Source organism: Nyctereutes procyonoides, unplaced genomic scaffold (genome assembly GCF_905146905.1).
Source record: "Nyctereutes procyonoides isolate TBG_1078 unplaced genomic scaffold, NYPRO_anot_genome, whole genome shotgun sequence".
In the NCBI taxonomy this organism is placed as follows: Eukaryota; Metazoa; Chordata; class Mammalia; order Carnivora; family Canidae; genus Nyctereutes; species Nyctereutes procyonoides.
In genome coordinates this window covers 18388828-18533006 of record NW_026575145.1, presented here as the reverse complement: position 1 = coordinate 18533006, position 144179 = coordinate 18388828, and the positions used below count along the sequence as shown (strand labels likewise).

The window sequence follows — 144179 nt, the reverse complement described above, 5'->3', positions numbered from 1 at the left end:
TGCTAAGGTTTTTGATACATTATTTTCATTAATTTATTCCATGTAATCCCAAAACAAAACTATGAGGTAGTATCTCAATTGCCTATATACTTTCAGAAGAGAAAATTAGTCTTAGAAAGATAAAGTAATTTACTCTAAGTCAAAAAGTCAAGTTGAGATTTAAACTAAATCTGTCTTATTCTGATATAAATAGAATTCACAAATAGAAAACCATTAAAACAAATGTTTAGAATAGCATATTCAGTTATCAACGCAGGGTCACATTTCCTACTCTCTCAGAATGGGGGAAATATCAAGTATCTCCAGTTAATGCCTCAGTATTTCCCAAGGAAATAAATTTCTGAGGAAATCACTTAGAGTACATATTCAGCAGGCTGTAGAGGATTTCAGGATCTATGAAGTTACTCATCCTGCTTGCTACAGTTCCAAGAAGTTTGCTCCAAATTAATTTAGAGGTTCTTTCTCTAAATGAACTAATAAGATTAGACCAACATCAAAAGGACTCTCCCCTTAAGGAACTTCTAACACAGACCTCATCTGAACAGACTCATAAGGCTGAGTGGCAAGTTATTTCAATGATATGCACATTTTCTTTTGCAAGATCTTTTTTCTGATTTGCTGTATGAATATCTGGCATTTGAGAACAGAAAAAAAAAACAAAGGTCTTTTACTGTTTCAATTCATTTTGTGTAAATTATTTTGAAAATTCTACCATCAGCAGACTTTTGCAAGATGGTGGCATAGGAAAATCCTGAACATAACTCCTCCCATGGACACACCAATTTTACAATTACATATGGATCATTTCATTCTGAAAAATATCTGAAAAGTAAATAAACTGCTTCACTGAGACATGTAGAAGTGAAGAAGACACAGTCTTGCCAACAACTCTACACCCAATGCAGCAAAATATAATAAGGAAGAATCCCCCCTGAGAGGTGTTTTTCCTAGAGGAGGAAGGGGTTGGTGTCCCACATCAGGCAGCCCAACTCCTGGGATCTGCTCTGGAGTTGGGCTGGAGAAAGGAGCTCCCAAAGGTCTAGCTTAGAAAACCAAAGAGCCTGATGTCCAAGAGACTCAATGTGAAATAGGAAACTTAAATTCCTTTTTCTTTTTTAAAGATTTTATTTATTCATTCATGAGAGACAGAGAGAGGCAGAGACACAGGCAGAGGGATAAAGCAGGCTCCATGCAGGGAGCCCAACATGGGACTCAATCCCGGGTCTCCAGGACCTGGCCCTGGGCTGAAGATGGCGCTAAATGGCTGAGCCACGGGGCTGCCCCTGAGATTCCCTTTTTAAAGGGCTCTTATATGGTCTCACTTGCCTGAGACTCAGTGAAAATACAGCACTTGGAAAAGTGCCTAAGACTGTATATCAAATAAATATGTTTGCTATTCAAAAATATCTGCTGGAGGTACAGGGGACTTTAAAACTCTACCTACAGAGACAGAAGTGCCATCACAGATACCATTTTGCTCTCTCTACATAACCTGCTAGCACAGGTGGATGAGCTCAGACATGGTATTTATTCTACTGTCACTGCCTAGATGAAGCCGAAAAGCACCCTTGGTTGCAGTACTCCCCCTTCTCTGGCTGGGGCAGATGAGAGCAAATAGTTGTGGCATTTCCCTGATTCCTAGTCAAAGTCTGCCGTCTGCATAATTCGGGCACTCCACTATTCCCTGGCAGGAATAGCTGACTGTGAGAGGCCTTAGAATTCTCCCACTCCCAGACTAAAGCTGGTGCCTACACAGACAAGGAACTCTCAAAGTTGCATCCCTGAAGCCTGTGGGCACATTCAGTCAAGGCTTTTTCCCGCGCCTTTCTGAAGCAGGCCAAAATGCCCAACCCCTATGCTCTCCAGCTGCATGGCTAAAGCCAGCAGGAATGTACAGCACATACAGGGGATGCCTCTTCATCACTTGGTCCTGGTGACCAAGGAGACTGGTATTCCAGAGCTCAGCTCCACAGGAAGGTAACAATTGGAAAGACCAGTTTTTGGCAGGCCACCATCTCCCAAGTCACCACACAGACAGCAGACTAAAACAGAAACCCAGATGTCCTATGAAAAAAAGCCTATTTACTTAGCCTGGAGTGTTAGTCTGAGAATCAAACATCAGTTTTTTCAAACATCTAGAGCCCAAGGAGGTGCTCCCAGGGAATGTAAGCAAGGAGACACCACCTTTGCATTCTCCTTTGGCATCACTTATAGCTTGACAAAACCTTCCAGAACGGAGCCTTATACACTCATCTGAATTCCTGATTTTTAAAATTTACACCAAGGGGACACCTCCAGATCTCCAGGTCTGAAGGCCAGCATAGATTATGATCACAGCCCCAAAGGACTGTATATATTTGCATACTTTAAAAGCTGCTGCTTAGGGGTTTGGCTTCTAATCAGCCTGAAACTTGTGCTAAATGAAATTTCTCTCCTTGAAACATTGGCAGTTCCTGGCACACCCTCAATAACAGGGATATCAAGAAAATATTAGGCAGTTAACACAATCATTAAAGTTCAAAAGATAAGCAAGACCTAGGAAAAGACTGAATGAAAAAGTTTATTACTTACACAAGACCACTCCTCCAAGACTGAGGGAGGTAGCTGTTTCACTTAATTTATAGAAACAAACACAGAAAGTTAAGCAAAATAAAAAAAAATAGAGTAATAGGTTCCAATTGAAAAAAAAAACTTGATAACATATCAGATAAAAGAAGAAACTACATAAAAGAACTTAATGAAATAGAGATAAGTTATCTATCTGATAAAGAATTCAAAGCAATGGTCAATTCAGGAAAAGAATGGGTGAACACAGTAAGAACTTCAAGGAAGAAAATAGAAAATACAGAAAAGTACCAAAGTAAAGACAAAGGAGAAGAATACAATAACTGAAAAATACACTTCAAGGGGCTCAACTGAAGAAGCAGAAATATAGATCAGGAAGCTGGAAGACTAAGCAATGGACCTTACCTAGACAGGGCAGCAGAAAGAGAAAAAAGCTTTAAAAATGAAGTTAACATAAGAGTTCTCTAGGACAGCATCAAGAATAATACTCATATTATAGAGATCCTAGAAGTAAGCGGTGGGGGCATAAAACTTTTTTGAAGGAATAATTGCTGAAAACTTCCCTAACCTATAAAAGGAAACAAGAAATGCAGCTCCAAGAATCCCAGAGAGCTCCAAACAAAATGAACCTAAAAAAATCCACACCAAGACACATTATAATTGAAGTGTCAAACAGAGAATCTTAAAGGCAACATGAGAAAAACAAATTGTTACAAACAAAGAAAACCCCAACAGGCTATCAACAGATTTCTCATCAGAAACTTTACAGGCCAGAAAGGAGTAGCACGATATATTTAAAGTGTTGAAGGGAAAAATTTCCTATGAAGAACATTTTCTCCAGCAAGGTTATCATTCAGAACTGAAGGCTTTTCTCTATAAACAAAGTTTTACATATATGAAGCAAGCCTTACAAGAAATGTTAAGGGAACTTTTTTTAGGCTGAAAAGAAATGACACTAATTTAAAAACAAGAAAACATACATAAGTAAAAAATCTCAACAGAAAAGGGAAATATTAAAAAAAAAGAAAAGGGAAATATATAGAATAAGTAATGAATTAATCACTTATAAAGTTACTATGATGACCAAAAGACAAAAGTGGTAAAATTAACTAAACTGCAATATTAGTAAGATAAATAAAAAGATATAAAATGTGACATCAAAACAAAATGGGTGAGAGGGAGTAAGAATGTAGATCTATCAGGGATGCCTAGGTGGCAAAGCAGTTGAGCATCTGCCTTTGGCTCAGGGCATGATTCGGAGTCCTGGGATCCAGTCTGTATGGGGCTCCCTGCAGGGAACCTGCTTCTCCCTCTGCCTATGTCTCTGCCTCTCTCTGTGTGTCTTTCATGAATAAATAAATCTTTAAAAACAAGTTGTTATCAACTTAATAAAGTTGATATATAAATAAACTATAAAATAGATTATATACGTAAAATGATACATATGAATTTCTTTGTAACCACAAAGCAAGCACTTATAGTAAGTACACAAAAGAAAATGGGAAAGAATTCTAAAGATAAAAGAAGAAAGTTATAAAACCACAAGAGAAAAGAGAGAAAGAAGAAAGGAACAGAGAGGAACTATGAACACAGCCAAAAAGCAATTTACAAAATAGCAATAAGTGCATACATATCAATAATTCCTTTAAATGTAAATGGACTAAATTATCCAATTAAAAGATATATAATGGCTGAATAAATAAAAATTTAAGAACCATCTATATACTGCCTACAAGAGATTCATTTCAGATGTAATGAACACACAGAGAGTAAAAGTTAAGAGGTGGGAAAAAGATATTCCCCACAAATGGAAACAAAAAAGAATGCTAGCGTACCTATACTCATCTCACATAAAATAGACTTTAAAACAAAGACTAATAAAACACAATGAGGGGCACTACATAATGATAAAGGGGTGAATCCAGGAAAAATATATTTATAGGTATAAATACACCCAACATAAAAATATACAGGGCAAATAATAACAGACTGAAAGGGAGAAATTGAAGCAATACAAATAACAGAAGACTTTTTAAGTCCCTCCATGTCAATGGATATATCATCAGACATAAAATCAGTAAGAAAACATCAGACTTAAATAACACATTAGACCAGAAGGACTTAACAGAACAGTCCCACCAGAATTAGTAGGATACACGTTCTTCTCAAGTGTATGTGGATCAATCTCCATAATAAAACAAATGTTAGAACACAAAACAAGTCTTAATAAATTCAGTAAGATTGAAATCATATCAAGCATCTTTTCCTACCACAACAGTATGAAACTAAAAATTAATTACAAGAAAAAAGCTGGAAAAACTACAGATACATGGAGGAAGAAGAAATAATTGCTGAAAACAGAACTAAATAATTCTAAAATTTATACGTAACCAAAAATGACCCTAGCTAGTCAAAACAAACTTGAGAATGAACAAAGCCAGAATTATCACACAATCTGATTTCAAACTATACCACAAAACTATAGTAATTAAATCAGTATAATATTGCCATAAAAAAGAAACATGTTCAATGAAACAGCTTGGAGTATCTAAAAATAAATCCACACACATCTAGTCCATTAATTTACAACAAAAGAGCAAGAATATACAATGCATGAAGGAAACAGTGTCTTCAATAAATGATGCTGGGAAAATTGTACATCTACATTCGAAAGCACGAAACTGGACACTATTCTATGCCACATACAAAAATTAACTCAAAATGTCAGTTGACTTGAACTGAAGACCTTAAACTATAAAACTCCTAGAAGAAAGCCTAGTTCATAATCTCTTTGTCATAAGTCTTACTGATGTTTTATTTTGGCTCTGACTCCAAAGGCAAGAGAAACCAAAGCATAAATAGACAAATAGGACTACCTCAAACTAAAAAGCTTCTGCACAGCAAAGGAAACCATCAAAAAATAAAAAGGCAACCTAATGAACAATAGAATATATTTGCAAATCATATATCTAACAAGGGGTTAATACCCAGAATATATAAAGAATGCATACAACTCAATAACAATAACACACACACACACACAAAAAAACAACGATTAAAAAATAGAGATTCGAAATAGACATTTTCTGAAAGAAGATATACAGATGGCCAACAGGCATATTAAAAGATGCCCAACATCACAAGTCATCAGGAAAATGCAAATCAAAAACACAATGAGTATCACCTTATACCTGTCAAAATGACTACTATGAAAAAGACAAGAAAGAAGTGTTAGTAAGGATTCAGAGAAAAGGGGACTCTTGTGCACGTGATTATAAATGTAAATTGGTACACATGCTATGGAAAGCAGTATGGAGGTTTCTCCAAAACTGAGAATAGAAATACCATATTATCTAGCAATTCCACTAGTGGGCATTTAAAGAAAATGAAAATACTAAATCAAATAGATATATGCAACTCTATGTTCATTACAATATTATTTATAATAGCCAAGATATGAAACAACCTAAGTGTCCACTGATGGATGGCATGACTACTAGTAAGGGTATATAAAGTTATCCTTACTAGTAATGAATAAAGATGTGGAATAAATTCTTCCCCCCACCACACACACAAGCAATGGAATAATTCTCCACTATACAGGAAAAGAAATGAAATCTTGTCATTTGTGACAATATAGAAAGACATTGAGAGTATTATACTAAGTGAAATAAGACAGAAAACATGGGACGCCTGGGTGGCTCAGTGGTTGGGCAGCTGCCTTCAGCTCAGGCTGTGATCCTGGAATCTGGGATTGATTCCCACATTGGGCTCCTAAGAAGAGCCTGCTTCTCCCTTTGCCTCTCTCTTTCTCTCTCTCTCTCTCTCTCTCTCTCTCTCATGAATAAATAAGTAAATCTTTTTTTAAAAAACCACACAAATATTTCATGATTTTACTTATATATGTAATCTCAAAATCAAAACAAACAAATAAACCAAAACCCAGACTCATAGATAAGGATTGGTGGTTGCCGGAGGAAAGAGGTGTTGAGGGAAGCCAAATTGGTGAAGGGGATCAAGAAGTATAAACTCCCAGCTATAAAATGAATACATTGTGGGAAATATAGTCAATAATATTCTTTGAACTTTGTATATGGACAGATAGTAAATTAAACTTATTATGGAGAACACTTTATAACATATACAAATCTTGATTCACTATGTTGTACACCTGAAACTAAGATAATATTTTATCTCAATTATACCTGAATAGAAAAACATTTCCAATGTCAGACTAGTTACTTTCCTCCCTAACTTTTTGAGAGTTCTATGTCTTTAAACATCAGAATAAGAATCGCTTCACAGTTTATAGATTATCTATAAGGTTGCATCACCACATTTTTTAGAAACAGTTTTATCTAATACCAGCTGACCTTGTGGTATTTCGATCAGTTCAGCTCAAGGGTTGACAAATATTACAAATGAATCCCCACTCAAAGCACAGTGCCTGCACTATCGACACATGCCTCACCTTGTGCTACCAGAGTGTAGACAGATATCAGAATACCTTAGAGAATTACTCTCTTGATAGTTATAGAATTTGAAAGTAAGGGAAAAAATAATAAAATGAACAAAATATTGAAAAGAAATATCAGAATTGTTATTGGGGGTGGGGGAATGATAGCTCTCCAACCTCTTCCCTGTAAGAGTCTGAGCCCTCTTACCTTCTCAAAAGTACTGCCACTTCCAACATCAAGAATTTAAAATGATAAATTTGAAAGACATACATCCTGCAACCATAGCATACTTCTTAGTAAATTTCAAATAGCAAAGGGATATAGAGGTTTCAAGGCTGTTTCTATGTTTTTTTCTAGGTCTAGAAATATCAGCAATGCTATATTACTAGTAACAAATCTTGTGTTTCCTTATTGGTTCCAAATAAACTGTTTTTATGAACAGAACTAGTATTCCATCAGTTAAAATATTAATACAAATTATGATCTAAGAAATGCTTCCAATCACCATACTCTTGACAGCTGATAGCTAACAAAGAAGACCAGCTTGTCAAATTAGTTCCCATAGATCATAGAACTTATCCAGTATCAAGACTTACTAATAAAGCACATAGGCATTCAAGGGGCCTGGGTGAAGCAAGGAGAGGTCTGGGACTTCCTGTGTTGATCCTATATCCTTTCTTACAAAATCAGGAATTCACTCCTGGCCCAGAATAACAAGAAAAAGTTCTCTAAGAGAGTACCTGAGTGGGGTGCCTGGGTGGCTCAGTCAGTTATGCATTCAACTCTTGATTTTGGCTCAGGTCATGATTTCAGAGTTGTAGTGTTGATTCCTGTGTTAGACTGTGCTGGAGCATGGAGCCCTGATTTAGGATTCTCCCTCTGCCTCTCCCTTAGCCCCTCCACCCCCATTTCTCCTTCCTCTCTAAACAAAAAGAAAAAGTAAAAGAAAAGAAAAGAAAGAAAAAAGAGTAGTACCGGAGACCTCTCAGATAGCAGAGAGCATTTAAGTCATAAAATGTCACCATTTAATACCTTAGAGAACTGTATAAGAGCCATGTCTCACAAGTCCATAGATTACTGGGTTTTGTCAATTACAAACATTCCTAAACTTAGGACATTCTGTTCAATCACTGTATAGATAAGGACTCCTCTCCTTACAAATTTTATTAATTTACTTGCCCAGAGGCCCAGCTATCATATTCCTAAGAAGAGACCTAGCCACCTGCCTTCTTTCCTTTCCCCTGGAAACACGTGCTCACTCAAAACCTCACACCCAGCAATTGGAGAACAAATTAATCATAAGATACCTTTTAACTTTTTCCATTAGCAATTGACCTTGGAGAATGGATTCACTGGCCCAGTGGCTAAGCAGACTTTTTAGGTCATGGCTCCATAACCACAAAGAGAAAATATTCCCTCCCTTTTAGAATTTCTACATACTCTCAAATTTGTGAATAAAAAAAGCAAGTGACTATCCACATTCTATTTTATCAATTCTAGTGAATATATCTTTTTGACCTTATTACTAAAAGCTAAGCCTATGAATTATGAGCAGCTATAGCAGAATTGAATTCCTAGAATGCAATCTCACTCATTATATTTATTTAACTCATCTCATAAAATCAGACAGGTATAAATCAAGATATATGGTTTCTCATTTTGTTAAATAAATAAACAGTGATAGTGCATCTTCACACATCATACCTCAGTTTGTTAACTATTCTAATCCTAGAAAAAGCTAGTTTTAGGTAGAGATCAAACTATTCACCACTATTGAAAGCAGCCACTTTAACCTGTCCATCTGCAATATAAAGGTTATGTTGATTTCCTGATCATTGACTCTTGGTAATACATTAGTACTACTTATTGCTATCCATCCTTTTTAACAGAATAAAAATACAAGAAACTTTTATTTAGTTCCTAGTATATGCCAAGACTGTTCCAGGTGCTTTGACTCAATCATCAAAATCAGTTAAATGTTATTCTCTTTGATGCTAAATGAAGCTGCATTTAGAGGGTACACAAAGTTCATGAGAAGTTTTTACTGCCATAATTCTATGATGCACTCTGCCTTAAAATCTCAGTGGCATTAAAAAAACCAATAAAATGACCAAAATGCAATTCCATTGAGTTGCGACCCCTTAAGCAAATGCAAGGAGGAGTTTTAAATCATACCTAAGTTCTGAGTTTGTTGACGTTTTAGAAGTTTTACCATTATTTCAATCAGAGTTGCATGTTAAATTCTTCTTATGCTTTAATTTCTTATGGTTTGTTGTTGGTTTCCCTACTCTGTCCCTCTCTCTCATATGACCACCTTTTCTTCATAACCTACTAGCTTTGGAGAAGATAAATATATTTTATTGTTCAAGATGTACAAGTCATCTTATCCTATGGGTTTACTGCCAATGTGAGATCAAAGCTGCCATTAATAAATGTTTACTGCCAATTATAGTTTGAATTATTTTAGTATTCAAGAGATTATTTGCATTTAAAATTTTTGCCTATTAAGGAAGAATTACCTTTCTAATAGATCATTTGATTCCCAAATTAAATTTTCAAAACAGATATTTGCTTAAACTTGAGCAGAACTACTCAAATTCCATTTCTAATTACCTGACTGTACATTTCTTCCTAGTATTCTGCATTTAGCCTAATAATTTTTAGATTATTTTTTCTCTTCTTACCTCAGAAAAGATCTACAGTGAAGCTTTCATAAATTTGCATTAATTTATAAGTAAAACTTTGCTTTTCACAACCTAGACACTTTATAATATAATATGGATGCACATTAGAAAAAAAACAGCAGAAACTGTATCTTTGTGGGATATCTGGGTGGCTCAGCAGTTGAGCGTCTGCCTTCAGCCCAGGGCGTGATCCTGGAGTCCCAGGATTAAGTCCCACATTGGGCTCCTTACATGGAGCCTGCTTCTTTCTCTGCCTGTGTCTCTGCTTCTCTATCTCTCTGTGTCTCTCATGAATAAATAAATAAAGTCTTTTTAAAAAAAGAAAGAAATTGTATCTTTGCATAATTTTATCTGCCAATCAATACCATATTTTTTGAAAAGGCAATTATATGGAGATCCTGGTTAAGCATTGGCCTCCAGCTCAGGTCATAATCCCTGGGTCCTGGGATGGAGCCCCACATCAGGCACCTTGCTCCACGGGGAGCCTGCATTTCCTTCTCCCTCTGCCTGCTACTTCTTGTGCTCCTTTTCTCTCTCTGTCAAATAAATAAAATCTTTAAAAAAATAAATAAAAAGGCAATTATATGCAACTGATGAATAACTGAACTCTACCTCTGCAACTATCACATGTTAATTAATTGAATTTAGATAAAATATTTAAAACATTTTTAAAACTAAAAAGGCAATTAAAAATTCCATACAAAATCTTTAATGCTATTTTCAATGTCTTTAATAATTTTTCTTTAAATTATTGAATGATGTATTAAATATCTCCACTGGTGGTCAAAGATTAAACACAGTATTAGGTTGAAAATGTATCAGTAATTATTCCATACAACTTATGTTACTTACTTAGAAATATAGTTTAGAATAACAAATAGGGAAATTCATGTGAGATGTTTAAGTTCTTATTTAAGAATTGATTCATAAATTAAACTTATTTATTGCTGAGATAGTATGGAAACTGGCCAAGCAACTCCAGTTTTAGGAATGCTAAATATTATTTTTCTTTCTGCCAAAATAATCCCATTTCTACTGGAAGTCCTAACTGGCAACATCCAGGGACAATTATACAAATATTCAAACTTCGAACTGTTTCTGTGAACTTAGGCTTCCTCTATAACTTTTAGGAAAAGTCTGAGATAGAAAAATCCAATAGTTTTTATTAATAGACAAAAGGTGAATTACAGAACTATAGTGATAATAATTTCAGGCAGGTAACTATCACACAGATAGCCAGAGGCAAAGCTTTTTTTCTTTTTGTGTGATTGAAGACTGGTATATGAAATTGATACTTACTGGAAACAGGCTTCTCTTTTTTTAAATATTTTATTTATTTATTCATGAGAGACACACACACACACAGAGAGAGAGAGAGAGAGAGAGAGAGAGAGAGAGAGGCAGAGACACATGCAGAGGGAGAAGCAGGTTCCCCGCAGGGAGCCTGATGCAGACTGAATCCCAGGACTCCAGGATCACGCCCTGAGCTGAAGGCAGATGCTCAGCCCCTGAGCCACCCAGGTATCCCTGGAAACAGGTTTCTGAGGAACTTTTTAAACGATAGATTCTCTGGGTATCACTTAAAATTTTGATTCATGAAGTTTGGGGTATGATAACTAATTCTTCTTCCTCATGTAATCCTGCTTATCTAGTAGGTTCCTGAATCACTGTTTTCATTTAAATGCTAGCCTATATGCCAAGATTTTAAAACACTCATGATAAATACCATAGGGCAACCATTTGGAGGGAATGCTCCTGCCTTGCTCCTTTTTCATGCTATGAAAAGTAATTTTCCAAATCAACCCTACTCCTTTTATTTTCCCAAGAAGAGTGACTAATCTCCTAGTTAGTTAGCATATAGTGATTAGTCCATAGTTCTCTAGTGAATAGAATTAACCTAAAAGAGACAGAATAAAAATATTTGGTCTTTTTCTTCCTTCTTTTGCCAGAAAACCAGTGGCCACAACAACCTGGTTGAGTTTCCCTTTTCCAAGCGGATACTTTACTGTTAGAAAATTGTTGCAGTGTCTCAAATGGAAAAGAAGGGACAAGACTGTTCCAAAGTCTCAACTGGAGAAGAGTGCTGGCAAGTTAATTTTCATATTGTTTCATATTGCTACATTCTCTAAATCTATATTTATGTACAATGAAGTAATATTTCTTTTCTGATATCAGAAGCGTGTGTCTTATTTTTCACCTGGTCAGAATCTGTAGGAAACAGGGGCTCTGTATATGGAACCTCCCCAAAACTCTAACAACAAAAATAAACTATGATTGAAGTTGAAACACAAAAGTAAGCATGAAGGAATTGAATATATTATTTTATAAATGTAAAATTCCCATAGTGTTCAGGGCAGGTTTTTTTTGTTTTGTTTTAATGAATTCCAATGGAATAAACATATGTCTGAATTCCTCACTTGAAAAAATCATTAAATATATGCAATAAAAATGTTGTGTGTGAGGAGGACAAGAGCTAGTCAGAATATCTACTTATACCCACTTGTTCCATTTGATCATGCATTATCCCTCATAACTTTTAAAGTATAACATGATATGAATTATACAAATTTATCCATAAAAGCCTGTGCATTCCTTGCATGAGATATAACAACCTGTGACATCACAATACATACAAAATATCTTATTCTTTATGAACAATTATCCTCCATATTTGTTATTTTCTAAATTTTTAAAAAGAAATACTTTCAAATAGTATTTGAAGTTATGAGAAATTGAAGTTATATCTAAGGAAGAATAAATTATACATGCAATCAAGAATTTGTTTCTCCCTGTGTAGTAGATATCTGGGTGTTTCATTTTTGGTCAAACCTATTGTAAAATATGCTTTTCTTTCTGAATTCCTTGGGTCGTGTTGAATTTCTCATTTTCCTCAAGCATTCAATCACAAGTCCTATTGACTGTACCTTTGCAAATGTCTCTCTGAACTAATGCAATAGCTTATCTAATCTTCAAATTTCTCATTATTTCCATATTCTATTCAGTATTTGCACAATTACCAGACTAATCTTTCTAAAATGCAAATTTCATCAGGTTCCTTTTCCATCCCTCATTTTTAAAACTTTTGACAGATCCACATTTTTTTTTCACACAGGAAAATATAAATCTTTTTAAATGGAACTCAAAATACGATTCCACTTAGTTTGTAATAGTGACACTGCTGTGCTACCATTCTGCTTCCCTGGAGTTAGTGTACAGACACAACAACAATTCACTGAGTATGATACTCACACAAATGACCCTCTTTTCATAAAGAGTGCATGTTCTTCCTCTGTCTGTCTGTTAAGTTGTAATACATCTTTAAAACCAGCTCTAGGGACGCTTGGGTGGCTCAGCGGTTTAGTGCCCGCCTTCCGCCCAGGGCATGATCTTAGAGCTAAGGGATCGAGTCCCACATTGGGCTCCCTACATGGAACCTGCTTCTGCCTCTGCCTATGTCTCTGCCTCTCTCTGTGTGTCTCTCATGAATAAATAAATAAAATCATAAATAAATAAATAAATAAATAAATAAATAAATAAATAACTCAGCTCCAGTATCACCTCCATTGAAAAGCCTATTCTGAGTCTCCCTGTTATAAATTAATCACATCCTGCTCCTCTGAATTTTTTTTTTTAATATAGGTTCCATACCCATCATAACCCTGAGATGGGTTCCTCATAACCCTGAGATCAAGTCACATGCTCTACCAACTGAGCCGGCCTGGTGCCCCACTTCTCTGGGATTCTATAGCACCTTTCATGTTGCCTGTGAACTTCTCTCTTAAATAACAAGTCCAGGAAACAAGAACAAAATCTTTTTTGTCCCCACAATAATTAGCACACAGACAATATTACTGAATAGAATCTTGATCACAGCTTTCTTCAATTTTATTTTCCTAATGTATACAAGAGAGAGGACCAGCATTCAGTTTATTGTATAGATTAAATGAAATGTACAAAAACATTTAAAAAATAAATGAAATGCACATGCAAAAAATCTCTATCATAGTATATAGCACATAAGTAGCATTCAATTAGTACTAACTTTGGAATATGGGATATTTTTCAGAGCACCATTCAGTTACAAATTAGCTAGGCATAAAAATGGGTACTATATATATGGTAACCTTGACACTAACAAGAATACGTAATAATTAAAGTTAGAACACAAAAGTAAGTATAAAATAACTGAATACATTATTTTATAAATGCATATCCTCACAAAAAATCTGAGCTAGTTATGGTAAAGAATGTGCAATAGCAAAATGCCTTTATAAAATATTATTTTAATATAATAGATGAAAACAGAATCATTAAATAAAGATTTCATTTGGTTAACAACAACAACAACAAAAAAAACCCACAAATCTTTGCACATGTTCGCCTCTATGTACTGCCTTTGTCTTCATTCTTCTTTGCAACAAAATTTGTCAGGGAGTTGTCTATTATCACAGTCACCACTTCCTCATGTTCCAATCTTTCCCCAACTCATTTCACTCCTATTCTTTCCACTTGACTAAATCTATATCTATAAGGTTATTATGATTTCCATGTGGATTGGTTTATTGTCTTCCTTGACCACCACCCACTCAGCTACAATATAAGTCCTATGAAAAAAGAGTATTTACATCTGGTTTACAACTATTTACTGGATGCTGAAAACTGCTTGTAATGCAGTAAGCAATCAATAAATATTTGTTCAATGAGTAAAAGCTGAAAAATGAGCTGAACTTTAATCAAAATGTACTTTACTCAAGAATTAAAGATATTTTTGTACAGATCATATATTGAAGTAGTTATTGATATATACTAACTTGTCTTAGGGGCTCTTCATATCTCCCAAGGCTTTCCAACATTCTTGGTAATTCCCAACCAGTCTCCATTTTCTGCATGATTCTGGACCCTTACACCTGCAGGAATCCCTGCAGGGTCTGAACAACCCTCCACTACTTGCTGAATATGCCTTCCATGACCCCCTGAACAACTCTGTGTACAAATTATAAGCCAGTTTGTTTCTGCCAGCATTTTTTGAACCTGACTGTGTATGAGCAACTTAATTAACTCAGGTATGTAAATATCCATCATGAACGTAAGAATAAAAAGCTCTTTGGGGGCATTATGTTAAGCAAAATAAGCCACTCAAAGACAGATAAATACTGTAGGATCCCACTTATATGTGGATTCTAAAAAAGCCAAATTCATAGAAATAGAGTAAAATAAAGGTTACCAGGGGCTTAGAAATGGGGGAAATGAGAATAGATTGGTCAAAGAGTACAATCTTCCAGATATAAGATAAGTTCTGGGGACCTAATGCACAGCATTGTGATTATAGTGAACAACACTATTATATACTTGAAAGTTGCTAAGAGAGCAGATTTTAAATGTTCTTACCACACACACACACACACATACACAAATGGTAATTAGATGACATAATGGATGTGTCTTATCACAGTAATTATTTCATAACATATATGTGTATCAAATCATCCTATTTTATAGCTTAAACTTATACAAGTTATATGTCTCAATATATTTCAATAAAGCTGGTGGGGAGAAAGAAAGAACGCACAAAAAGGAAGAAAAGGAAGAAGGACAAATAAAATAGAAATGGGCTCAATCACTTCTCAATAATTTTCCAGGGGAAGATTAAGCAAATATTAAACATAGGTCTTGGGCATCCAAGAATATTTAAGAAAGAAGTTAAGATGATAAGAGGTTCCATTCTGGATGTTTTAATGAGGAATACTTATATCTGCATGTAATAGAATGCCTGACCAATAGTCCAGAGGTAGAGAGACTCCAGTTGGTCCAAAAGTTTAATCACAACATCAAGAGACAATATACAGATGACAACAGGCCCATGAAAAGATGTTCAATATCACTCATAATCAGGGAAATAAAAATCAAAACTCCAGTGAGATACCACCTCACACCTGTCAGAATGACTAAAATTAACAACACAGGAAACAACAGATGATGGCAAAGATACAGAGAAAGGAGACCCTCCTACACTGTTGGTGGGAATGCAAACTGGTGCAGCCCCTCTGGAAAACAGTGTGGAAGTTTCTCAAAAAGTTAAAAATACAACTACCATATGACCCAGCAATTGGGCTAGTAGATATTTACCCAAAGGATACAAAAATACTGATTTGAAGGGGCACATGCACCCCAATGTTTATAGCAGCTTTATCAACAATAGTCAAATGTGGAAATGTCCATTGACTGATAAATGGATAAAGAAGTTTTATACACACACACACACACACACACATATATTATGTGATATATATATGTATATATATATACATATATATATATATAAAGAAATCCTGCCACTTGCAACAATGTAAATGGACCTAGAGTGTATTATATAAGTGAAATAAGTCAGTCAGAGAAAGATAAATACCATATAATCTCGCTCATATGTGGAATTTAAGAAACAAAAGAGAAGAAGAGGATGAATATGGGGGACAAAGAGAGAGAGAGAGAGACAGAGAGAAAAGGAAGTCAGAAAACAGACTTTTAACTATAGAGAACAAAATGAAGGTTGCTGGAGGGGAGTGGGTAAGGGGTTAGGCTAAATGGGTGATGAGCATCAAGGAAGGCACTTGTGATGAGCAGGGTGTTTTACATAAGTGATGAACCAATGAATTCTATTCCTGCAATTAATATTACACTGTATGCTAACTGGAATTTAAATAAAAGCTCAAAATTAAGGGAAAAATTAAAATCTTAAAAAAGGAGTTTGTGATGCTGTCTTTGGGCTAGTTGCCTAAAATCCAAAGCAGGGCAACTGTCTCTCCTTTTACAATGAGCGAATTTTCACAGAAACTACACTCAGAAAACTTCCACTTCACTCCAAACTGGAATACTCTCTAATCCTAACCTCAGTGGAGATTCGTCAACTATTTACATCATATCTACTCAAAATTCATATACATGCTCTCTCCAACACATAGAACACTCTCATCCACCATTCAAAAGAGTCCCAAAATTCATCCAGCCACTGAATCCAAATAGCATGCCCAAAAAATAATTTATCTGCCAAAAGCATCTACAATATATAATGGTTGAGAAGTAATTACAATAAAAAAAATCCTATTTGGAAAACAGTTGAGAAATATATAGCAGAATTCAATTGTATCTCATAGCAATATCAACATATGTCTGAACTAGCTGATAGGATTAATAAGACTCCCTTTCCTAATTTTCCTCATCAGACATACTGGAAGTTTTTATATCTACTCTGTGTTAAAGTCTTCCTTTTTCATTATCCTCTAAGGTAACACATAAGATAAAGGGGATAGGGATATGCTTCCTGCAACCTGCATGGCTACAACAGCTTTTCCCCCAATATGTGCAATTTAAGACATATCTTATTGGAATTAGGGATTGAAAAATCAGGGGCTGTAGCTGGCCAGGCCTGAAATTTCCTTAAAAACTCTGTTCTCAAAAATATATAGCCAACATGCAGTCTTTACACTTTTGATCAATTCATTTTACATGCGAACACAGTCAAACTGACCGTGTAGGCATAACCTTACACCTAGTAATTTTAGCTTTTAAATACAAACTTCTGTATAATACTCTCAATCTCACCAGGTGGTCTACCACATAAATTTCATTGGCCAGAATCATATGAGGTCCTGAGCTATGAGACAATAGACAATCAAGATTTTTAGTTTCCTGAGCTATTTAGAGAGGAAAGCAGAGAAGAAAATGGTTGTGAATAGGGTTTGGGTGGGCCAATTTGATGACTGTTTTTTAGGGTTCTTCTTTCATTGTCTATTTCCCAAGGAGTATACTTCAATCTTTAATGTTAGGTTTATGGTTTTTGATGAACAATTATGCTCAATTGATTTTACAGTATACAATAATAACCAATATGTTCATTTAGCCTGACTAGTGGTAAGTCTTAAAAGAAAAAGATTGCATGAGTTTTATAAGGAGTTTAACCACTGTAAAAAAATTCCAAAATTCTCAAAGAAGTCATAACAAAAGTTGTAACTCATAAATAAACATTATTAGCATTAGGTCAAATAAGTACAATATTTTTCAATGCATACTTAAAGACAGAAAAATAGATGACATATTAATAGCTAGATATATAAGCATATATATATATACATGATATATATGTGTGTATATACAGCTATATGTGGGTATATTCCATGTATTTCTATATACACACACATACATTCATACTTAAATATACATATATTCAGAGATCTGGTTTTGGTAACAGATCAGACAAATTGGAAAAAAAAAACCCTCAAGTTGTATAATAAGTATTGCATTATAAACTTTCTTCTTTTTTTAATTTTTATTCATTTATGATAGTCACAGAGAGAGAGAGAGAGGCAGAGACACAGGCAGAGGGAGAAGCAGGCTCCATGCACCGGGAGCCCGACGTGGGATTCGATCCCGGGTCTCTAGGATCGCGCCCTGGGCCAAAGGCAGGCGCTAAACTGCTGTGCCACCCAGGGATGCCTATAAACTTTCTTCTATATAACTAGGTGAGGCCACAAAAAAGTAAAGAATATTACTGGATATTACTAGAAACCAGAAATGAAGAGCTAAAAATAAAGACATTAAGAGTATGAGCTGACTCAATAATTATTTTGGGACCCTTTGCTGGTCAAGGTCAATATTTCTCAATGAGGCACTAGTGGCATTTAGGGAAGGCCAATTCTTCGATTTGTAGTTCTGTGTAATTGGACTTCAGGATGATTAGCATCTCTGGTTCATGTTTCAGATTATCTTCCATAATTATCTGTCTTGGTGTTGTGACAACACAAGCCTTGCCTAGAGCATGGTACCAAATGTACTTGAGAATCACTAGCCCAAGTTACCCAAGGGGCTTATGTTTTAATGCCAAAATGTGGACAGGAAATGAAGCTTTGGGGCAAGTTAGGACAAGGATTTAGGACTGAAATTCTCATAAAAACTAGGATCCTCAAGGGGGTACAACTTTAATGAAAGGTTGAATAAGAAAAGTATCTGTACTCTGGTAAAATGGGACAACAAGGAAAGTGGTCTGTTTTGGCTGTACTCTGATAGATTTCCCCTGAGATCTTAAACCATGTGGCTGATCATAATAGATCTGGGGTTAAATTTATCAACACGACAAGGTGTATGGTCTATGACCCTCCAGGAAAAGAAATTAACACAAATATAAGACTAAAGCATTGAAAAACTTAAGGTATTTGGGAAAAAAGCAAATGTGGAACTATCATGGAAAGAGAGACTCCTACCAGTAGCCCAGTAATCGCACTTGGATCCCCAGTGAAGTTTCAAAATATAGCGATAACATCAATCTTGAGTGAGATAAGATATAAATAACAATATTAAGCCACTATGAACACATAATAAATTATCTGTTATACATGAAATAATGCATAAGAATTGAAAAAAAAATAGAAAAGACTAGAGATTATGAAAAAGAGGCATATATAGAAAAATAAATAATTCAGACTTCTAAAAGTATATAATCACTGAAATGCAATATTCAATACATTAAACACATAGCAAATTAGACAACTAAGGATAAAACTCATTAATTAAAGAAAGATGGGAGGATATTATTATAAATGTACACAGCTATATAAAGAAGGAAGTACTAAGAAAGGGAGAGCAAGGCATGGGATCCAACATTGTCTAATATGAATTTCAAGGAAGAAAACCAATAATAGAGAATAGAGAGAGAACAAGTAGATAGACATGAAGGATTAACAATGAATCTTGAGTAGGATACACTGAATAAATCTATGACTAGATAATCACAGTAAAACATTAGATTACAACCTATAAAGAGAGGATCTTTAGAGAACTGAAATCAGGACACTGTGCCTTAAAAATAGAATTACACACACACTCAAACCTCTCATAAAGAAAAACAGAAGCCATAGAACAATAAAATAATATAAAAGTAAGGATAGAAAATGATTATTGACCCAAATGTGCAAGTAATAAAGAGAGGAAGTTAATAACATATTTAGACAACCAAAGACAGTAAGAATTCACCACTAACAAACACTCACTAGAAAAATTACCAAAGGATAAACTTCAGTAAGAGAGGATTTCAACTCAGAATGAACAACAACTAGAGCAATTTTGGTAAATAGATCAATAAACAGGTAAGTTTATCTAACTAAAAATCAGTTGTAGAAAATAATAATAATTTCTTGAACACTTTGAAAACAATTCAAAACTGAATACTGGTAACAAATCAGATTAAAGTGAGGATATGAAAGGAGACCACAAATAAAAAATTATTTATCATTTGAGATATAAGAATATCAATTTATATTGACTCGACTTTAAGTTAAAATTACAGCTAACCTTTTTAATACCAATTAAACTAGCAAGGAGAAAAAAAGTGTGAAGAAGAAAACTTGATCAATTCACTAAAAAAAAGGAGAAACAAAGGCACAAAAAGAGCAAAAAAAAATAAAAGAAAAATCAAAATATATCTACAATCACAATAAACACAAAGGTAATAAACTCTTAAAGGCCTCATTTCCAGATTCAATTATTACTTGCAAAAGTTATCCCTAAGTGTACTGGTGATGAGCACTGGGTGATCTATGGAAGTGCTGAATCATTACATTTTCATATTTGAAACTAATATTACACTATATGTTAACTAACTGGAATTTAAATTAAAACTTAAAAGAAGTCATCCCTAAAACCTAATGACATAGAAAAACATTTGTGAGGGGAATATATAAGACATATATGAGGCAGACACTAGATAGAAGAAAACAGCGAGTACATTCACAGATGATAATGCAGACTTAGGGTACAAAAAGCAGTCTTTAGACTTTCAAAGTAGTAATATTAAGAGACATAATTTACTAGGAAGTTCTAACAATCCTGTTTGGATATATTACATTGTACAGCCCAACATACAAAATTCACAAATATAACATCCAGGTGAATCAATACTTAAAAATGTTTAATTTCTGAAAGAAACTATTCAATTTATAGATTGTTAGCTCAAAAAATAAAAGATTTCAACAGAATATAAACAGCAAAAAAAGGCAGTAAGAAAAAAGTTTGATATATTTGATTTTAATAAATTTAGAACTTCAATACAAGACAATTATAAATTAATTATGACAACAAATGATAGATTTAAGAGAACATATACACTTGGCAAATGATTAGCAAGGAAATATATTAAACATCAATATAACCCGATTGGCAAAAGGGTGAGAAGTAAAATCAGTACAATGGTGGAAAAAAGAGGTCCAAATGCTAGACTTTCTAAAGAAACCAAATTCAACAACTATTCACAGATGAAAATACCTTTGTAAGAGCTCTGGAGCACATCTGAGAAGTTCCAACATGCTGATAAAACAGAAAATTCAAAAACAGCCACATTGAAAGGGTAAAGTTTCACTTTCCCCTCAATAAGCCTTCCCCAAGCCAGCACAACACAATACTGAGAGAGACCCTCTTGGCCAGTGTTTTCTCCTGCACAATGAAATTATAAATCAATAATAGTAAAAAACAAGAAAATTCATATATATATGGAAATTATACAGCATACTCTGTATTTTTTTATAAATTTATTTTTTATTGGTGTTCAATTTGCCAACATATAGAATAACACCCAGTGCTCATCCCATCAAGTGCCCCCCTCAGTGTCCATCACCCAGTCACCCCCACCCCCCACCCATCTCCCCTTCCACCACCCCTAGTTCATTTCCCAGAGTTAAGAGTCTCTCATGTTCTGTCTCCCTCCCTGATATTTCTCACTCATTTTTTCTCCTTTCCCCTTTATTGCCTTTCAATATTTTTTATATTCCCCAAATGAATGAGACCATATAATGTTTGTCCTTCTCTGACTGACTTACTTCACTCAGCATAATACCCTCCAGTTCCATCCACGTTGAAGCAAATGGTGGGTATTTTTCGTTTCTAATGGCGGAGTAATATTCCATTGTATACATAGACCAATTTTAAACAACATATGCTTGATCAAACATAAAAGTGGAATCTAAAGAGATATTAGAAAATATCTCAAGACAAAATGAAAACATAACATACTAAATCTTGAAGGCAGCACAAGTATTATTGAATGATGTTAATAGTAATAAATACCTTCATTAAAAAAGAAGAAACAAGGATGCCTGAGTGGCTCAGGGGTTGAGCATCTGTCTTTGGCTCAGGGCATGACCCTAAAGTCCTGGGATCGAGTCTCATGTCGGGCTCCCCACTTGGAGCCTGCTTCTCCTACCTCTGCCTATGTCTCTTCCTCTCTCTCTTTGTGTCGTTCATGAATAAATAAATAAAGTCTTAAAAAATAAAAAAATAAAAAGAAGAGCTCAAATATAAACTGAACTTTATACCTCAAAGAAATAAAGAATTAAGCCCAAGCAGATTAGAGGAAATGATAAATTTTAGAGCAGAAATAAATCGTGATGTGATGAGCAGCGCTGTGTGTTATACACAGCTGATGAATTATTGAAAACTACATCTGAAACTAATGATGTACTATACATTGGCTAATTTAATTTAAATTTAAAAAAGAAACAACAAAGAAAATCAAATAGAAAATGGAAAAGCAGAAAAATAACTAGGAGTTTTTTGAAAATATCAAAAAATTGGCAAAACTTTAGGTAGACTAAGAAAAAAGAAAGGAATGCCTACATCTTTGCCTCTCTCTCTGTGTGTCTCTCTGTCTAAATAAATCTTTTTTTAAAAAGTCATGATTACTTCAACAGATCCAGGAAAAGCAATTGAAAAAAATCAATACCCATGATAAAAAAAATGCTCAACAAACTAGAAATAAAAGGAAATTACTGAATGTGTCTTTCTGCTCTAAGATCAGGAACAAGATACCCCCCTTACCACTTTTATTCAATGTAGTTCTGGAAGCCTTAGACAGAAAAATTAAGGAAGAAAAAGATATAAATTCATCCAAACCCAAATGATCTGTGTTTGCAGATGATGTCACATAATGTAGAAAACCTTAAAGATTCCATCAAGCAAAACAAAGCTGTCAGAACTAAGCAATGATTTCAGGAAAGTTGCGGCATACAAAATCAACATACAAAAATCAGTTGCATTTCTATATACTAACCAAAAAGCAATCTGAAAAGGAAATTAAGAAAATAATACCATTCGGGAGTGCCTGGGTGGCTCAGTCCATTAAGTAGCTGCCTTTGGCTCAGGTCATGATCCAGGAGTCCTGGGTTCAAGTCCCGCATCAGGCTCCCCATAGGGAGCCTGCTTCTCCCTCTACCTATGTCTCCACCCCTCTCTGTGTCTCTCATGAATAAATAAATAAAATCTTAAAAAAAAAGAAAAGAACCCCATTTACAATAGTATCATAAAGAATAAAACACTTAGGAATAAATTTAACCAAGGTGGTGAAAGACTTCTATGCTGAAAGCTATAAATCATCTATCAAAGAAATTTGAAAAGACACAAATAAATGGAAAGACATCCCATATTCACAATTCAAAGACTTAAGTTTCTTACAATGTCCACACTATCCAAAGAGATCTCTATCAAAATTCCAATGTTATTTTTCTATATGGAACCATGAAGGACTTTGAATAGCCAAAAGAATCTCGAGAAAGAAGAACAAAGCTAGAGAGCTCACACTTCCTGATTTCAAAACACATTATAAAGCTACAGTAACCAAAACAGTGATACTGGCCTAAAAATAGACAAAGAGACCAATATGACAGAATTGAGAACCCAGAAATAAACCTCATACATGGTTAAACATATTTCAGCAATGGTGCTCTGACAATGTATGGGACAAGAATGATTTCTTCAAAAAATGGTGCTGATAAAACTTTGTATTCACTTGCAAAAAATATAAATAAATTGAACCTTTACCTTTACCATACACAAAATCAATTCAAATGAAATAAAACCTTAAATGTTAAGACCTGAAACCGTAGGGCAGCTCGGGTGGCTCAGCGGTTTAGCATCGCCTTCAGCCCAGGGCAAAATCCTGGAGACCCAGGATCGAGTCCCACGTCGGGCTCCCTGCATGGAGCCTGCTTCTCCCTCTGCCTGTGTTTCTGCCTCTATTTCTGTGTTTCTCATGAATAAATAAATAAAATATTTTTAAAAAAGACCTAAAAAAAAAAAAAAGACCTGAAACTGTAAAACTAGAAAAAAAAAAAAAAGGAGAAAAGCTTCTTCAGAGTGACTTTGGCAATTATTTTCTTGGATATGACACCAAAAGCACAAGCAACAAAAGCAAAAAGAGACAAATGTGATTATGTTAACTTAAAAAAGATTTGCACAGCAAAGGATATAGTAAGCAACATGTAAAGCAACCTATAGAGTGAGAGAAAATATTTGCAAACCATACATATGATTGAGTTAACATCCAAAACATATAAGGAACTCCTTTAATTCAACACTTAAAATAATCATGATATTCCAATTTTTTTAAGTGGCAAAGATATGAATGATATTTCTTCAAAGAAGACATGTAAAATACCAACAGGCATTTGTAAAGGTGCTTAATATAATTAATCTTGAGGGAATTGCAAGTCAAAATGATAAGATGACATATTACTTTACCCCTGCTAGTATGGCTATTATTAAAAATAAATAAATGTTGACAACAGTGTGGAGTAAAGAGAAGCAATAAGTACAGTTGGTGGGAATTTAAACCGCTGTAGCTACTACAGAAAACAGTATGAAAACAACTACTTAAAAGATTAAAAATAGTGCAATCACATGATGCAGCAAGTCAACTTCTAGGTATACATCCAGAAGAATTAAAATCAAGATCTTGAAGAGATAGCTGAATTCCCATGCTCAAGGCAGTGTTATTCACAATAGCCAAGATGTGGAAGCACTTTAAATGCCCCTCACGGATGAATGGATTTAAAAAATGGAATAGAATATTAGTATTAAAAAAAAAGAAGAAAATGATCTCATATGCAACAGCAATGTCCTATCCTTGGACCATCCCTAATGTTTTGGACCATCTCCACTTTCATTATATTTTTCTTAGGGTGTATTGTCCTGAATCAAAACTCAGATATAAATTTACTAGGATTGACATAAATATAGAATATTTTAAATTTTCTCTATCATACTTTACCTTGTGTTATTAAAAATTGTGTTGGGCATTTCGGGTCACAGGAATATTGAGGTCTGATTTTTTTCAGGGACTTGCAATGACTACTCCAAGAACCCTTAAAAAATGAGTAGTTTGGAGATCAGCAGCCTTAAAATACAGTTTAAGTCTGTATTTATGTATAAGGCATTACCCTGAAATATCCAATACTGGAATTCATTTACCACATTCTGACTACTCTTACAGGATCCTGAAGACATCCTTTTTATTCTCAACAGCTTGACATTTCAGTCAAAGTTGGGAATTTTATTGTACATTTCCTCTAACACATAGTGCATACGAATGCTTGATAAAACTGGCCAAATAGTGATCTCTGGTGAATTTCTGTTGATAAATATGGTGCTCCTGCCAGAGAAGTGTCTATTTATCCTTTCTATTTTATTCCTCTTTATAAGATATTCCCCCCTAGCTTCTGACAGCTATTTTTATTTAAATAGCCTTTGCTGTGAACATTTATCAAAGATTTCTTGAAAATTTCTATCTACCACATCCAACAGTTGCCTGTCAATACACAATATTCTAACAAATTAAAAGTAGGTCTATTAAAAAACAGCTGCCTGTGCTTCATCTGTATATCTTCTATAAAGACAGAATCTTTATTTACCAATATAGCTTAATGCAGAGACTTTCAAGTAAGCTTTCAAAAAGTTAGTGCTTATTCCATTATCGTTTTTTAATTCTTGACAGCTACAAAAAGGAATATGTGTAAAGTGAAACTAAATTGTTAAATTGTAGCCTCTTCAAGGCTTACCAATGTACAAGATTGGCAAAGTGTTGGGTTGCCAGATTTAACAAATGAAAATAACTCAGCCAAATTTTAACTTAAGGATAAATTTTAGCATAAGTATGCCTCCAAATATTTCATGGCATATATGTATATTAAACAGAAAAATAACATCTTCAATTGAAATTAGATATTATTGGGCATCTTGAATGTATCTGGTGAACTACAAATTGGTATTCTGCAGCCCAGTGTGCTTGCTGCTATTTCAAAGAGTAATTTATTATCAACCAAAAGATTTCCTTTAAAGGTTTAAGAAAGGTATCATACAGCCTAGGTAATCTGTCTTCATTTAGTTTACTAATAACGTCTAGAGCAGCCTGTCCATACACTAATTTGTAATCTAATACCGCAACCCTATCTGTTTCAGACAACTCTTGAATTGAAACTTTTTTTAGAATATTTCTATTAAAAATTAAGGCAAACTTTTAGTTCAGTTTAATGGTATTTCTATTTTCCTGAATATAAATTTTCTTCTCTTTATCATCTTGTACAAAGTACAATTACAATTACAAAGTAATTGTTGTAGTTTAAAGGTATCTTTAAAAATTATTTGATGGGATCCCTGGGTGGTGCAGCGGTTTAGCGCCTGCCTTTGGCCCAGGGCGCGATTCTGGAGACCCGGGATCGAATCCCACGTCGGGCTGCCGGTGCATGGAGCCTGCTTCTCCCTCTGCCTCTCTCTGTGTGTGTGTGTGACTATCATAAATTAAATAAAATAAAAATTATTTGATTTTGGTGTATAACTTAAAATATACTTGTTATTTTATCAGTAGTACTCCTTTCCCTTTGCCTCCCTACTTCGAGGCAAAAATGATAAATGTGTGATTTTTTTCTTTTTCCAGTTTTGCTGAGCTTTCACCTAACAAAAAATAGTAACAGCTTCTGACAACAGAATATTAGTATTAGTAGAATACTGAATAAACTCATTAATCTTCAGTGTTTTAAATGTTAATATTTTTTCTTTAATTAAAAATAAACTTAATAAGGTGAGGTTAGGAGGAAATGTTAGGCAAAGCTCACCAGAAATGATTTTTATATTGATTCCTTTCCTTATTTGGTAAGGTAACTTCAGAGTCCTGTTATTTTTAAATAATCTCCCTTTCCATTTTTTTTGATACTATAGTTTTGAAATTCATAGACTTCATTTTTTAGAACAATTGTAGCTTCACAAAAAAATTGAGTGGAAATACAGAATTCTCAAATACTCCCTTATCTTCCCCAACCCACACAGACTTGCCTATTATTAATATCTTGCATTATATGGTACATTTGTTACAATTGGTTAGCCAAAATTGATACACTATTATTAACTGTGATACTAGCTTTTATTAGGTTTCACTCTTTGTGTAGAACATTCTATAAGATTTTAATATAGAATGTCATATATCCAACATTACATCATCATTCAGAATAGCTTCACTGCCCTAAAAATTCATCCCCTTCTCCCTCTCCTTGAATGCCTTGGCAACCACTGATCTCTATCTCCATGATTTTGCCTTTTCCAAAAGGTCATATAAGTTATAATAATACAGTATGCAGCCTTTTGAGACAAACATCTTTGATTTAGTAGTATGAAATTTAAGTTCCTTGAGGCTTTTCATGGCAAGATAGTTCCTTTCTTTTTATTGCTGAATAACATTCCGTTGTAAGGATACAACAAAATTTCTTTATCATTTCTTGAGAGACATCTTGGTTGCTTCCAAAGTTTGGCAACTATGAATAAAGTTGCTATAAACGTTTGTGTGCAGGTTTTTGTGTAGACAATCATAAGATTTTACCAATGATTTTGAATTTTTCCTTCTCTTACCATGATGTCAAATTCAGTTATGATCATCATTATATGATGGTTGGTATAAAATTACCATTTCTATCAATTCTTTTTTTAAAGATTTATTGTCTCACGAGAGACACACAGAGAGAGGCAGAGACATAGGTAGAGGGAGAAGCAGGCTCCCTACAAGGACCCTGATGTGGGACTCCATCCTGGGACTCCACAATCATGACCTGAGCCAAAGGAAGATACTCAACCACTGAGCCATCCAGGTGCCCCCATTTCTATCAATTCCTGTTCACCTCTCAGGACAGGGGCTAATTTAGGATTATAGCATCCTTCTCTCTGACTCCACAGGCATTGTGCTGTTTTTGGATTCTCTGTCAGTCTGGTAATGTAATGCAGTAGCTCTACACTGCAGTTATCATGGCAAAATAAAAAAGTTCCGGAATTTTTATTTGGGAAGGGAGAATCATTGAAGGGATGGCTTATGAATAGTCTCGCTTGTGATGAACAATATCACTTCTCAAGAGTCTTCCAGTACTATCCTTAATTGAGTTGGTACATCACACTAAATGAAAAGCTATGAATATACAATCAGATGTGTTTCCAAATATCATATTTCATAAGGACCTACTCATTGAAGCTCTGTTATTTTATATTGCTATGTGTTACATAAAGGAGCATATGAAGAAAATTAAGTCAGAATCAGACAACTGTTCAAACACTGGAATATTCAAATGTTAGAATAATTCCTAATAAAGAGCTTAAAATATGAGATAATCTCCATTTTTCATATTAAGATAATTATATACTGCATTTGTGGCTTTTGCAAATATAGCTGTAATTACCCCTGGCATTGTACTGCTTACTGTCTTTTCCCCCACTTATTAAAGCTATTTATTTACAACAAGTGCTTTGTATGCAAACATTAGTCTGCTGTTAACAAAAGTGAAGCCCAAATTTGTAATTAGCTACAGCTGTACATGCTGCTTCCTTTATTCAAAAGTCTTCTATCACTTTGAAGCTGGTTAGCTCATTTTATTCTTTGTGGGAGCCAATCTTGGATACTAGATAAAGCCTCATTCTCCATATGCTGAGTTCAAATCAACTATTATTTGTTCCAGTTGGGGTGGGGGTACAGTTCAGAGCAATAGCTGGATTGAAGGGAGGAAAAGGGGAAAGCCTTAAGCAAACTTGTGCATATTGTATTAAATAAGAATGAATATTATACATTGGTAATTTAAACGCCAATTCAAAGCTCCACGTCTAAGTTTTATATATCTTAAATTCCAATTAAAATCAAGTGCATCTCTTCTATCATAGAATTGAAATATGACCTGATGTTTTTTCAAAGTCATTTAATCGTATCTCATGTATAGCCCATTGATAGAATCTCATATAAATTAGCCTGGGCTCTGTGGGAAGTTACCTAACCTCTCTTCAGTTTATTCATGTGTAAAATGGAGATAATAATAGCATATACTTCACTGGGTTTTAGTGAGGATTAACTGAGGTAACATTCATCAACACTTCAAACACTGCCTAATACACAGTAAGTGATATTAGTGTTAAACTATTATAAGATTTGGTGTATTTTAGGAGGGCCTTTTTTTTTCTAACCGTCTTTGATGTTATTGATCAAAGTCTACAAATATGAAGCCATCTCTACTAAGTTAATTAAACTGAAGGGTTATAAGGGGAAAAATTGGGCAAAACAACAAGATATTTTTTCCAATATCCTTGTTTATATATGGTTTTTTTCCCCTAGCAGGGAAAATGCCCTACCACTCTTTCATAGGATTTTGGTAGTGCTACATGAAAACAGGAGTATATTTTACTCTATTTGCTTACTTCCAAATTACAGAAAATTATCACAGAATAATTGATACTTTTACTTCCCAAATTACCACTCCAGATATGCCCAGAAAAGAAAATTACAAAACCAGGTAATGCTGGGTTTTCACCAATGGCAGTTAAAATTTTCCTGAGATAATTCTGTTCGATATTTGACAGATAAACGTCAAAGAAGTATAAGAATAGAAAAATGGCATTAATTTTAAAAACTCGCTCCAAAAGATTTATGTGTAAAGATCAAAAGTTAGAATTTCAAGTTATTAATGGAATTTGTTTGGAATAAAAGATACATTCTAGTAAGTTGGGCTTTCATTAACAACAGTATTTTCTTAATCTAAATATTTCTAAAACTCACATATATAGATCTGAATAAAATCCTGTGGCTTTCAGGTAGAATCCTACAGGTTATACATAAATTAAGGCAATCTGAGGATGTTGTTTCTTTGTTTTCTTTGAGAAAGACTCCTAATTTAAAACAAAGTTGACACTGGGAAAAAAAAAAACCTCTAAATATGTGTCAATTCTTTTAATAACTATTAAAACTAAACCCAATATTAACTTATGACCAAGAAAATATTGATGCAAAGTAGGAAGGACCATCAGAATTGAGTAACTAAAACACATCAGGTTTTGGACTTGTTAGTTCCAAAGTAAGATGGTTGTGTACATGTGGGTATATTTTTACAAGGTGAGCATTGACAAGGAGAGAAAGACACAATTAGAGGCAGGTGGGTCTTTGATTCCTGTCTCAAACAATTATTTTCCACAGTACAAAGTTCCATATACCAATGAAACTTATGTGGTTTTTAACTACTTCGGTTTATTAATAATGTGCTGACAAAATACCAACACCAAGCAGCAATGATAAATGGCCCTCAAACAACAAAAGCAGTTGAATCAGGCATCCATAACTTGGATTTTGTTTGCAGGTAGGAAATTTTTAACACCTATTCAGAAAAGACTTCTTTTGAAAAATTAATTGGTTTCTACATTCTTTAAAATGCAGAATTCCGTTCAACAGTTGGCAGTTTGAATTTATTTTGCCTCCATATGACACTTAAGGCCACTGTCAGTCCTGACATCATTAACATAAAAGATACAACTCTAATTATCTTACCATCTCAAGTTTCCTGAAAATAGCTTGAGATTTTTTGATAGGCATGGTACCCAGCTGGAAGTGATCAGCACTCAAGGCACAAAGGAAAAAATACCTCCAGGGCCTTGGTAACACCACAAACATCTAGCCCTTTCTTTCTCCAAAACTATTGTTATCTGTTCACTAATGGTGGAATGGAGAGACAATTGTGGCAAATTTGCCAGAGCTCCCATGGCTTACCATTTGCCTACTGATTCTGGATTGTTTTCCTGATCATAACTCTTCCTCAGTGTACCTTGGTCATCACACTGGACTTCTTTGAATCGTGCCTAAACTTGCTATGTTCTCTGAACTCTGCCTTGAGACAACCAGCTGCTTTAATTGTACAAACTTTTTTTTTAAAGATGTTATTTATTTATTCATGAAAGACACAGAGAGAGAAAGGCAGAGACGTAGGCAAAGGGAGAAGCAGGCTTCAGGCAGGGACCCTGACCTGGGACTCGATCCTCAAACCGCGGATCACACCCTGAGCCAGGGGCAGGTGCTCAACCGCTGAGCCACCCAGGCGTCCCATAGTTGTACAAACTTATTAGTTGGACAGCAACTACCTCAGCTACTCATGTCTTTCTCCATTTCTCTATTCTTTTTTTTTAATTGGAGTTCTATTTGACAACATATAGTATAACGTGCTCATCCCATCAAGGGCCCTCCTCAGTGCCTGTCACCCAGTTATCCCATGCCCCTGCCCACCTCTCCTTCCACTACCCCTTGTTGGTTTCCCAGAGTTAGGTGTCTCTCAGGGTTTGTCTCCCTCTCTGATTTTTCCCACTCATTTTCTCTCCTTTCCCCTATAATCCCTTTCAATATTTTTTATATTCCCCATATGAATGAAACCATATGTTTGTCTTTCTCCAATTGACTTCCTTCACTCAACATGATATCCTCCAGTTCCATCCATGTCAAAGCAAATGGTGAGTATTTGTCATTTCTAATGGCTGAGGAATATTCCATTGTATACATAGACCACATCTTCTTTATCTATTCATCTGTCAATGGACATCGAGGCTCCTTCCACAGTTTGGCTATTGTGGACATTGCTGCTATAAACATCGGGATGCAGGTGTCCCTGAGTCTCACTTCATCTGTATCTTTGGGGTAAATCTCCAGTAGTGCAATTGCTTGGTCATAGGGTAGCTCTGTTTTTAACTCTTTGAGGAACCTCCACACAGTTTTCCAGAGTGGCTATATCAGTTTACATTCCCACCAAAGTGCAAGAGGGTTTTCTCCATCCTTTACACTATGAAGAGTCTAGCTTGTTGTGTACCCATCCCCTTTCAAGTCAAAGCAGTTATAGAAGCACTATAACTGCCTCCAGTAATAATATCTTGGCTAAGTGCCACAGTAATTTTTAATCACATTCTTGGGTACTGAATTTAAGAAGGTTTCTCTTATATATACCTTAATAAATTTGTTTCCCCTTATTTAAATAGTTATATATGTTATTATTGAGTGTTCCTACTTACCAGTTGTTTAGCTTTTATAAAATTGATGAAAATGGTTTTGTGTTTACCGTAACACTATTCTATTTTGCCACAATGAAAGTGTTATACTTTTATGACAGTCACAATAAAAATAAAACATATTTAAAAACTCTAATGTGATGGCTGTACTGATATTTTTTGTATTGAATATAGCAGTTAATTGACAGTTTTGGACAGGAGAAAACTCCAGGAAATAAGTTACATATAGTACATTTGAGAAGCACAGTAAATTGTATTAATGCAGTTAACGTGCCATAAATCTCTTATTCTTCAAAATAAAGTTCAAATTTCTTCTCATCTGTTCTTAATTTTTTCCCTACAATGCAGCATAAAAAGTTAGGTACACAAATTATTTCAATACCAGGTAAAATCTGATGGTGACTAGGGAAGAAAATTAGGGCTATACTCACACTTGAAATCTTTATCTGTTAGGAATATCAGACCCAGACCTTAACAGAAATAAAATAAAAATCTGTCCACTTGTGATAAACTCATTTAAAAAAAAAGGAAAAGTAAAATTTTAACTGGATTGTAAATAGAGCATTTTGTTAAAGACATTTAGAAGATATTCACATCTTCGACACTGCTCATGTTCTACAGTTTGGCTGTTTCTATATTTACTTTTTCTGTGTGAATCCTAGCCCTATAACTCCTAGCCCTTTGGTTTCTGGTCCTCTTATCATTTTGAATCTATTTAATTAAATGCAAAGTAAAGGAAAAAGTATCAGTAATTTCTGTTAGCTCCAAGAAAGGGTCAATGATATCTCAGTAGGACCTCACTGTTGTGTGGTCATATTATTATCCAACTCTTCACAACAACTAGTAGGAGCCTTACCAGTCACTATCATCATTCACTCTAAATCTCAATATACAACTTCACCTGCTTCTTTACAACAAAATAGAAGCTACTTTAAGAGAAATCCCTCAACATCTCAATCCTTCCTACCACTGAAAATAAATTGGAACCTACTCTCTACTTAGGTCCTTATAGCCACCTTTCCAGGGCAAATTTCTCCTCCTAAATATGAACTTCATTTTCTCTAATCTTTATGAACATTTATCAGTTATCAGTTATCTTTTTTCTCTCCTGAATTCCTAACATGCCACTCAGTAGTAGTAGTGGTGCAGTAGTGCTCAAATTTGGCTTCAGATTGGAGAACTTAAATACTTATTTCTGAGTTTCACTTCCATAGATTTCTACGTAACCAAATGAATAAAATAGCAATTCATGAGTTTAAATTGATATAAAGAAAGAGATCATACAATAGAATGACCGGTAACAAACGAGAAAGTTGGAATTAGAAAATCATTTAACAACTGCTGCAGCAATCATTAATTCAAGAAATAAGCCACGATGGGTGTTAAAAATAGTTATGGTGGGATGAAAAAAAGAATTTTGTATAATTTCAAAGACCCTTTTACAAAATATTTACCAATATGAGAGAAAATGGGTAAAATGTGATTTTTTTTGAAGGTTTAGTTAGAACACTTGTGCAAGGGGGTGGGGCCAAGGGAGAGCAAGAGAGAATCCCCGATTCTGCCTAAGTGTGGAGGCCAACACAGGACTCCATCTCACAACCCTGAGATCCCAACCTGAGCAGAAACCAATAGACGCTTAACCAACTCTGCCACCCAGGCACCCAAAAATGTGATTTTACAGTTACAAAATCAAATGGTGAAAATTAAAATCACCAGTAATGGGATAAATCAGTATCATACATCCATTAATAGGAGGCAATAAGGAAAAAAAAAAAAACAACAGTATCACCTTTATGACATTCCCTCTAAACGGTTTTGCCTGGGTCTACTCATGGAGAAACAAATCAGTTTGAAGGACATTCTACAAAACCACTGCTCTGCAATTTTCAGAAATATCAAGGAGATAAAATGGAAGGAAAGACTGAGAAACTTTTTTGTAATCAAAAAGCCTAGTGTTACAAGATGTAATGCAAGATCTGGGTTGGAACCTTTTGCTGCAAAGACTACGTGGGATAGTTGTTTAAACGTGAATGAGGTCGCTAAGTGAAGAATATTTTAGTGCTTCTTGAAATATTCTCATAAAGTTCAAAAGGGTTTAAAAATAAAAATAAAACAAAAATATTGGTCTTTTATATTCCAGAATGCACCTCTAGCACTATAACAGTTGTCTTTGAGTTGTTTGCTTTTTTTTTGTATTTATTTTTAAGAAGCTACTTTTCTAAATATTTACCTCCTTCCTTTCTGTACAGTCCAACTTATCAAAAGGATATAATCCATTTGTTTCCATCCATCATTTCCTTTCTTTTATTCAGGCCTATGTATTTGAATTCTGCTTATAATATTCTACTGAAACAATTCCTACCAGTGTCATCTGTGGCTTTACTAAATTCATCAAAAATTATTGTTTTTATGCATCATTAGTCTTCCTTCTGAATGTTGTAATATAATATTTTCCTAGTTTTTCCTCTACTACTTCCTGCCCTTTTCATTACTTCACATATCTATTTATTCATCAAATATTTGATTAATTTTATGTACAAGTATCATTCTACGGGCAGGAGCTCCAAGTGAACAAAATATAGCAGGTTCTTGTTCTAATGAAAATTGCAATCAACTGTGGGAAAACAGATAACAAAGAAGTAACAGACAGACATTCACTATAGAGGGGGAGGGGCAAGATGGCGGAAGAGCAGGGTCCCCAAATCACCTGTCCCCACCAAAATACCTAGATAACCTTCAAACCATCCTGAAAATCTACGAATTCGGCCTGAGATGTAAAGAGAGACCAGCTGGAATGCTACAGTGAGAAGAGTTCGCGCTTCTATCAAGGTAGGAAGACGGGGAAAAAGAGATAAAGGAACAAAAGGCCTCCGAGGGGGAGGGGCCCCGCGAGGAGCCGGGCTGAGGCCGGGGCGAGTGTCCCCAGGACAGGAGAGCCCCGTCCCGGAGGAGCAGGAGCTGCACCAACCTTCCCGGGCGGGCGGAAAGGGGCTCGCAGGGAGTTGGAGCAGGACCCAGGAGGGCGGGGATGCCCTCGGGCTCCCGGGGACACTAACAGGCACCTGCGCCCCGGGGGAGTGCGCCGAGCTCCCTAAGGGCTGCAGCGCGCACGGCGGGACCGGAGCAGCTCGGAGGGGCTCGGGGGGCGGCTCCGCGGAGGGGGCTGCGGGGCGGGAGCGCGAATCCCACAGCGCAGGCCCCGGAGCACAGGGCGCCGGGACACAGCCCAGGATCCGGCCTCCCCCGGGACAGGCAGAGGCCGGGAGGGCCCAGGACAGCGAGGACGCTCCTGCCCCGAGCTGAGCAGATCAGCGGCCCCGCCCCGGAGCCTCCAGGCCCTGCGGACGGAGAGCCGAGAGCCCCGAGCCCCGTAGTTCCTCCGGAGGCTGAATCCAGGCTTCCAGAGTTGCCATAGCAACTGCGGCTGATCCTCCTGGGGCCCCACGGGGTAAACAACCCCCGCTGAGCCCTGCAGCAGGCAGGGGCAGAGCAGCTCCCCCAAGTGCTAACACCTGAAAATCAGCACAGCAGGCCCCTCCCCCAGAAGACCAGCTGGACGGACCAGTGATACTCCCCCGTGTTCCAATACAACTTGTTTTTGGCCACTCTGCACTGAGCAAAATGACTAGAAGGAAAACCTCATTTCAAAAGAAAGAGTCAGAAACAGCCCTCGCTCCCACAGAGTTACAAAATCTGGATTACACTTCAATGTCAGAAAGCCAATTCAGAAGCACTATTCTACAGCTACTGGTGGCTCTAGAAAAAAGCATTAAGGCCTCACGAGACTTCATGACTGCAGAATTTAGATCCAATCAGGCAGAAATTAAAAATCAATTGAATGAAATGCAATCCAAACTAGAAGTCCTAACGACGAGGGTTAACGAGGTGGAAGAACGAGTGAGTGACATAGAAGACAAGTTAATGGCAAAGAGGGAAACTGAGGAAAAAAGAGACAATCAATTAAGGGACCATGAAGACAGATTAAGGCAAATAAATGACAGTCTGAGGAAGAAAAACCTACGTTTAATTGGGGTTCCCGAGGGCCCGAAAGGGACAGAGGGCCAGAATATGTATTTGAACAAATCCTAGCTGAAAACTTTCCCAATCTGGGAAGGGAAACAGGCATTCAGATCCAGGAAATAGAGAGATCCCCCCCTAAAATCAATAAAAACCGTTCAACACCTCGACATCTAATAGTGAAGCTTGCAAATTCCAAAGATAAAGAGAAGATCCTTAAAGCAACAAGAGACAAGAAGTCCCTGACTTTCATGGGGAGGAATATTAGGGTAACAGCAGACCTCTCCACAGAGACGTGGCAGGCCAGAAAGGGCTGGCAGGATATATTCAGGGTCCTAAATGAGAAGAACATGCAACCAAGAATACTTTATCCAGCAAGGCTCTCATTCAAAATGGAAGGAGAGATAAAGAGCTTCCAAGACAGGCAGGAACTGAAAGAATATGTGACCTCCAAACCAGCTCTGCAAGAAATTTTAAGGGGGACTCTTAAAACTCCCCTTTAAGAAGAAGTTCAAGTAACTCTGAACGTGAATGGGCTTAATGACCCCATCAAAAGGCGCAGGGTTTCAGACTGGATAAAAAAACAGGACACATCTATTTGCTGTCTACAAGAGACTCATTTTAGACAGAAGGACACCTACAACCTGAAAATAAAAGGTTGGAGAACCATTTACCATTCAAATGGTTCTCAAAATATACCCTAAAAACTACAGAACACTTCTGAAAGAAATTGAGGAAGACACAAAGAGATGGAAAAATATTCCATGCTCATGGATTGGCAGAATTAATATTGTGAAAATGTCAATGTTACCCAGGGCAATTTACACGTATAATGCAATCCCTATCAAAATACCATGGACTTTCTTCAGAGACTTAGAACAAATTATTTTAAGATTTGTGTGGAATCAGAAAAGATCCCAAACAGCCAGGGGAATTTTAAAAAAAGAAAACCATATCTGGGGGCATCACAATGCCATATTTCAGGTTGTACTACAAAGCTGTGTTCATCAAGACAGTGTGGTACTGGCACAAAAACAGACACATAGATCAATGGAACAGAACAGAGAACCCAGAAGTGGACCCTGAACTTTATGGTCAACTAATATACGATAAAGGAGGAAAGACGATCCACTAGAAGAAAGACAGTCTCTTCAATAAATGGTGCTGGGAAAATTGGACATCCACATGCAGAAGAATGAAACTGGACCACTCTCTTGCACCATACACAAAGATAAACTCAAAATAGATGAAAGATCTAAATGTGAGACAAGATTCCATCAAAATCCCAGAGAAGAACTCAGGCAACACCCTTTTTGAACTTGGCCATAGTAACCGGAGAAGGACAAACAGTGTATGTTCTCATTCATTTGGGGAATATGAATAATAGCGAAAGGGAATATAAGGGAAGGGAGAAGAAATGTGTGAGAAATATCAGAAAGGGAGACAGAACATAAAGACTTCTAACTCTGGGAAATGAACTAGGGGTGGTGGAGGGGGAGGAGGGTGGGGGGTGGGGGTGAATGGGTGACGGGCACTGAGGGGTACACTTGACGGGATGAGCACTGGGTGTTATTCTGTATGTTGGTAAATTGAACACCAATAAAAATTAATTTATAAAAAAAACATTCACTATAAACATAAAAAAAAAAGAAGTAACAGACAAGATTGTTGAGTAATAGGTTAACACAACAGTGTCATTTGACAAAGAAAGGGCAGGAGAATGTGTATTAAGGATGATTTTAGATAGGTAGGTCAAAGAAGACCTCTCTGAGAAAGTTCTATTTGATCTGAGAAAGGTCAGAAAATGTAGTAGTTGGTACCCCTGGCATAAGGAACAGCACATTAAAATGGCCTGAGCTCTGAACAAACTTGATGAGTTCGAAGAAGAGAAAGAAGAAAGGTATGGTTGAAGCAAAGTGATCAAGGAGTAGCATGGTGGGAGCCGTAGCACATAAGGAGTTTGGATTTTATGTCAATTGCAATAGAAAGCTATTGGAATATCCTGACCAAAACCAGTGGGGCTTTCTGGTTCATACTTTAAGGTCAAAGTGGTGCTTCTTTTCTTCACATCCCTTAAGAAGATGTGCCCAGCAATATGATTATCATATTATTTACTTCACCTTAATTTTTGGCACTTCCTAAGTATTCCTTTATAGACTCTCCACTCTTCTTTCAGTAGACACATTCCTTTGAGAATCCATTCCATGATTTTATCTAACACTTGTATTTACTGATGATTGTCCATGATCTCTTTTGAGCTCCAAACTTATTGTCTAGCTATCAATATACATTGGTATAGACTCAATGGTCTCCTCAGAGCAGCTTTCTCCTTCCTACATTCCCTAAGTTGGTGAATGATACCAGCATCCAGTCAGAATCATTGTAGGAAGCCTTGGTTACCCCATATACTTAGTCAATAACCTTATCACATGAAATTTACTCATTAAAATCTATCTTATTCATCTCTTTCCTCTGCCTGCAGTGCAATATTAATCCCCTGCTATCTTTGCATCACCTCTCAACTGATACACTTCAAATGCCTGGTTTTCCTCTTTCTAGTTTCAGCTCTGCCATACACAATCCATTTTGCTTACTGCTGCCAGATATATATTGTAAAAAAGAACAAACTTGATCAAAAGGGACTCATGCTTAGACATTTTTGATGAAGAGATTTCTCACATTAACTCTAAGGGGCAGATTCTATTATTCTACTTTACAAGTGAAGTAACTGATACAAAGAGAGCTTGAGTAACCTGACCAAAGTATAGAGTCAGTAAGCAGCAGCACTCGGATTTAAACTTAATCTGATTCTAGACTCAGTGCTGACTAGATTCAAATTTATTAGTGCGACATTCAAGTGTCTGCGTAACTGCCCTTTGAAAACTTCCCAGCCTTCATTTCTCAAACATTTCTCTTATAATACATTCTCAAGCTATATTTAAACATATTGCAGGTCCCTTGCTGACATCATTCTCTCATCTTCTATGCCATTTTCTTGAGGTCTTTCTGACTGTGATAACTCTCTTCTTCTTTGTCACCCAATTAAAGCTTCTTTGTCCTTCAAGACTGTCAAAGTCTATTTTGTCTACCTCCAGGAAATCTCCCTGTTAATGTTGTCTGTTAGTGCATTACCCATCTGTGCCTTCCTCTATTATAGTAACTAATCCCCTCTATGTCATCACAACATTTACTTGTTTCTATTTCCCTTAACATTAAAAGTTCCTTAAGAGGAGTGTCTTTGTATTCTATATCCCAGTACCTTGTGTGATGATTGGTTCATAATATATTTTTTGAAATAAATTAATGAATAAGTACCACCATCCATTGCTATCTCATAGATTTAGTTTCATGGTGGAGAAGGTGGTCCTTAAAAATGGAGTACATAATAAAATAATTTTGAACAACAAGATGAGAACATCTAAGCATGGGGAGGCTACCCAGTTGTTCACACATAGGCAAGAGCAATTGTTAGTTATCTAGAGACTACCATCAGGGAATTGCATGTTGGAGGTTAGAATGCTGTGAAGGAGAAAGAGGATACATTAAAAATTGTATACTAGGCCCAACCAATAACCTAGTAACTATCTTGTGCTGTTACAATTAATTACCACCTTTCCTGATAAATATAACCAACTAGCCACAGCCATTTCCCCACACTGAATTGTTTTCTTTGTTTCACCAGCCTATAGATATTCAGCTACAAGTAGGGGGAAAATCTGTCAATCACTTTGCCAAGTTAGAATCTTGGAATTAAACTTATGATTTTTACATTTAAATAAAATTGACGAGGGAGATAGCTTCATAGAGAGAACTAGTGGGGATTTTGGAGGGAAGTATTTTTAAAAAGAGTAGAAATGCTGTAAAAAAAAAAAGGCTCAGGAGTCTGAAAAGCTAGCCAAAACTAAAGCTTAAACATTTAAAGAAGATTGGTACTTGGAAAGCTATTCACTAGTACAGTGTTCCAGCTTGGAAAGGTAGAAAATAAAATGCTGTTTACAAGTTTTCTCTGGTTTGTTATATAAAATGTGTTGTGCATGTGATATCTAAATTTAAAGTAACATGATTTAAACTGCACTACGTGATGAAGAGTCCTCTGAGGTCACTAAAGCTTTGATTTTCCAGTTAGCTTATTTTATAGCTAGTGCTTTGGAAGCCATCAAGTCCATAACGAGATAGATCAATCAGATTGTTTTTATTGGTCTACTGCGTACCATACACTATACACAGCAGTATTCATTGAATCAGACTGCTTGGGAACAGCAGCTTTAACCTTGAGACTAGAGCAGAGAAAATAACAGCTTCAAAATTAAATCTCCATGAATTATATATATTCTTATATAAAATTGAATTTTTAAACAGTGTCAATTGAAATCTTTTGGTAATGAACCAAGTGCAGTTATTTCAAAGAGGAATTGTGGTCAAAACATCACATGTTCACAGATTTAAAAAAGCTTTCTACACTTGATGTTCAAACATCAGGTTTTGCAGTGGTTTAAGAAACCCATGTTTGTAAAATGGCCTCAACAATATACTATTTTAAAGTTAAAGTAAACGGAAACAGATGGCCGCCAGAAGTTGCTTCAGATGCCTATGATTTTACATTTGTTAATCCCTTTCAAAAAAAAGAATCTAAGGTAAATCAAAAGAGGCAAGGCATATAGTACACGACATACAGAACATGGCACACTCTTGGTATTCAACAGATGTTCATTATTTTCTCCAGATTTTTGAGGTGGCTCTAAAGTTGATATAAAAAAAATCAACAAATTGCCTGACCTACTGGTTCCCTAAGTACAAATCCTTAGCTTCATCAGTGTTCAAATTCCTCCACAAAAACTCAATTGGCAATCAAGGTGAAACTGGAGATACTGGTGCAAGGATCACTAACCAGAAATAGTGTATCCTCAAGACAGGGTTAGGAGCATTACATTACATTACAATATCATTACAATACATTACAATATCTAAGTAAGTATATATAAACAGCGGTAAAATTCATACCCAAAGGATCTGATCTGTGGAATGAGGACATGAAAGGAGAATCCGTGGAGTTGAGAATACATGGAAGGCTGTGGCTGTTGCAATTTTAAAGAATTCCTCCGAGTTGAAGTAAATGTACACCCAAACCTGTCATTTAGGGGAAAAAATAAATAAATCCTTTAAGTTAGCTGTCCAGTGTCTTAGAGAAGTAGCTAAAGTTCATGAAGTAGCTCCCATTTTAGCAGCAACATGATGCAAATCAAGAACTAGCAAACAAGTACTTGTCTCCAAGGAGGCTGCATAGAGGCTGCATAGGCTACCAGTGTGGTTGAGAAACCAAATTCCAAAATACTTATGATGCATATAAATAGTGTACATAATTCCAAACACAGTATTGTTTGAGGTTAATTGGACACTTTGGTAGTCAGGGCCAGGGTCCCCAACAAGAAAACAGAGAGCTGAAACAGCTAAGACAAAACCACACTAGCATCCTGTTTTACAGCTTAGACAAGACCACAGTAGCATCCTGTCCAGCAGCCTCTGTATAAAAGACTTTTGCAAAACATCCTGAAACAGGGATCCCTGGGTGGCTCAGCAGTTAAGCACCTGCCTTCGGCCCAGGGTGTGATCCTGGAGTCCCGGGATCGAGTCCCATGTCGGGCTCCCTGCGTGGAGCCTGCTTCTCCCTCTGCCTGTGTCTCTGCCCCTCTCTCTCTGTGTCTCCCATGAATAAATAAATAAAATCTTAAAAAAAAAAACATCCTGAAACAAAACAATTAACCATAAAATGTTGGTCACTATCACAAATTGTTGAGACAATTAGTCTCCAGATGTCAGCACAGAATATGTGAATAATAACCTGATAGGTAAAGGGGTGCATGATCAAAGCCCTGATGGACGTACCTGGGCAGGGAATCCACACGGGGCCCACGCTCAGGATGCTCAAGAGAATTCTGCAGAAAAGCTCATAAAAACCCTAGATTTAAATGCCAAAACGACAACACTCTCAGGTCCCCTCCCTCTCTGAGAGCTTTATTCTATCATTCAATAAACTTTGCTCTGCTGCCCACAACCCTTCTGGTCTATTTCTTCATTCTTCAAAGCAGTGTGACCAAGAACCACCGGCAATAAAGAAACAAAAATCCCATAACAGTAGGAATTTAGTTTACATTAACCCAGGCATTGGGTGGGCTGAAACTTCATGATAAGGTCTCTCATACCTCATCAACAACCTGGGCTATCACAGAGTTGCCCAGAGCACTCAACTGTCAATATTCTCCTGTTCCATCTGACACCATGACCAGAACTCATCAGACATTCCCAAGGCTTACCTCTTAGGCTCTTTCTGGAAGAATTTCACTAAGAAATACTCTCAATATTTCAAGGTCTCAAAATGAAAACATTACTTCTGAATTTTTGATTATTAGACTGACAAGGGGTCAAAAATTATATTCCACTTACAGATGAGATAAAATTTTCCTGCTTCATCTTGCTGGGTTTTTTTCATCTCTGCCACCAGATTATAAATTCCACAAGTGCAGAGCCAAGTCTATTATATCCACCATTATACACCCATAACCTAGTAGGTGCTCATCTAATATTTATGGAATAGTAAATGCATGAAGAGATGGAAAAATGTTGCTGCTGAATTAAAAAAAAATAAATAAACCTCCTCTTGAGTTTTTCGGGACAACTCTTAGCAATGCTCTTTTCATATAGGAATCTCTTTAAAAGAGCCCTTTACAACTTGGCACCAACTTGGTTTTGTAGTGTCATCCTTTACAACATTGGTTTTTTACTTCTTGGTATTCACTGAAAATATCCAATATTTTTCTACATTAAATGCTTTTCTTACAATAAAGCAAGCATTAAATACTCGAGAAAATTCTGTGAATACTATATATGGTAAGTTATCAAGTCATCGTTTTCACTCTCCCCTGCTACACTGTCATTTTGTTGGACAGAAATAGAGTCTTAAATTCATCTCTGCCTTTCCCCGAGCCTAAGTCAGTATCTTCTACAAGGTCGGTATTCAAAAATATTTGTCAATTGAAAGGTGAATGAAAATCAGTGACTTCACTAAGGTACTAGTGTAAAATAATGACAGTAATTAATAATTTGACCAAATATAAACCTATGGTTTTATTCAACGCAATAGAGGTACTGATTGTGAGCTACTGAAACATTGGGGTCTTAAAGAAGGACCGATAGCTAGAGGCAAAACATATGGTCAAAGTCAGAGAGTGATGGTGCCTAAGGACTATTGTCTAAACAGAAGGCAACTCGTTGGCATTTTTCTTCAAAGTTCTCTGAGCCTGTGGCAGTATGGCAAGGATACTGTGAGACATTTTAATAGAGCTTGCAGCATATAAGGAAGTAAATGTGACAGCTGCAATTTAAACCTGCCTTGGGGCAGAACTTAGGGTTTTAAAAGAGAGGCATGCTTAACAAAGCTTCCTATTTAAGAAAAAGTCCAAAAAAGTGCACAAAATGCACAATTGGGTAAGACTAAGTTTCATAATAGATACTTGTCCACAGAAACTCATAGTTTATAATAGAGGAAAATGTCCATACATTTGCTGTGCTTCAGACTTCGTTCCTCCTAATTCCCTTTGCTCTCAGACGTGGGGTTATTTGTTGACAGACAATGCAAATCAGAAAGAGACACTGCTCGTCAGAGCAAGACACACTAATGTGGAGGGTGCCCTCAGGTATGTTCACAATGTAGGGAAGGGTGATACCATGGAATGAATCCTTCAATTGACATTCTCTGTGACTCCTGAGTTCAATCCAGTTCAAGAAATATTTATTGACCACCTACCATGTAGCATACACTGAAGTAGCTTTGTTAATGGCGATGTAGGCAAAAGTAGTTAGGCATATACAAACTTCAGCTTCAATACATGCCTCAGCATATTAGATGTTATGTTATGAGCTCTGTTAAAAGTAAGAAGAAGAAGAATATCTGTTGAGGGGTTATTGCTCACCAGACACTGTGCTAAGAGTTATATAATTTAATCCTCATAACAAACTAATGAGATATTGTGATTATGTGCCCCTTGTAGAAATGAGGAAATAGCAGCCTAAACAGGTGAACTAATTCTCCTAATGGGACATGATTAATACATAACAAAGCTGAGATGTAAATCCATATGCAATCTGAGTCTACACACAAAATCCTAATCACCTTTTATATTCCTTCCCAATTCATTTACAATTTCTGCTATTGTTTCCTCATCTGAAAAAAAGAAAACGGTGATAGAAAAAACTTTCTTGCTGTATTATCATAAAAATGAAAAATTCCATAGTTTTAATAACAGGAATAAGATACAGAAAGCATATAACACAGCAGAGTCATTAAATTATCTCCATTATAATTCAGTCTTATATTTTTCATTCATTTTTCCATTCTTGAAATTTCACATACTTCATAGTTTAAACTATGCAATTTAAAATTCACTTATACTATCCTTTTACGTTTTTTTTTTCACTTGAGTATATTTGAACCTCAATGTTGTATTAGTTTCAGGTGTACAACAGAGATTCCACTTCTTTTTTTTTTTTATTTATTTATGATAGTCACAGAGAGAGAGAGAGGCAGAGACACAGGCAGAGGGAGAAGCAGGCTCCATGCACCGGGAGCCCCACGTGGGATTCTATCCCGGGTCTCCAGGATCGCGCCCTGGGCCAAAGGCAGGCGCCAAACCACTGCGCCACCCAGGGATCCCAGATTCCACTTCTCTATACATTAATGCTATACTATCAGGTGTAGCTCCAATCTGTTACCATCCAACACTATTAAAGCACTATTGGGTATATTCCCTATTCTCTACCTTTTTTTCCCCTGTAATTTCTTCATTCCTGAACACAAAGCCTGTATCTTCCACTCCTTCACAAGCCTTCATCCACTTTCTCCATCCTCTACCCCTCTACCCTCTGGCAACTGTCAGTTTGTTCCCTGTATTTACAGGTTTGATTCTGCTTTTTATTATTTTGTTATTCATTCACCTTTTTTTTTAGATTCTACATAAAATTGATATACTATTTTGTCTTACTTGCTAATATTTCCAACACATTATAGCCTTCTTTTCCTACATAGTTAATACCTTTATGGATGAAACCATAATTCATATAGCCCATGCCCCACTTACTTTATCCACTCTCAGTTGAACTTACCTTCAATTCGTTGCTCTATTGCCTTCTGACTGATTAGTAAGATCTGGGTTCTTGATTTGCTGAGTACGCATTTCTTTCCCTGTACAAATAAGCCATCATACTCAACCTTTCCACTTGGATGGCTGCCTTAAGGTCCTACTGTGTGGGACAGGAAAGACTAGCAAATCCATTTGATGACCATGATTCATGGTCTTAGGCATGCACAGTTCTTGGGCCAGAGCCTATTGTCCCGCACCTGGGCAGGCCTCTGAGGCCAGGTGCCTCTGCACTGTTAATCTGATAGGGAGTGGGATGTACAAAGCATCCATGGAGCACTGGGGTTTGTACCATCAGTGGTGCAAACCAGACTCCTTAGATCAAGTCTGCAAAATGAACCTTCAGTATCCAGGACATCCAAGTAATTCCTGTCTCAAGACTCCCCCCACCAACCTTACATAGATCTCCTGAGATCCCGTGAGGTCAGGAGCCCATGGGAAGGGGAGGTCTCAGCTGCAGCCCCTCAAGCTTGATTCTGCCATCCCCTGAGCACCCCTGACCCTCTGCACATCCTGGTCTATCCTCCCCCTGCCCCACCATAAGGACCTGAATTTCTCCCACACACCTGAGGTGATATAGTGCACCCTGGGGGCTTCAACCATGTCTTGTTTGCCTTCCTAGGAAACTCCACACTCCACTAGCCCAACCACAACCCAGCATGGCCCTTGGGCATCCCCATGGCGTTCAAAAGAAAAGAAAGATTTCACACCTGAATCATGTTCACCAAAAGCAGTTTTGGTAATAAAGATATATGTTGATCTCTAGTTGCCTAATTCCTACTTTTGTTAGGTTGGTTCTCATTTCCAGATGGGATGCTCTCTAAGCATCCCCTCAATCCATATCTAATTAGAATACTTTCTATCCCCACACTTTTGGCTTAAAAACTACTTTTGAAATGCTTACATCACTACTTCAATAATTGACATATAATAAATGTAACTTTTTTCTTTTGCTAATTTTGAAATCTGCCTTGTTTCTCACTGTGGTAAGAAATGACTTAGGTTAGAGTACCTGCTACAATTTTTAATACACAACTGGTATCTAATAAATCTAATTTATTTGTTTTATTTTTTTAGGTTCTAGGTATAAAACACATAGTTTTTAGTACAAAAATAAGTTCTACTTAAAATGGTTGACTAACCAAGTGTCCTTGAAACTCACATCTTGTTTTTGTTTTCACAATGTTTATCTCACATAGAAAGCTTTTAAAATCTCTTGGCATGCTTTGTAACCTAAAGGGTTCTTTTGTATGAATCATATATGAATCACGGTAAGGTGCAGTTAGTTGTAAGCAATCAGTATCGATTTGTTCAACAGCAAGATCCTGTGAGAAGCTTCCATTTACCTTCTCTGAACATCGGATATACATTTGGGTCCTTTTGCAAGTTCTCACTCTGGCTTGCTTCCAGTTTGAACTCCTGTGCTTCCAACATTAGAAAGTTGAGAACTGTACTTTTGAGACCCTGTTTAGGTTTCTGGAGTCTAATTGATCCCCACCAATTAGATAGCTGAACACAAAATTTGGAAGGTGAAAATAACTCGGGAGCTTGCTTCCTGCCACTATTTCTATTGCAGTTACTAAAACAGTTCATGGACATGTTCATTTTTAGTGCAGTGTTTTTCTCTTAAGCTTCACGGGTAAGAAAGACACTGATAGTCGGGGTGACGACAGGATTCAGCCTCCTAGTGAACAGTCAATGGATACATGGGAATCAAGAGGAAGCCTCAATAGTGGTGATTTGATGTTCATTTTCAATACCTGGACTGGAGCTGTAGTGGGGTGTAAAACTGATCAGTTTTAGTATTGCCCTCAGATTTCACTTTCCCATGTAGCTGTGGCATATATTTCTGAGTGCCCTTGGAGAACCAACCTAAAACCTCATTCAAATCCTCCATTTATTTTATAATCTTTCAATTTTTAATATTAAATGACTTTCTGTTTAAAATTAAAGCAGTGTTTTCTGATGCCTGAAATGATCCCTGGCAGCTACAGAACTTCTCAAGTTTAATTCTTAAGTCTGTGCTGATTTTGCAGAATTAAAGACTTATTTTCTAAAGTGCTTTCATTTTTTATATATTATAGTACTGCTCTGAAAAGCCTTAAAGGACTATTTTTCATTCAGTACTTTAGATTTGTAAGTGAAATGTCATGGATGGGTCATTATAGCAAGAAATTACCTAATAGTCTTCTATTTCTACTGTCACAGGTGTCATAGAATTTAAAGTCAGACGTTATTGATGGATATACTAGTTGTGAATAATTTAACAGACATTAAATATAAAATTAGCAGATATGGATAGATTTTTATATAACCATATATAATGTTTTAAATGTTAATGACATTAAATAAATGTTAATAAATGTATCTTCTATCAATTTGTAAGGGTTACAGGAATCCAAAGACATTCAAATTTCATCAGTAAAATAACTTTATTAAAAAGAGTCTAGCAGAAAGGTTATTTAGCTTTGGGAAGGATCAGAACCTAACCTTTACAAAACAAAGAGATTGCTCCCATATACACATATTTTTTTTTTTTTTAGCTGCTACATCTTTGGGACCATTTCTGATGCTAACAGAAGCAGATGACAGCTGCTAGAAAAGCAAACCAAAATAATGGAATTTATAAAACTCAGAGTGAAAAGCAAAACAAGGTAATAGATAATGAAAAGAGTATGGGTGGGAGAAAGGGGAATAAAATTAATCAAAACACGAAACACATCTGTCTATTAAGAAATTCAAGTTAAAATGTTATAATTTTGATGAAGTATGAACTATATCAAAACAGTATTATGAATGCAGAATAGATTGAAAGTTGAGGTCAGGTTTTATATGTAAATCAAGAGTCCATCAAAAGAAAAGGCAAGTACAATGTAAAGCACACATATTTGTGATTTGCAGCATTAAGGAGGTTTATTCATCTCCTTTTTACAATTGTAACTAAGTTTGTTTTTCATAGAAGGGCTAGAATGCGTTCCACTAGTTATATGTTGATTGGTTACTTCTTATATTTCATTACAATAACATGTTAAGAAATAGATTTCCAAGATTTTATATTGCTGAGTAAATTGCAAGCTGCCAGAGCCAGGAGATCTTGTAATACAAATTCAAGATTCTGCAAATATAGAGACCATATTTAGGTTTATTTTAGAAACAAGATTGCAGGGTCTAGACAGGGTGAAATGGGGTTCTAATGGACAAAAATTTGGATCTGAGTTAGCCAATCACCTTGTCACTCTTCCAAGACATTTTTCCCACTTACTGGCTTTTAGTGCCCAAGGTAGTATTTAGTTTTCAAGTATGGGCTTCAATAAAGAATTAGAGATGATAGGGAGCCTTATGGGAGAAGAAAAAGACAAGATAATGGATGATTTGTACTGCAGGCTTGTTGTACCATTGATTTGACTATGTTTTATTTAAAATATACAGTTCTTCAACTTCAGCATGAAAATTCAGGTTTATGCTATTTAATTGCCCAAATATATCTAAAAGTTACCATATAACTTCAATTAAACTTTGCCACTTTGAAATATTGACATTAAAATAAAGGAAGAAGAAATTAAAGACATCGCTTATAAAAGGGATTGCTCTAGGTCTCATGTTGAGTCTTTATAATTTAATCCTAAATTTGTCACCTGTGATTCCTATCAACTGGATAAATGGCAATACATAATGACCCATAATGACATAGTGTGCCACATCAGGGCTTGTCAGAGTTTTGCATCCATTCCACCTTAAAGTGACCTTCTACCTCTACTACAAAGGACATGTTTCCTATATATATTTATATTTTCAATCAAATGCAAAGGTGTTTCCTTTAATCAGGACTCCTGAAAAACCATAAATGAACCAATCATGCATAATAAATCTTACATTCCTCAACCATTGAAAGGAAAAAAGAAAAGATGATTTATTCTGTCAACAAAATCACAGTAGGGATATCCTATTAGAGAATACAATATTAAAGACAAACATATTAGAGTAACTGAAAACAGTTGTGAAGGCCAAGGCATGTCATAATCTATATAATTTTAGTGAAGTTTATAATCAGGCTTAAAGCCCAATTTGCATTTGTAGGGCTTTAAGCCCTATTTTAACATTTGACTCAATACAAATTTTATTTTTGAATTACTAAATCAAATTTGCATATATATCTTGATTAGGCAATGGAAAGACAGTAATAAAATAAGTTTTCAGGCTCTGATAGGAAATAAAATATTATGAAAACACTGTGAGGAATATTTGCTCCATGTGCTGCTTATTGATCTATTCAAAGATTACTTTTTTTTCCTTGCAGGAAGTATGACAAGAAATAAGGAATCATTATCTTTTATATAATTAGTGGACTCTGGTAAAAAATAATGACTGTATCCTTGAACTGTCTTTGCCCTAGCCATGATCAATGAGCTCATAAGATCTTACTTAACTTACTGTGATTTGGTGTTATTTAGAATATCTTTTTTTCATCATGCCATCTCTTACCTAGAGTTAACAAGATCACATCCCACATAATTTAGCTTTGGTTAGGATATTAAAGTCAATGGGTAGAAACAATCAATAGAATTTCTATGATGAAGGACATCTCTCTATGCATGTAAATTAAAGTCTGAAACATCTTACATTTTGTTTTCCTGACTTAAAAATAACCTATATTTTCACTTGAAATCTCTTTTTTTTTTCATTTTCAAACTCATTCCTCACTTTAACTTTCTAGTCAGTTTATTCATTTCATGCTGATTGAGTTCCTACTCTGAGCCATATCCTATATATTCTTTCATACCCAGCACCCTACAAACCTTGATGTGCTCTTCCCTGATTATAGTATACTTCCTCCCCGCAGGTAAGCATCCTAGAAAATTTTATGATTATCAGTTTCTCATTTTTCCTTAGTTTCTCAATCTATGTATTTATCACATTTTAAAAACAGAATCATAAAGTATTTGTCTTTTTTGACTTGAAAATTTTATTCTTTTGGTCAAAATTATATTTTATATATTTATCCATATTGAATGGATACTTGCAGTTTGTTCATTTTAATTGCTATTTATTACATGATCTAATATATAACAATTTCTCTCTTCTATTGTTGACAAAATTTCAATTCTTCTAACTTTTTCCTATATAAAAATAGTGGCAAAAGGAACATTTTTGCATATGTATACATTTTTGTGTATACGAGATGAATATAACACATATGCATACATATATACATATACATGTTTCAACATATAATATTTTATATATAATCTTTCATATATCTTCTTGCATATATGTAGAACTTTACTGGAATTAAATTGGTGGGTCACAGGGTATGCGAACCTTCAATTTTTTCAGCAAACTTTTTTAATGATGGGGTAAAATAAATTGTTAATGTGAGTAATAATTTTTCCTCAATCTTACCAACACTTGATTTTCATAGGTTTTTAAATTTTTGCCAACCTAGTGGTTATGTAATGCTCTCAGTATGTTTTCATTTGCATTCACCTTATTATAAATGAGTTGTCTTCTCATGTTTATCCAACTATATTACACTCTAAATACTTTCCTGTTTTTCCATTCCCAAAGTTCCCAAGTTTTTAATCTACTTGGAAATTATTTTTATTTATAATATGAGGTTTGAGACAGGTTTTATTTTTTTCTGTACAATTACCCTATGTATTGAAAATTTATTTAAAAGTATCCTGTCTATGTTGATCTGCACCATGATATCCTTGAGGTATTACATATTCATATTCATATAGGTCTGTTTCTAAGTCTCCTATTACTTCATTGCTCAATTTTTCAATCTGTGTTCTTACAAAACAGACTTAAATACTCCAACTTTATATTTGGTAGGCATTTTGGGCTATACTGCAGAAGCGGAATAGATACACACCCAAAATTTGGTTGGCATGTGACACTCACGATGCCACACACAGAGCAAGAGTCTATGAAATAGTTTATTACTTATAAATTATTCTAAGAAGATTAAAGCAGGCTTCCCAAACAGGCTCATAATCACTTGAGAGAATGAGGAAATGGGAATTTTAGGGTTTTTACTGAATTGGGGGATGAGGCCAGGTTAAGTGTTCCCATGTGTGGGCAGGGGCTTGCTTGGCTTGAATCTTCTGCTGATGCCAAGAGGGGGTGCTTTCTTATCATCCTGCCTAGATATTGGGCAGAATTGGAAGAGGGAAGAGGGAAACTGTCAGCAGCTAGTTAACATTATGGAGTCAGATTCTTTCTTATAATTTACTCCTGATATTTACTGATTACTATATATGCCATGTTTCATTTAATTGAATTTGAACTTGTTTAAGTCATTATGATGTTCTATAAAACCTGCAGCCTGAAGTCCATAAAGTAGGTAAAAGTTCCATTGAATAGTGTGCTCAAGAGCCCAACATTATGCATTTCACTGAGAAATGAAATGAATGTCTCGGTCATGATCAGTAATGTCTGAAACTCCAAAAAGGATAAGGAGTGTCTTTCTGAGACCCTGTATTATGGCTTTAGTATACGCAGATGCATTTTTGACCTTGATTTATATTTGGAGTATCTGCAGGCAAGAGATTCCCAGAATATTTATTACAAAGGAGGAAACCGTAGACAAGGATTTTTTTTTTTTCTGCATTTGGCTGGACCCACACCCAGATTATTTGCAATATCCCATAGGCATAAAAATATGCATATGAGGTCTATTGTTATCCAGAGCATTCAGTGCCAACATGACTGCCTGAAATGTGTTCATTTGTGCTGGCCTTTAGTCCCATCCTTTATGAGAGACATGCTAGGGGAAAAGCAGCAACTCTTTGCTGAGTTCTATCACATGCAATGATACTACACCATCCAGAAATGCAGGAACTCCCCTTGCTATTTATTTACTAAGTTTCAGAGAGTCACCTGGTTGGCCAAGGAATCCTCTGGTATGATGGCATTTGGCACAGGACTGAATACAGGGAAGCTCGTCTCCTCCTTCAGGTGGGATATGGTAGAGGGCTCAGGTTTGTCTCCCATCATATAGTAAGGAGGACTTGGTAGCCATGCTGAGCTTATAGTGAGCCACTTCCATGATCTAACGTGTAATAGGCAGCTATGTATGGACAGTCACAGGCTGAGGGTCTATGAGAGTTTTTATTTCCAGGACAGTCCAGTATATGGCCCAGTATATGATTGCCATTCTAACGGCACATAGCATGAGACAAAGGTGGACAGTTTCTTGCATCAGAAAAACCACGGGAAATATGGCCACAATGAGAGATTATAGGAGGCATGAGAGGTTGTTGCGAAAGCCTTTAAAAGGAAGGATTAGCTAGGACTCCTTCAAGCACTATCAAAAATGCCTGTCGTATTTCAATTTGGACAGATTCTAGAGTTTTTTGCTGGATAGTTCCATTGAAAGTGGGTTTATTTATAAGGAACACCAAAGATCACTTAAATAAAACATAATTGTGGAATATATGTCTCCAGATCCCAGAAAAGCCTAAAAGATATTGTGGGTATTGAAAGGATCAACAGCTGTTGCTTGATGGTGTCAAAGACAAGAGGGCCTCAGTTTACCAAATAATTTTCAGTAACTTAACCAAGATAATAGAGGCTTTCAGTATGTATGAGTCAATGGCTCATCTCCTTTTTTGTGAGCTCTTTAGTATATGCATGTTCTGAAGGAATGTGTGAAATGAAAGTCAGAAGAAGATCTTATCAAGGTAATGTCTTAACTGTGATCTTGGAGAAATTTGTATGTATGCATTTAACATCTTGCCTGCAAAAGTGTATTTATGTCCCTACAGAAGTTAAGGCATTTTGAGATAAATACCTCTATTAAATCATTGTGTTGCACACCTTGAACTTCATAATGTTGCATGCCAATTAAATCTCAATAAGGCTGGGAAGAAAAAAAGTTAGGTCAAATTATAGTTGAAAGCTGCTGAAATAGGCACTGAACAGAACATATTAGCCAAATATATAATAGCAAAACACTTACCAATTGCTGATAATTGGTAAAATTGGATGGAATCAGCAATTTCAAATTTCAAAAACATATGGTAGAGGGGCTTAATAGGGCCCACAGTATCAAGGCTGTGGTAATATACTATGAGATGGTACTCTTTCTTTGTAGGTTTAAGAGCAGGCCAAATTGGATTATTGAACAGAGAAGCAGTGAGGATAATCATGCTTTCTCAAAAAAAGTTTTGTATAATGAGTTTCAATCCTTGAAAGCTTTTATTTAGTTTACATTGGGTCATATTAATGATTTTAACTAGGGGAGAGAGGACATGTTTATGATGTCTCACCTTGGCAAACCAATTTTTAAGAGACAAAGAGTCTATTTAATTTTATTACTTATTGGGTCAGAGTGTCCACGTCTACTAGAGGGATACTATGACCATGGAAAATTTAGGCCAAGTAACAGTTCTGATGGTTAATATGAAGTGTCCCTTTTTTGTACTCCATTTTACATCTTGTAATTCCTATAAGAATATGGGAGGGGAGAGATACCCTATTAAAATTTAGTGAGGTCCCTGGGGTATAACTAATTGAATCCCACTTTTAATTAAGCCCATGAGATTTGCCAGTTGATACATTTAGCAGGTGCTCATAATCCATGTTGTCATGTCATAGAGGTGCAACAGCCAATCACCATCCTATCTTTTTGCAATATAAATTATTTTAGTAAATTGTGGATTTTCATTGGGTCAAATTATGGACTTCAGTTTCCATTGTTTGTTCCCTTCTCTAGTATCCAAGTTTATTTCTACCCCACACCCAACTTTTTTGTCATTACTAGATCTATTTTGTAGTACAGGAGGTCCTCTCTAGCCTGCTTATAAGTTACTTACAGAGAACCTCATATCAGTATTGTCAGGGTTAGGATAATCCACCATGTCAAGGGTTTCTTCATAGGGTTTCAAGACCATAGGACAAAGTAAGGTTTGAATTAGCCCCCTTTTGTGGAGATAGAGACATGAGCAGCAGCAGCAATAGTAAAGGCAATTCACAGGGTCCTAATAAGCCATCTACCTTTAGGATCATGGATCTCAACAATTCAATCTTCAAATAGTAACCAATGTTCAAATAGTGTCTGCTCTTCCTCCACATAAGTCATCACCCAATGGGCCTGTATATAGCACAGGATATAGTCTTTCTCCTGGATGCTCTATAGCATGAGGCCAATGCCTATTTGAGACACATAGCAATTTGTCACAGATTATATCAGGTTACACTTGATCCTAATGTCAGCTTACAATGAAATAGAGACACATGATACAGTCTAAGACACACATATAAGTAGAAGCTGAGACACAGGATATAGAGCTACTTTTACGTGTGTCCCAATCCTACACCTTTGTCCCTAAGTGCCAACTAATTATTGAACTGACTTAGTTTGGTTAAACCTGAGGTAGAGTCCCTGAGTCAGTTTGATCAACTATAGCAGAATACTATAAACTCGGTGGCTTAAAAAACAAATATTTCTCACAGTTTGGAACACGGAAGTCTGAGATCAGAATGCCAGCATGGTTGGGTTCTTTGTGAGACTTCTACTTGGTTATATATTGACATAGCCTTACTTCATATGTGTCTGCATAGCGAGATCCTCTGTCTCTTCCTCTTTTTATAAGGGCATTAATTTCATTATAAGGGCCCCACCCTTGAGACCTGGTCAAATTCTTTTTCTCTTCCAAGGTCATACCTCCAAATACCATTACACTGGAGATTAGAGTTTCAACAGTGGATTTTATGGGTCACAAACATACAATCCATAGTACAGAGCCTTAAAAGGATCCAACAAATGTAGCACAGAGCAACATAACTCAAAGTGTAAGCTGGCAGGCAGACAGTAGATCTAAATGTATGCACACCATCAGGCAGCAAAGCCAATAAACAAACTAAAGCAAAAGAACAAGGACTCCTGGTGGTGGTAGACTTCCTACTCCTAGTATTAATGGTTGTATCCACCCCTAAGAGGCCATACAGACCCAACTCAAAATTCGGTTCTGATGTCAAGAATGATGATGTCATATCCACACAAAGAGTAGGTGAAGATATTTACTACTTATCAAATGAGGCTTTCTGGGGACAGCAATGCAGATTTCCCAAGGAAATCCAAAAATGGCTTCGGAAAGTGAGGAAAGGGGTCTTGTTTGGGAGTTTTGTTGTGATTAGTCTTTGGCACCAGGCCAAGGATTCCTGCACTTGGGTAGATGTTGCAAAGGTTTGAATGTCTATCTAGCACCAAAAGAAGGAATCCTAGACTGTATTATTAGTCTGATCACTTGTGTGGCTGAGGGAAAGAGGGAAGGATTAAACTCAAAAGCACTCAAAATCAAATAATAAAATATGAAATATATTTTTAAGTAAGACACCTCCTTCCTCTTACATAATTATAAGTACACTGATGTGATTCTCCTTGTGTTCATCCTTCTTGGAGTTTATTAGACCTCTTAGATATATAGATTCATGTCTTTTATCACATATAGGAAGTTTTTGACTATTATTTGCTCAAATATTTTTTCCCCGTTCCCAGTCTCCTCTCCTCTGGGACTCCATATATTCACGTGTTGCTGTACTTGATGGTATTCCATAGTCTCATAGATTCTGTTCAGTTTTCTTCGCCCTTCTCTTTTCTCTTCAGAGAATATAATTTAAATGAACTTATAATCAAGTGTGCTCATTTTTTTTCTGTTATACAAATCCGCTGTTGAAAAGTACATCATATGTTTCCCATTTCAGTTATTTTAACTTTTAACTCTAGAATTTCTGGTTGCTTTTTTTGTTGTTGTTTATCATTTCTATCTCTTGGTTATTTATTTTTATTTATTTATTTTTGAGATGTTATTCTTCTGATTTCCTTTAGCTCTTTATCCATGATTTCCTTTAGGTCTTAGAGTGTACTTAAAATACTTAATATAAAGCTTTGTCCATTAAACCCATTGTCTGAGCTTCCTCAGGAACAGTTTTGTTAATCTCACCTATAAATTGGCCATACTTTCTTGCTTCTTTGCATGCTTCATAACTTTCTGTTGAAAACAGCATTTGGAATATTATAATATCCTAACTCTGGAAATCAGATTCTTCCTTCTCCTCAGAGTTCTTTTCTGCTGCTTGCTGTGATTGTAGTAGCTTGTTTAGTGACTTTTCATTTTTTAATTTAATTTAATTTAATTTAATTTAATTACTTATTCATGAGAGACACAGAGAGAAATAGAGATGCAGAGACACAGGCAGAGGGAGAAGCAAGCTCCATGCAGGGAGCAGGATGTGGGGCTCGACCCCACGTCTCCAGGATCAGGCCCTCGGCCGAAAGCGACACTAAACCGCGGAGCCACCTAGGCTGCCCTAGTGACTTTTAAACCGTTTTGTAGTTTATATTCACTGTAATGTTTTGATACTCAAGTATGTGTTCCTTCAGCTTGTGGTCAGCTAGTGTTTTGAGAGATATTTATTTGAGTACTTGAAACTAAAATTTAGTTTAGAAAAAGTTTTAAAAAATCTCTTCTGGTCTTTGAAGATTGGTTCTGTGTTGGAATATTTTTCAATGCTTAGGCTATTTACACGTCAACCTTAGGCTTCACTTCCTGCTTGTGCTGAACCAACAGATGGGTCAAAAGTATACACTTAAGTGTATAATTTTTGTATGTTCCTTACCGCTTGATTTTCTTCTGCTTTTCTCACGTTTCCACCTTTGTCTAATTAGTTTGCTTTATATTTCAACTCTGTAAAGAACAACAAAAACTATTATATTTAAATTCACAGATTTTCCTTCTTCTATTCATTGTTTTTCCTTTCTCATAATACTTTGCTCTTCTTTGTGATGATTTTATTTGATTTCTTTAAGGTGTCATTCTACTGCTTATATTTTCTCTTTATTTCCCTTTTTCTTCTTTACCTATTTTTATGTGGGAGGCTTACCTCAAATATCTGGTTATCCATATTCTGAGGATTTTATATGGCCTTGAGGGTTATTTTGTACTTATGAAAGTCTATTAAGGATAAATATTTTGTTTAAAGAATTAATATTTAATTTGTTAATGATATTATTTTAATTTCTCTAAGTCTTATTTTTTAAAATTTTTATTTATTTATTCATGAGAGACACAGAGAGAGAGAGAGGCAGAGACCCAGGCAGAGGGAGAAGCAGGCTCCTCACAGGAAGCCTGATGCAGGACTTGATCCCAGGACCCCAGGATCATGACCTGAGCCAACGGCAGATGGTCAACCAATGAGCCACCCAGGTGTCCCAATTTCTTTAAGTTTTAAATACATTTTATAGATCAGTTATAAATTTAGACGTCTTTGAACCACATATGTTCATTTCAAAGGAAGTTAATTGTAAACTTTAAATTGCATTTAATCATGTCATATTTTTAATTTCCTTCAAATTACTCCAATTGTCTGATTAAAACAAAACCTTCCTGTGTATTTAAATGATTTATAAATCTAATAAAGTAAACTTGTGAATATGATTAATCCAAAGTTCTCTCAGAATTTAACACTGAGTTTATGCTTAATAAGATTACATCTCTAAATCAAAAAACTAAATCAATTATTTAATAGTAATTAGAAGATTGTCACTCTAATAGGCCAAGTTCTCTTAAAGATTATAAGTCTATAAAATGCCATAAATATAGGTACAAATCCACGGGGCCTAGGAGACTCATTCCCTTTTTCATTTCTGTACCTTGCCAAGTATAAAGCTCAGCAGATTTAAAGTAGCACAATAGAAAAACACCAGGTTCTCCAGATGTTCCACCTTCCCAATAAGGATATGATCAAGAAGCTCTTATTGTTACATAGTCAATAAAGTGATCCCTACCTTTTTCTAGATCCTTCATGATTAGATACAAAACATACAAATGGGCCCCCTCTACTGTCTATCTTACATACTCTTTCTCTGCTAGACCTACACAAGCTTTTCTGTGGGATAATGAGAACTCAAAGAGTTATATGCACTATACTAGAGTTCTGTGCCTGCAAGCTACTCTACACAATTTCTCTACTAATAGAAATATTTCTTTACCACCATTTTATATATTAAGGAAGACAGTTCTTAGCTTATTGAAATAACTTTTATAGCTCCTTTGTTTTGAGCTTCAAAATTTCAACAGGACTTGGTCTTGGATATTATAAAATCAGTATCCTTGCATTTATTAGAAAATTTTACATTCACATGCACCAAATTTTATAATCAGTACCTATTAAACTTTTATAGAAAGAAAATAAAAGCATATTCTTGTCAAAGAAAGTTATGGTTAAGGCAAACTGTAAACATTAAGGAGGTCAATGTATTCTAAGAAGGAAACATAATTTGAGTTACAGTAATAATATCAGATTATTCTATTTTCTAGTAGTCTTGAAAGAGAGGGATGGTAAAGCGTGCTCAAAATGGTGGAAATATAAGAAAAAGTAACGGCGGGGATCCCTGGGTGGCTCAGCGGTTCAGCGCCTGCCTTCGGCCCAGGGCGTGATCCTGGAGTCCCAGGATCGAGTCCCCCATCAGGCTCCCTGCATGGAGCCTGCATCTCCCTCTGCCTGTGTCTCTGCCTCTCTCTCTCTCTCTCTCTCTCTCTCTCTCTCTCTCTCTCCGTCTCTCATGAGTAAATAAATAAAATCTTTAAAAAAAAAAAGGTAAGGTGGTAGTAACATGTTTGTTAATGCTTTTAGATCTAACTCATTTAAAAACATTACGAATGTACCAATGTGAAGAGAAGTTTGTGAAATTTAAAATAATAGGTTTATTATAGCAAGTCCTTCTGTATTAATAGTAATTAACCATCTGCAGCTTTCATATCACAAGCAGAAACTCATGATAATTCCCTGTTCACTAAGGCATGCAAAAGCTATTATTTACTCATTAGCACATTAGTTTAGTACTGTTTCTTTAATTACCAAATTTTAAGATAGAAAGTAAGACAAGTTTTCTTTCAATTTTACTTACAAAACATGGAAATTGTATTTGCTCTTATGCTGCCAATGAATATATATCCCCTGATTGATTATTTTTGAAATCTTATTTCCACAGAGAATTAAATGTTGACTATTCAAGTTTTCCTGTTAGGAGAAAATAGATTTCCTATCAATGCTTGGATGACATCACACACTCCAGAATACAAAATAAAATACATTTATTTCATATCTGAGATGTCTGGCACAGATGTTTCTGAAAGGCAGAAGGCATGTAAAATGTAAAAACTCCTGAAAAGTGCTAAACGCTGTAATCCAACCTGTCATAACTGTATTGCTCTTTAAAGATATTGCCTGAAAAGAACTTTTAGAAAACTCTTGGGTTGGTAAATCAAAATGCTTACTTTTATCAGTAACCAATCAAATCAATATAATTTCACTACTAAATAAAGTACTGTATATATAGAAGTGGGGGTGTAGAAGCTGACTTATTCTGATTTTTATTTATTTTTAATTCTTCCTTTTGAAAATTTGCTTATCTGTTAGACAGAAAGAATAGAGAAGACATATTTAAGGATGTCAATAGCTCATTTAATTTTAAAATTCATAGCTATTTTCAAAAAACTGCACAATTTGTAGGGCCTAGTAAAATATAAAAATTCAGGACTCCTTATTCAAAATTATCAAGAATTTCTTTTTTTTAACATTTTTAAATTTAAATTCAATTTGCCAACATACAGTATAATACCCAGGGCTCCTCCCATCAAGTGCCCTCTTCAGTGCCTGTCACCCAGTTACCCCATCCCCCCAACCACCTCTCCTTCTGCAACCCTTTGTTCATTTCCCAGAGTAAGGAGTCTCTGATGGCTTGTCTCCCTCTCTAATCTTTTCCACTCAGTTCCCCTCCTTTCCCTTATAATACTTTTCACTATTTCTTATATTCCACATATGAGTGAAACCATATGATGATTGTCCTTCTCTGATTGACATATTTCACTCAGCATCATACCCTCCAGGTCCATCCACATCAAAGCAAATAGTGGGTATTTGTCCTTTCTGAAGGCTGAGTGATATTCCATTGTATATACAGACCACATCTTCTTTATCCATTCATCTTTCGAAGGACACCGAGGCTCCTTCCACAGTTTGGCTACTGTGGACATTGTTGCTGTAAACATTGGAGTGCAGATGTCTGAGCGTTTCATTGCATCTGTATCTTTGGGGTAAATATCCAGTAATGCAATTGCTGGGTCGTAGGGTAGCTCTATTTTTAACTCTTTGAGGACTCTCCACACAGTTTTCCAGAGTGGCTGCACCAGTTCACATTCCCACCAACAGTGCAAGAGGGTTCCCCTTTCTCCACATCCTCTCCAACGTTTGTTGTTTCCTGTCTTGTTAATTTTCCCCATTCTCACTGGTGTGAGGTGGGATCTCGTTGTGGTTTTGAATTGTATTTCCCTGATGGCACGTGATGCAGAGCACTTTCTCATATGCTTGTTGGCCATGTGTATGTCTTCTTTGGTGAAATTTCTGTTCATATCTTTTGCCCATTTTATGATTGGATTCTTTGTTTCCCTGCTGTTGAACTTAATAAGTTCTTTATAGGGATCCCTGGGTGGCGCAGCAGTTTGGCGCCTGCCTTTGGCCCAGGGCGCGATCCTGGAGACCCGGGATCGAATCCCACGTCGGGCTCCCGATGCATGGAGCCTGCTTCTCCCTCTGCCTGTGTCTCTGACTCCCTCTCTCTCTCTCTCTCTCTCTGTGTGACTATCGTAAATAAATAAATAAATAAATAAATTAAAAAAAAATAAGTTCTTTATAGATCTTGGGTACTAGCCCTTTATCTGATATGTCATTTGCAAATATCTTCTCCCATTCTGTAGGTTGTTTTTTAGTTTTGTTGACTGTTTCTTTTGCTGTGCAAAAGCTTTTTTCTTTTAAGGTTTTATTTGTTTATTCATGAGAGACACGCACATAGAGAGAGAGATAGAGACAGAGGCAGAGACACAGGCAGAGAGAGAAGCAGGCCCTTGCAGTGAGCCCGATGTGGGACTCGATCCTGGTGTCCTGGGCCGAAAGCAGTGCTAAACTACCCATGTGCAGAAGCTTTTTATCTTGATGAAGTCCCAATAGTTCATTTTTGCTTTTGTTTCCCTTGCCTTCATAGATGTATCTTGTAAGAAGTTGCTGTGGCCACATTCAAAAAGGGTGTTGCCTGTGTTCTCCTCTAGGATTTTGATGGATTTTTGTCTCACATTTAGATCTTTCATCCATTTTGAGTTTGTCTTTGTGTATGGTGTAAGAGAGTGGTCCAGTTTCAATCTGCACATGGCTGTCCAGTTGTCCCAACACCATTTATTGAAGAGACTGTCCTTTTTCCAGTGGATAGTCTTTCCTGCTTTGTCAAATATTATTTGATCATAAAGTTGAGGGCCCATTTCTGGTTTATCTATTCTGTTCCATTGATCTGTGTGTCTGTTTTGTGCCAGTACCACACTCTTGATGATCACAGCTTTGTAGTACAACTTGAAATCCAGCATTGTGATGCCCCTGGCATTGGTTTTATTTTTCAATAGTCCTCTGGATATTCGGGGTCTTTTCTGATTCCATACAAATCTTAAGATTATTTCTTCCAATTCTCTGAAGAAAGTCCATGGTATTTTGAAGGGAATGCATTGAATGTGTAAATTGCCCTGGGTAGCATTGACGTTTTCACAGTATTTATTCTTCTAATCCATGTGTCTTCCTCAATTTCTTTCAGAAGTGTTCTGTAGATTTTAGGGTATAGATCCTTTACCTCTTTGGTTAGGTTTATTCCTAGGTATCTTATGCTTTTGGGTGCAATTGGAAATGGGGTTGACTCCTTAATTTCTCTTTCTTCAGTCTCATTGTTAGTGTATAGAAATGCCACTGATTTCAGTGCAGTGATTTTGTATCCTGCCACACTGCTGAATTGCTGTATGAGTTCTAGCAATCTTGGGATGGAGTCTTTTGGGTTTTCTATGTAGAGTATCATGTCATCGGCGAAGAGGGAGAGTTTGACCTCTTCTTAGCCAATTTGAATGCCTTTAATGTCTTTTTGTTGTCTGATTGCTGAGGCTAGGACTTCTAGTACTATGTTGAATAGCAGCGGTGAGAGTGGACATCCCTGTCGTGTTCCTGATCTTAGGGGAAAGGCTCTCAGTGTTTCCCCATTAAGAATGATATTTGCTCTGGGCTTTCCATAGATGGCTTTTAAGATGCTGAGGAATGTTCCCTCTATCCCTACACTCTGAAGAGTTTTGATCAGGAATGGATGCTGTATTTTGTCAAATGTTTCTCTGCATCTATTGAGAGGAATATATGGTTCTTTTTTCTTCTCTTATTGATGTGATTTATCATGCTGATTATTTTATGAGTATTGAACCACCCTTGCATCCTGGGGGTAAATCCTATTTGGTCGTGGTGAATAATCCTTTTAATGTACTGTTGGATCCTATTGGCTAGTATCTTGTTGAGAATTTTTGCATGTGTGTTTATCAGGGATATTGGTCCATAATTCTCCTTTTTGGTGGGGTCTTTATCTGGTTTTTGAATTAAGGTGATGCTGGCCTCATAAAACTAGTTTGAAAATATTCCCTCCCTTTCTATCTTTTGAAACAGCTTTAGTAGTATAGATATTATTTCTTCTTTAAACATTTGGAAGAATTCCCCTGGGAAGCCATTTGGCCCTGGAATTTTGTGTCTTGGGAGATTTTTGATGATTGTTTTTTTTCCAGAGCCACCAGTAGCTTTATAATTGTACTTCTGAATTAAATTTCTGACATTGCATTTAAAACTAAATTTGTAACTCCGTGGCAGAGAGTATTGCTTCCAGTTCTTTCTTTTGTGGTGAATTCTTCCTTATAGTCATTTTGTCTCATGTAGAGTGGCTGTATGAGTGATTGAGTTAAAAATATCAACCACTACCTAAGTGAAATATTCACTAGATGATTCTAAAGAGGTCAGAGACCAGAAAATAAAAGAAAAAGAACAGAACAAAAGAAAACAAAGGACCACTAAAGGGAAAAACAAATTTTAAAACCAAGTCTTAAAAAAAAAAAAAACAAGTCTTAAAAATAAAAAACTGGAAAACAAAAAGAAAAAAAAGAAAAGAAAGAAAAGAGGGCGTGGTGGTGGTGGTGAGGAAGTGGTAGTCCAGAGAGAATGTAGTACCCTGAGGGGTTCTAGAGGATGATCCTCTTGGTTCTGAGTGTATTTTTTTCTGTATGTTAGAAAATGCTCAATCACAAATTTATATAAATAAGCAATACTTATATAAAGACCCAACATTGACCACAAAACCATAAATAAGATAAAAGGGGGGGGGTAGAATGAGAAGGAAGAGAGAATATCATCTCACAGAATGAACCAACAAGGTTTTCCACTTGGTTTTATGTATTTTGGTTGTGTGCCACAAAGTACTAGCTTCCACCATTGTAAAACAAAACGAGGCAAAAACAAAACAAAACATATTTTATATATCTACCAAAATTAAATTGAATACGTTGAAGGGAATCCAGATTATAAAATATATCTAAGACATATAATTGTAGAAATATGAAAGTCAAAAAGGAAATAAAAATGAAGAGCTGGAAAAATATTGTAGTTAAGCTGAGAAAAGAGAAAAAAATATTGGAAATTTTTACTCTGATATAAAAATGAGTCATAGGGGGTCCCTGGGTGGCTCAGCAGTTTAGCACCTACCTTCAGCCCAGGGCGTGATTCTGGAGTCCTGGGATCAAGTCCCGGGACCGAGTCCTGGGATCAAGTCCTATGTTGGGCTCCCTGCATGGAGCCTGCTTCTCCGTCTGCCTGTGTCTCTGCCTCTCTCTCTTACTCTCTCTCTCTCATGAATAAATAGAAATCTTAAAAAAATAATAATAAAATAAAAATGAGTCATAATAAAAAAAGAACCCTATAGTTCTATATACTATTTTCCCTCAGTCCTGGAGCTTTCCAGTGCTGCTTGTTCAGTAAACTTGTTTTTCTCTTGTTCTTCCAGCAGTTCTTGGGGCAGGGTCTGCTGTGCTGATTCTTAGGTGTCTGTGCCTGGGTGGAGATGCCCTACCATTTGCCAGGTGCTGGGCTCAATATTAGCTGTTTATCCTGTGAGGTCTTTGTTCCCTAGAGGCCCTGCCTCTCCCAGGTGCAAGGTGAAACAAAGAAGAAAAAAAAATGGTGGTAGCCAGATTTCCAGCTCTGGAGTCAAGCTCCCCACGAGTATCTAACCACAGTCTCCCATTCCACACTGGCCTACCTGCTCCTGGGGGTAGGTGCGGGTGCACTGTTCTGCACAGTTTGCCGGGTGCCCAGCAGCAGGAGAGTTCTCGATTTCCTGTGCCCTCCCCACTTCCACCTGTCCTAGAAGGAACGAAAGATTGCCAGCTTTGTCCACCTCTGCATCCTCAGTTCCAGGGCCCTGTGCTGCTGGACCCATGCTCCCGAGGACTGCCTCTTCTGAAGGGAACAGAGAACCACCACCTCCATCTGTTGCTGGGCTCTACTGTAAAGTCTGCTCCAGAGCTGGCCTTCATACCTGGTGGGCTTCTCCCAAATGACCCAGAGGGCTGTGGTGCTCAAGCCCTTTACTTTACCGATATCTGACTGCGGTTTGAGGTGAGCTTTCCCCGGGCATCCCTCCTTTTACAGTGACTCTGGGAATCTTAAGGCTTCACTGCCCCTCCTGGAATTCTGCTCAATTTCCCTGCTGAGTACTTTTCCAGCAGGGAAAACTCTGACGTGGATTTTTAAAGTTCCCACTTCTCCAGGGCTGGGCTTTCATACCCTGGGAGACTTTTGCTACTCAGCTTTAGCCCTTCTAGTCATGGTTCCCTTCCTCCACCTTAGTTCTTTGTTCTTTTTTATTTTTATTTTTTGCCTTCCTGCCTTATTAGAAGCAAAAACTTTCCTCTCTATAGCATTCTAGCTGTTCTCTCTTTAGATCTCAGGTCGAATTTGTAGGTGTTCAGGATATTTTGAAAGTTATTGGGGATCCCTGGGTGGCGCAGCGGTTTGGCGCCTGCCTTTGGCCCAGGGCGCGATCCTGGAGACCGCAGATCGAATCCCACGTCAGGCTCCCGGTGCATGGAGCCTGCTTCTCCCTCTGCCTGTGTCTCTGCCTGTGTCTCTGCCTCTCTCTCTCTCTCTCTCTCTCTCTATCATAAATAAAAAAAAAAAAAAAAAAAGAAAGTTATCCAGGTAAGTTTGTGAGACCAGATGAGTTGAGGACCTCTACTCTTCCTTCATTTTGCTCAAAATTATTAAGAATTTCAAGATGGCATCAATCCAGTTGCAGCATCCTCCTAAGCTTGAAGACCATTGTGAATGCACAAATCACATGCCTTGTTTGTACATAAACAGAATTTTATGGATTTTGCAGCTTAATATTCTCAGTTTACAAATGAGGAAGCATAAACCCAGAGAGGTTAATGGCTCACCCATGATTACAGAAGGTATGAAGATATGAAACATCCTAGGTTCCAGTCTTCAAAATAAATCTGGTATTGCTTTTTCTTAAAATATATATGACAATATCTCATACATGAAATAAAGTTTATAAGTAGAGAGGAAGATAACAAAATAACCAAGATGTTTTCAAAGATTATTGATATCTAAAATATATTAACTATTCATTAGTTAACTATTATTAACATTATTAACACTATTAACTAAGCATTATTAACTATTCACCTAATGGATAGTGTGACAGTTGGACAACATTGTGAATGTACTTAATGCCACTGAAACGAAAACTAAAAAATGGTTAAAATGATAAATTTTATATTCTGTAAACTTTGCCACAATTTTTTTAAAGTCCATATAATGGTTAAAAATCTGCATCAACCTAATTAGGCTCAGGATTGCCTGAATAACTGGGAAAGCATTTTTCTGGGTATTTCTGTGAGGGTGTTTTTGAATGAGGTTAGCATTTGAATTAGCAGGCTTAGTAAAGTAGATTAATACCCAATGCATGTGGGTATTAACCCATCCATTGTTCTGAATGAAATCTCCCCTCTTGAGCTAGGACACTGATTTTGTCCTACCCTTAGGCATTGCTATTTCTGGTTCTCATGCTTTTAGACTCAAACTAAGATTTATACTATTGACTGCCCTAGTTCTCAGACCTTTGTGTTTGGGCTGAAATTATACCACCACTTTCCTGGGTCTCTGGCTTGAGGATGGCAGATTGTGAAATCTCCATAATCATGTGAGCCAATCCCTCATAAAAAACTCTCTTTGTATCTCTCTCTCTCTCTCTCTCTTTCTCCTATTGGTTCTATTTTTTTGGAGAACCTTCTGAGATCTACTTATGATGATGATGATGATGATGGTGATAATGATGATGAAATCCACTCTCAAGACCATTTAGTCCTCCATTTTAGTCTTAAATGTTTCTATATCATTTCCTCATATCTGTTTGGTGGTCATAACAAGTACAGCATACTTACCTAAATTATATCAACCTCCTTAACTCCATGTCTTTGCTTGATCTGTTTTTCAGAATGAAATACTCTTCCTTTCCTACATATCCTCTTTATTCCTTATTCAAGAAGCCAACTATTTTCCCTCTTCACAAATACAGACACTCTCTAATTTCAGCTTTTGAAATCTAGCTTATGCATCAAAAACCAAGTAAAAAGTAATTTCCAAGAAGTGTTCCTTATGTTCAACAATAAACAAATATTTCACTTCTGCAGTCATAATTTCATTGTTTTCTCCTAGTTGGCAATGAATTACAATTAGTTATATACATATCTTTCTCATTACCTCAAACTGCTTTTACGTCAGAAAACTCAGAAATATTTTATAATAATATTTGCCTTTGATTCACCATAATAAATAAGATTTTTCTTAAAAAGCATTCTAACCTTGCCTTACTTTCTAAAACTTAAATGATAAACTGTACCTCTCATGAACTTACAGGGTTACATTTCACATGAACCTACAAACATTTATTTACTTAATATTTAAGAACATTAAAATTTCACATTTACTTCTTAAAGTTACAGAATAAAGTTACATAGTAGCTTTTTTTATAACCATGAGTATGCACTATGAATATCATATTTTTCTATCATAGATTTCTATCAGGATATTTGTTGTTTTAGTGCTAGAGATAGGGCACCTGTGACTCAGTGGTTGAGCGTCTGCCTTTGGCTCAGGTTGTGATCCTGGGGTCCTGGAATCGAGTCCCACATCAGGCTACCTTCAAGGAGCCTGCTTCTCCCTCTGCCTGTGTCTCTGCCTCTTTCTCTCTGTGTGACTATCATAAATAAATAAAAAAATTAAAAAAAGAATAAATACAATCTTTAAAAAATGCTGGAGATAGATTTAATTTTAATTTATCTTTAACCAGCTTCAACTTACAGTTAGTACTAATGTACTAATAACTTTTCTATGAATTTGAGTGCAAAAATCAGAGGCAATGTTCCAATGCATCCTTTTGCAAACAAATGTTACTTTATGCTTATTATCCCACTACACAAATGTGCATAGCATTATTATAACATTCCAGTCTGGTCTTTCCTTTTAATTCTTTTGGAAATTTGGGTGTGTTCTATTAAGTCTGAAGAAAAAAACTATATAACTCCCCCTGAACTAATTCCTTAATAATAAAATACCCACTTGATCGCATTCCAATTTGAGATTTAGTTCACTAAGACCATAAATATTAGGCTTAAAAGACCAAGTTAAAATAGTTATCTCATTAAGCCAGATACAATATTGACTGATAAAAACAAGAAAACTTGACATCGAAGCCATTTAGTCCTACATTGATAAGACTCTTGAAGATATATAGGTTCCCTGTTTTAAATGATTTACACTATTTTCTAATTTTAGAAGCTCATGACTAAGAATTAATTGACTTTTATAAAGTCCTTCAGGAGTATTAATTTAACATAGTGCAATTCCAAGTTAATGAAGTATGAGCAATATGCATTTCATTTTTAATTTATATTTAGTCCTTAAAACTAAAATAATTTTAATTAGCATTTTTCTGAAAATGAAACTTGGTTGCTTTTGGCTTACAAAAGTATGATAGAGATTCCAATATAATATTAAAATTACTTTGCCATTCTCACATGGAAGAAATATTTTATAGTTTTAATCTAGGAATTTAGAAAATAAAATAATTTACAATTAGGAACTCTTAATGTGTGTATATTTAAACAGCTTTATTTTGTGCTTATTTATACACATAAATCCATGCCCATTTCTATTAGGATAAGATTATACCCAAAATCTAAAGTGAAGGAAAAATTGATCCCAAATATTCCACTTCTAGAAAATATTTTTTATACCTAAACATTATTATGGCCTTTAAGTATAATATGTGTATATGTGTACTAGAATTTTTAAGGAGTTAAAAAGGTAAAAAAAAATCTCCTATTATGATTGAAAATCTACAGCTGTAATTGAGTTGAACTTTGAATTAAAAATATAATGGCTTATAATTCCAATCATTAAAATCATGGCTAGCATATCTTTCTTGTGAAGGGCAGTATGGAGTATTGTTTAAGATCATAGTCAATACATTTCAAATCATTGGGTTAAAAAGAAACTTTTAATTTTTTAAAAGATTTTTTAAAAGTAAATGCTATGCCTAACATAGGGCTCAAACTCATGACCCTAAGATCAAGAGTCACATACTCTATTGACTGACCCAGCCAGGTGCCCCATAACTTTTAATTTGTTAATTTTTTCCTTTTTAATTTTTTATTGACGTATAGTTGACAATGTTACATTAATTTCAAGTGTACAACATAGTGATTCTATATCTCTATAAATTATGCTATACTCACAAGTGTAGCTACCATCTGTTCCATTATAATACCATTAACTATTCACTATAATGCACCTTTTATTCCCATGACTTATTAATTCCATAATCAAAGACTGTATCTCCTACTACTCTTCACTCATTTTGCCCATCCCCCACTTCATCCTCACTAGCAACCATCAGTTAGTTCTTTGTATTCATGGGTCTTTTCTTTTTTCTTTTTTCTTTTTTTGTTTGCTCATTCATTTTTTTTTATTTTCTTTTTCAGATTCCAAATAGAAGTGAAATAATATGATATTTGTCTTTTGTATCTGACTTATTTCACTTAGCATATTACTCTGTAGGTCCACCCAGTTGTCACAAATGGCAAGATCTCTGTCTTTCTTTCTGTCTAAATAATATTCCTCTGTGTGTGTGTGTGTGTGTGTGTGTGTGTGTGTTTTCTTTATCCATTCATCTATCAATGGACACTTGGGTTTCTTCCATATCTGGGCTATTATAAATAATGCTTCAATAAACATGGGAGTGTATATATCATTTAAAACTAGGGTTTTTATTTTCTTTGGGTAAATACTCATTAATGTAATTATTGGATCATATGACATCCCTATTTTTAATATTTTGAGGAACCTCCATATTATTTTTCATAGTGGCTACACTAATTTACAGCACCATCAACACTGCATGGGGGGGGTCTTTTTTCTCTACATCATCACCAACACTGGCTATTTCTTGTCTTTTTGATTCTAGTCATTCTGAGCTATGTAAGGTAAAATCTCATTGTGGTTTTGATTTGCATTTTCCTGATGATGAGTGATGTTACGCATCTTTTCATGTGTCTGTTGGCCATCTGTATATATTCTTTGGAGAAATATCTGCTCATGTCTTCTGCCTATTTTTAATTGGATTATTTGATTTTTTGGCATTAAGTTGTATAAATTCTTAACATATTTTTGATACTGACTCTTATCAGATATGTCATTTGCATATATCTTCTTCCCATTCAGTAGTTTGCCTCTTTGTTTTGCTTATGGTTCCCCTACTTGTTCAAAAGTTCTTTGGGGCACACTGGTGGCTCAATTGGCTATTTAAGCATGCAACTCTTGATCTTAGCTCAGGTCTTGACCTCAAGGTCATAAGTTTGGGCCCCACGTTGGGCTGTATGCTGGGCATGGAGCATATACTTAAAAAAAAAAAAAAGCTTATTATTTTTATTTTGGTGTATTCTCAATTGTTTATTTTTGCTTTTATTTCCCTTGCCTGAAAACATATATCCAGAAAAATATTGATAAGGCCAATGTCAAAGATATTGTTGCTTACATTTTTACATAAGGGTTTTATAGTTTCAAGTCTCACATTTAGGTTTTCAATCCATTCTGTGTTTATTTCTGTGTATGGTGTAAGCAAATGGTCTAGTTCCATTCTTTAGCATGTAACTGTCCATTTTTTTCCAGCACTATTTACTGAAGAGACTGTCTTTTCTCCATTGTAAATTATTACCTCCTTTGTCATTGATTAATTGACCAAATAAGCTTGACTTTATCTCTGGGCTATCTGTTCTTTTCCATTGAAAAAATAAACATTTTAGTAAACAATTTAGTAAGTATTTGATAGCCATTTGGAAAAACAAATCTTAATCTACATATTGTCTGCCAAAAATTCCACAGAGAGCCAAAAATAATGTAAATTAAATAAATACATAATATCATACAATTATTCAAAGAAAATATAAACAACTTCCTTTAAAACCTAAAAGTAGATATAGTCTCTCTAGGCCTCAAAAGCCAGAAGGCATTAAGAGAAAAATAAAATTAATTTGACTAGTTAAAATCAAAATTTCTATTTTTCCAAAAGCATGAAATACTAATATATCAAAAGACATATAACTATTGGAAACAACATTTGCTAGATTTATCACAAAGAGTTAGAAATGCAAAACACAATAGCCCAATACAAAAACACATAATTGACATTTATAGAAACTCATTAAAAGAAATATAAATGATATTAAATATATTAAAAGTTTCTCCAACTCAATCATAATATGAGAAATACAAATTAAAAGTACTATGATAACATTTCTCAACTATTCAATTGGGAAAAATCCAAACATAAAAATTTTTTTTTATAAATAGAAAAGAATTCCCCAAATGGATAAAGCTAACTACGCATCAAATTAGAAACTATACCAGAGAAAGTATTCCTTGCAAATAAAGCAGTATTAAAATTATTTATATTTAATGAGATATATTTTAAACACAAGAGAAATCTTCAAAAAGTTTTTAATATTTTAAATTTCTAGTTTATTGGTATGTATTTTTAAAATTTTAGTTTATTGGTATGCAGGGATTGAAATGTTTTATACATTGTAGCAGAGAATAAGTTAATACTATCAATATATTCAGTAGATAAAAAATAAAATTGGAACTTAAAGTAGTTATTCTGTATGCTAAAACTGAACTGGAAATATTATTATAAACTTCTGATATATATATATTTTTTCTTGCTCTAAACTTTAAAATGGCTTAGAAACCACATTACATTGCAATGCAACTCAGAAGTTGCATTTTGCACTTCAAAACTATTTATAGCTAAAAATAGGTAGGTTTTGGTAAGGAAAAGAAAAGGGGATTGGAATATTTTGTTGTGACAGAAAACAAGGAACCTTTTAAAAGTTAATGGGGCTAGGGGAAAAGGGCCAGTGAGCCAAGTTCAAAGAACCCAGAGTGGAAAAGTCTGTGAGAACTTGAACATCAAAAGAATAAGAATTGCAGTTGAAACACTTTAAATCTGTGAATATCCAGAAATTTAAAAAGATACTTCAAAAAAGAAAAACCAGGAAAATTTGTTTCTCACCACCCAAGATGGTTTATAACCAAGTTTTTACTTTGAAAAATGGGAAAGGAAAAAAAATAATTAATGTAGTCTTCCTTTGCATTAGGAATTAGGTTCATAGTAATCAAATATTTCAAGCTATTAAGGAAAAAGCAGACAGAAAAAAATAGCTAAAAACAAATGTGCAAGAAGTAACAAAATAAAGAAATTGTCAATATACATCTCTAATAAAATTATTCATCTATGAAAGTTTTATTAATAAGACTAAAATCATTAGGAGAATCGTTCCTATGGAGCTGGGTGTTCAGATGAAGAACCTAACAACAAAGGAAGGATTATGTTGACCCTACCTGGAATCACTGGTTAATACTGAGTATTACTGATGGTAAAACAATGAAATGGGATAAATATCCTCATGTATACTATACAATGTGAACTATACAACATCATTAACTATTTAATGTTACCAAAATAATTTTACTTGAATTTTACCAACTCTTAGATGTAATTTCCTGCTTCAAGAAATAGTAGGGGCTTAGGGGATAAATCTAAGTGACGCCAGGAGGAAAATATCACATAAATAAAAATGGAATATTCTATAAGACTGGTCTCCATAGCAAATAAAACCATTAATAAAGAACTTCTATAAATTAAAAGAGACCTAAAGGATATATCAACAGGCACAATGTACATTACTGGACTGGGTAAATGTATTATAAAGGATATTTTGGAGATAACTAGAAAAATTATCTAACTTCTAGCTGATACACAGGAATTATTGTTAATTGGGTGTGATTATATCATTTTGTCTAAGAAGGAAATGTTTCTATGTTTTAGAAAACAAATACTAAAATATCTAGGGGTAAGATGTTAAAATATCCGCAATCACTTTAAAATACTTAAATTAAGGAAAATAATAATAATAACACTGCTGAAACCAGGCTGTTTTCAAATTATGATCTTGGCACTTTGTGCCTGTGTGGCTTTAAGTATGTTGTTGAAAAACTGTTACTCTTATCCTCATCTTTGAAAGGGGGATGGTAATAATACCCCCTATCTCAAGCTTATTTATTTATTTATTTATAAGATTTTTTTTTTTAAATTTATTTATTCATGAGAGAGAGGCAGAGACACAGGCAGAGGGAGAAGCAGGCTCCATGCAGGGAACCTGACGTGGGACTCGATTCCGGGTCTCCAGGATCTCACCCCAGGCCGAAGGCGGCGCTAAACCGCTGAGCCACCGGGGATGCCCTCAAGCTTATTTGGATTAAGTTCATCAGTGCAAAATACCGGAAAACAGTGACTGATCCATCGGTAGCAATATATAATTATTGGCTATTAGAGAATTTTATAACACTATTCGTTTTGAAGAAAGTGTTTTTGTCTCTGCCATGTGTCTATTTACTGAAAAATAGAATGAATAAATTCCTATTGACCTATTTCATGTACACCTAGAAAATAAATAAATGCGTGTTTAGAACACAGGATTGGGTGCTTTAAATTTTTTTTGTCAGCCATTATCTGCTGGAGTAGTTAGAAAGGAGATAATATCATCTATTAACAGGGATTTCCTGTCTACTCAATTTACAAATTACTATAAACTTCTACAATGGGTTCACCATTACCACATAAAAGCCTTTTTTTTGTGGGGTTTAAAGATTCCATTTTCTTTTTCTTTTTTCTTTTTAGGGTACACTACCATTGCAGTGAGAAATCAGCTTAAAGAATGGTCCTTTAAACCATAAACCTTTGGGTGGCTGTTCCAGTATTTAACTTCTTTACTCAGCCGTCTTTGCTACTGCTAGATCTTGCTTTACATAGCCACATAATTTTCCATCTTTGCTACTAAAGGGAAGAAAATGTTAATGTGTAATTGTTCTTTGAATGTTTTTACACATGTTGAAAGCAATCTATGGAAAGAGACATTCTATTCTCTCTGATTTGTATAATGTCATTTTACTCTCTCCGTATCAGAGCAGTGATACTTTCCTTGTTATCTTTTATGAATTTCCCCCAATTTTCATGGCTTTATCCAGAAGAGAATGTGTATGTTGCCCTCTACTGTTCTGTTAATTCATTTTTTTCCAAATTATTTGATATGCACATGATATTTATCAATATTTGAAGCATAAAGTTTGAACTCTTTCCATTGATGAATGGCTATTTATTTATTTGCTTTTTTATTTTAGACAGTTTACAATGCAGTAGTTTTACATTTTTTAAAAGATTTTATTTATTTATTCATGACAGAGAGACAGAGAGAGAGAGAGAGAGAGAGAGAGAGAGAGAGGCAGAGACACAGGCAGAGGGAGAAGCACGCTCCATGCAGGGAGCCTGACATGGGACTCCATCCCGGGTCTCCAGGATCATACCCTGGTCTGAAGGCAGTGCCAAACTGCTGGGCCATCGGGGCTGCCCTGTTTTGTTTTTTAACTTAACCTTATGCCATCATTTTTTTCTAGAAGTGATCTGATCTAGTACAGATCTTTAGATCAATAATCTAAATTTTTGTCCTTATCACTTTTGGAATATGAACAACAAGAAAGCTAAAATAAATCAATAATATGAAGATCTTGATTGGTCATCTTCTATAAAGAGCATCTAAATGCCACAGTCATTACCAAGATTTAAGAACTAACCAGGAATGATACAATAAGATGGCAGAATAGGAAATCCAGGTTTTGGGTTCCCCAAAGAAATACTAATTTAACAATATACCAACCAAAATGCCTTTAAGAGAATTACAGAATCCATATAAGAAGGTATAGCACTGTAGGCAAGCACAGATCAAGAAAAACTACAGTGAAATGTGTGAGAAAAGCAATTTCATGTTACTCACATCAGCTGCTCCCCCAAGCCAGTATAATTCAGCACCAAAAGAGCACCCAGGTCTTCATTTTTCACTTGGGAGGAAAGAGAAGAATAGATTCTGCATCCAGTATTTGGGCTTTTTAGAAGACTGCCTGAGGAAGTGAATTTTGTCTTGCCCTACTCAGAGTGCTGATGGAACTGTCATAATTTGGATATCTGAGGACTGCTGAGATAAAAGAAGACTGGGGGTAGCTTGCTGTAGCCAGCAAGGCAGTGGCACAATCAATATAGGGAGCACAACTTGAAGCTTCTCCCTGGGAGGTTTGGGGGAGGAAGGTGGAGCATGATTCAGCCTCTGGCTTTTCAGAGGGTTGCCTGAGGGACTGGTATCTCTCTTACCTAATTCAGAGTGTTAATGACAAGTCAATATATTTTGGATGCCTGATGGCTGTTGAAACAAATGACAGTGTGGAGCCTTGCTGGTATAGGATGAGAGAACTTACAGTAGTGAACAGATACCAGAGGGAAGGAAGGAAGGAAGAAAAAGAGAAACAAATGAGCTATAGAAAAGATTTAAAACTTGGCAAATGGAACTAATTTTTACCTACCAATGTAAATGGATTAAACTCCCCAATCAAAAGAGATAGAATGACTAAATGGATTAAAATATAAGATCCAACTATATTCTATCTACAAAAGTTTCACTTAAGATTTAAGGACACACAGGCTGAAACTGAAGGGATGCGAAAAGACACTCCATGCAAATGGTGACAAAAAGAAAGTATGGGTAACTATATTTATATCAGACAAAATAAATTTTGTCAAAACTGCCAAAGAAGTCAAAGAAGATCATTAGGTACTATAAAAAGATAAATTTAAAGGGAATATTTAACAAGTATAAATATATACGCACCCAATATCACAGCACCCAAATATATGAAGCAAACATTGATATAACTGAAAAAAGACATAAAGAGCAGTACAATAATAGTAAGGGATTTTAATACATCACTTTTATTTTTTTAAGTTTTTATTTATTTTCATAGAGACACAGAGTGAGAAAGAGGCAGAGACACAGTCAGAGGGAGAAGCAGGCTCCATGCAGGCAGACCCACATGGGACTGGATCCCGGGTCTCCAGGATCACGCCCTGGGCTGAAGGCAGCACTAAACTACTGAGTACCCGGGTTGCCCAATACATCACTTTTAATAATGATTAGAATATTCATACAAATGATCAACAAGGAAGCAGCAGATTTAAACAACACTATAGATGAAATGGACTTAACAGACATACAGATTATTCCACTACAGCAGAAGAATATTCTTCTCAAGCACACATAGAACATTCTAAAGCATCAATCACATAAATCATAAAACAACTCTTAAACATTTTAAAAGATTTGAATTATAAACTCTATTTTCCAAAAACAACTAAGGGAAACACAAACTTATTGGCAGAAGGAAAACTGAAAAATTCACAAATGTGGAAATTTAACAAAATATCCTTGAACAGTCAGTTGAACAAAAAACATTTCAAAGTGAAATTAGAAAATATCTTGAGACAAACAAAAATAAAAACACCACACCAAAACTTATGGAATACTACAAAAGCAGTACTAAGAGGGAGATTTATAGGGATAAGCTCCTATATTTTAAAAAGGGATCTCAAAAAAAAAACAAACAACCAAACAAAAACAAACAGAAAAAAAAGACAAAAATTGGCAGAAGAAAGTAACAAAGATTAGAAAAGAGAAAACAATAAAAAAATTTCAACAAGACTAAGAGTTATGTTTTGAAAAAATCAGCGAAATTGAGAAAATGTTAGCTAGACTAAAGAAAGAGAAGATGGAAATAAAATCATAATTGAAAGAAGAAACATTACAAATAATGCCACAGAAATAAAAAAAGAATTATAAGACTATTGCTAACAAGTATACACCAACAAAGGATAACTTACAAAAAATGGATACATGCCTAGAAACATATAACCTATTCAGACTGAATAACAAAGAAATTGAAAATCTAAACAGCCCAATAATGAATAAGGAGACTGAAGCAGTGATCAAAAATCTTTTAACAAGGCAAAGCCAAGAACCAGAGGGCTCCCATATGTGAATTGCACATTTAAAGAAGAATTAAATACCAATCCTTCTAAAACCTTTCCAAAAGGATTGAAGAGGATGGAACACTTCCAGTCTCATTCTATGAGGCCAACATTACCTTGATATCAAAGTCAGGAAAACTACAGGCCATTATCTCTGAGGAATACAGATACAAAAATCTTCAGCAAAATACTAGCAAGCCAAATTTAACAACATATTAAAGGATCATACACCATGATCAAGTGAGATATATCTGTGGGAGGCAAGGTGTTACAATACATGAAAATAAATCATTGTGATAGACCAAATTAATAGAATGAAGGATAAAAATCAAAGGATCATATCAACAATATAGGAAAGAAAAACTAAGAACACATGGGCAAAAAATAGTTTCTTCAACCATAGCACTGGGAAACCTGGATATCCACTTGCAAAAGAATTGAATTAGACCCCTGTCTTAAACTGCACACCAAACAATCAACTCAAAATATATTTAAAACTTAAACATAAGACGGAAAGTACAAAATTCCCAGGCAAAACATAGGCGGACTTCTGAATAACATTGGGGTTAATAATGATTTTTGGACATGACACTAAAAGCATAAACAACAAAAGCATAGATAAGTAGGACTACATCAAACTAAATCGTTCTGTATGGCAAAGGAAACAACAGTATTAAAGGCAACCTACAGAATGTGAGAAAATATTTTTAAACTTATGTCTGATAAGGCATTAATACCCAAAAAATATGGAACTCCTGTACTTCAATTGCAAACAAACCAAAACAAAATAAAACCCATATAACAAAAAACCTAATTTAAAGATGGGCAAAGCAGAAGTCAGTGGCATTTCTATACACTAACAATGAGATGGAAGAAAGAGAAATTAAGGAGTCAATCCCATTTACAATTGCACCCAAAAGCATAAGATACCTAGGAATAAACCTAACCAAAGAGGTAAAGGATCTATACCCTAAAAACTACAGAACACTTCTGAAAGAAATTGAGGAAGACACAAAAAGATTGAAAAATATTCCACGGGGATCCCTGGGTGGCGCAGTGGTTTAGCGCCTGCCTTTGGCCCAGGGCGTGATCCTGGAGACCCAGGATCGAATCCCACGTCGGGCTCCCGGTGCATGGAGCCAGCTTCTCCCCTCTGCCTATGTCTCTGCCTCTCTCTCTCTCTCTCTCTCTCTCTCTCTCTGTGACTATCATAAATAAATAAAAATTAAACAAAAATTAAAAAAAAAAATAAAATAAAAAAATAAAAAAAAAAAAAAGAAAAATATTCCACGATCATGGATTTAAGAATTAATATTGTGAAAATATCAATGTTACCCGGGGAATTTACATGTTTAATGCAATCCCTATCAAAATACCATGGTCTTCCTTCAGAGAGTTGGAACAAATTATTTTAAGATTTGTGTGGAATCAGAAAAGACGCCGAATAGCCAGCGGAATTTTAAAAAAGAAAACCATAGCTGGGGGCATCTCAATGCAGGATTTCAGGTTGTACTACAAAGCTGTGTTCATCAAGATAGTGTGGTACTGGCACAAAAACAGACACATAGATCAATGGAACAGAAAAAAAATCCAGAGGTGGACCCTCAACTTTATGGTCAACTAATATTCGACAAAGGAGGAAAGACTATCCACTGGAAGAAAGACAGTCTCTTCAATAAATGGTGCTGGGGAAATTGGACGTTCACATGCAGAAGAATGAAACTAGACTACTCTCTTGCACCATACACAAAGATAAACTCAAAATGGATGAAAAATCTAAATGTGAGACAAGATTCCATCAAAATCCTAGAGGAGAACACAGGCAACACCCTTTTTGAACTCAGCCACAGTAACTTCTTGCAAGATACATCCGTGAAGGCAAGAGAAACAAAGGTAAAAATGAACTGTTGGGACTTCATCAAGATAAGAAGCTTTTGCACAGCAAAGGATACAGTCAACAAAACTAAAAGACAACCTAAGAATGGGAAAAGATATTTGCAAATGACGTATCAGATAAAGGGCTAGTATCCAAGATCTGTAAAGAACTTATTAAACTCAAAAGCAAAGAAACAAACAGTCCAATCATGAAATGGGCAAAAGACATGAAGAGAAATCTCACAGAGGAAGACATAGACATGGCCAACATGCACATGAGAAAATGCTCTGCATCACTTGCCATCAGGGAAATACAAATCAAAACCACAATGAGATACCACCTCACACCAGTGAGAATGGGGAAAATTAACAAGGCAGGAAACCACAAATGTTGGAGAGGATGCGGAGAAAGGGGAACACTCTTGCACTGTTGGTGGGAATGTGAACTGGTGCAGCCACTCTGGAAAACTGTGTGGAGGTTCCTCAAAGAGTTAAAAATAGATCTGCCCTATGACCCAGCAATTGCACTGCTGGTGATTTACCCCAAAGATACAGATGCAATGAAACGCCAGGACACATGCGCCCCGATGTTTATAGCAGCAAAGTCCACAATAGCCAAACTGTGGAAGGAGCTCGGTGTCCATCGAAAGATGAATGGATAAAGAAGATGTGGTCTATGTATACAATGGAATATTCCTCAGCCATCAGAAATGACAAATACCCACCATTTGCTTCGATGTGGATGGAACTGGAGGGTATTATGCTGAGTGAAGTAAGTCAATTGGAGAAGGACAAATATTATATGGTTTTATTCATTTGGGGAATATAGAAAATATTGAAAGGGATTATAAGGGAAAGTAGAGAAAATGAGTGGGAAATATCAGATAGGGTGACATAACATGAGAGACTCCTAACGAACTCAGGAAACGAACTAGGGATTGTGGACGGGGAGCTGGAGGGGGGGCGGGTAGGGAATGACTGAGTGACGGGCACTGAGGAGGGCACTTGATGGGATGAGCACTGGGTGTTATTCTATATGTTGGCAAATTGAACACCAATAAAAAATAAATTTATAAAAAAAAGATGGGCCTAGGTCTTCAGTAGACATTACTCCAAAGAAAACGTCTACATGGTGAGTGCATATTTGGAAAGGTAGCCAAAATCACTAACCATAAGTGAGATGCGAATTAAAACCATAATCAAGTATCATCTCATACCTGTTAGGATGGATATTACTAAAAAAAAAAAATACAGAAAATAGCAAATATTGATGAGGATATAGAGAAATTGGAAATCCTGTGCCCTGTAGGTAGGAATGTAAAATGGTGCAGTCACTACAAAGAATTGTACAGAAGTTATTAAAAAAATTGAAAGTAGAACTAATTGAGAAGCCAATAATTCCACTTTTGTGTATTTACCCAAAAGAAATGAGGTTTTCAAAATGATATTGACATTTCACGTGCACGGCGGCATTATTCACACTAGCCAAGAGGTGGAAACATCTCAAATGTCCATCAGCAGATGAAGAGATAAGAAATACATACAATGGAATATTATTCAGTCATAAAAATGAAGACTATTCTGGCATATGCTACAACATGGATGACCCTTGAGGCTATTATGCTAAAAGAAATAAGCCAGTCATAGAATTAACATTGCAAAATCTTCCTTGTATTAGGTATGTAAATTTTTCAAACTCTTAGAAACAGAAAGTAGAATAATAATTACAAGACATTGGGTTGGGAAGGGGGGAAAGGAGTGTTCCTCTTTGATAGACATAGAGTTTCAATCATGCAGGTCAAGGAAGTTACACAGACATGCTATACAACACTGTGCTCATAGTTAACAGTACTGTATACTTAAAATTTTGTTAACAGGCTAGATCTCATTCTCATGTTATATGGTTTGTTTGTTTTCTCAATCACAATAAATGCAAGAGCTAAACAGAAAATTTTGGTCATGATAAGCTGTTTTCTTTTTCAATTTCCTTCTGTTCAGTTGTAACACAGAACTTCAGGCCTAATGCCTCTGTAAATTTATAACTTGCTAAATTATTCAAATGTGGAACTAAAATGAGCTAGGGTTCCAAAAAATAATACACAGTAGATCCACACTATTACATTTTTAAAAACCGGGCTCCTTCAACATGCCTATTTCCATGCAAATATTGATAATAATATTTACCTGAACGAATGTCAGAAGGCCTCCTCCAAAACTGAGTGTATTTTTTTTAATGCCTTAACATAATATCAAGGAAAAGAAAATTAAAATGAAATTAATATATTCAAACATTTCAGTATATTTGGAGCACTGTGGCTTAGTCTATCTGTGTATCTTAAGTTTTAACTCTTAAGTATCTTATTCTTTTGGGTGCTTGTCATTGAAAACATGAGCAATCATGTGAACTCTTCTGGTTTTATGTAGGTATAAAATAAAGAACTACTGAAAATGCCTGTTCATCTTCTACTGAAGATCAGCAAGTTTGGTATAAAGTTCCCCCAAGGAAATGGGGCTTATATGCCTTTTTACATTTCTCAGCATCTAAAAATGTGGGCAGAAAACAAACATTCAATATACTTGTAAAATTAAATATTAAGTGCTGCACTAGGATAAAATAGAGGGAAGCAGGAAGGGAAATGCGAAGAGGGAGGAAGAATTTGAAAAGAATAGGAAATATAAATATGCATTCAGTAAATTTGGATCAACATGTGAATCTCATGTTTGCCCTGAAACTTAAGTAATGTCTCATTTTACCATGGTCGATCCAGAATTCACTGGAGAATTTGATATCAGACATTCACCTATTAAAAATTCTTAAGTATAGATAGCTTTTCTATATTTAGAAAACCCTGAACAGAATAATTCCAGAAAAAAAGCACCTAAACATATGCTATAATAAGCTTTCTCATTAACCTTTTATTAAAGGAATCAACATTTTTGATAGTTATTTCCTAAATGTCTCAAAAATAAAATGAATGTTTCTTCCATTTATAATGCCAAGCACAACAGATAACAATACCCAAGTCAACAATAGCGAAATGGTAAATATATGTATGTGTGTTAATACATTACACAAAAAAAGTGAATGTGAACATACTTTTATGAGCATATTGGTAATAATGCAGCTTCAAACTATATTTTAGTCAGTAATAATATAGGTGATGATCTCATTTTCAAATAATGTATCTCTGTCTGTATTTTCCACTTACTTTTCCCAAATTCATTATCCAGTGTATGATGCTAATCCATACTGAAAATGTTTAATTTTTAACTTGCTAGTAGTATAGTAATATAATCTGGATGGAATGTGATCCTTTATTTATCATTATCCTAGACAAATTAGGGTGATTATATGACTTAAGCAGATACCTCTCAGGAAGATCTGCTATGTGGTCATGTGTATGCTACATAAGTGAGCATACTAAATTATATGTTGTTGCATCTGTGTTTTAGAAAATGCATTTGAAACTCTTTAATCAAACATACATTTCTAATTATTTCTTAAGATTTAAATCAAATAGCACCCCCCCACGTGATGCTTTATCTGACTCCATTAGCTGGCTTTGCCACTGTGCCTCTCTCATACTTTGCATAATTTTGCATCTCTCTCTCTCTCTCTCTCTCTCTCTCTCTCTCTCTCTCTCTCTCTCTCTCATTAGACAGAACCCTCTAGAGTCATCTCTGTATAAAATTATTCTTTGGACTTCTGGTATTTAGCAGAGTATTTGGCATATGGTCATTCCTTAATAATACTTTTTTGAGTGAACTTAGTGGATTTACCTCCAGCATGCTAATATTGAAATACTTTACATGAATGTCAGGCAAAAGATAGAGAATCAACCTCACAGATAAGTATCTAGTGCACTCACATGTGGGGAGGAAGACTGTCAAGACATTGTACTGTTTATAGAAAAGTAGTTGAAGTATAAGTCTATAGCAATCCAAGGGATTTTAGGTATTAACAGAAAAGGGAATGAGTTTACTTTATATTTACTTATTTGATAGTCACAGAGTGGCAAGGTACAGATTCTACCTTCTGGTCCCAAATTAGATATCTAATCACCCTTAACTCTTATTGATAACGTAACATAGAAGATGGCCTTATAAAAATTCTACCCATCTTGAGCAATGACTAGATGAAATTATGTAGGTTTTCACCATTCATTGCTTAAATATCTCCCTGAAAAATGTCAAGTTTGTACTCTCACCCTAGCCAAATAGAAACTATTATCAGCCCAGCTAAACTGTTCCTTTGATTTCTAGAGCAGCCCTGATGTCAAGGTAGCTGCTCCTAAGAAAATCATTGGCCTTTATTTATTTTTTAAAGTTGACCAAAATCTTTACAATAGTAGTAAGAGCCAAGAAATAGTTAATACATACATCACTCCTCCCCTAGCACTGCAAGATTTTTATTTCCCTCACAACACTTCAATCATTTCAGTGTGTCATCGTCAACCACTAGAAGTTCATGAAAATGCAAAGGATTAAATCATTTGGCTCTAAATCATAATGTGATATGGCCTTGTCAATCTTTTCAAAGAAATTTATATTCCTTGGGATTTTTTGGCAGATTCTGCAGAGTCTCCAAAAGGATTAATGGTGACTTGCACTGTACAAGCTTGCAAGAAGGCAGAAAATACAGAACTAGGGTGATAATTGGGCTTAATATCAGAGTACTCTACTCCAGGCGGTAAACATCTTACCTCAGCCTTTAAGGCTTTCTCCAGTATTTGATTGAGCCACAGGGAACAGCATATCATGTACTCATTGCTGAACTGCTGTTCTCAATGTCTCTTTCACTTTCAAATACCTTTGAAGTCCTACAGCACTCTGTTTTGCAAACGAGTGCTGCATTCACTTTCAGAAATGATTTGGTGGGGATGAAGTCTAAGTATTTAGTATCACTCTAGTCTGATCACCTGATGCTAAACATAACCCAGTATTAAAGATTTAAGAATATACAGACTCAGTGTATACTATGGCTTAACAGGTACTGATTTTATTGGGTTTTTTTTTATGCTTTGAATATGGAATTTTTGAAGAATTTTTTGAAGGAAGAATATCCTGTTTTCAGGTGCATTTCAGACTGTGCTTCACTTAAATTAAGAAATTTATATTAAATTGTTGAGACTCTATAAAAGTAAAATCTTCCATTTTCTATTGTACTTACAATTAAGTATATTTAAGTACAAGATAAATCTCATATATTATATACTTACATATAATATAAAAATATTATATAAATATATTTAAGTATAAAAAAGCTTATATTTACATGGTAAACTGTTCAAGAATCTGGAAATATTATAGTATAAATAGAATTAGGGAGAATTTATATTTTAATTCATTTTGTAATGCTATTTAGTTTTTGAGAATATATCCCTTATCTTCCCTCAAAGCTTATAATTTTCTCATATTTCTATAACACCTTTATTTTATGCATTTTGCACTGAATAAATGTTTGTGATATTATATATAGCAAAAACAATGATTCTTGAAGAAAGAAAATAATTTCTAGGGCAGATGAAGAACGGGATTATGAACAAAATATTACCAATATTCTATAAAAGTAAATGGGAATCTTTATACCTAAAAGACATACATTTTTAAACTGCCATACTATAATTAATATAACAGAAATATTATAAAATTGTCTGAGATTATATAAATACTTTCTGAGAAGTATTTCTCAAAAAGATACATGAGTGATTATCATGTTATAGGTGGTACCTAGCTGTAGGGACACCTGGGTGGCTCAATCAGTTAAACCTCTGATTCATGATTTAAGCTTAGGTCATGATCTCAGGGCCCTGAGATCAAGCCCCATGTTAGGCTCCATGCTGGGCTTGGAACCTTCTTAAGATTCTCTCTCTTCTTCTTTCTCTACCCTTCCCCACTCTCTTCCTCTCAGAAAAAGTGATATATAAGTATGGAATAAATCCCCATGCAATTTTTAATTTATAAGGACATAAGTATAAAGATATTCACTTTTATATTAAAAGATGGATATACTTACTAATCCTTTGCAAGTATTCCATATATGTTGTGTCACTGTATCAGTTGTATGTATCGAAACTTTTTTTATATGTATGTGTATTTTTTTATTTATCTCTATATGTAAATGTATATACATTAAAATTTTTTGTATTTATCTCTACATATAAATATGTATGCATGCAAAATTCATATTTTTAATTTGCATTTATTTTCCTTTTCCTATGTCAAGATTTTATTATCAAATCATCTTTCAATACTGTTCTATGAATAGCTCTTAAAATTTACAATCTGGTTGAGTCACCAACTATTTAATGTAAAATTATTAGAGGATTATTTTTTGGCCATAGTTTTTCACTATAAAAATGGAAGTCCAGAAAATGAATTGATGAATATAGACTGGAATTTTCAAAGCACTATGTGGAACCTAATGCCCTCAACCCTTAAAGAATAATGATCTCTGGATCCACTGAGAAATTGAAGATGGGAAAGAGGCCTGAACAAAAAAACAAAGACACTAAGAAAACTGGTGTATGTAGGAATCCGTGAAAAGACTGACATATTAATAGAAAAATATAAAAATGTATGAGTAGTCCATGGATTCAATAAGGTTTTGTGGCCACACAAGATGGTATTTGAAAAATCTCAGTATAATCTTACAAAATATTTTCCATTTTATTATAAATCAGACTGAGGGGAAATTAATGTTTCTTAATAATAAAAACAGTTTAAGTATACCAAAATTATAAACTGGGACCTGTGAATATCTTTCACTTTATAATTCAGTACAATACATACATATACAATTAAATAGCATGTTGTACATTTAAAGTAAGAAGTAAAATAGCAAACAAATATCTCTAACAGCTATCCCATAAAGAACCACCAAGTCTGCTTTACCTTCTAACATTACTTTCTAGGTTAACAGTTACACTTTGAGTGCAATGTATTTATCATTTCTCCTTTAGTGAATGACTATATTTATTTAGTGAATCACTGAACATAGTACATTCCCAACAGGTACTTTTTGAAGAAATAAATGAACTGGATGCTGTTTTCTTAATGATAACATATTCAAACACATTGAGATTCTTCAGCTTTTTAGAATATATGTTACAGATTAGAGTAGTTATAAACGTGAGTCCCAAAATATTTTGAAAAAGAAATCTTGGTTATTTTTCTTTTCTAAGTAAATTGTTAATTTCTCCAACACTTAAGATTGCCTGTTGGATACAGAACTGGCTAGGCAATTCTTTTTGATGATTACTCCTCTGAAAGTAGATATGTAAATGTAAATGTAAATAAGATTGTACAGATTATACACATTATAATCACAAACTTATTAAAATATATAATTTTATTTGTTTAATAATCTATTTTCCATGTTGAGTATGAGAAACTTCAAAAAGGAAATTAGTGTCAGTTGCTGTTTTTTTATTTTTTTTGAAAGAATGAGCAAGTAAATAAATGAGAAAAAAAAGGAAAAAGTTAGAAGTGATCATTTTTTAATGTTCAAATTGTCTCTTATGATGTTACTATAAGATAATGAACTTTAAAATAAGTTCACAATACAAAGAATTAAAGGCCAAATTAAATATTTTTGTTTTTATTGTTTCTCCTAAACTATACACGATAGAACTGGCATATAGACTCACAGATCAGTTGGACTCAGTATCAAACTAAAATAATCAAGATTCAGCCTCTCCATAGCCATTCACAAAGCAGTAAAAAGATAGCCACATCAAGGTGTAAGTTCCAGGCCCTAATTTCCAACATCAGAAATACATCCTGAAATCTCTAATGCAATGGGAGCATTTGCATCATAATTTGTCTTCATTCTATACCTTCAGAAAGTTATAAAGCTTAAACATTCTTATATAGCTATGTATCACAGATCCTAGATTCTATTTACTAGTTATACTTCTAAAAGCATTCAGAGATAAGGTTTCTTGTTTGTAAAAAAATATCATTCATCTATTTATTTACCCAGAAGTCCAGTTGGTAAGAAAAATTGCCAGGTCACCTACCTCCTTTCTCCTGAGGCATCACCCGCAGGAAAGGAAGAGAATGTATTTCAATTTAACTATTTTATCTCCTTCCTGTTACTCATATTTAAATCTTACCTGCTTTAAAGGATCTATAAAATTCAACACCAAACAAAAAGGAAAAATCGGCAAGGGCATGAATGATATTTTTTTTCCAAGGAAGACATACCTATGGCAAACAGACACACGAAAAGATGCTCACATCATTGATCACCTGGAAATAGAAATCAGAACTACAATGAGATATTATATCACACCTGTCAGATGCTAAAATCAACAACACAAGAAACAATAGGTTTTGGTGAGGATGTAGTGTGGTCTCAGGATCCCTGGGGTCACAGAAAGAACAGGGCTGCCTGAGTATGCAGAGTTCCCAGGCAACAGAATGGGAAAACTGCCTGCAATCAGTGAGTCCAGGAGTGGGCTCTCAGCTGGAGGTTGCCATAAAGAACAAACTCTGCATGGCCGGGTGACTGCTCTCCAGGCAGGGATCCGACAAATGGCAGAATGGGCAAGAGACACCCTCCCCATTTCCGCGAAGTGGTGGTCATGGGTGTGAGCCACAGGAGACTGCAGGGTTTTGGAGAATCCAAACAGAGTTGCGTGCCTGAGATAGAAATGCTCAGTCACAGACTGGATGAGCATGGAGTGGAGCTAGAGACCAGGGAGACAGGAGTGATTGACTGCTTTTTCCTGAGGGCATGATAAAGATTGGGGGTCCAAACTTTTGGCTTGGGAGCTAGAGATTGGGAGGCTCCCATTTTCATTCTCATTCTCTACATCTGTGTGGAAAGCCTTCAGGGAACAAAGGCCACATAAAGCAATTCCCCTCCCCTACCTTACTTAGCTTGGCCACCTGGCAAGAACTGTGTAGTTGTGCCCAGGGCAAAGATACCTGAGAATCAGCACAACAGACCCCTCACTCAGAAGGTCAGCAAGAACATCCACCTATCACACAGAACTGCAAAACTCTAGCAAAAGGGAAAAATAGTATATAGAAATCATGGAGGATTTTTTTCTCATGATATTTTAGTCTTCCAACTTTATTCTTTTTCTTTTACCTTTTTCAACCAATCTCTTATTTTATCAACTTTTACAAGTTTTTTTATTTTCATTTTACAGTTCCTTTCCATTGTATTTAACTTTATAAATATATATATATTTTTCTTTCTTTATAATTTTGGAATGCAGTTTCTTCTAACAAACAGACCAATATACACCTAGAATCTAGTATATTTCTATGTTCTCTTCACCTGCCTAATTATTTTCTTTTTTCCTTTCTCTTGTTAAAGTCTTTCTTAATTTTAATCTTTCCATCCTTTCATTGTATTTATTTTTATTTATGTATATATATAAGCTTTTTCTTCTTCACAATTTTGGGATATAGTTTCTTTAAACAGACCAAAATACACCTAGGATATAATGTTTTGTTCTGTTCTGTTTACTGGCCTGTTTATATTCCTTCTTTGTATTGTTGTTGTTTGTCTTTTAATTTTCAATTTTACAATTACATTTTGTCCTTTCATTGTATTTAATTTTATTTTTGCACATATATGTTTTTTCTTTATAATTTTGGTATCAGTTTTCTAACAGACCAAAATACACACAGGATCCAGTGTTTGCTCTGTTCTGTCCACAGTCTTATTATATTCTCCATTTTTTTCTTTTCTTTTCTTTTTGATCTCTTCTGATTTGTTTAGCGTACATTTCTCTGGGACCATTGTTGCCATTTTAGTATTTTGTTCTTTCACTCATCTATTCTTCTCTGGACAGAATGGCAAGATGGAAAAACTCACCTCAAAAAAGAGAACAAGAGGCAGTACTGACTGCCAGGGACCTAATCAGTATGGGCGTAAGTAAGATGTTGGAACTAGCATTCAGAATAACAATTATAAAGATGCTAGCTGGGCTTGAAAAAAAGCATAGAAGACTCTAGATAATCCCTTTCTGGTGAAATAAAAGAACTAAAATCTAATGAAGTTGAAATCAAGTTGCAATTAAAAATGGAGGCTCTAATGGTAGCATAAATGAGGCAGAAGAGAGAACTAGGAATATAGAAGACAAAATAATGGAAAACAAAGAAGCTGAGAAAAAGAGATAAACAACTACTGGATCATGAGGGGAGAATTCAAGAGATAAGTGATACCATAAAGTGAAACAATATTAGAATAATTGGGATACCAGAAGAAGAAGGTTGGGGGTGGGGCAGAAGGTATATTGGAGCAGAGAAAATCCTGAGAGCAGTTCAGGACAAGAAGTCAGTAACTATAAGGATAGGAACATTAGATTGGCAAGCAGACATATCCACAGAGACCTGGCATGATATACTCAAGGTGCTAAGTAAGAAAAATATGTAGCAAAATACTTTATCCAGCAAGACTGTTATTCAAAATAGAAGGAGAGATTAAAAAAAAAAAAAAAGCCTTCCAGGACAAACAGAAACTAAAAGAATTTGTGATCACTAAATCAGCCCTGCAAGAAATATTAAAGGGAATCCTTTAAGTGAAGAGAGAGCCCAAATGTAGCATAGATCAGAAAAAAACAGTGATAATATTCAAATATTGTGACTTTACAGGTAATGCAATGGCACAAAACTTATATCATTTAATAGTTACTTTGAATGTAAATGAACTAAATGCCCCAATCAAAAGACACAGGGTAACAAATTGGATAAAAAAGTAAGATCTATCCAAATACTATAAGCAAGAGACTCATTTTAGACCCAAAGACACCTCCAGATTGAAAGTGAGGGGGTGAAAAACCATTTATCATGCTAATGGACATTGAAAGAAAGCTGGGGTAGCAATCTTTATATCAGACAAATTATATTTTAAACCAAAGACTGTAACAAAAGATGAGGAAGGACACTATATTATAATTGAAAGGTGTATCCAATGAGAAAATCTAACAATTATAAATATTTATGCCCCTAACAAGGGAGGAGTCAATTATATAAACTAATATAACAAATTAGAGAAACACATTGATAATAATAATAGTAAGGGATATTAACATCCCACTCACTGCAATGGACAGATGGCATGCTTGGAACTAGAGGATATTCTGCTAAGCAAAATAAGTCAATCAGAGAAAGACAATTAAATGATCTCACATGTGGGATTTAAGAAACGAAACAGAGGATCATAGGGGAAAATAAAACGACAAAATCAGAGAGAGAGGAAAACCATAAGAGACTCTTAACTATAGGAAACAAACTGAGGGTTTCTGGAGGGCAGGTGGGTGGGGGGATGGGGTAAATGGGTGATGGACATTAAGGAGGGGATGTGATGTAATGAGCATTGGATATTATACAAGAATGATGAATCAATGAACTCTACCTCTGAAACTAATAATACATTATGTGTTAATAACCGAATTAAAATTAGAAAAATAAAAAATTAAAATCTTTAAAAAGAAATCTATGACAGGAAAAATGCAGTGGAAGTTATATCTTGTGCAACTATTTAAACTTACAATGAAAAGTTGTAGATATCAGTTTAAGTCAAAAGAATGGTTACATAGATTTCCAAAACTCTTCTAGGGGCTATGTGAATAAAAAATGTTTGAAGAATACTGACTTGGGCAAAAAAATTGAGTAGACATTTTCCCAAAGAAGATAAATGAATGGCTGATAAACCCATGAAGAGATTCTCAATGTCAGTCATTGGTCATTAGAAAATACTAATCAAAATCACAATAAGCTATCACTAGAATGAATATAATAAAAAGGAGAGACACTAACAAATGTTGGCAAGGATATGGAGAAATTGGAACCTTCAAACATTACTGGAAGGAATGCTCAATGGTACAGATACCTTGGAAAACAGTTTGGCAGTTTCTCAAAATATTGAACAGAGCTACTGTATGATCTAGCAATTCTACTTCTAAACTGTGGTGATGGCTGCATATCTACATAAATACACTCAAACAAATTTGACATTTAAAAACTTAGAAAGAAAGTGAGAGAGAGAGAGGGGGTGGAGGGAGGAAGGAAGGAAGGAAGGAAGGAAGGAAGGAAGGAAGGAAGGAAATGAAAGCCTGTGTAAAACTACTCCAAAAAAAAAAAAAAGAACAAAACAATTCAAAATGATATATGGACTTCAATGTTTATAGCAGCACTATTCACCAATAGCTAAATTATGGAAACAGCCTATGTCCATCAAATGATTAATTAGATAGAGAATACATACACAATGGAATATTATTGAGCCATAAAAAATGAAATCTTGCTGTTTGCAAGGACATGAATGCAGCTGGAGTGTATTATGCTAAGTGAAATAAATCAGAGAGAGATAAATACCGTATGATTTCACTATTATGTGAGACTTAAGAAACAAAACAGATGAACCTGTGGGGAAAAAAAGAGACAAACCATAAAATGGACTCTTAACTATAGGGAACAAACTGAGGGTTGATGGAGGGCAGACAGATGGGGGATGGGGTTAGAGGGGGATGGGTATTAAGACAGGAACTCGTTGGGATGGGCACTGGGTTTTTTTGGGGGGGGCACTGGGTATTAAACGTAGGTGATTAATCAGTAAATTCTACTCTTGAAACCAATATTACAGTGTATGTTAACTAACAGGAATTTAAATTAAAATTTGAAAAAATAAATAAAGATATTACTTGACTCTTCTCTTCAATGAAATATCTGCTAGCAAGTCTATATTTGCTCTTTTGCATGTAATATCCATTGTTTTTTTTCTCTGTCTCCTGGTTAAAATTTTTCATTATTATTTGTCATAGGTATATTCGTTATAATGTGACAGTTTTGTTTTCTTAATTTTTCTTGTGATTGGGTATTAGCTTTGTTAGAACTGGAGGTGCAATTTTAATCAAATTTGGAAATCTGTCAGCCATTATTTCTTTAACTATTTTTCTATCACTTCCTTTCTTTCTTTTTTTTTCATTTGAGATTCCAATTCCATGTGCATTAGGTTGCTTAGAGTTGGCCCTCAGCTGACCAATCTTCATTTTTTAAAAAATCTTTTTCTTTTCATGTTTCATTTTGGGTAGCGTCTATTACTATGTCTTCTTTTTTATTTTATTTTATTTTTAATTTTTTAAATTTATTTATGATAGTCACACACAGAGAGAGAGAGAGAGAGGCATAGACACAGGCAGAGGGAGAAGCAGGCTCCATACACCGGGAGCCCGACGTGGGACTCGATCCCGGGTCTCCAGGATCGCGCCCCGGGCCAAAGGCAGGCGCCAAACCGCTGCGCCACCCGGGGATCCCCTGTCTTCTTTTTTAAATTTATTTATTCATGAAAGAGAGAGAGAGGCAGAGACACAGGCAGAGGGAGAAGCAGGCTCCATGCAGGGAGCACAATGCGGGACTTGATCCCGGGTCTCTACTATGTCTTCAAATTCACTAACAGTCTCTTCTTCCCTCTCTAATCTGCTGTTACTCATCCACTGTATTTTTCACCAGAGCTTTTGACATCTTCATCTCAAGAGGTTCATCTAGTGTACATGGTGTGTGTGTGTGTGTCTGTGTGTGTGTGTGTTTGTGTGAAACACTATATAACACTATAAACCACTTTATATAAAAATTATATTCATATATATACATATATATATGAAACACTACTTGGTTACTCTCTATTTTATCACTCTACTTAACTTTTAGAACATAGGGAATACAGTCATAATGAATGTGTTAATACCCTTGTTTGCTAATTCTAACATCAGTTTCACTGGGTAAATGTTTTTTAAGATTTTATTTATTCATTCATTCATTCATTCATTCATTCATTCATGGGAGACATGGAGAGAAAGAGAGGCAGAGACACAGGCAGAGGGAGAAGCAGGCTCCATGCAGGGAGCCTGATGTGGAACTCGATCCTGGGGCCCCAGGGTCACACCCTGGGTTGAAAGCGGTCACTAAACCACTGAGACAACCAGAGATTCTCATCACTGGGTAAATTTTTGATTGCTTGATTTTCCTCCTCCAATCCTTTTAAGTGCTTCTTTCTCCCACGCTCAGTAGTTCCTCACACATGTACTGATTAGTACTGGTTAAATATTTGAGAAGGGCACTCTGCAGCTCTTTGAACTCTGCAACTCTCCGTACTCTCTAGATGTCTGTCTCTGCAGCTCTCTCTTTTCTGGTGAATTTCCCTGAGAACTCTGGCTGCATTTGGTCTCAGTCTCTACAGTCCATCTCCTCACTCCAGGAAATCAGCCAGTTCCTGCATGTACCTGACTCCCTGCACCACAGCCTGGAGATTTTCTCAAGGTATTAAAGTGAAGAAGTTTTAGAATCATGTCATTTGTTTCCAGTCTTTCAAAAATAATTGTCCTTCACTGTTTATATTCAGTATCTTGAAAAGCACGCTTTCATATATTTTGTCCCTTTTTTTTTTTTAATTTTTATGGTTACCTAATTCCTGTTACTCCATCTTGGCCAGAAGCAGAGTCATCATTAGGCAACTCTTTAATTAATAGGTTATATACAAACAGGAAAAATCTTTTACTCTACTACAAAGTTAAAAAATCAGAAAACATATGATTACATATGTATAGAAAAATATAAGAAAGGAAATACACTATAATTCAATAATAGTAGTATTTAAATAACAGATTTGTAGTCATGTTTTTTCATTTCCCCCCACACTTTCCAAATTTTCTCTGGGCATCATGGATGACTAATTCTTTAAGTATACAGTGAGATTCTCTGCTGAGTGAAGTAATTGGATTTGTCTAACAGAATGCTTTAAAATTTCAGCTTCTGTAAAATAGCCCTTTATTTAGAAAATATGGTGCTAATGTAGCAAAATCTCTGTAACAATTCTCTTAGTACTCAGGAGCAAATCACTCCTCCAGTAATCAAGTAAATTACTATATCCAGCCAGCCTTTGCCATTTTGGCTTTTATAACCTTGTAAACATCTCTAAATATGCCTTTTGCTATTTGTTTTATCATACAAATTAAAAAAAGATGTAAATGGCTATTTCTTTTTTTTTAGTCACCTTATTAAGAAAAAAATAAAAAAATGCTCATGGAAATAAATGAATGTTAGCTCCAATTAACCTTACAAACTGAGATCTCTTCTTATTTTATACTTATCTCTCATTAGTTTAAAGGAATGAAAATACTCATCTTAGAACAACATAGTTTGGGTTCACAATATCATCAGTGATAAAAGAGTTATGGTAAAATATTGCATATCTTTAATCTATTTTGTAAGTTATTTATTTATTTATTTACTTATCAGGTATTTATTTAGGGTCTACCATGTGCAAGGTCCTGTGTTTGGGATTAGATATATACCATGCTGAATAAATCATATATAAATCCTACCCCCATTAAAAAAAATTCTCCCCCAAAGTGCTTCTGATCCAGTTGGAGAACACAAAACTGCATATTTCAAGTTATTTAATTATTGGTAAAGATACTTCTATCATCTTACTCTTCTAGGGCTTTGTACTATAGTCCTAGTGATGGAACCATCTGCATTCACTTGTTTTTGTTTCCTGGCATATCATGGCCAGAGCTCAGATTTTTCCATATTGAACCTTATTAGCTTATGCATTAGTTAAAACCAGTAGTGAGCTGAGAACTTTCACAAATCTGCTTTAATTCTGTTTTCCTGACTCATTGAAAGTTCAGAGTTCCTATGACTTCCTGAATCCAATAAGCAGATATACACATCTGTGCTTCAGGATATTCCAGCAGTATCTGGTTAATCATTTCTGCAATTCCCAGTTTGTACTTTCCCAGCATCTCTGGCATTTTAGAACAATGAGACATTTCACATCAATTGTATAGAAATATATATAAAATTTAAAATATAGTCAGGCAGGCTTTGCTTACTTTATCCATTATTATGATATATAGTTTTACAATGTATTTATTTCCTTCTTTCTTAAATGGAGAATATATACAAGGTTTTTATTGATGACTCATCCATTTATCCCTGTTTTAAGCAGCCATATATTGAGATTCTACTATGTGCCTAAATCACTGAAGAACAATGACAGATGGCATTAAATATATAATACATTAAGTATCTTTGTATGACTCAGTTGAGGATGTGGCTAAGAGACAGGTATGTCAATAGTTGTTTTCTTTTTCCTTTTTTTTTTTAAACCGAGCTTTAATTATAAATATGAGGACTGATTGAAGAAAGAGAAAAGAAACCACAATGAAAATGGTTACCTTAGGGACTAGATAATAATTTGTAATATAAGGTATATGATAAAAAGGCAAAATACAGAAAACAAAACTCAAAGATGGTTTTGGGCCAGGATGTTAAGAACTGGATGCCAAGACAAAGAGATTAGAAAAGAGATTAGATTTCTTTTTCTATACATAATTGGGTTTTATTGGGATGCTACAGGATCATATTTGTGTCTAGAAATGTAACTCTGAAGATAGTTCAATCAATTATTATCTCAATGGATCTATATAATATTTTTCTTGACTTAATAAAAAAGGTTAAATAAATTATCATATCCACCCATAGATATTACTTCTTTAGGAAACATATATTGCTTACGTTTTCTATGGTTCTTGTTTGCCAGGCACCAATATGAGAATTCTTAAATAGCTCCTGGCAGAGTTTCCAAAAATCACTAGCACAAGCCAGACATCCAGAAAATGCATGTCTTTTTTTATTTTCCTGAACTCAGGTAGGCGGTAATCTCGTATTATCTCACAGAAAAATAAAAACTGCTCACTCAGAGTGTTTATGAATTCGCCATATGGTATTTAAAACCTCAAGTCAAAGTAGTGTTAGAAATTGTATAGACAGAATCAGAGCATGTTGGTTAATGTTGTTTTCCATTCAGGGACCATGGAGATTACATTGTGAGCCAAAAACTGAAGCCAAAGCATCTTAATATTTGACTTTTACTCTATGTTTTTTAATCGGCTGCACAAACCAAGAATTAAATTCAGAGCCTGGAGTTTTTTTTTTCTCACATAAAAGTTACACATAGAAACATAATTTTTCCAAATCTACTCCATACAAGAATGCTTCCAACTAATTTATGTAGCACTATGTCTGTTCATGTGCCTAATTATCTTCACTGATTATTTGCAGGTGTCAATGAATGAGAAGCCAGGGAATGGGTCCATTGGTTTATAATAAATATTGAAATGACTTGTAAAATATATTGTGAATGTTCTACATGAAAGAAAAAAAGGGGAAAGTATAAATATTTCTATAATTCTTATCAAAATTATTTTACATAACAAAGATTATAAATGTGAGAACTACAGAACCTGTTCTGGTTATTGGATAAAAAAAAATCTGTGATGGAAGATGGTCTGAGATTATGGGGACTCACTTTCTTCCCTCATGAATAGAAAATACATTTACATTATGTCATGTGAAATTATTGAACAGCTGCTTGGAAAGAGAGAAAACAAGAACAACAGCCTGCCAGGGGGATGCAGGGCCGACATGAGATCAGATGCACAGAGTAAATAGAAATGGCATTCAGGAAAGGTGATAAGCAATCAAGTAAAGACCAAAGTGAGATGCTCTGACCTTATATTTAGCATCCATGCCAAATTAGCATAGCTGTGCAGTGTACTAGAAAATTAAGTGGAAAAAAAGGACAAAGTAAGTGTAAAATCAAAGCAGAAATTGCACATGTTTGGAATATCTGAAATAATTATGCTCTATTTCATATCCAGAGGGCTACAGTGTGGTCAGCTTATCTTTTCATGAGGAGCCTCAGGTTCAAAAGAAAATACTGTGAGCTTGACCTATACTAATTAAACAGAAGCAGTGTGCTCTCTCTGGGTCTTGGCCTAGATGAGTCTGTGTGGTCTCAGGGTAAAGAGGTGACTTAAAGAGAGGAACAGAGATCCTTAGCTTCATTCATTATGCTACCCTCATTTTCTTTGCTGCTCAGCCACAGTTCATTAACTCAGTAAGTTTTCTTTCCACATATTGTGTGAAGCAGTGTACCCAATTCAACATATATGGGCTCACAATTGGTCAGATAGCCTCAAGGAAAGAAACCATGAGGTAAATCATTCTTTTGTGCTCTATTCCTCCACCAGGATACTAATCATTTCTTGACTATGTAAATAAATTTGCCAGATGCCCTAAAGATCCTGAAGTAAGTTTGAGCAGAGGTAATTGGTTCTAGGAGAGAAAAAGAGGAAGAGTCATTCAATTTGTCTTTTATTCTTAACATTAAATCAAAGCTATTCAGAGAGGGGAAAGAAAATCAAAGTCCTCTTCTATTCAAGTATTGGACACCAAGTTCAAATCTGACCACAGACTCTCCAAAGAGCATAGACATAGAATGTTTTAGAAGAACCAATGGCTATCTTTCTAACACAGAGATCCCTTAGCAGACTGCCACCTGTCCTTTTGCAGCTGACTCCTATGAAAAAAATCCATAGCGGGTATAATCAGTCCTATTTTCCAGCATCCCAACATACAATAGAATCTTCAATAGGCCACCTACCAGGACAGAATAAACTTATTTTCTGTGGCTAATTTTTTTTTAAAAGAAAGATCAACAAATCACAGTCAGTTTTTCTCAGCAGGAATCATAGGAATGATTTACATTTGGAAAGAAAAAGAGACTAACATTCTAGAGCCAAATTTGCTAGGGGTCCACATTCTGGGGTCCCACTGGGCAAATACATCCTCCACCAGCATCTGGCTCCACATAAGTTTCTTTTTTCTTCACATTACTCATGTTTCCTCATGTGACTTTCAAGTAAGTTCAAAAGTAAAAAGGCTATAAAGGCAGATCCACATGCTATCTCTGTACTCCAAAATCATTTATGTTGTAAATAGAATCAGAGAGACCTGTGATTCTCAAGACTAGAAAATACTGTAAAATTGAATCTTTTTTGTTTTCTTATTACTTTTCCAAGAACGGTGACACATCTTTTCAGATTCACATCTCTCATTAACTAGACAAGGAACTTTTTCTTTTTTTTTTCTCCCTAAAATTTTCAGAAGACAGGCTGGACATGTCTTTCACAGAGTCCAAAATGCTCAAAATTCCCTTCTACCAAGTTGACCCTGCCATGGACCTCTGCTCTGGGAAATGATGCTAGGTTATCTTTATGCATGGCTAACCACTGAATGTATCACCAGGGCTCCACTTGCCCATTGTGATGTTGCCTATGGAAAGGTTGCCTTCAGTCTCGATGACACTGAGTTGAGCTAATTAGACAATATCTCTCTTGGATTTTAACTGGAGAATGCAAAGATAAGTGGACAATTGGTAGAGAGAAAATAAATCAAGAACAAAGTAAAAGACAGAATGGTTTGTGAAAAAAACAATCAAAAGATTGAGAGAGAGAAAGAGAGAAGGAAAGAACATTTCCTAGAGACGTCTTATCTCTTTTCCTGTTCTATTCTACACGAGTAATAAAAGTTATAATAAACTCTCTTTTCATAACATAACTTATATAATTCTCTTTTCTTTCATGATCAAAACCATTTAACACAGAAAACCTGTTAGTGGTGCCTATAAGTCAGGAAATTGAAAATACTGATACTTTTTTTGGCATAGTTTTGCTCATTCATTATTCTGATTCTATTTTCAGAAACAGTCTTATGGAAGTCTATGAGGCAGTGGTCCTCAAAGTATGGCTTCTCAAATAGTCATATCAGCATTACTTGTAAATATATTAAAAGTGAAAATCTTTAAGACCAATTCCATACCCACTCAATGAATTAAATAATAACTTCTGTGAATGGGATCAAAAATCTACCTTTAGAAAACTCTCTAAAGGGGCACCTAGGTAGCTTAGTTGGTTCAAGTCCTGATCCTAGGGTCTTGGAATGCAGCGCTGTGTTGGGCTTTTTGCTCAGTGGGGAATCTGCTTCTCCCTCTCCCTCTGCCCCTCCCCCACTGATTGTGCTATCTCTTGCTCTGCTCTCTCTCTCTCAAATAAATAAATAAAAATCTTTTTAAAAAATGAAAAAAAGAAAGGAAACTCCAAAGATGCCAACTAAAATTTATCAGCAAAAGCACTAGCACATTAAAAATGATTGGACTAGATATTCCCTAAATTCTACTCTTCTAGGTTTTTTTTTTTAAATTTTTATTTATTTATGATAGTCACACACACACACAGAGAGAGAGAGAGAGAGAGTGAGAGAGGAGCAGAGACACAGGCAGAGGGAGAAGCAGGCTCCATGCACCGGGAGCCCGTCGTGGGATTCCATCCCGGGTCTCCAGGATCGCGCCCTGGGCCAAAGGCAGGTGCTAAACCGCTGCGCCACCCAGGGATCCCTCTTCTAGGTTTTAAAATAGTATATAAAATGAATTATATAATATTAAATGCATCAAGAACTGGTTCAGTCAGTTGAAACTTTACTGAACAATACTTAGTGCAAGGCAGGGGATTAGAGTCAATAAATTATGAAGATGAATGAGATAATAGATGGAGAAATACATTCAAGAAATAGCTACAACACAGTGATATAATTGATATAATAGAGGTATGTACAAAGTTTTAGTACACACAGAAGTCATTATAGATGTCATGGAGATGGAATCTGAGCAGGGCAAAAGCAATTTCTATGTATATAGGAAATTTTTATACAATACATCACTTGGCAGCTAATAATATTTTTCCAGTAAATGATGGGATAATCTGGAGAGCAATTTCTCTTTATCCTGATGCATGATTGCAGAACTAATGTGGTATGTCCTTCCATTTTGAGCCAGCTACTTTGTGCTTCACATCAGAAAGGTTTAAAATTATATTGAGATCTAAAAAGAGATCATACCAATAGTTTTCTTACAGAATCAGTACACATTTAGAGCCTCCACCCTATCTCACAAGACATTCTGGAGGCACAGCGTTCAAACTATATCCAAGAATCTAATCATGTCTTACTATTTCAATTGCTACCACTCTCGTTCCGAAACTTATCTCCCTGATTCCAGACTTATCCTTCTTTAGTCTATACTCAGCACAACAGCAAATGTGGAATAGAAGTCGGATTATGCTATTCCTCTCTCAAAACTCACCAAAGGCTCCCTATCTCAGAGTCAAAGCTAGCTAGCATCTTTACAATGGCCCACATGAACAGAGTCCCATTTCCTGTTGACCTCTTCTGCTATTTTTTCCCTTTGCTCACGCTATTCATACTGGACTCTTTATTTCATAAACATGTCAATTATCCTCCCATCTCAAAGAGATTCCTGTTCCCCCTACCTATAATGTTCTTCATGGGTATCTATAGAGCTCACTCTCTTACAACCTTTAGAAGTTTTCTCTAATAAAGCTTTCTCAGATAGGACTTCTTGGGCAATCAATGTAAAATCTCAACTTGCCCCAACATTATGATCCCCTTCTCTATTTTCCTTCTTACTACTTACCAACATCTGACATAATACATATGTTGCTTATTTATTTTGAATATATCTGAGTTCCCATGTAAGAGTTCAATGAAACTCAATGAAAGCAAGCATTTGACTCTTCCTGCACTGTTGTATCTTAGAACAGTGCCCAGCTATCAAAGACAAAAAATAATTGTTAATTAATCATTGGTATTAAAAGACTGTTCCCTGTCTTTGTCTCCCAAGACATATTCCTTGATATACTTTCCTATATACCCTACCCTAACCTCACACAAAAAAGATTTTTTTAGTGTATACTTTATCCTTTCTTAAGGATTCATAATCCACATTAACGATTTTGGAATCAATACTGAGGAAAAATCTTTAAGAATAAAACTTGTTTTATTCTATAAATCCATTTTTTTCTCATATTTATTTGATTATGGACCTTCTTTTTTCTTACTTTACAGCTCAACGGTTTTAAAAAATTTCCTGTCATACAACTGTCACAGGTCAATTTTAGAACATTTCATCACCCTCAATAAGTCCTTTCTTTTCATTTGTTGCTAATTCCCATTATCTCCTCACCAGCACCACTCCCAGGGAAAACATTAAGTTGATTAACTTTCTGTCTCTATGGATTTGCTTTTTCTAAACATTTTTTTAATCTTCTAACTGCAAATTTGTACTCTTTGATATCTCCCCAATTTCTTCATCCTCGGTCCCTGATAACCACCATTCTGCTTTTTACTTCTACAAATTTGCTTTTAATAGATTCTATTTATAAAATGTTATCACACAGCATTTGTCTGTCTCTGACTTATCTCATCTGGCATAATGCTTTCAAGGTTTATCCATGTTGTAGCAAATGCGATAGCTTCCTTCTTTCTCATGGCTGAATAATATTCATTATGTATTGCATGTATGTGTGTGTGTGTCTGTGTGTGTATCACAACTTTATTCATTAATCCCTTTACTGACAGGTTTCCACATCTTGTTTCCATACCTCAACTACTGTGAATAATACTGCAATAAACAAGGGAGTGAAAGCATATTTTCAATATCCTGTTTTCTTTTTCTTTGATTATATATCCAGAAGTGGGGTTGCTGGAACATATGATAGTTCAATTTGTAATTTTTTGATGAAGCCCAAATCATTTTCAATATGCTGAGCCAATTTACATCCCACCAACAGTGCACAAGGATTCATTTTTCTCTGCATCCTCACCAACTCTTCTTATCTCTTATCTTCTTGATGATCACCATTTTAGCAGGTGTGAAGTGATGTCTCATTGCAGTTTTGATTTGCATTTCTCTGATGATTAGTATATTGAGCATCTTTTCATGGTAGTATTTTATAATCCTATGTATTTATGTGCAGTAGTTGAAATGTTTTATTTTTCATTTCTGATTTTAGTCTTTTAGTCTAGTTATACATTTGTAAATTTTGTTTATCTTTAAAAAAAAACAGCACTTTGCCTCATTGGTCTTTTCCACTCTTTTTCTGGTCTAAATTTAATTTACTTGCACTCTGATCATTGTTACTTCCCTTCTTCCATTACCTTTAAGCTTAGTTTGTTCTTTTTCTCAGCTCTTGCAGTATAAAGTTAGGATATTTGTTTGAGATGTTTCTTTTTCCTTAATGTATACATAATCACTGCAATTATTTTTAGAAGAAATCCTTTCTTCTAAGGATTTTGTATCATCCCATAGATTTTGTTCTGTTGTTTAAACTAAAGGAATACCATTTGATGCTGTCTTTGCCACATTTAGCCAGTTTTAGTAGTACAGGAATCAAAATAGAAATGCTTGATCCATCTTAGTCAGACTTTCACTGGTTTGGCCTAACATGAAACCAAAAAGACATTTGGGGGAAAAAAGAGTATTCTTGTATATTTAAAAATAAATGCTGTTTTCTTTTTGTTGACTTTTCCTCATCTTACCAAACTATCTCTATTATTGAAGATGGTGCTTTGATCTGTTTATTGAGCATTGTCTACTGATGATCCTCAGTTGAGAAGAATAACACATGTAACTATTCCTTTTATTCAATTTTCATCCCAATACATGTCCAACAAAAAGATCACTTCTAAAATATCAGTCAGTTTCCACTGTCTTATAGTGTCACAATTTCTTTTACAACCTTTATATGAGGATAATAGCAATGGATTAAAAGCGCTAGCTTTAGTGTCAAACTGTCTAGGTTTGAAATCTAGATTTGACACCAAATGTAACCTTGGAAAAGTTAACTAATTCTCTGCGCCTTAGTTTCTTCATCTATCAAATTGGGTGGTAATTATATCTACCGTATAAAACTGTTATAGAGATCAAATGATTAAATCCTTGGAAAAATCATTAGCATAATATCTGCATATGATAGAAATATGTCAAAATTAGCTACTCTTGTGATCTCTTGTGCATGCAGGGAGAGCCACAATAATCAAAAGCTGAAAGCAATTCTAGAATACAAAGGCCTACCTCAAAGGAACAAGATATACTGATTGAAAATTTGGCCCCTGGGGGTGCCTGTGTGGTTCAGTGGCTAAGTGTCTGCCTTTGGCTCACATCATGATCCCAGGGTCCTGGGATGGAGTCCCACATCAAGTTCCACACAGGGAACCTGCTTCTCCCTCTGCCTGTGTCTCTGCCTCTCTCTTTCTATGTCTCTTATGAATAAATAAATAAAATCTTAAAAAGAAAAAAAGAAAACTTGGCCCTTGAAATCTAACAAAACTAAATTAGGATTCTGTCTTAACCACTTCCCCTGCTTGTGATCTCAGCAAATAGCAGTTTCATCTGCTAATTGAGGGTAGAAAAAATAGTAAGAAGAATGATAGTCCCTATTTTATAATAATTGGGTGCACAGAGTATAAATAAATGCAGAAAATGCTATTAATTCTATTATCCACCGTATTAGACCTATTTTATAAGGTTGTTTTGGAGATTTAAAGGAGCTAGAGTATGTGAAATAATTTTGCAAACTCCAAAATGTTATACTAACTCTAAGAAACCATATTCGTAGAGAAAATTATACAGAATGGATTAAATGGAAGAGAGGTTTGTTGTATTTCACTGAATCTATGATGCCATCAAGCAGGGTTTACCATATCCCATAAGGTTATTAATATACTTCATATACCACAGGGTAAGAAAAAATGTGACCATTAAATTATGATACATTTACTCCTCTTAAGAATTTTATTTTTGTTATATGTTATGTTTTGGGGCTATTATTTATACATATATCCTTATATTACTCTTGCTGTCATGACCTTAAGCAATATTCAATAATTGTGTGGACAGCTAGCCTTCTTTATCTTTCTGATCTTAGGGAGAAGATTTTTATTATTTCACTCCTGATTTACTATAGAATTTTTATAGAAAGGGTTTTCATATTAAGTTCCCTTTTATTTCCTATAATGTAGGAGGTTTTGCTATTACGAACTGTTAATGGATAGTACATCAAATACTTTCCCTGCATCCACTGCAGTGATGATATACTTTCTCTATTTTTGTTATGTGATATGTTACATTGATGAATCTTGAAATGTTAAATCAACTTTAGTTAACATTTTTCATATAAAAAGGCAGACTTTATATCACGCTTTTGAATAATGATACTGGTTTCTATGCTTTTACTCAATTATTTTATTGATCAGGTCTTTAGGCATGTATCAATTTAATAAACATTTATATTTAATATTTAATTTCATTCTTTGGGGTGTGATGGGGATTTAATTTGCTGTTCATTTTCTAATTTCTAGAAAATGATAGATTACTGATTTTCAGGAAACTGTTATAGAGATCAAATCTTTCTTTCAGATCTTTCTTAATATATGAATTTATCTATTTCACTCATGACCCATCCTGCCCCCACAACCTCCACTCTAGTAACCATCAGTTTGTTCTCTATGGTTGAGTGATCCTTGGTTTGCCTCTTTTTCTCTCCTATGCTCATTTATATTATTTCTTAAATTCCACATATAAGTGAAATCATGGTATTTACCTTTCTCTGACTTATTTCACTTAGCATAATACTCTCTAGCTCCATCCATGTCATTACAAATGTCAAGGCTTCCTTCATTTTTATGGATGAGTAATATTCCATTTTTGGTGGGAATGCAAACTGGAGTAGCCACTATGAAAAACAGTATGTAGATTCCTCAAAAGACAAAAATGGAACCACCCTAGTATCCAGCTAGATATTACTGCTGGGTATTTACCCAAGGAATACAAGAATACAAACTCAAAGGGATACATGTGGTATACCACATCTTTGCCACTCATCAGTCGATGGCCACTTGGGATGTTTCCATAGTTTGGCTATATATATATATATATATATATATATATATATACACATATATATATACATATGTATACATCATTACATATATACATTACATATATTATATATAATGAATTCAGCCAACATGTAAATTTTATATGTAATATTTCTTAAAAATATTTGCTGCTTTCTATTTTTTATTTATTCTTCACACTAGTTGCCAAAGGTAGAAATATTCTCAGTAAATTACCAAGCATATAAGGATAGCGTCATTAAAATTTAGTTACTAATTTCTAACAATTCAGTCATAATGAGAATACTTGCTCTCAAATATCAATTCTTTGAAATGTTGAGACTTGTATTATTAAAATGCTCTTGTAAATGTTCCACGTATACTTGGAAAACTATAAGTTTTTTAAATTTGAAATTTTGGAACATACTTCATGACTCAAACTATGGTTCACTGTATAAATGTTCCACATTTATTTGAAAACACTATGTAATTTGACATTGTTGGACCTATTATTCCATATATAATAAATTAATGTTGCTATTTAGTTCAAACATTTTGCTGTTACTGATTTTTGTGTTACATGTTTCTGAAAGACAGGAGTCTCAGATCTCTTTATAATTGGCATATTTTTCCTTACATAATACACACAAATTTAAATTTATTACATATTCCTGCTGAAATGATCCTTTTATCTTCAGGAAGTTTCTTTCTTTATTGCTGGTAATGATTTTTGCCTTGGTATCTACTTTGTCATTATAACAATTTCAGCTTTCTTTTGATTAGTATTTACATAATGTTTTTCATTACTTTTACTTTCACTTGATCCATATTTTTATGTTTTAAATGTGTCTTTGGTAAACAGCTTGCAGTTTTTTTTAATGGTTTCATAAGCTTTATCTTTACTTGAAGCACTTAATCAATTTACCATTAAGCAAATATGCACCTTAGTCTTTACTTTCTATTTATTATAATTGATGTTTGGGTATAAAAATACATTAACACTTTAACTAACCTATCCCCCTCAACACATATACTGTTACATTATATTTTAATTAATTTCTTTTCCATGAAAGTATTATCTCTTAATGCTTCTATTAATGTGAGTTAATGGTTATTAAATCTCTCCAATTTTAATGTCTTAAAATATATTTATTTAACCTTGAAACAATGGCTTTTGAAGGATATTTTTCTTGGACATAGATTTTAGATTTCCACTTCTTTCCATTCAAGATTTGAAAATACCATGACATTATCTTTTAGGTCCCTGGTTTCAGATGTAAAATCAGCTAATACATTGTTTGCTCCTTTGAAGATAATTTGCCATCCCTTTGGCTGCTTTAAATATATGCCTTAGGACATTTGGGTGGCTCAGTTGGTTAAGCATGGACTATTGGCTTTGGCTCAGGTCATGATCTCAGGGTAATGAGATCAAATCCCTCCTGGGACTCCTTGCTCTGCTCAGCACTCTGCTTCAGATTCTCTGTCGCTCTCTCTGCCACTTTCTCTGCTCATGTGTGCTCTCATTAAAATAAATAAATTGAAATCTTTAAATAAATATATGCCTTTATCATTGGCAGTTTTCTATGTTTTTTTGGGGGGGTGGTATTTTTTAGGTGATTAGAGTTCTTCAATTTGATGTTCCTCACCAATTTTGAAAGATTTTTGACTGTTATCTTGCTTCCGCTTTATTTTCTTTCTATTTTTTTTGGGGGGGGACACCAATTACATGGGTGTTAGATCTTCTCACAAGATCCTTTGCATCTTTTAAAATTCTCAACAAGATATTAGCCAATAGGATACAACAACAGTACATTAAGAAGATTATTCACCATAACCAAGTAGGATTTATCCCCGGGATGCAAGACTGGTTCAACACTCGTAAAACAATCAATGTGATTGATCATATCAGCAAGAGAAAAAACAAGAACCATATGATCCTTTCAATAGATGCAGAAAAGCATTTGACAAAATACAGCATCCATTCCTGATCAAAACTCTTCAGAGTATAGGGATAGAGGGAACATTCCTCAACATCTTAAAAGCCATCTATGAAAAGCCCACAGCAAATATCATTCTCAATGGAGAAGCACTGGGAGCCTTTCCCCTAAGATCAGGAACAAGACAGGGATGTCCACTCTCACCACTGCTATTCAACATAGTACTAGAAGTCCTAGCCTCAGCCACCAGGTAACAAAAAGAAATAAAAGGCATTCAAATTGACAAAGAAGAAGTCAAACTCTCCCTCTTCACCGATGACACGATACTCTAAATAGAAAACCCAAAAGACTCCACCCCAAGATTGCTAGAACTCATACAGCAATTTGGCAGTGTGGCAGGATACAAAATCAATGCCCAGAAATCAGTGGCATTTCTATACACTAGCAATGAGACTGAAGAAAGAGAAATTAAGGAGTCAATCCCATTTACAATTGCACCCAAAAGCATAAGATACCTAGGAATAAACCTAACCAAAGAGGTAAAGGATCTATACCCTAAAAACTACAGAACATTTCTGAAAGAAATTGAGGAAGACACAAAGAGATGGAAAAATATTCCATGCTCATGGATTGGCAGAATTAATATTGTGAAAATGTCACTGCTACCCAGGGCAATTTACACGTTTAATGCAATCCCTATCAAAATACCATGGACTTTCTTCAGAGAGTTGGAACAAATCATGTTAAGATTTGTGTGGAATTAGAAAAGACCCCGAATAGCCAGGGGAAATTTAAAAAGAAAACCATAGCTGGGGGCATCACAATGCCTGATTTCAGGTTGTACTACAAAGCTGTGGTCATCAAGACAGTGTGGTCCTGGCACAAAAACAGACACATAGATCAATGGAACAGAATAGAGAATCCAGAAGTGGACCCTCAACTTCATGGTCAACTAATATTCGACAAAGGAGGAAAGACGATTCACTGGAAAAAAGACAGTCACTTCAATAAATGGTGCTGGGAAAATTGGACATCCAAATGCAGAAGAATGAAACTAGACCACTCTCTTGCACCATACACAAAGATAAACTCAAAATGGATGAAAGATCTAAATGTGAGACAAGAGTCCGTCAAAATCCTAGAGGAGAACGCAGGCAACACCCTTTTTGAACTTGGCCACAGTAACTTCTTGCAAGATACATCCACGAAGGCAAAAGAAACAAAGGAAAAATGAACTATTGGGACTTCATCAAGATAAGAAGCTGTTGCACAGCAAAAGAAACAGCCAACAAAACTAAAAGACAACCTACAGAATGGGAGAAGATATTTGCAAATGACGTATCAGATAAAGGGCTCGTTTCCAAGATCTATAAAGAACTTATTAAACTCAACAGCAAAGAAACAAACAATCCAATCATGAAATGGGCAAAGACATGAACAGAAATTTCACCAAGGAAGACATAGACATGGCCAACAAGCACATGAGGAAATGCTCTGCATCACTGGCCATCAGAACCACAATGAGATACCACCTCAAGGCAGGAAACCACAAGTGTTGGAGAGGATGTGGAGAAAGGGGGACCCTCCTACTCTGTTGGTGGGAATGTGAACTGGTGCAGCCACTCTGGAAAACTGGTGGAGAGTCCTCAAAGAGTTAAAAATAGACCTGCCCTACGACCCAGCAATTGCACTGCTGGGGATTTACACCAAAGATTCAGATGCAGTGAAATGCCAGGACACCTGCACCCCGATGTTTCTAGCAGCAATGGCCACAATAGCCAAACTGTGGAAGGAGCCTCGGTGTCCATCGAAAGATGAATGGATCAAGAAGATGTGGTCTATGTATACAATGGAATATTCCTCAGCCATTAGAAACGACAAATACCCACCATTTGCTTCGACATGGATGGAACTGGCGGGTATTATGCTGAGTGAAATAAGTTAATTGGAGAAGGACAAACATTATGGTCTCATTCATTTGGGGAATATAAAAAATAGTGAAAAGGAATAAAGGGGAAAGGAGAAAAATAAGTGGGAAATATCAGGAAGGGAGACAGAACATGAAAGACTTCTAAGTCTGAGAAACTAACTAGGGGTGGGGGAAGGGGAGGAGGGTGGGGGTGGGGGTGACTGGGTGGCGGGCACTGAGATGGGCACTTGACGGGATGAGCATTGTGTTTTATTCTGTATGTTGACAAATTGAACACCAATAAAATATACATTTATTAATAAAAATAAATAAAGTAAAAAATAAATAAATAAATAAACATTCCAGTGAATTAAAAAAAAAAGATCCTTTGCATCTTTTCATCCGTCTTCTTTATCTTCTATCCTTTATCTCCCCCTGCTTTATTCTGGAAAATTTCTTCTAATTTATATTTGCATTCATTATTTTCCCTTTAGCTGTGCCTAATTTATGATTAAATGCATTCACTGAGTACTCTATTTCAATAAAACTATTTTTTAGTCCTAATATTTCATTTTATATTTTTTTTACATTTTCTAGTTCTCTGACAATATTCTCAATCTTACATTCTATTCAATTGAACTTTTTACACATAGTTTTTTGAAATCTGTTTTTCTTAGACCTCTATGAGTCTATTTCTGTTATCTATTGTTCTTCTTGGGGTCCCCATACTAATTGTCACTTCCTTAGTTAAGCCAGTGAGCTTTCATTAAGTAATACACACTGTATTTGAAAAAAACTGTAGAAATAATCAATGCCTGAATGTATATTATTTTCTTCCAGTGAGAAATTATATTTGTCTTTAACAGGCAACCAGACATTATCAATGGAGGGCACTTGCATCCAATTATATAGATTAAGATGTTTTGAGGTAGAACTTCTCTCTCCATGAGAGCAAGTGATTGCTGATTTGCCTTCACTCCTAGGATTTTACTTTTTAGAATCATCAATGAAAGTACGTTGGTTTAACTAAATAAACTATCCCTTCTTGGTGTGACCAGGACTCCATCCTTTTTCTTCTTACCCTATAGATCCTTTAAGGTTCAGGGTAACACCACTCCACTTTCTAGTTGCTTAGTCACATAATTGAGAATCTAGCAGATTCTTCAAGGGAGAAGCTAACCAAAAAGACAGATTATTCTGGATTTCCTTCTTCTTTTATAATTTGTTGACTTGTAAGCAACCCAGATGTCATCAAGCTATAGTCTATTTTTAGTTATCACTATCAATAGGATTGGATCGCATTTCCTAATCTTTCATTTATGCAAATGAAAATTATAAATTACTTTTAAACCCCAAAAAAAGTTGATGTTGTATTTTCTACACAAAAATGTTTGGTGTTTTTGTTTTCCTACTTTTGTGATAGGAAGAGCATTGATGATGCAGTATTTCTTAAGAGTATTCTATTCCTGTTTCTGTGTTTTCTCTTTCAAGATGCTGATACTTATCGTTTAAGTTTTGATCTGACACCTTCTCATTGTAATAACACATGAGATTTTTTCTATTGAAATATGTCTTTAGAGGTTACACAGCTTCCATTCAAACTGTGCACGATGTTTTATAAGTTGATGTATGACATATTAATGACAGAGTGACACCATGCATGAACTAGACACCAACTTCTAGTGGCTTTGAAATTTCCTTTATTTACTCAGAGAGATTTGCTTATTTCACCTACCTTGAATTCATACAACTTATGCAATTGTACCAATTCAGTTAAAGTGATAAGTGAATAAATAGCTCTTGCCAAATTTGCACATGGACAAAGGCAGTAATATCATCATTGCTGTCTGAACAAAGTGATTAAAAAGAACTCTGATGTTAGATAAGTTAAATTGTGAAGACTCTGTGAAATGCAGTATTTTTCATGGTATAGTCTGTGGAAATCAGCCTATCATTCATTTAATCATTTAATTATTAAGCACATTTTAATAGAATGCCTGTTCTGGGCTAGAGGGAAACAAACACAGTCAGTGGGGACATAGGAAATAGCAGCTCTTTCTAAGCACAGTGTTTGATTATTGGTTCTTTTTTTTTAAGTACTATACTGACATTACTGTTAGGTTTACAAGACACAATTCTGTTCATCATTTTACTAGAATACCCACCGAGTCAAGAAATATGTTTAGATAAAACATTTAGAAAAAAAAAGCATTAATAGAAAATAGTCAGCTTTCAATTAAGCTGGCAGTTATGTTTTACAGTGATTTGAGTTTTAGGAAATTATATTAAATAAGATTGAGGAGGAATAAGTTGGAAAGTTGTTATGCTGTTAATCTGAAAAAGAGGTGACACTTTGGCCTAATTTTGGTTTCATCTGCATGGCTGTAATATAACAAAGCCGGAAGGACTGTCCCTATTTCTGCTCTACTCTGGCTAATCCTCTTATGTTACCCTTTGGGCACTGAATAAATTACAGCTAATCTACAAACAACAGGAGGATTTATGCAATTTCAGCTTTTAAAAGCAAAGAGAGAAAAAATTTCTAAGAGGATGACAAATAAGGAATAATGAACAGCATTCTACAATGGCTGTATTTTTAAAGAAAGGTGAAACTATATATTCAATCTTTAGCAAATATGTTTTGGGAGGAAAACCCACAGAGGTATACAGTTTACTTTAGTCACTGGTAAGTATATTCTGTTCTTTAAAATGTTGAAGGAAGGGCATATGGGTGGCTCAGCGGTTGAGCCACTGCCTTTGGCTCAGGTTGTGATCCCAGGGATAGAGTCCCGCATCAGGCTCCCCACAAGGAGCTTACTTCTCCCTCTCCCTATGTCTCTGCCTCTCCCTCTGTGTCTTTCATGAATAAAGAAAAAAATCTTAAAAAAATAATAAAAATAATAAAAATAAATAAAAGAAAATCACCTCAAGGAAGTGACTGATACAGATACCACTGGTGGAGGTAGGTATCAGAAATCTTCCTGATATAGCAAACATATATCCACACCAAAAAAGACTAGTCACATTAAATTTGACAAATGATATAAAAACTTTTCCAACCAGAGAAGAAAGCAAGTGTCCATCCCTGTTGAAATTGTCTAGGACTCTGGTACCTCTCCCACCCATCCACCTATGGCTCAAGGAGTACTCTACTAGCCATGAGAATTTAGTCATAAGATCTAAGAAAAATACTCTACTAGAATTCTAGGATATAGGGATTGTCAATATTTTGGAAAATGTTCTTTTCACATTTATTAGTCATCTCTATTTCTCTTTTATCTTCTCTAAATTGCCTCTATCTATTCCTTGCCCACTTTCTAATGAGAGATTTGGCTTTTAATTGCTTGTTGATGCATTAGATCCCTTTGTATTCTGAGGCTGTTAAATAGATGCCTGACATATAGTTGCATATAATTTCCTTCGTTTACTTTCAGCTTTTTTTTTAAAGATTTTATTTATTTATTCATAGAGACAGAGAGAGAGGCAGAGACACAGGCAGAGGGAGAAGCAGGCATCATACAGGGAGCCTGATGTGGGACTCGATCCAGGGTCTCCAGGATCATGCCCTGGGCTGCAGGCGGCGCTAAACCGCTGCGCCACTGAGGCTGCCCCTACTTTTAGCTTTTTATAATGCTTATTATGTTTTTGCTCATAATACACTTTATGAATTTCCATTTTTTATACATCCACAGCTATTAATAACATTCTTCACAATTTCTGCCTTTGGTGTCTTATATAAATGTTTTCTTACCGCTGAGTTTATATAAATATTCATCTATAGAGATAAATATTAATCTCATTTTTTTCAAAATGTTTTCCCAACATCACTATTTATATTTAACCTTTAAATCTGAGATTACTTTTGAATTAAATGCAATAAGCTTCTAATTTATTTTTAAGGGTAAATAATTCTCAGACAATTCTCTCATCTATGATTTACAGTATAACCATTGTAATATGGTAAATTCTGATTTTGTCTAGGTGTTCCGTTTCACTTACTGGCTCATGCAAATTTTAGAAAAGAGTTTTAATATTTAATAATATTAGACATTTCTGTTGTTTTTTAACTGCTGCATTAAGGTATAATTGATATATATTTAAACAGTACAATTTGATAAGTTTAAAATATATAAACATCCATAAAATCATCTCTAGGACAATAAATAGCATGTCCCTTATCCGCAAAAGGTTCCCTTGTGCCTCTTTGTAATCTTCCTGTCTTCCCAGATCACTCAGTTTCCACACCACCTTTAGGCAATCACTGATCTGTGTTCTCTTCTGTCACTATAGATAGCTTTCAATTTTCTAGAATTTTATGTAAAAGCAGTCATTTAGGATGTAATATTTGGGGAAGGTGTCTGGCTCTTTTTATGTACCACAATTAATTTTTATTCACAAATATTGTTGCATGTATCAACAGTTTTTTTAATTTTGCTACATAGTTTTTTAGTGCATTTTTATACTACATTGGGTCTATCCAGTTCACCTGTTGGTGGATATTTGTTTCCAGTTTTTGGCTATTGGAAATATTACTGCTTTGATATCTGTGTACAAGCATTTGTATGAATTTATGCTTTAATTTTCTTGTGTAAATCCCTATAAAAATTTCTGGGTTGTATGGTTGATATATGTTAAACCCTTCCAGAACCTGCTAATAATATCCAAATTATTCCCAAAGTGGTTTTACTATTTTACATTCTTACTATCAGTGCCTATCTTCTTTGCAGATGATTTATTCATTTCTTTGACTTAATTATTTTTTTGGGTTGCTTGCTTTCTTATTCCTAAATTTTTAGAGTTTTTAAAATATTTTTTGGATACAAGTCTTTTGATATATTATATGTAAATAGTTTCCCCCAATTTGTGATTTGCTTGCATATTCTCTTAGCATTGTTTTTCACAGAGTGAATATTTTTGGTTTTAATGAAATCTAAAAAATATTTTACTGTCTTAAGATTACAAACTTGTTCCCTTGGAGTTTAATAATTTTACATTTAGTTCTGTGGTGTTTTTTGATTAATTTTTTTAGTATAAATTGTGAATTATAGGTCAAGGTTTATTATTTTGTATATGGACGCCCAATTGTTCTAGCATCATTTGTTGAAAAAGAGTAACCTTTCTCCACTGAATTGCCTTGGTACATGTGTCAAAAGTCTATCTATCTATCTATAGATAGATAGATAGATAGATAGATAGATAGATAGATAGATCTATTTTTGGACAATCTGTATTGTTCTATTGCTAAATTTGTCTGTCTATGTCAATGTCACACAGACTTGATTACTAAAGCTTTAAAATAAGTCTTTAAATCAGGTAGTATAAATACTTCAACTTTATCCTTACTTTTCAAAACTATTTTTGGCTATTCTAGGTCTTCTACATCTTCACATAAATTTTATTATTAACTTGTCAATTGCTACCAAAAGAAAATCCTCCTGTGATTTTGATTGGGATGGGGTTGAATTCATAGATCAGTTTAAGGAAAAGTGAGATCATAATAATATTGCATCTTCTTGATGAATTATTTCTCTCTTATAATTTATGTAGGGCTTCAAATTCTCTTACATTATTTTGCAATTTGTACAATGCAGGTCTTGAATATTTTTCCCGGAACTTATCCCCAAATACTTAATATTTCTGATGCTGTAAAAAGTAAGTTTATTTTCTATTCTTGAATATTGGATCATTGTATAGGGAGACAAAATATATTTTTATATTTTCATTATTTATCTTGAAATACTGATTACTTTTTGTAGATTCATTTATAGGTAGATGATCATGCATTTTGCAAGTAGAGATGTTTCTTTCTTTTAAATTTGAATGAAGTTTATTTATTTTTCTTTCCTGATTACACTGACTATAATCTTCAGCTCAATGCTGAATAGAAGTGAATAGAGCAATTATCCTCTTATTGCTGATTTTAGATTAAAAACATTTAGTATATTGACATTCATTATAATCTTAGCTGTAGAATTTTTTTGTAGATGCCCTTGCTCAAGTTGAGCAAAATCCATTTTATTTTGAGTTTTCTGAGAGAGATTACCAGGAATAGATATGGAGTTTTTTCAGGCACTTTTCCGGGCATCTATTGGAATGATTATACGATTTTTTTCAGTTTGTTTATTCAGTCCATTTACATGGTGAATTACATGACAACAATTGTAATTTCGTGTTTGTATCTGCAGGGTTTTTTTTTTAAGATTTTATTTATGTATTCATGAGAGACACACACGAGAGAGACAGAGACAGAGACATAGGTAGAGAGAGAGGCAGGTTCCACGCAGGGAGCCCAATGTGGGACTCGATCCCGAAACTCCAGGACCACACCTTGGGCGAAAGACAGGCGCTAACCCGCTCAGCCATCCAGGGATCCCCCTGTATCTGCAGTTTTAGATTTTTGCTTTATTTATTTGATGTTCTGTTATTAGATACATATCCATTAGGATTCTCATGTTTTCTTGAAGAAATCTGGCCACTTTATTACTACTCCTGGAAATAGTTTTGTTCATAAATCTAAATTGTTTGATAATAATAAAACTACTCCAATTTTCTTTTGACTAATATTAGGATGGAATATCTTTTTATATTATTTTACTTTATTTCTGTTTTTGTATATCTGCAGTATACTCTTTGTTTTTTGTCAGAACAATCTCTTATACTTTATTTTGTTTGTGGCTTTTAGAGAATATTTTAGGTTTGATAGTATTCATTTTTAACTTATTTCAATAAACTTAGCAAGTAATATCTTTCACCCCATATGTATAAGAAACATATAATAGTGTACTCCCATTTCTCCAACCCACATCACATGGGTTTATTTCTACATGCATTAAAAATTACAGACTACACTCTTTTTTTTTGCTTGAATGATTAATTTTTTAAATGTTACTATTTAAGAACAAGTATTTTATGCTTTCTCACATATTCACAATTTCTGGTATTCTGTGTTTGTGTGAAAATAGAGCAAACAATTACCAGATGATATAACAATTTTTCCCCTACATATATATCCCCTTGAAATCTGAAAATGAGTATTCAAAAAAGCCAAAAATTGAAACAACCAAATGTCCATCATTTAATGACTGGATAAACAAAATCTGGTATACCCATAGGATGTAATATTGTCTAGTCATAAAAAGGAATGTAGTACTGTATATGCTATAACATTGATGAACACTAAAAACATTATGTTCATTAAAAGAAGTCTAACAAAAAGTCCACATATTATATGATTTCATTTATATGATATATTCAGAATAGGAAAACCCGTAGACATAGAAAGCAGTCTGCTGTTTGCCACAGACTAGAAACGGTGGGAGAATAATATACTGATTAGATTCTCATAACTATTTTTCTCATTTCTCCAAGAATATTTAGGATAGAAATTAAAGATACAATGTTATAGAACTTTTCTCCGTTTTTTCAATCACATACCATGTAATTTCAGAGAATTTATAAGAATAAAGGATAACATGGCAGTCTCTTGGCTATCTTCCTAATTTTACAAATGAAGTCAAAGCCCTAAAGACATCTGCCATATACATGGCAGAATAAGGATAAGAATTCAAGACTCGTGACCTTCAGATTAATATTATTTTCACTATTATAGAATCCTGCTTCATACCAGCAAACATACTTATATAAATTATTTATGTTACAGATAAATCTTTCTTGATTGGTTTTCTATTTCATTTTATGCATTTATAAATTATTTTTGTTATGACTAAGTTAATAAATGAGAAGGGTAAAGAATATAGGAGGATTGTAAAATTAGGTGGAAAAGATGAAATTAATACATATACTGCTAAATTCATAAAAGTTTTTCTAGAGGTAGGCTAAATGTAGTCTTTGAGCATTCTGGACTTAATTTTTTAAAGATTTTATTTATTTATTCATGACAGACAGAGAGAGAGGCAGAGACACAGGCAGACGGAGAGGCAGGCTCCATGCAGGCAGCCTGACGTGGGACTCAATCCTGGGACTCCAGGATCACACCTCAAGCTGAAGGGGGCACTAAACCGCTGAGCCACAAGGGCTGCCCAACATTCTGGATTTCAAATAAAAAGAAACTGAATTAAGATAGACAGTATCTTTAAGATGAAAATATATGTATGTATATTAAAATTTATAATAATTAACCTTTATCATGTCTCTATATATTTATATGTCTAAATATGTGCTGGATGGAACTATTAATAACATTGAGACTTGAAATATATTTCTCTTTGTAGATTCCCAATGAAATATTCCATATAATATAAAATATATAACCCACCATTCCCATACTTTTTGATATTTTTTCATAGCAGGTCTTTAACTCATCATGCTTATGATGTACAGTGTTGTATAGCATTTTTTGTAACATATAGGCAAATAGTATAGCTGCAAATACCTTTCAGATTTTAGCAACTATTATACACTTAGTAGAGGTAATTTGAAGAAAACAAATTTTAGCACCACTAATTTTAGCACCCAAAAAGAAAATCATCAAAGTTTTATTACATTTTTTCAGTTTTATATGCATACAGTATTAATGTAGTTATAAATACATGCTACATAAAATTGTATATCCTAATTCCCGGTATTTTCTTTTACCACATAATATGCTAATATTCTAAGGATCTTACACATAGACATAGTATCCTTTTGTCTTGTTTTGTTTGTTTTGTTTTGTTTTAGTAGGCTCCATGCCCAGCATAGAATCCAAGTAGGGCTTGAACTCATGACCCTGAGATCAAGAGTCTGATACTTAACTGACTGAGCCACCCAGATGCCCCTAGGCTCAGTATCCTTAAACCATTTTTGGTGACTGCAGTATAGTCTATATAATGAATTTATGCTCTTACATAATAAACTTCCTATTGCTAGACATTTAGTGATAGGTCACTTCTAATTATTCAGTATTATATATAATACTGAGATGATAACTCAGTAGCTTTTTTAATAATTATTTCTGGGCAGCCAGTGGCTCAGCAGTTTAGTGCTGCCTTTGGCCCAGGGACTGATCCTGGAGACCTGGGTTGGAGTCCCACATCAGGCTTCCTGCATGGAGCCTGATTCTCCCTCTGCCTGTGTCTCCGCCTCTCTCTCTCTCTGTATCTCTCATAAATAAATGAAATATTTAAAAAATATTTCCTTAGGATAGAATATTATCAAAATGTATGAAATTTTTTTAGGTTCTTGATATATATTGTCAAATTTGTTATCAAAAATATATTCTAATTTATAGCACTAACAGTAATGTTTTCTATATCCCATCTCTCAACATTCTCCATAATATTCAATATTAACTTTATTTAATCACCTAACTGGATCTTTAAAAATGATGAATGCATTTCTTTGGATATTATTGAGGCTGAGTTTTTTTTTTTTTTGGTCAATTCATGATTATTTTTTCTTTTAACTTCTTTTATCTATTGACTTTAGATTCATCCCTTAACTGTATTATCAATACATGTAACAGTACGATTTACTGATTAATGTCTATTCAAATCTTGACATATAGTTCTACTTAAATATAGAAATCCTCATGTATACAGTAATAGACACATTGAATAAAAGGAAGTATAAAGTACAATCAGAAAGCAACTTAAATCTCCAGCCTTGCCTCCTAATGCATCCATTCAAAACCATTTTGTAATGTGAACTCTTGTCTTTCAATAGGGTGAAATTGTAGACAGGTGCTATTAACATATCTGGTTAATGAAAAGTCTTCTGTGACTTCTAGTGATTAAAAACAACTTCACATAAACAATTAAGATTTATAATTCCACATAATATCAAAATCTGAAATTTTTTTCATTAAAATTTGTCAACAAAACTAAAAGGCAACCTATAGAATGGGGGAAGATATTTTCAAATGTCTTATCAGATAATAATGAGCTAGTATCCAAAACCCATACAGAACTTATCAAACTCAACACCTAAAAAACAAAAATCCAGTCAAGAAATGGCAGAAAACATGAACAGACATTTCTCCAAAGAAGACCTGCAGATTGCCAACAGACACTTAAATCAATGCTACTCAGCAACAGGAAATACAAATCAAAACCAATGAGATACTACCTCACACTGGGCAGAATGGCTAAAATTAACAACTTAGGAAACAAAACGTTGGTGAGCATGCAGAGAAGGGGGAATCCTCTTAACCGTTGGTGGGAATGCAAACTGGTGCAGCAGCCAATTCTAGAAAACATTAAAACATGTTCCTGAAAAAGTTAAAAAAAGAACTACCCTATGATCTAGCAATTGCACTACAAGTTATTTACCCAGAGAATAGAAAAATAGTGATTCAAAGAAGCACATGCCCCCCAATGTTTATAGCAGCAATGTTCACAATAGCCAAAATATGGAAAGAACCCAGACGTCCATTGACAGATGAATGGTAAAGAAGCTATCTATCGTCTTCTATCTATCTATCATCTATCTATCTATCTATCTATCTATCTATCTATCTATCTATCTAATGGAATATTACTCAGCCATCAAAAAGAATGAAATCTTGCCATTTGCAATGATATGGGTGGCACTACAGGGATTTTGCTAAGTGAAATAAATCAGTCAGAGAAAGAAAAATACCATATGATTTCACTTATACGTGGAATTTAAGAAACAAGCAAATGAGCAAGGGGAAAGAAAAAGGAGAGCAGGGCAAACCAAGAAATAGACTCTTAACTATAAAGAACAAACTAATGATTATCAGAAGGGAGGTAAGGAAGGTTAAATAGAAGATAGGGATTAAGGAGTGCACTAGTGATGAGCATTGGGTGTTGTATGGAAGTGCTGAATCACTGTATTGTACACCTGAAAGTAATATTACACTGTATGTTAGCTAACTAGAATTTAAATAAAAATGTAATAAAATATATTAACTTTATTTGATTAAGACATGCCAGCAGGAATATATTTATGATGAAATAGAGTTATTTTGTTTGAATTGTTGGTTTAGTTTAGCATATTTTGAGATTGGTTAATGAATAAGCATCCTTTATAGTCCTACAACATTGATTAAATAACCAGAATAATGAAGCACTAAAAGTCTATATACATAACACTAGTGTCTAGAATTATGTTTTGTGTTATATATTATAACATATTGTGTTATATATTACTGAAGTAACTACTAGCGTTCATTGATACAATAATATTTAAATGGTGAGTTTGGACTCTTAGTTCTTTTTCTCTAGTCATACCGCCTGACAATATTGACATATGTCAGGTCTGCAAAGCCTACCATACCAAAACTGAACCAAAACCATAACCATCCACTTTTTTAATTTCAAGCAGTTCTTTGAGTCTCAGATCTTTTGTTTTCCACTGCAGCAAATGAATGCTTGTAATCAGTACAAGTGTCATGAGGAATAAGTAATACCTGTATCCTATCTTATGTTTACCCTCAAAGAAGCTTCAATGTGACATTTTTTTTTTCATAACAAATGCAAAGGTGTCAGGGAATCCCTGGGTGGCTCAGTGGTTTAGTGCCTGCCTTAACCCAGGGCGTGATCCTGGAGACCTGGGATGGAGTCCCATGTCAGGCTCCCTGCATGGAGCCTGCTTCTCCCTCTGCCTGTGTCTCTGCCTCTCTCTCTCTCTCTGTGTCTCTCATGAATAAATAAATAAAAATCTTAAAAAAAACAAAAAAAACAAATGCAAAGGTATCATTATTACCATTGAAAGAGGTAGTGCTGGTGGCCCTGAAACAATGTTAGGTCTTGATTAGGAACACCGGAATGCCTTGCCAATGGAAGTTCAGAGTTACAATGTTCTTTAGAAGGGTGCCTGGGTGGCTCACTGGTTGAGTCTGCCTTTGGCTCAGGTCATAATCCCAGGGTCCTGGGATCAAGACCCGTATCAGGTTCCCTGTGGGGAGCCTTCTTCTCCCTCTATGTCTTGGTCTCTCTCTCTGTCTCTCATGAATAAATAAATAAAATTTAAAAATAAAATAATAGGCACTCAAAAAATATTTAAAAACAAAACAATGTTCTTTAGAAAAAGTATAGTCCTTTATATCATATGCATAAACGTTTCAGTAAGTGTTAACTATTTCATTGTAATACTGTCCCATAAGGACATATTATTTGCCTGTTGTGAATTTAAAAAGTATAGTATTTATTAAATTATTCAAAACTATTATTTAAATAATGCTTTCCTTTCATTTGTCATGTTTAGGAATATAAATTTGATTATATAAGAATCTGATTGACAGCAATTTTACCTCTGCTTATTACTGTGGTTGCAGTTAAATAGAGCTAAGTATCTTTGATTCTTTTTGAAGTGGGATATCATGTAAGCTGGCATAGCAGATCTCCCACGATTACCATTTGTAGCTCATTATTTACTTACCACATATAAGAGACTGACACTTTTGAAAAACTGGACTTGCTTTAGAGGAATTTGTATGTTGGTATCCCATATTCCACCTCCACATGATGTAGTGGAGCAGTGAGAGATGCTTCTTGCTCAGTTGAAATCAAAAGAAGGACATTAACGGGACAATTTGGATAGCTGATATAGCTTCTGTAATTTGGGAAACACCAGATAGATTAGTCAATGACACATGTTGAACAAAATGTCTATAGGTGAGTAGCTTACTAAAGTGATCTGTGGCAGAAAATCAGAGGGCTGCTTTTGGAAAATTATTGCGCTCTTATGGCCAACAGGTCTGATACATGTGTTTGTGATGAGTAAATATGGGCCAAGCAAGCAAGAAAGCCAGCCTGGGGTCATTATAATTTCTCTGCAAAAGAATAAGAAAGAAGAGGAATGAGATCATGGAAGAAAGAAGGTGTGTGAGGATCATGTTTACAAGATACATTTTTGCCTGCATCAAGGAAGGTGCAGTGAGAGATCCTTAATTATATGTTCACTGAAATCCTTTACCTCTTTGGTTAGATTTATTCCTAGTTATCCTATGGGTTTGGGCACATTTGTAAATGGGATCAATTCTTTGATTTCTCTTTCTTCTTTCTCATTGTTAGTGCATAGAAATGCAACTGACTTCTGTGCATTGATTTTTATATTCTGCGACTTTGCTGAATTCCTGCATAAGTTCTAGCAATTTTTTGCTGGAGTGTTTTGGGTTTTCTACATAGAATATCATGTGGTCTGCAAGAATGACAGTTTGACTTCTTTACAATTCGGATGCCTTTTATTTCTTATTATTGTCTGATTCCTGAGACTAAGACTTCCAGTACTGTGTTGAACAACAGTGATGAGAGTGAACCTCTGTTGTGTTCCTGACTTTAGGGGGAAAGTTCTCAGTTTTTCCCCATGAAGGATGATATTCACTGTGGGTCTTTCATGTATGGCTTTTATGATATTGAGGCATGTTCCTTCTATTCCTACATGGCAGACGGTTTTTAACAAGAAAGGATGCTATACTTTGTCAAATGTTTTTTTCTGCATCTCTTGAGAGGATCATATGTTTCTTGTCCTTTCTTTTATTAATGTGGCATATCACATTGATTGATTTGTGGATGTTGACCTACCCCTGAAGACCAGGAAGAAATCCCACTTGGTAATGGTGAATAATCCTTTAAATGTACTGTTGGATCCTACTGGCTAGTATTTTGGTGAGAAATCATTCATTTTCATCAGGGATATAGGTCTGTAATTCTCTTTTTTATAGTGGTGTCATTGTCTGGTTTGGGGATTAAAATAATTCTGCCATCATAGAATGAATTTGGAAGTTTTCCTTCCATTTCTATTTTCTTGGAAGAGTTTCAGAAGAATAGGTATTAATTCTTCTTTACATGTTTGGTAGAATTCCCTTGGAAAGCTATCTGGCTCTGAATTCTTGTTTTTTGGGAGTTTTTATGACTACTGCTTCAATCTCCTTGCTGGTTTTGGATCTGTTCAGGTTTTCTGTTTCTTCCTGTTTCGGTTGGTGGTTCGTATGATTCTAAGAATTTATCATTTTTTTTCCAAATTAGCTAATTTGATGGCATATAATTGCTCATAAAATTCTCTTATAATTATACTTATTTGATGTTTGTTGTGATCTCTCCCCTTCTTTCACTATTTTATTTGGGTCCTTTCTCTTTTTAATAAGTCTGGATAGGGGTTTATCAATCTTATGCTTTCATAAAACCGGCTTCTAGTTCATTGATCTGCTCTACTGTTTTTTTTTTTGTTTGTTTGTTTCTATTTCACTGATTTCTGCTCTAATATTTATTATTTCATTTCTCTTGCTGGATTTGGGCTTTATTTGCTGTTCTTTTTCCAGCTTCCTTAGGTGCCACGTTAGGTTGTGTATTTGAGACTTTTCTTGTTTCTTGAGGAAGGCCTGTATTGCTATATACTTCCCTCTTAGGACTGCCTTTGCTACATCCCAAGGGTTTGGGACTGTTTTTTCCTTTGCTTCCATGTGTTTTTATTATTCTTTAATTTCCTGGATGACCCATTCAATCTTTAGTAGGATGTTCTTTAACCTCCATGTATTGTGGTCCTTCCAAATTTTTTCACGTGGTTGACTTCAAGTTTTAAAACATTGTAGTCTGAGTATGAGCTCCATCTTTTGTGTTGGTTGAGACCTGATTTGTGACCCAGTATGCCATTTTATCTTCTATATCACTGATTTGCTCTTTTGCTGTGTCCATCCTTATTTTTACGGCCTCCACGTGGGACTGCATCTCAGTAATAACATTTTTAATTTCAGCCTGATAAGATTTTAGTTCTTTTATTTCTACAGTAAGGAATTCTCTAGTATCTTCTATTTTGTTTTCAAGGCCAGCTAGTCCCTTCCTTATCATTGTTTTAAATTCTAGTTCAGACATCTTACTTGTATCTGTATTGATTAAATCCCTGGCAATGGAATCCTTCCCATTCTTTCTTTGGGGTGAATTTCTATATCTCATCATTTTGTCCAGAAAAGAAAGATGAAAGAAAGAGAAACGACAACAACAACCATGATAACAGAAAAACAACAACAAGAACAACAACTAGATCCTGGCTATGTTTTGGACTGCTTGTTAAAGGAAACTATAAAGAAGATGTGGTCTATGTATACAATGGAATTGCTACTTGTAGAGTTGCAGTGTTTCTTTTCTCAGATCTCTGATAGATTTCCCAGGTGTTCAGAATGATGTGACAACTATCTAGCTGTAGTCAAAGGATGACAAGCTTAGGATCCCTCTACTCCTCCGCCCTCTTCCATTATATTTTAAGATCTAATTGCCCATCCAGAACTAACATATTTATTCTATGTATTCTACAACATGTACTTTTATTTCAGAATTAAATTACTTTTCTATACAGAAAAGTGTCAAAGTTATTTGTAGGCAAAATTTTAAAAATGTATATAATATTCTATTTTATCAACTTACAATTTTCTCAGCAGGTGTCACAAGAAATTATCAAACATCTAGTTAAATAATATATAATAATAATATACCATCATTATTAAAATGACTAATGATCTTGCCTTAAAATAAGGTTTTAGAAAAAGGATTTTTCTTACATCACTAATGAAACTAATGAAAGTTTTCCTTCATACTTCAATCTCAATTATGACTATATTAAAATTGGCTTTTTTTGACTAGACTGAACCTTATACAGCCATTCATAGCCTATCCATCTGATACTTTTCTATTTTGGGCATAAATACTTTTTGAAAACTGTTGAAGCAATGTGGAATTATTCTGGTATTTTAAAAATCTTTTCAGAGGTTAACATTTTCTTTTTCTATTTTAATTTAAGACTTTCAAAAATATTTTTAAGAAAAATTCAGTTGAATGAGAATCCAGCTAAATAGAACATCAAATTGTATCTACAAAATTTTCAAAGAAAGAGGAAGATTGGTATAAGATACATTTAAAGTCTAGCAATAATATGAACTGCATAAGGTTTAGTTAAGATTAAAATATATCACATATACATTGTCCATCTACAGAATGATATGAGAATTGACATTAAATTGAGAGCTTGAAAGTACTATAATCTCAAAAATTAAACACAGTTTCTATTATCTTTACCATTCTTATCAAGGTTAAAAGTAGACTAATAAGAATTTTGGGACATTTAAAACATGAGAGTTTCTGACTAGAAAGTCCTTAACTCACCAGAAAGTAAGATTGAAGAATACTTCATATACTAAGACTTCTGATTAACTAAGGCTATAATCAGGGTTTAGCTTAAAAATATCCCAACTACATCTTGTACTTTCATTGTAAGAATAAAGGCTTGGTTCTTAAGTATCAAATGTTTTTTTCCTTCTCATTTACACTTTATAATTGACTTCAAAATTTTACTTACCTGTACACAAGTTTGAGAAGAAAAACTGTCAAATATGTTCATTAGGTGGTTAAGAGAATTGAGCTGTTTAGACCAGCAGTAAAAGCAGTGATATTAGGTAAGTCTAGAAAGACTCTCCCTTGGCTAGTCCATGTGCCTCTAGTCTCTCTTGATATCCTTATCATAGTCTCTGTGCTAAAATTAAAAGGACCAATAGCTGTTCTTCTGCTCTATGTCCATTCTGAGTTTTGAATTTGTTGGTTGTCATCTATTTTGCAGTGAAAGCCAGATAATCAGGCCTCTTCCAACTGTGTCTTAAACAATTAGATTCGTAATGAAAGTGCTATGGTATTTCTAAAATTTATAAACCAAGAGCAAAATACATAAGTTTTGAAACCATGACTTTATTGGCTACTCAGAGGTATTATTTCCTATTCATTTAACATTTTTAAGACTTTGGTAATGTTCAACTAATGACATCTGGAATAGGAAGTTTTTACTGTATGTGCGGCTTATTGGAAGGCTGGTCAATTTTATAGACACAGTTTCTGTGAATGGCTTCCTAAATGAAAGCAATGACTTCCAAATATGTAAGATAATCTTTCTTTTTAAAGATTTTATTTATTTATTCATGAGAGAGAAAGAGAAGCAGAGACACAGGCAGAAGGGAGCTCCCTGTGGGAAGCTTGATGCAGGACTCGATCTCAGGACCCCAGGATCACTCCCTGAGTTGAAGGCAGATGCTCAACCACTGAGCCACCCAGGTCCCTATAAGATAATCTTATAATTTGTTTGTGGACAATATGTTACTTATGCTAGAAATGCTAAATTCAAAAATTTGTTTGATCATGTTTTCAAATGGGAAAAAAAGAGTGCACAGAGAAATACTTATCCATAGAATTTAAGTTAGAGGGAAACCTGGGTGGCTCAGTGGTTGAGCCTCTGCCTTCTGCTCAGGGCATGGTCCCAAGATCCCAGGATCCCGGGATCGAGTCCCGCATTGAGCTCCCTGAAGGGAGGCTGCTTCTCCCTGTGCCTATGTCTCTGACTCTCTCTCTGTGTCTCTCATGAATAAATAAATAAAATCTAAAAACAAACAAAAAAAAGAATCTAAGTTAAAATAGAGGATGAAGACATTATACCACTGGACAAAAATGGCCCAATATTTGCATGATATTCATTGTTATTTAAATTCAGGCTATCCATGTAAATTCTCTTTACCTATGTCACATGGCAAAGATTTGAGCAAATCCTGAGCAGTCAACAAGCAAGCCTAGCAGATGACCATGAGACGAATCAATCCGGGATGCACTTGCTCCATGCCCAGCAGTTATGAGGTGCATATTAAGTCCACTATGTCCTGATGAGAAATTAAAAACAACTATATATTTGGGGCTGCTGTTTTACCAGTTGGAAGTTTTACCTTGGGCCAAAGGCAGGCGCCAAACCGCTGCGCCACCCAGGGATCCCTTTAACAACTACTAAAAAAGTCTTTGAATGACTTTCTAGATTAATAAACAAAGCCATTTATAGCTGAATGTTGAGATGAAAGTGATTAATCTTATTTAGGACATTTTTTTTCCTAAAAATTTATAAAGATAACAATGAATATAATTTAATATTCATTTAGAATGTGTTACTCATTAAATATTCTACTTTTATTAATATGATGACTGAATCCTTTCTGTTCTCAAAACTATTACTATTGGAAGTAAGCACATTAAAAAACTGATATAATATGAATAACTGATGCACATAACTCCTAGAGTGTTTGTTAAATATGTCCAGATTAACCCGTGGTGTTATAGCCACCTCTTTACCAAATCCACCAAATTCACCAAGTTAATCAAGAGTCCCTACCTATAGCTGCCTATTAGTGCCCCACTTCAAATACTATAGTTATAATTAATGGCTAAATAAATGACATTGGAAATCTATAGATTCACTGTGTGTAGGTCCCAACCAAATCTTTAGCCATGTCTCACTGACAGAGAGTTTGATCTACTCTCCTTGTCTCATTATAGTTTTAATATTTAAGAAAGAAAAACAACTTATCATTTAGAAGTAGTTTACTCAATTTAATTAAAAACTACAAATGAATTCAGTCTTCATGTTTTTGGGTTACTATATAAGGTTATAAAATCCTCACAAGGCTTGGGGCACCTGGGTGGTATAGTCAGTTAAGTGAACAACTCTTGGTTTTGGCTCAGCTCATGATCTCAGGGTCATGATCTGATAGTGAGATGAAGCTCTCCCCCAACTTCCCATCAGGCTCTGAGTTTAGTGTGGGGCCTGCTTAGGTGACTCTCCCTCTCTCTGCCCCTCCTCACATCATACCTGTGAGCTCTCTTTCGCTCTCTATCAATTAAATATATTTTTTAAAATCCTCTCACAGCAATACTCACAGCAAGAGAGATCTTGACTCTCTTGGTTTCATCTTGATCTCGAGGCTGTATAAGCCTGCAGCAATTCTTTTCTTGCCATCATCTGGCAAATGTTTTGGTGAGTGGTATGCAAAGCTACAAAGGATATTCACAAACTTAAAATTTATTAGAACAAAAAAAAATTTTATTAGTTTCCTAGATTTGTTTTCTGGGCCATACACTCATTGCTTTAGTAATTATGCTGCTGTACTTCTTAGGTTCAAAGTAGCTCTTCATGGAAAATTCACCTCTAGTCCCTATAAGTAATGATCTATTATTTCAGTCTCTGATGCAATTTTTTCCAGGCTCCTCATCCCAGTGACTGGGTGGCAAACTTGAGATAGTCCATAATGAGGAAATTGAGAAGGAGAAAAAGTAGAAAATAAAGAAACCCCTTTTCCTCTTCCTTATACTTACTGTGTTTCTGCTGCACATCCCTCACTCACTTCCACACACAGGGCAACAGGGTCTGAGTATTCAGGATTGATGTAGAGATCTATGTTTACACTGATAACTTCACAGCTATCAATCAAGAGATTTGCAAGAGCCCTTCAGCTCTATTGCTATTTCCTGATAATGAACTGAATGTTTACAAGACACTGCAGAGTCTGACCAGTACAACAGTGTAGTCAATGAGTTACTGGTTTTAAGTAGGACTTAGACAATGCCTACATTTCAAAGTGAAGGGTCAGAACATCAGGGTAGATAAAAGTTCCTGAAGAGAACTCCTGAGATGACATTAGAGGACTGAAAGTGAGATTCACATAAAATCCAGGAAAGTTAGGACTGTGATAACCTACCAATAATAGTAGAGCTCTATTTAGGGGCAAATGTTTCAGAGTCTGATGTGCAACACTGGTTAGCCAATGGTTGGCTTCTTCAAAGTTTATACACAGGAATTAGCTGGAAAGCTTTAAATTCTCATTAGGAACTTCAGGAATTATGAAAGAAATCTGAAAAGTGAAACAAAACAATTCTCAGCTGTTAGAAGAAGTATAAAGACTCAGAACAAGACAGAGTCTAATACTGAAGATCATCATCATCATCATCATCATCAAGAACAAAATTTTAGTTACAGGTGCATTTCCTAAATCTTTCTTATCATTTAGGTCAAGAAGCCAATATCGAGTTCTTTCTATATTCATTGCATGATATTGGAGTTCTGTGGGTACTACAATGCTGCATGAATTTCTTAGACATTATTTTTTAACTATTATTTTTAAAAATATTTTATTTATTTATTCGAGAGAGAGAGAGAGAGAGAGAGAGAGAGAGGCAAACACACAGGCAGAGGCTCCATGCAGGGAGCCTGACATGGGACTCCATCCCGAGTCTCCAGGATCAGGCCCTGGGCGCTAAACTGCTGAGCCATCTGATATGCCCAGACATATTACAATTTAGACAACACTGTAGAGTTTGAAAAAATAATGAAGATTATGCAGCAAAACATTTAGCATACTAAATTAAATTTTTAAAAATCTCCATGAATATTTATAAATAAAAAAGATCAAGATATGGCAATACACTTTATAAAAGTATTCCTATAAATTTAAAATATGACTCAATGATCTGTATCATAAAATATCAATTTATACCCATCTTAAGAATGTGTGAATTGTACAATGTGAGATGCCTTTGACTTTACATCTAGGTCACACAGAAACCAAGTCTTTTAAAACCTATATACATAAAGGAAATTTCAAAAAAAATTATCAGGGATGCTATAATTTTCAAAAATAAGGGAACTCCAACTGAGGGTACTGCTCTGTTACTACTGGTCAATAACTCTTTTCCAAACATCACCTGATAGGTAAATTCAGAATATTACTATTTTGAATATTACCGAGTTATTGCTAGGAATAGGGTAGGATTGGTGCCAGTAGGATCCATCTTATAAATATCATCACATACAAATCTCTTTACTTCTTTTTTTTCCTAAGTGATGGAGAGTAATGCATTGGTTAATCTGTTTGAATATTCTTACACTATGTCTGTACCACCTTCTTGAACTATTTGACTCTATAGTCTCAGTCCTGGATTCCAATACTGTACAGCCTTGTTATGGGACAGATTCTTAAAGAAAATGGAAGCTCCAGTTTCCAGATTTATAATAATACTGTGTAAATCTACATATATGTATATGGCTGCATAAGGTATACTTACTTATGTGGTATTCTATGTTTGCCTAATGTGTACAGATTTCACGTAGTAGTGATTACATATTCTCAAATTCTAAGAGAATATCTTTGTTCAGACTCAGTGTAGTTATTTCTTTTAATAAGCAGATTCACTGTTTGCTCCATCATTTGTTATAAGCCTCCTTAAAGAAGTCTGACATTGATGATAACAAAGTAAACAAGCATTTCTTCAAATGGAACCTCTTGTAGCCATCAATGAAAGAATGCGTAGGAAACTTGTTTCAAAGCTCAGAGAATTTCTGTGTCATCTTGACTTCTGTGTCTCCAGATTCTTTATTCTACTTTTCACATTACTTTGCTTATTTCTTATTGCACCTCAGCGAATGAATTTAGTTTCTCAGGCTTAAGAGATCTATTCTTATAGCTTTTTCTCATCTTATCTTAATTCCTTGGGGGTTGACTGCGTTTATTCATTCCTAAGGAATTATAAGTGGATTTTCACCTTTTCCAAGGGATATCAAGATGTACATTTTATGAGATTTTAATAATAGTAATGGGAATAACTTTTATTATTCCAGAGCTTTCACAGAGATTACATTGTATTTCTAATTGCTATTCTGCATATAAACTCTGATTAAAATATTTTTTATTTCACAATGTTATTTTGGATATATAAATTGGATTAATAATAATTGGGTTATACAGTTTCAACCACATAGTCAAGCTTCATTGAGTTATGATGATTTAATGTGCATTCTTCCTTTTTTCATCTCATGTCTCTTTTTGTCGGTTCTCTGTAATTTAGTGCCTTCCGAAGGTGAGCAAGATAAAAGTTGAAACTGCTGCTTATCTAATGTAATTCATTGGAAGTTCTGATAAATTTGGGTGAATATGGAAATAATTACCTAAGGAAAAGGATGTTTGAAAGTTATCAAATATATTTCTATTATTCAAAAACTTTTTGTTTCTTGGGACACCTGGATGGCTTAGTGGTTAAACATCTGCCTTTGGCTCAGGGTGTGATCCTAGATTTCCGGGATCCAGTCCCACATCAGGCTCCTTGCATGGAGCCCACTTCTCCCTATGCCTATGTTTCTGCCTCTCTCTGTGTGTGTCTCATGAATAAATAAATAAAATCTTTAAAAAAAAAGAACTTTTTGTTTCTCACTATAATTGATCATTGATTTTCATTATTGTAAATTAAGAAATTTTAAATTTAAGAAATATTTACTTTTATTATGGTTTTAATAGCTCCTGTAATTTAGATACTTAACATTTCTGCCTCCTTGAGCCTCAAATATTTAATGGTTTTCAACTAAAGATTAAAATTTAAACATAATATATTGGTTATATTTATTTTACTACAATTAATAGTGAGTACATAAAAATGATAAAATAGGTAAAATCTAATTCTGCCAGGCAACTTTATAGATTGTAATGATTCTTTCTCCAAAAATTAAATTAAATTATCCACAGAATTTTGGAAAAATTCAGGATGCATTGTAAGAAAAATAAACATCAAGAGATTAAGAAGACAAATCACAGACTAGAAGAAAATATTTGTGAAAGACACATCTGATAATGGACTGTTTTCCCAAATATACATAAAAGTAAAGAAAAAAAACTAAAAACTCAACAACAAGAAAATGAAAAATACCATTTTTAAAATGTTCAAAAGACTTTAAACAGATCCCTTACCAAAGGAGATATAAGATAGCACATAATTATATAAAAAGATGTTCAATATCACATCATTAAGAACTGCAAATTAACAATAAGATACCACAGCATATGATAAGAATGGCCAAAATCCAGAACAATGGTAACACCAAATGCTAATGAGGCTACAGACTGAAGAAACCTCCCCCCTTGTAAGTAGGGCCAGCCCTAATCCAGAGGCAGCCCATCCAGTCTTCTTCCTGAAATTTTAGCAACTAAAAGCATTCTGTTTACAATAAGAAAACCGTTCCCCCCCCACACCCTGATTGGAATGTCCCTGAATAGGTTCATGTTGACCCTCCCCGAAATCAACCTGGATGCTACGCGACTCCCGCGGTTCTTTTGTCTTTAGGCAGTTTCTTTCCTTTTGCCTTTTAAAAGATCCCTGTAACTGCTAATCGGGGCTCTTTTCCTCCTCGGAGGCGGAGAGCCCGTTTGCGCAAACGTTCAATAAACCCTCTTGCTAATTGCATCTGCCTGTCTGGGGTCTGGGTCTCTGGGGCGTCCACCGGGCCACGTTGGCACCCGTGAGCCAGGGTCCAACATTTGGGGGCTCGTCCGGGATCCGAGACGCCCCAGACTCAATCCTAAGACCGGTAGGAGGTAAGACCGAGCTCGCTAAATGTCATATCTGTCTCGTCCGTTTGTCTGACTGGCCGGGTCTGTTTTGTGCCGGGTCTGTATTGTGCCTGCAGGACGCTGTACTCTGTATTCTGTATTTGGACCAGCGGGGGAGGCAGACGTGCCTGAGACCCCTGGTCCCCCTCCGGAGTCGGACTCCGGAGTGGTCTGGAAGAGGAACGGAGCCCCGGCACTCCCTCCTCTTCGGGGAGGGTCGTGGTTCGCGACCGCTCCCATCTGAATCTGCCGCGCCAGTCCTGTCGTTCGTGTGCGTCTGTTCGTTCCGTGTTTTTCTTCCTTTCCTGTCCTCCTCCTCACCGCTCACCCCTTCTCTACACCCATGGGGCAGACTGTAACCACCCCTTTAAGCCTCACTCTAGATCACTGGAAAGAAGTCGCCGGCCGGGCACACAATCTTTCGGTCGAAGTCAGAAGACGAAGATGGGTCACCTTCTGCTCCTCAGAGTGGCCGCTTTCAACGTCGGGTGGCCCAGGAACGGAACTTTTAATATTGATATTATCTTGCAGGTGAAGGCCCTGGTCTTCCAGCCAGGACCCAATGGACACCTCGATCAGGTGCCGTACATCATAGTATGGGAGGATCTCGCTAAGAATCCCCCCCCCTGGATAAATTGCTTTATCCCTTCTCAAGGGGGACCGGGCCCGAGACCCTCACTCCCTCCCTGCCACACTCCCCCAATTCCCCGTCCCTCCTCTCCATCCACCCTTTGCCCCCTAAAATTTCCTGAATCAAAACCTAAGGAGCCGCCTGTGCTCCCAGGGGACCAGGACAGTCTCCTTCTCTTGGACTCCTCCCCTCCCCCTTATGCCCAACCCCCAACGCCCCGCTCGGAGGCCCCTACCTCTCCCTCCGCTCCCTCAGCTCCGTCCCCCGACTCTACGGGGGCAGAGGGGCAACCCCTCGCTTCACCCCCGCTCGCCAGTCGCCTCCGCTTTCGGCGAGAGCGCGGGGGAGAGTCGGAAGACGTCTGGACCTCCCAGGCATTTCCCCTCCGGTCAGTAGGCGGCCAGATGCAATATTGGCCGTTCTCTGCCTCTGACCTTTACAACTGGAAAACTCATAACCCCTCCTTCTCCCGAGACCCCCAGGCGCTAACCGGATTAATTGAGTCAATTCTGTTGACCCACCAGCCGACCTGGGATGACCGCCAGCAGCTCCTGCAGACTCTCCTCACCACGGAGGAGAGACAGCGCGTGTACCTCGAAGCTCGGAAAAACGTCCCGGGGGCGGACGGGAGGCCGACCCGGCTGCCTAATGAGATTGAGGATGTTTTCCCCTTGGTTCGCCCGACCTGGGACTACGACACTGTTGCTGGTAGGGAGCGGCTCCGTCTCTATCGCCAGGTACTCCTAGCGGGTCTCAAAGGGGCAGGGCGTCGCCCCACCAATTTGGCAAAGGTACGTGCTATAGTGCAGGGAAAAGAGGAGACGCCGGCAGGTTTTCTGGAGAGGTTAATAGAAGGCTACCGCATGGATACTCCCTTTGACCCCTTGGCTGAAGACCGCCAACCAGATGTAATTATGTCCTTCATTGGACAGTCGGCCTCGGATATTCGTAATAAGTTACAACGGTTGGAGGGACTTCAGGGGTACACCTTACAGGACTTAGTGAAAGAGGCAGAGAAGGTTTTTAACAAGCGAGAAACCCTAGAGGAAAGGGAGGAAAGGATCCGTAAAGAGCAAGAGGAACGGGAGGATAAGAGAGATAAAAGACGTAACAAAGAGCTGACTAGGATACTGGCCACCGTAGTACAGGGCTCAGGGCAGAGTAAGTCAGGACAGAGTAGGGACCTGGGAGACAAAAGAGGACCACGGGTTGAACGAGACCAGTGTGCCTACTGCAAGGAAAAAGGACATTGGGTTAAAGATTGCCCAAGGAGGGGCCAAACGCAGGGACCTAAAAAGAAGCCCATTCCTGTTTTGTCCCTAGAAGATGAAGATTAGGGGTGTCAGGGCCAGGAACCCCCCCCCCGAGCCTCGGATAACCCTTAAAGTGGGGGGACAGCCGGTGACCTTCCTGGTCGATACGGGAGCTCAACATTCAGTTTTAACTGAGGCAAAAGGACCCTTGAGCTCTAAAACGTCTTGGGTTCAGGGGGCAACTGGAGGCAAGTTATATCGATGGACAACCGAACGGAAGGTCCACCTGAGCACTGGGCAAGTAACGCATTCCTTCTTACTGGTCCCAGACTGCCCTTACCCTCTCCTAGGCAGAGACCTTCTTTCAAAAGTAGGGGCCCAGATACATTTTCAGCAAAAAGGGGCCACTATTACTGGCGCGGGAGGGCAGCCCCTCCAGGTACTGACCTTGCGCCTAGAGGATGAACACCGGCTGCACGAGGACTCTCCACCGGCCGTGCAGCCCCTAGATTCTGAATGGCTCACTAACTACCCTCAGGCCTGGGTGGAAACGGCCGGAATGGGACTAGCTGTAAACCAGCCGCCCATAATTATAAACTTAAAACCCTCAGCCACCCCCATATCGATCCGGCAATATTCAATGAGCAAAGAGGCCAAAGAAGGCATTCGGCCACATATACAGAGACTATTACAATTGGGCATTTTAATACCTTGCCAGTCGCCCTGGAATACTCCTCTATTACCCGTAAAAAAACCCGGCACAGGAGATTACCGGCCGGTACAAGATTTACGAGAGGTTAACTGGAGGACAGAGGACATACATCCCACGGTGCCGAATCCCTACAACTTGCTCAGCACCTTACCCCCAAGCCATGTCTGGTATACGGTGTTAGATCTAAAAGATGCATTCTTCTGCCTGAGGTTAAGCTCTCAAAGCCAGCCTATTTTTGCTTTTGAATGGAAAGATCCTGAGACGGGATTCTCAGGACAACTCACTTGGACAAGGCTGCCACAGGGATTCAAAAACTCCCCTACTTTGTTCGATGAGGCCTTGCATCGGGATTTGGCAGATTTCCGAGTTGGCCATCCAGACCTCGTCCTTCTGCAGTACGTGGATGATTTGCTCCTGGCGGCTAGGACAGAACAGGATTGTGTAAAAGGTACGGGGGCCCTGCTTGAGAGACTGGGAGAACTGGGGTATAGGGCCTCTGCCAAAAAGGCCCAAATAGGCCAGAGACAAGTGACCTATCTGGGATATCTCCTGGAAGGAGGCCAGAGGTGGCTGACGGAGAGCCGCAAAAAGGCTGTAGCCCTGATCCCAGCACCCACTAATGCCAAAGGACTACGAGAGTTCCTCGGCAGTGCTGGGTTCTGCCGCCTCTGGATACCCGGGTTTGCGGAGATGGCGGCTCCCCTATATCCTCTCACGAAATCCAACACCCCCTACCACTGGGGAAAGGAGCAGCAATTGGCTTTTGACAAAATAAAAAGGGCCTTATTGACCGCCCCTGCCCTGAGCCTCCCAGATGTAACCAAGCCTTTTACGCTATATGTTGATGAACATAATGGAATAGCAAAAGGGGTCCTAACTCAAAAACTGGGACCCTGGAAAAGGCCCGTGGCATACTTTTCAAAAAAATTAGACAGCGTGGCTGCAGGATGGCCCCCATGTCTCCGAATAATAGCGGCTGTGGCAGTCCTGGTAAAAGACTCAGACAAGTTGACTTTTGGCCAACCCCTCACTGTGGTGGCCCCCCACGCCGTAGAGACAGTCATCCGCCAGCCCCCTGATCGATGGCTCTCAAACGCCCGGGTCACCCATTATCAGGCCATGTTACTGAATTCTGAGCGGATACAGTTTGGAACGGCTACATCTCTAAACCCGGCCACCTTGCTTCCAGAAACCGAGTCCCCCTCCCTAGTAATGCATGATTGTCACCAGATCCTAGCTGAAGTCCATGGCACCAGAGGGGACTTGACGGACCAGCCTTTGCCAGATGCTGAAGCAACCTGGTACACCGATGGGAGTAGCTTTCTACGAAATGGTGAGCGTAAAGCCGGGGCAGCCGTGGTAGATGGGAAAGCTGTCATTTGGGCCAGTGCCTTAGAGCCTGGGACTTCAGCTCAAAGGGCAGAGCTTATAGCCCTAACTCAGGCCCTAAGAAAGGCTAAGGACAAAAAGGTCAACATTTATACTGACAGCAGATATGCTTTTGCAACTGCCCATGTTCATGGAGAAATATACCGTAGAAGGGGTCTCCTAACCTCAGCAGGTAAAAACATCAAAAACAGAGAAGAAATACAAGATCTTCTCCATTCCCTCTTTCTGCCGAGAAAACTGAGTATAATTCACTGTCCTGGGCATCAGCGAGGCAATGACCCAGTAGCAGAGGGGAACAGGATGGCCGATGAGACAGCACGGGCCGCTGCACTAGGCCCACAGGCCCTCTCCCTACAAGTACCCGAGGCTGTCCGGACACCGGGGCAACTCTCTCTCGAGTACTCAGACAGCGACCTAGATATCGTCCAGCAAATAGGGGCAGGATATGACGAGCAAATGAAGGTCTGGAAACACCAAGGGAAGACGGTCCTGCCCCAGAAAAGGGCCAAAGAACTGGTGACTCACCTCCACCGATGGACTCACCTCGGACACAAAAAATTAAAAGCACTCCTCCGGAGAGAAGGTCAGACCTATTACATTCCCAAACTCCCCTCCCTGATCCAACAGGTAACCGATGCTTGTGTACCTTGTGCTAAGGTAAATACCAAACACCTCAAGATGCCTGAGGGAACCAGGATGAGGGGAGAAAGACCCAGAACTAATTGGGAAGTAGACTTCACTGAAATCAAGCCAGGTAAATATGGTAACAAGTACCTCCTAGTGTTTATAGATACCTTTTCAGGCTGGACAGAAGCTTTCCCCACCAAGCGAGAAACCGCCCAGGTGGTTGTCAAGAAAATCCTGGAAGAAATTTTCCCGCGGTTTGGACTGCCCAAGGTAATAGGGTCGGACAATGGCCCCGCCTTCGTCTCCCAGGTAAGTCAGTTGGTGGCCAGATTACTGGGGATAAATTGGAAATTACATTGTGCATACAGACCCCAGAGCTCAGGTCAGGTAGAAAGAATGAATAGAACAATTAAAGAGACCCTAACTAAATTGACATTGGAGACTGGCACTAGAGACTGGGTCCAACTCCTCCCTATGGTTCTGTTCCGAGTCCGGAACACTCCCGCGCGCCATGGGCTAACTCCTTACGAGATTCTCTATGGAGGTCCCCCACCAGTAACGGACTTACTAGATTCTGCTATTGACCCTCTTGCTAACACTCCCGGTTTACAGGACAGGCTAAAGGCGCTCCAGATTATCCAGCACCAGATCTGGAAACCCCTTGCGGCTGTCTACCGCCCCGGAGACACAACCGGCCCACACCCGTTCCAGATCGGGGACTCCGTCTACGTCAGGAGACATCAGTCCAGGACGCTTGAGCCCCGCTGGAAGGGCCCATATACTGTACTACTGACCACCCCAACCGCCTTAAAGGTAGACGGCATTGCTGCTTGGGTCCACGCCTCACACGTCCAGCGCGCCCCATCAACGAGCACCGCTGACGCCAGCCAGGACGGACCGGACGAGCCGCTCCAATGGAAGCTCCACCGCACCCAAAACCCGCTCAAGATAAGACTTTCAAAAATTGTTCAATGACAGTTGTTATATTCCTACCTCTCCTAGCGCTCTTCACCTCCGCCAGAGGTGACCCTCATGCCCTCAAAAGGTTAACCTGGCAGGTACTAACGTCTGGGGGTGACGAGGTCTGGTCTATAACTAAGACCGCCCCCGTGGGAACCTGGTGGCCTGACCTATATCCTGACCTATGCAAGCTAACCATAGGGGCCCCTAGCCCATGGGACCTAGAGGGATACTTCGACACCTCTAGAGCCCCTAACCAAGAAAGCCCTCCAGGGCGACTGGGATTAGACCCATGGGGAGGATGTGGCACGCCTGACAGAAGGGCCATGCTAAGCACTCTTCCCTTTTATGTCTGTCCCGGGCACCACAGAGATCGCAGGCTAAATCCCACCTGTGGAGGAGGGGAATATTTTTATTGTAAAAATTGGGGGTGTGAAACTACTGGGGATACAGAATGGAGGCCCTCCTCCTCCTGGGATTATATCACTGTCAAGGCTAACTATACTCACCCGACATTTAGCAAATGGAAAACCCTTAATTATGGGCCCTGCCAAGGGTGGTGTCATCCCCTACGGATATCCTTCACGGAGCCCGGAAAAGGGCTACTTACTGGGCCAATGGATATACGTGGGGACTCAGGTTATACAAAGAAAGAACAGATGATGGTTTTATATTCAGAATTAAACTAAAAATAGAATCCCCAGACCCCGTGGCGATCGGGCCTAACGCGGTCCTCGGGGAACAAAGAGCTGCCCCGGCCCTAGCCGCAGGGAGTGCCGCACCCACTAACTTCGCGGTCACTCCAACCCCTGGGTCGTCACCCGAGACGGGACAACGACTGTTTAATCTTATCATAGGGGCATTCCTGGCCCTTAATCGAACCAGCCCCGATGTAACTAAATCCTGCTGGCTCTGCCTTGCTTCCCCTCCCCCTTATTAGGAGGGAATTGCTACTTCAGGGACCTATAATAACATCACTAGCACTCAGGGATGCACACCCGACTCCCAACCACAATTCACCCTTACAGAAGTTACAGGACAGGGAACCTGCATAGGAACACCCCCCCGGGGCTACCAGAGACTCTGTAACACTACCACCCCGATTTTGGGGACTGATTCTTACCTGGAGCCCCAGCCGGGAACTTGGTGGGCATGCAACAAAGGCCTCACCCCCTGTGTGTCGGCTAAGGTTCTAAATAGCTCAAACGACTTCTGTGTCATGGTGCAGATCATACCCAGGGTGTTCTATCACCCTGCTGAAACTCTAGAAAATCAGTATGATAAACATCCCACCCGTTTTCGGCGCGAACCTGTCTCCCTAACCTTAGCCGTTATGTTGGGACTAGGGGTCGCTGCTGGGGTGGGTCCTGGCGCAGCTGCTCTGATCCAGGGCTCACGGCGTTATCTAGAACTCCAAACAGCTGTAGATGAGGATCTACGGACACTAGAGCAGTCCGTTTCTAAGCTAGAACAGTCCCTCCCCTCACTTTCAGAAGTAGCACTTCACAACAGGGGAGGCTTGGATTGACTAGTCCTGAAAGAGGGAGGACTGTGTGCGGCCCTGGGAGAGGAATGCTGTTTCTATGCAGACCATTCTGGAGTCATCAGAGACTCCATGGCCAAACTCAGGGAAAGGTTAAATAAAAGACAAAGGGACCGGGAGGCCCAGCAGGGCTGGTTTGAAAGCTGGTTTAACCAGTCTCCCTGGTTGACCACCCTAATCTCTACCATTATGGGCCCTCTAGTTATCCTGCTCCTGCTGCTAACTTTCGGCCCTTGCGTCCTCAACCAGCTGCTCCAGTTCATCCGAGAAAGATTGTCTATTACCCAAGCTCTGGTATTAACTCAGCAATGTCGGGCCCTCCAAACTGAAAAAATAAATGTTCCCTAAGATTTTAAGGTTAAAATCAGCCCAAACAAGAGGAGGGAATGAAGAAACCTCCCCCCTTGTAAGTAGGGCCAGCCCTAATCCAGAGGCAGCCCATCCAGTCTTCTTCCTGAAATTTTAGCAACTAAAAGCATTCTGTTTACAATAAGAAAACCGTCCCCCCCCCCCACACCCTGACTGGAATGTCCCTGAATAGGTTCATGTTGACCCTCCCCGAAATCAACCTGGATGCTACGCGACTCCCGCGGTTCTTTTGTCTTTAGGCAGTTTCTTTCCTTTTGCCTTTTAAAAGATCCCTGTAACTGCTAATCGGGGCTCTTTTCCTCCTCGGAGGCGGAGAGCCCGTTTGCGCAAACGTTCAATAAACCCTCTTGCTAATTGCATCTGCCTGTCTGGGGTCTGGGTCTCTGGGGCGTCCACCGGGCCACGTTGGCACCCGTGAGCCAGGGTCCAACACAGACCAACAGAAACTCTCAGTTACTACAGCCACTTTGGAAGACAGTTTGGCAATGCTTACAAAACTACACATACTCTTACTATGTGATGTAACAATCATATTCCTTAGTGTGTACCCACATAAACTGAAATTTTAGTTCTACCAAAAAGTCTACACAAACATATTTATAGCAGCTTTGTTCATAATTGCCAAAACTTGGAAGCAACTAAGATGTCTTTCCATAGATGAATGGATGGATAAATTATGGTACATCTAGCTAATTAAATATTTTTTAACACTAAAGATATTAGCTTCAAAAGTAAAGAAAAAAATAAAGACTTTCTTGGATAAAAATTGAGAGTATTTGTTGCCACTAGACCTGCCTTCCAATAAATGAAAACAACAAAGTTTTTGAGAGAAGAAAAATGACATAAATCAGAAAAACAATCTACACAAAGAAAGGAAGAGCATCAGAGAAGGAATAAAGATAAAAACACCTTTTGTTTTTCTTTTTTTAATTGATTCAGTAGCTTTAATTTAGTAGCTTCAATAATACATTTAAATACATATGTATGTATATTTACAATGTGTTAGTGAAAAATGACAGACATATATAAGCAAAATAAATAGCAGCTATGATGCAAGGGAAGGGAAGGAAGAATTAAGATTATTTTGTTATTATAAGGTATTCACGCTACCCATAAAGTGCTATAGTGTTATTTGAAAGTAGTCTTGATTTATCTGTAAATATATATTGCAAACTCTACAGTAACCACTTAAAAAAATAAAACAAAAAAAACTGCAACTAATATACTAAGGAGTAAAAACTGAATCATAAACTCATCAATTAAAATGAAAAAGACATAGTTTGAGGAGAAAAGATATTAAAGCTTCTTTAAACTATCGGGACTAGGGATGCCTGGGTGGCTCAGCGGTTGAGCGTCTGCCTTTGGCCCCGGGCGTGATCCTGGGATCCAGGAACAAGTCCCGCATCAGGCTCTCTACATGGGGAGCCTGCTTCTCTCTCAGACTCTCTCTCTGTCTCTCTCATTAATAAATAAATAAACCTTTAAAAGAATAAAAAATAAACTGTCGGGACTACACTAAAATAAAGTGCTTCTGCACAGTAAGGGAAACCATCAATAAAACAAAAAAACAACCTACTGAATGGGAGAAAATATTTGCAAATGTTATATCCAATAAAGGGTTAATATCCAAACTATATGGGACACCTGAATGGCTCAGTGGTTGAGCATTTGCCTTTGGCTCAGGGCATGATCTCCGGATAGGGATGAAGTCCCACATCGGCTCCCTGTGAGAAGCCTGCTTCTTCCTCTGCCTATGTCCCTGGCTCTCTCTCTATGTCTCTCATGAATAAATAAATAAAATCTGTTCAAAAAGTTGCTTCAAAATATATGAAGAACTTATATAACTCAACATCAAAAAAAAAAAAAAATAATCCAGTTAAAATGGTCAGAAGACCTGAATAGACATTATTTTCAAAGAAGACATACAGATGGCCATCAGTCACATGAAAAGATGATCAACATAACTCATTATCATGTAACTCAAGTTAAAACCACAATGAGATATCACTTTACACCTGTAAGAATGGCCAAAATCAAAAACACAAGGAATAACAAGTGTTGGCAAGGTGAAGAAAAAGGAACCTTCCTGCACTGTTCTTGAAATGCAAATTTGTGCAGCCACTGTGAAAAACAGTATGGAGGGTCCTTGAAAAATAAATAAGTAAATAAAAAGTAAGTAAATAAATAAATGTACCACATAATCCTGTGTTTCCACCAAGGGCTATTTACCCAAAAGAAATGAAAAGACTAATTCAAATGCATCCCTTTGTTTTTTGCAGCACTATTTACAATACCCAAGATAAGTAAGCAACCCAAGTGCGCATCAATAAATGAAAGGATAAAGCAGATGTGCAGATGTATATGCAAACATATGTAAATACACTCTGTGGAGTATTACTCACCCCCTCCCCCCAAAAAAAGAATAAAATCTTGCCATTTGCAATGCATGGATGAACCTAAAGGGCATAATGCTAAATGAAATAAGTAAAAAAAAAAAAAAAAGACAAATGCCTATCTTATTTCACTTATATGTGGAATATAAGAAACAAAACAAATTAACAAAGGAAAAGAGAGACAACACTCACAGAGAACAGATGCAGAGAACAAACTGGTGTTTGCTAGAGGAAAGGTGGGTGGGGAGATGGATGAAATAGATAAAAGACCATTAAGAGTAAACTTATCTTGATGAGCATTGAAAAATGTATAGAATTATATTGTAAACCCAAATCTAATGTAACACTGTATATTAACTATATAAATAAAAGGCAACCAATAAAAATTAGTAACAGGTATATTAGATATTCTACTATATCAGTAATCATTTTGAATGTGAATGACCAATTAAAATATAGAAATTGTCAGAGTAGATCAAAAACCAACTTAACTATATGTTGTTTGCAAGAAACCGTTTTAAATATAAAAGCAGGGAATCCCTGGGTGGCTCAGTGGTTTAGCGCCTGCCCTCAGCCCAGGGCGTGATCCTGGAATCCCGGGATCGAGTCCCACATTGGGCTCCCTGCGTGGAGCCTGCTTCTCCCTCTGCCTGTGTCTCTGCCTCTCTCTCTCTCTCTGTGTGTATCATAAATAAATAAAAATTTAAAAAAAGAAAGATGCAATACTGTAGGTTGTCTTTTAGTTTTGTTGACTGTGTCTTTTGCTGTGCAAAAGCTTCTTATCTTGAGGAAGTCCCAGTAGTTCATTTTTGCTTTCATTTCTCTTGCTTTCATGGATGTATCTTGCAAGAAATTACTGTGGCCAAGTTCAAAAAGGGTGTTGCCTGTGTTCTCCTCTAGGATTTTGATGGAATCTTGTCTCACATTTAGATATTTTATCCACTTTGAGTTTATCTTTGTGTCTGGTGCAAGAGAGTGGTCTAGTTTCATTCTTCTGCACGTGGCTGTCCAATTTTCCCAGCACCATTTATTGAAGAGACTGTCCTTTTTCCAGTGGATAGTCTTTCCTCCTTTGTCATTTGCAAATGACCGATCAGATAAAGGGTAGTATCCAAGATCTATAAAGAACTTATTAAACTTAACAGCAAAGAAACAAACAATCCAATCATGAAATGGACAAAAGACATTAACAGAAATCTCACAGAGGAAGACATAGACATGGCCAACAAGCACATGAAAAAAATGCTCCGCATCACTGGCCATCAGGGAAATACAAATCAAAACCACAATGAGATCCCACCTCACACCAGTGAGAATGGGGAAAATTAACAAGGCAGGAACCAACAAATGTCGGAGACGATGTGGAGAAAGGGGAACCCTCCTGCACTGTTGGTGGGAATATGAACAGGTGCAGCCACTCTGGAAAACTGTTTGGAGGTTCCTCAAAGAGTTAAAAATAAATCTGCCCTATGACCTAGCAATTGCACTTCTGGGGATTTATCCCAAAGATACAGATGCAATGAAATGCCGGGACACCTGCACCCCGATGTTTCTAGCAGCAATGTCCACAATAGCCAAACTGTGGAAGGAGCCTCAGTGTCCATTGAAAGATGAATGGATAAAGAAGATGTGGTCTATGTATACAATGGAATATTCCTCAGCCATTAGAAACGACAAATACCCACCATTTGCTTCGACGTGGATGGAACTGGAGGGTATTATGCTGAGTGAAATAAGTTAATTGGAGAAGGACAAATATTTTATGGTCTCATTCGTTTGGGGAATATAAAAAATAGTGAAAGGGAATAAAGGGGAAAGGAGAAAAAATGAGTGTGAAATATCAGAAAGGGAAACAGAACATGAGAAACTCCTAACTCTGGGAAATGAACTAGGGGTGGTGGAAGGGGAGGTGGGCGGGGAGTGGGGGTGACTAGGTGACGGGCACTGAGGGGGGCACTTGATGGGATGAGTACTGAGTGTTATTCTATATGTTGGCAAATTGAACACCAATAAAAAATAAATTTATTAAAAAAAGAAAGATACAATACTAGCAATAATCCAAAGAAAGTGAAGTAGCTATACTAATTTCAGACTGAGTAGACTTCAGACTAAAGAAAGTTATCAGGGATAAAGAGGCATATTACATAATGAGAAAGGAGTCAATTATCCAAGAAGACATAATGATACTTAACATGTATACAACTAACAATAGGGCTTTAAATACTGAAGACAAAAACTGATAGAACTGCAATGACACATAGATGAACCCATTACTATAGTTGGACATTTCAAAACTCTTCAATCAGAAATAGACAGACTTAGCAGGCAGAAAATCAATAAAGACATAGTTGAACTCAGTAACACCATCAATCAACTGGTTATAGTGAACATCTATAGAATACTTCATCCAACAACAGCAGAATACACATTCTTCTCAAGTTCACATGAAACATTTCCCATGATAGACCATTTTCTGGGCCATAAAACATACCATAACCAATTTTAAAGAATAGAAATCATATAATTTCTGCTCTCAGACTACAGTAGAACCAAATGAGATTGAAAATCTAAAGATAGCTTAGAAAATCTCAAAAAACTTGGAGATTAAACAATACATTTCAAATAACATATAGATGAAAGGAAAACTTCAATAGAAAAAAATTTAAAAATATATTTTGAAGTAAACAAAAACATAAACTTTGTGGGATACAGTGAAAGCAATGCTCAGAGGGAAACTTTAGCACTTAATGCATGTATTAGAAAAGAAAAATATCTACAATTAATAAATCTTATCTTTCCCATTAGAAATGTAGAAAACAAGAGGAAATAGAAGCCAAAATAAGCAAAAAAAAGGCATAGTAAAAATTAGAGTATAACTCGTTGAAATTAAAAAAAAAAAGAAAGAAATCAGTGAGGAAAATCAAGTAAACTAAAAGCTAGTCCCTTAAAAAGATCAATAAAAGTGACAAACTCTAACCAGGTTAAGTATAAGTAAGAAAAAGAAGTACAAATAACTAATATTAATAATAGAAGAGGGGACATCACTACTGATCTCTCTGACATTAAAAGGGTATTAATGGAATGCTATGAGCAACTATATTTCCACAACTTTGATAACCTATATAAAATGTACCGATTCCCTGAATGACACAAACTACCAAAATTCACACACGAAGAACAGACAAAATGAATAGACATATTCTTTACAGAAATCAATAACCTACCAAAATAAAAAGGAGCAGGCCCCAAATGGTCCACTGGTGAATTTTGCCTGCCATTTAAGGAAGAAATTAAACTAATTAACTCCAATTACATACAATTCTCTGCTTCAGAAC

General features: G+C 36.0%; 1 protein-coding gene across 1 annotated transcript; it reads left to right on the top strand.

Annotated features, from left to right (window-relative positions):
* Positions 1 to 45722: 45722 nt before the first annotated feature.
* LOC129499388 (uncharacterized) lies at positions 45723 to 136933 on the top strand. Its single transcript, XM_055309053.1, is given in 5 exon segments — positions 45723 to 45802; positions 46695 to 46846; positions 132025 to 132925; positions 132927 to 135888; positions 136192 to 136933. Coding segments are annotated over 5 exon segments (4458 nt in total). The 3' UTR covers positions 136555 to 136933.
* The last annotated feature ends 7246 nt before the right edge of the window (positions 136934 to 144179 follow it).